This window comes from Pleurodeles waltl, chromosome 9 (assembly GCF_031143425.1).
Source record: "Pleurodeles waltl isolate 20211129_DDA chromosome 9, aPleWal1.hap1.20221129, whole genome shotgun sequence".
Lineage (NCBI taxonomy): Eukaryota > Metazoa > Chordata > Amphibia > Caudata > Salamandridae > Pleurodeles > Pleurodeles waltl.
The window spans coordinates 985,487,918-985,632,096 of NC_090448.1; the positions used below are offsets into that span (position 1 = coordinate 985,487,918).

The 144,179-nt window shown below is 45.9% G+C and overlaps 1 protein-coding gene across 1 annotated transcript; it reads left to right on the forward strand.

The window, feature by feature from the left end:
• The first annotated feature begins 1,814 nt into the window (after positions 1 to 1,814).
• On the forward strand, positions 1,815 to 103,517 carry PROX2 (prospero homeobox 2). The gene is made up of 4 exons (XM_069207654.1): positions 1,815 to 3,251; positions 9,199 to 9,300; positions 28,028 to 28,222; positions 103,193 to 103,517. The coding sequence occupies exons 1-4, from the start codon at positions 1,815 to 1,817 to the stop codon at positions 103,376 to 103,378; spliced, it is 1,920 nt and encodes a 639-aa protein (XP_069063755.1). The 3' UTR covers positions 103,379 to 103,517.
• The last annotated feature ends 40,662 nt before the right edge of the window (positions 103,518 to 144,179 follow it).

Below are 144,179 nucleotides of genomic sequence, written 5' to 3' on the forward strand. Positions count from 1 at the left end.
TCTGGGATCCCAAAAAGTGAAGTGGCATACACTGAATGTAGATGGGTGATGGTGGTGGTTCGGGGCATATTTGACCTATGGTGTAGAGACTTGGAGAAGTAGTCGCTGGCTGAGGAAGTTTGAATGTCAATGGCCTACACAGATCCTAAGCTGGATGACCATTTGGAATGCTGGAGATACATGTGTAGAGATCTAGATAACAATGAGAATCAATGGATTCTGTCTGAAAAATGTGAGAGAAGTTTCTCCCTGCTCTACTGTGCGATGATGGAAATACAGGGGTATTTATATGTTTTCAAACATTTTTTGCATGGTGAACCTGCTGGCAAAGGCCTTCACAAAGTTTTTCTATTTCCGATTCGTTTTATCGCAGAAAATCCCAAAAATATTTAAAAAACACAACCATACCACTGCAGTACAGTACTACAGTCAGACAGCCACAGCAGCAATAAAACCTAGAATATTACAGCTCTACAATTGAAGATGGCAACTACAGTACTGCGGCCACAACTCAAAAAATACACTAAAACAATAATGCAAAAAATTGCCACCACAACATTATTACTTACGCCAACACTACTGGACCACAATTCCAAAAGCACAACAATGAGGCTACATCACTATAGCATTACAACAATTGTCGAACATTACATTAGCAACACTACATACAATGCTCCAATGAAACAGTAACACAACACTGCCATAAGAGTAGAGCAATACCACTACAGCATTAGCACTAATATAATTGCAACACAACAATTGTACAGTACACCTGATCCTTTTTCCATAGTATCCAAATACTACCAACTCTGTTGGAACCCACATCTGTACCTTTTGATCGCATTCTGTGTTTGTATCTAAGTTGTAACTCAAAAATAATGTTCCTTCATGACTCTTTTTCAGAACAGGTATTACAATGTCCTTGGGTCTCAGTTTAATATTATATGCAGTAGAAAGATGACAAAATGAGACCAAGTGCAACCATGCAGTTACCAATGTAAAGTGATGAATAGGTAGAAAACAGCAAAAAAAAAGATTAAAAACCAAATTTTCAATAGAAAGTTACTGTTTTCTGTACCAATTATTCCGAAAGTTTTTGTTTTGCTAACAGCCTGTAACTATAATGTCGACAGCGTTTAGACCTCAATTGTCAAATGGGTGGGATCTTCCTCAGAGCATCAGTTGTTTGAAAACATTTGAAACCACCACTCAGGTAATTAGAATGTAGCATCTCAAAGATACTGAAGAGGGAAAAACAGTTGATGGTTCTGAAAACAGGAGAATTAATCTAAGCGTAAATCTCCAGTACAACAAAGCCGGGAAAGAAAAGTCATCCAATTAGCCCAACTCCCAGGGCATCTCCGACAGTTTTGTTTTATGATAGAAGCATTGATTTGAAACTTTCCCACAGCAAAAAATCCTAATACCTATTGTAAAAATAAGTCTTGAGAGAACATTGTTTTTTATTACAGCTCTCAACAGCTAGTCCTAGAATACAGGACCGCCTGAGATTTATGATTCTGCACATTTTAAGTTAGGCAAATGAGGCAGAAGAAAGAACGGCACTGGTAGACTCTCACAGGAGTCACGGAGTCTGGATTGGCTAGAGCATAGTTTCAAGTCCCACCAGAAGATGGTGCAAGTCCTAAAAGATTGTAAATAAATAATGTCTCAGTGTGCTCTCAGTTAGTAACTATATCTTATTTTCTTTTGTATGCTTTCAGAAACTGATCCCAAGACAGTAGAGCCGGTTTGCCAACACTGCACAAGTGATCCTATCCGATCTCTGATACCGGATCCAACAGCTTTGAGCAATGCTCCATGGCCACTCTAACACTGAATCTTCAGAGAGTTCCAGTTCTGGCTTTTTCAGAGAGGACAATGCCCACATACACAGACATGGATACAAGGACCCAATGCACCATGAATCTATCATATCTAACATGCTGAGGAAGAACTTAGTGAACACACCAATGGACCTAAACCTCTCATTTTCTTCCAGAGCTCAAGGGAGATGCTCCTCTGCAGAGTGTATCCAGGAGGATGGAGAAGGTAGCATTTCATCAAAGGACGGTGGTTCGCATTTTTCCTCACCCCAGAGGCCGACACCCTATGTGTATGAAGCTGGACAGCTTTTCAGCCAGCACTTGCAGGCCAAGAGGGCCCGTGTGGAAAGTATCATCAGAGGGATGAGTTTTGCTCCAGGCAACATTAGCCTTGGCATAGAGAGAATAGAGGAACGGGAACAGTCGTTAATGAAGGAAGAAGAAAATCCTGTGGAGAGCAAGCGAAAACGCAGGCTTGTATCACCAATAAGCCACCTCCTCAAAGAATCAACAAGGCCATCCTGGGAAAGTAATAAAGAAGAGGAATGCCAACAGCTGAAGAAGCGATTACGTGCTTTACAGAGGCAACTCAGGCAACTGCAGAAGAAGTTTGTACATGTCCATGAACTTAGTGATTCTGATCAGAGTCAGCAAAGGTCAGAAATAACTAAACAGGCAAATCTAAAAGAAGCATTCCACATCCATAGGGACAAAAACCCTTTGTTTGATGGTTATCAAGATCTTGTTTGGCGCCCTGTGTCAGAGATAAAAGTCTCGGAGGGAGAATCTTTCTGCAATGTGAAAAGATTTTCACAGATATTGAAACAAGAGTTATCAACTGCAATCGCACAGACAGTGGACACTGTGTTCAAGGAATTTCCTTCAAATTTGGGGCAAGTGGCCCTGAAGCCCAGCACTCCCCATGCACCAATCCCGGCTGAGAACGGCATTGCCTCCCCACTTCCCAGAGAAGTGCTCCTTGGAGGAAATCCCAGCAGAAAGAGTTTATCTAGATCTTGTCACCAAAATAGTGTCAGCTCCCCAGCACAAACCCAGAGTGAAGCTTTGTCTCTTGTCAAGAACAAAAGTTTAAACAGTCCTTCACCTCCCACGAGCCCACAACTGACAAGGAGATCTTACAAGTACCCTCAAGTCTCTCTATCATATCCGTTGGCCATGGCTCCTCAGGTGCAGGAAACTCATATTCTCAGCCATCTGCTTGGGTGCAACCAAACAGGACAGCTAAGCAGCTCACCCAGGGTTCATTCCTCCTCACCAGACAGGTCCTCTCCAGGATCAGTGGATTTACCCTGGGAGGCAATTCCCTTAAAATCAGGAACAAACTCATATCACATGAGCCACCAGCCCTGTGAGCTGCACTTCAGGTCCAGTCCGGTGGAAAGCTATGGTCTTCCGCAACTGAAGGTAGAATGCACGGACCTGCAAGGGCTGATGGATGGAATCTCTCTCAATACAATGCATATATCCTTTGCGGGCACTGGATCTTGGGCAAGAATCCATGGGTGTGTGTGTCAATATTTCACCTTTGAATACTTCTGTATTGCCTTGATTTGGGTCTCACGTGAGAGAATTGCATGTCTGTGTGATCACAATGTCATTCAGTTTCTCCTTTTCTGAATACTATTACAGCCTTCTGAGGCTTCCTGGTGTCCCTTGGACAATCGGGTGCTACTTGTTGGATCAAGAGGGAAATAGTTATTGGAGTATATGTCATCAAATAGATTAATGTTTGGAGGGATATTAAGCCCATTCAAAATAAATGCAGCAAGGAATGAGCTACAAAAAGCAGCTCAGAGAGGGAAGGAAATGCATGACTGAAAACCTCTTGGGGCGAAATAACAGGAGTCCAGGTTTTTGTGCCATCTTCACCTTACATTCTTAGAACTTTAGCTGGTATACCAGGGGTGTGTGGTTAAACATCAGCACACCCAGCACCCAAAGGATAGATTGCAGTACAGGTAAATACCTCAGCAATAGACAGAATAGCTTCCCAGGGATAATCTGTGGTGCGAACTATGCAACTGCTCCCTATGAGTAGAATGTGGTACAGTGTCATGCCACGAATTGATTGTGTGGCTGAGCTAGGTGCTGGTTTCACATGGACTGACAATGGTGCATGGTGCAGTGCCATGCACTGGAATTGCTTGGGGAGATGTTCATGCAATGGAAGCTACTGACTTCCTTGAGCTAGACTGTGGTGCAACGTGTACAGTTGTTTCTCGACGACTGTTTGAAGTGAAGAGCATCCCGTGGTACCGATAAGTTGTTTCTGCTTTGGGCCATATTTTAACCTGGCTCTGACTCGCAGGAATTGTTGACTGAACAGCCAACATTCCAAAATGCCAGCAACTAGCCAGATTATTCCTATTAAAATAAAGTTGGGTGTGTTGTTTATATATGCATTCATTTACATATATTATTATATAGGGGGTTCATATAGTGCACGTGCTTGGATGATGGAGTAAAATTTCAAATATTCCAAAAAGTCACGTCTTTCCATAAATTTCTTTTTTGTGGGTGTTGTCAGCTTAGGAGCCTTTCTACTCTTCCATCTGGTGATTAATTCATGGTTCAAAGGTGTAGCACAAGTGGTTCCTTTAGGTCATTATAGTTATATAGTTCCAGGGGGTAGGATTTCGTACATACACCATGCTGGCACTCGAAACCGAGGCAGGGGAGTTATTCAAGTTTAACTTGGAAGTCCCCACACACATCGTTGAAGAGGGAGGTTTTCACAACCTCAAAACAGTGGAAGTTTGATTAGTGCCTCTAGTTTGGGTTCAGTTTGAGTGGCGTATTTGGATTTTGTTAGGTCACAGGGTGTCAACCTTTGCATGTAAACTGGACCTGGTCGACAGAACTCCTTGACAACTGTGCACACAAAAATGAAGATTTACCTTTGATGTACTGGAAGCCATTGAAATGCTTACAAAGTGTGTGGAGGTCAAATGTTAAAGCATTTTTGGTTGTAGGCACAGATGGCCTGTCTTATTCTTGAAGCCTGCAGTTTCTGTATCTCGACCTCGGTAATGTCTACATGGGTGAAGTTTCAGTGCGAACCTAAACTGTAATAGGGATCTTCTTAGTTAATCCTGGTTGTCAGTCTGTCGCAATAGTAGAACCCCTCTTAGCAAGGAGATTTAGATATTTGTACTTTTGACTACAGCACTGTTTTGGTGGCAAATGACAACCTGGACATTGTTTGGGGCCCCCAGACATTTCACTGTGTGCAGCGCGTTGGAGCTAGGCGACATACCCGAGGTCAATATGTCCCATTTTTGTTGTGTCCAATGGGAAAACGTTTTTATTGGGTTCAGATGAACTAATGTTGATGTAGTGACCCTGGTTAAGTAAAAAGTAATAATGACATCTAGTGCTGAGCTCATCTTTCCTGCCCACTTCTGCAGTCGATTTAGCAGATTCTGGAATTGACCCAGGTAGTAAGTAGGTGGTGGTTGAGCGTTCGAGGAGGATCAGAGGCTTTCATTTGCTCTCCAAGCATGGTTAAGAAGTCTTTTCAAAATGTTGTGAAGATTGTTTCTTTTCCGCTTGCTGCTGTGAAGCCCAGTTGTTAGACATGTACCACATTTTTCACCTCCAGCGGTGCCGCGTTCCATGCTTTTATGTAGGAAAAGCTGTTCTGATATTATCCAATACTTGGGAGGAACTTGAGGATCTTGATCTCGCTGCATTTCACCTGATCCTCTCCTGAGTCTAAACTCTGTACTGCTCGATGTGAGAGTGAGATGAATTCCTCGAGCCTGCTGTCAAACGGAAGCATACTCGGAAATTCAAGGATTTTATTTTTTTCTGTTGGTCATAGCATTGACCTATGGCTTATGTGCTAAAGGTCAGACTGGTGCGGATCATAAGTGGATAATAGACTGGAGAAATAGAGGTTATTTTGTCCCGATAAATGGCATTTTGGACGTGCTGGATGAAAGGCCTGTGTGCCATCCTCCCGACGGACTGGGGGGTGATTACCGTCCCTTCACCGGCGACGGCTGGTGGCAGCTGCATGTTAGGCTGGGGCACATGCCGTTGCCCTTTACTCTTGAGATAGTTGTATACTGACACCCTCGGTAAACCCGTGTAGTTTCTTGTATTTCCCAGGAGCGTATGCTGTGTGAATGTGTGCACCCAACATACTGCCATAGGCAGATATGCTGACAGACCTGTCTGTAAACGGCCTACACTTGTGCAAGAATCTGAATTGCATGGGCCCCGAGCTGCATTCCTGCCACCTTCGCTTTCCATTGGAGCTGACTGCAGACAGGCGGGAGCGAGATTGGGAAGTCTGGCCTGCTTTCCTGGGATATGCAGACCTTTCATAATGTAATGCCTGCCCTCCCTGTCCTTTGTAAAAATTACTGGGAAGGTCTGCCTGCACCGGGCTCGTAAAAGGCATACTTTATAAGGAAACACACCATTTCCACCTTTTCATTGGCACCGATTTACACCTCCCCCCCCCCCCCACACAGAATAACTTAGGAACTGTCCCTTCATAACAAGTTCACGTATCTACCACGAGTCACTTTATCGTTCCTCACCTGGTGGGTATAGTGTTTCTTCCTATGCTTGAGTGCTTAAATAAATCATAATAAAATTCTTATATCAATTGAGCCCTTTCACGATCTAAACACCATCCAGCAGCTAAATTGCCTTAACACCCCTTGCACACTTTTTAACCTGTTCGCAAACTACAAACGTAAATTATGCTGGTATATGCTGATTTCCCACAAAGCGTTTTGCAAAGCTAGACATCATTGTGTGTATTGTTGATTTATATTTGTTTGTGCAAACTTTTTTTCTAGATGTTGAGTGATGTAAATCTTGCGCAAGGGCATTTAATGGTATGCCTAGCATTGCTAGGGATGCATGTTGTGAAATCACTTAGGGGGTTATTACAACTTTGGAGGAGGTGTTAATCCGTCCCAAAAGTGACAGTAAAGTGACGGATATACCACCAGCCGTATTACAAGTCCATTATATGCTATGGAACTCGTAATACGCTGGTGGTATTTCCGTCACTTTACAGTCACTTTTGGGACGGATTAACACCTCCTCCAAAGTTGTAATAACCCCCTTAGTCTTGCATCTTTGCGTAATGAGGATCTTTGAGAACATGTCCTTTGAAGACAATCTTCTAGTCTGAACTCCTTTAACCCTGCGCGTCCTGTCATTAATTTGCCCTGCGTTGATTTTTGTGTGTAACTTATATCACAATATGTGCTTGTGGTAATGCAGCGTATGCTTTATTGTTGTGCATACTGGCAAAGTTTTTCCCCACAATTAATCTCAAACTCTCCTCGTTTCTTAAGGTGTTTCTATTATTGTAGTGTGTTGCGCCCGTGCTCTCTGTGGCTGTATGAATATCATGTGATCGTTCTTTGCCTTGGCATGTGTTCTGGCATTTTAACTTACTTTTATGTTGTATTTTTAGTTTATCCTAGCCTCAGTAGTCCCTTGTTCTGAACTTATCAATAACCTTGTTTTGACCTACCTGGACGTTCCGTTCCTCTGAAACACCCGTCCTGATCCTGGTGTCATGGCGTTTATCAAGCCATATTAACTCCATTAGGTTTAAATTAAAAAACACAGCCAATGATCTCCAGGTTTGAGCTGATTATATGGTGATTTCAAATCTTTGCTACACTTGCAAAATCCTGGAAATGGAAGTCACAAGGCAGCTAAAGGAAGACAAGGAACAATATAGGCTACTGCATGACTGAATTGGGATTAAGACCCAAGAGAGGAAATTAAACTGCAGGTGCCAACATAGAACATTACCTTGTTATCACCCCACATGAAGTCAATCAGGGGCACTATGCTTTTACTTACTGGCAATATACGCTATGACATATCATAGCATCCTAACAGTCAACTAATTAGAATCCATCAGCAGCAAAGTGTTAAACAGTGTTAACCTTATCACCACTATTCATCATAATATATGTACCAAATGGCTGTCTTCAATGAACAGTATCACATACAATTCCAGGTGTTCGCAGAGGGTCCAACAAGACTATGATCATCCAGATGTTTCTATTGATAGAGGAACGAGTTTTCTTTGCCCTCACTAAGTCATTCTTATAAGGTTGCATTTATGAACTGCGAAAGGAATGACATTTTGTGTAGGTTCGATTAAGGAAAGACATGCTTCTCAATCCGCTCAATATCCCACCTGACTCACTACTAGGGGACTAAAGTGTTCAGTTGACTACTAAGGAGAAGGCATGCAACTTCTGAAACTCAGGAAAGTGGTTTAAGGGTTGGGTAGTCAAGGATGTTGAACACCGCCAACACATCCAGAAGCATAAGAAATGACAAGATCCCGATTTCCTGTCATCTCATGGATGGTTGCCTTCCATATGTTCTTGTAAACAGCTTTCTCAAATTTTTAAATTACATGGATACATCCAGTATAGAGTGAAAGTTTCTTGGGTTATTTTCATCCAATAAGTGTTTTATCAAAAGAAGAGTTGCCAACATTCCTTTTGCACAGGAGAAGGTTCCTGCCTAAATGACATGTATAATTTCTCGTCCAAAGGGAGCAAGAACTTCATATTCCTCCTTAACTAACATAGAAAGTGTGGCTTCCTGAGGCTGGAGGTAGGACGTGAAGGCTGTGGTCTTCACAAGTGAGATTTCTTTACAGCAGAAACAATGGGCGCACTGTCCCGCTGCTGACTTGGGTTTGCTAGATGTACACTGCTTTGGAAGAGGTGATGTTAGCAATAGTCAATTCAATTTTGTTATAGCACATTACACTTATTATGGTGTGGGTTGTTCAATAGGAATTTTAGATCTGCTAATTCCTCGAAGGATTAAAAGATACCCTTAGTGAAACTCAGAGTTGTCATGTTTTTTTTTTGTAAGAACTTCTGTCATCCTCATACTTTTAGTCTCAGTAGGGGGTTTTCTGCCAGCCAGGCCCATTCCCGTTTTCTGACATTTGTCTGAATTGGTTTTATGTCATGATTGGAACTTCTTTTGCAGGAATAACTCTTTCGGACATGATGATGAACCATCATGATCGTATAATTAACCCAGCAACATTTCTGGTGCAACCACCCTCTCACTTTGGAAGAGTGAGTAGCAGAGTAGGAGAAGATATGTGATCTTTCAAACTGAAAATCAGAGGCTATTTCCCTGGCAGGGTGCAATAGGAAATCGACAATTTTTGATGAATCTACAGTTGGTATCCTCTTTTAAATCAGGTCAATTGTTTAAGAGTTTAGATGAATTGGTATGGAGGCGAGTATCGGAGAACTAAATTGCTTGTGTTGAGGGTTTTTGTTGCTGGGGTGCTTTTTCTATCTTTTGTTCCTTGACCCACCCACACCTTCAGGAGGGGTTGAACCCTGGTCACTTGAAAAAAGCAAAGCTGATGTTCTTCTTCACCCGCTATCCAAGCTCTAACATCCTTAAAACCTACTTCCCAGATGTCAAGGTAAAAGCATGGTCTGTTTTTCTTTAATGTAACTGCTATATTTGTACCAGGATGCTGGACTGTTTTCATTTTGAGTGTCTTGCGGATAAACGTGCATGCAATTCGTGTCTCCTTGACGGTAGAGGCGATTTATAGGAACGTATTGGATACACACACAACAAGCAGTCACTTGTACCTGTACAGGGAAATGATCTTTGGAAGGTCTATCCACACAGGGCAGACCCATGAGAACCACTCCAGTGTAACTCTTAGGGGACGGGAGAATAAAAGATACAGGTACCAGCTCCCTAATCCATTAAACACAATGCAAATTTTCAAAGTACAATATGTTTCTTATGTCTTTATTTTGTGCTCTAGCCCTCTTAAGCCCTCATTCCTGTTTGCACAGTTCTGAAAGCCTGGTAAAATCGCTTGCAATTTTATCACTACCATGCAGTAGCTCCACCCCAGTAGCACGAAATTAAAAGTTAAACCCTTGGAATGGAGAATTACCGCATTGGACCAATTCTTCAAGTGGTAAAACCACAGGGAATTCCCAGTTGGTGGGTTAACCCACTGCTTTGAGCAGGTGGTAAATGTGTGCGGTGACCTCCGGGTGAGTTGGAGGGTGAGGAAGGGGTTAGGGAGTATAGAAGTGAAGTAGAAGAGGGAGAGTAGGGAGGAGGGAGTAAGGGAGGGAAGGGGAAGATGTTTTCTGGTAGGACAGACGAAAGAAATGGGGAAAGACGCTTGGCTGCTACTGCAAAGCAGAATTCCATGAAGTGATTTTGCTTTGTCTGACCAGTAATGGTGGTCCTGGTGTCCTAAGTTCTACCTCACACTAGACCTTTGTATTAAAAGGACACAATCCCCTTCCCAACACATTAGTGGCATACTTCATCCTAGGGGGGCTCCTCAGCAGCAGCTATTGTTGCTCAGTGGGCTCTCCACACCTCTTTATCGCCTGCTGTTATTGTAGGCAGTCATGATTTTTCTACAGGTGCTCATGGGATCTAATACTGTTCATATTGTGGAACTCCTCTCACGTGAGCACTCTGTAGCTGAAGCCTTTTGTCCACTGGGCCAGGGGTTTCAGAGATGCTGTGACCATGGATGACAGCGTTGCAAGCCAGGACTCTCTGGCAAGATTGGGCTCCGCTGCTAGCCTCCAAGGAGGTGGAGTTTGGGACAGAGACGGTATTAGCATGGGTCACCTGTGGGGATTGGTTGAGGAATGGCACTCTTGAGAGATAGTATCTGAGCTGGAGTCTAACAGGGTGGCGGGTCCAGTCACTGGGACAGCACAATTTCAGAAGCCCCTCGTTTTTTTAGCCCCCCCCCGTGATGCTCCAAGACGTGTTTAGAGACTTTGAAGAAAGATTGCTGTTTCTACTAATGATGAAGTAACTCGCGCAGCTAATACTACCAGATCATACTATGAGCTGCTATGTTTTTTTCTTTCCATGGAGGACATTGATTTTAAAATGTAAAAACAGGTGCTTGTTCTATGATGGATCCCGCAATCGTTTTTGATCCAGGGACCAGCAAAAACATCTGAGTCGCCTGCTTGAAGTAGTTGGTGTGGGGCCTCGAACCCTGGAGGAGACCTGAATCCAAAGAGATGGTGACACGGCCACAGCTCACATAGGAACAGGGGAAGGAGCAGCACATCTGTCTAAAGGCAGCAGCAGCCCCAAGCTCATGGCACACTAGCTCTCAGACCCTCATACGGCCGAGGCTACAATGCCACGATCTGCTGCTTGTGGGCAATCGAGAAGGATGTGGTAAGGGGGTATCACAATCTGGTGCCGAGGGAGGGGACAGGGTTGTGAACAAGGCCTGCCGTTCTTTTTAATACTGAATCCGCATCGGACAGAGTAAGAAGGCAAATGAAGGAACACGATGGTGGTACAAATGAAACAGAGACGATGGGAAAGGATGGAGAGAAGCACTGTCGGGGTGGACAAGCGGCCTGCACTAGAGAACGGTGCCAACAACTGTGCAACCCGTTACAAGACGGCAGGGTGACTTTAATTAAAACAAGACTTTTGTTATGCTGCAATACGATGCTGACATCTAGTGGCAGCTCTACCAGTCAATAACTGTAAAAGACTTCTAGCCCGTTCCAATTTCATTCAAAATACGACATACATATCAAGCACCCCGGGCCTTCATTTTAATTTGACCATTTGTACATCGCACACCACAAACTGAACTATTTACTAGCACATAAATAATACTTGCCATTGTTAGCCAACTCTCTGATTTTCATTTAATTCCATATGGAAGGATAAAAGTCTGAATAGATGCCACAGTATTCAAACATGAACGCTGGGGTTGTGTATGAGACACAAAAAGGCAGTATCGCTGATGCACTTGGAGTTTTCTCCCAGTGAGTGCGGGACATTGATTGTTTTGACCTGTCTCGACACAAAAGAAACATGCCTGACGGGAAAAAACAGCTGACAAGAAATCAGAAGGGCCGCTCCAAACTCCGAGATAGAGGACGCGCAAGGTGGGCAGACGGGAAAGGCGCGAATTTTTCACAGATAGTTCATGACTGCTCGCTTCTAAAAACAAGCATTTGCAATGCAGTGGGTCTCGCGTTTGCTCGAGTTAGAGCTACTGGCGCTCTAAATTCCTAACTGGACTTTTCTTGCACATAAATTGAAAATGAAAAGTAAAACAGTTGACATTAGCGAGCGGATTCAAAGCGCCATGTAACAGGGTTAGTCTGCAAGGCGATAACAAAACCTCCCGAAGGAGGGACAAACATAAAGCATTTACCAATAATAACAAAGGATTTTGGAATGGCAAGCCCATGAATGAGTGAAAGTGATGGGCGTGCTGTGGGTGTGGTTAACCTCTTAGCTGCTGGGCCTTTTCCCCCCCAGTGCTGAGCCCTTTTTTGGCTATTTGGGGTAGTTCGCGCTTAGGGCTTCATAACTTTTTGTCCACATAAGCTAACCACGCCAAATTTGCGTCCTTTTTTTCCAACATCCTAGGGATTCTAATGGTACCCAGAGTTTGTGGTTTCCCCTGGAGGAGACCAAGAAAATAGCCAAAATACAGTGAAAATTTCGTTTTTTCCAAAAAAATGGGAAAAAAGGGCAGCCGAAGGCGGCTTGTGGTTTTTTCCCTGAAAATGCCATCAACAAAGGGTTTCTGGTGCTGAAATCACTATCTTCCCACCTTTCAGGAACGGGCAGACTTGAATCGGAAAACCACATTTTCCAACACAAATTTGGCATTTTACTGGGACATACCCCATTTTTACTATTTTTGGTGCTTTCAACCTCCTTCCAGTTAGTGACAGGAATGGGTGTGAAACCAATGCTGGATCCCGGAAAGCTAAACATTTCTGAAAACTAGGCAAAATTCTGAATTCAGCAAGGGGTCATTTGTGTAGATCCTACAAGGTTTTCCTACAGAAAATAACAGCTGAAATAAAAAAATATTGAAATTGAGCTGAAAACAACAGCCATTTTTCTTTATGTTTTACTCTGTAACTTTTTCCTGCGATGTCAGATTTCTGAAAGCAATATACCGTTTTGTCTGCTGGACTCTTCTGGTTGCGGGGATATAAAGGGCTTATAGGTTCATCAAGAACCCTAGGTACCCAGAGCCAATAAATGAGGTGCACCCTGCAGTTGGTTTTCATTCTATACTGGGTATACAGCAATTCATTTGCTGAAATATCAAGAGTGAAAAAGAGGTATCAAGAAAACCTTTGCATTTCCAAAATGGGATCAAGATAAGGTTTTGAGGAGCAGTGGTTATTTGCACATCTCTGAATTCCGAGGTGCCCATACTAGCATGTGAATTGCAGGGCATTTCTCAAATAGACGTCTTTTTTACACACTCTCTTATATTTGGAAGGAAAAAATGTAGAGAAAGATAAGGGGCAATAACACTTGTTTTGCTATTCTATGTTCCCCCAAGTCTCCCGATAAAAATGATACCTCACTTGTGTGGGTAGGCCTAGCGCCCGCGACAGGAAATGCCCCAAAACACAACGTGGACACATCCCATTTTTTGACAAAATACAGAGCTGTTTTTTGCAAAGTGCCTACCTGTAGATTATGGCCTCTAGCTCAGCCGGCACATAGGGAAACCTACCAAACCTGTACATTTTTGAAAACTAGAGACCTAGGGGAATCCAAGATGGGGTGACTCGCGGGGCTCTGACCAGGTTCTGTTACCCAGAATCCTTTGCAAACCTCAAAAAGTGGCTAAAAAAACAAGTTTTCCTCACATTTCGATGACAGAAAGTTCTGGAATCTGAGAGGAGCCTCAAATTTCCTTCCACCCAGCGTCCCCCCAAGTCTCCCGATAAAAATGATACCTCACTTGTGTGGGTAGGCCTAGCGCCCGCGACAGGAAATGCCCCAAAACACAACGTGGACACATCACAGAAAACAGAGCTGTTTTTTGCAAAGTGCCTACATGTAGATTTTGGCCTCTAGCTCAGCCGGCACCTAGGGAAACCTACCAAACCTGTACATTTTTGAAAACTAGAGACCTAGGGGAATCCAAGATGGGGTGACTCGCGGGGCTCTGACCAGGTTCTGTTACCCAGAATCCTTTGCAAACCTCAAAAAGTGGCTAAAAAAACAAGTTTTCCTCACATTTCGGTGACAGAAAGTTCTGGAATCTGAGAGGAGCCTCAAATTTCCTTCCACCCAGCGTCCCCCCAAGTCTTCCGATAAAAATGATACCTCACTTGTGTGGGTAGGCCTAGCGCCCGCGACAGGAAATGCCCCAAAACACAACGTGGACACATCACAGAAAACAGAGCTGTTTTTTGCAAAGTGCCTACCTGTAGATTTTGGCCTCTAGCTCAGCCGGCACCTAGGGAAACCTACCAAACCTGTACATTTTTGAAAACTAGAGACCTAGGGGAATCCAAGATGGGGTGACTCGCGGGGCTCTGACCAGGTTCTGTTACCCAGAATCCTTTGCAAACCTCAAAAAGTGGCTAAAAAAACAAGTTTTCCTCACATTTCGGTGACAGAAAGTTCTGGAATCTGAGAGGAGCCTCAAATTTTCTTCCACCCAGCGTCCCCCCAAGTCTCCCGATAAAAATGATACCTCACTTGTGTGGGTAGGCCTAGCGCCCGCGACAGGAAATGCCCCAAAACACAACGTGGACACATCACAGAAAACAGAGCTGTTTTTTGCAAAGTGCCTACATGTAGATTTTGGCCTCTAGCTCAGCCGGCACCTAGGGAAACCTACCAAACCTGTACATTTTTGAAAACTAGAGACCTAGGGGAATCCAAGATGGGGTGACTCGCGGGGCTCTGACCAGGTTCTGTTACCCAGAATCCTTTGCAAACCTCAAAAAGTGGCTAAAAAAACAAGTTTTCCTCACATTTCGGTGACAGAAAGTTCTGGAATCTGAGAGGAGCCTCAAATTTCCTTCCACCCAGCGTCCCCCCAAGTCTCCCGATAAAAATGATACCTCACTTGTGTGGGTAGGCCTAGCGCCCGCGACAGGAAATGCCCCAAAACACAACGTGGACACATCACAGAAAACAGAGCTGTTTTTTGCAAAGTGCCTACCTGTAGATTTTGGCCTCTAGCTCAGCCGGCACCTAGGGAAACCTACCAAACCTGTACATTTTTGAAAACTAGAGACCTAGGGGAATCCAAGATGGGGTGACTCGCGGGGCTCTGACCAGGTTCTGTTACCCAGAATCCTTTGCAAACCTCAAAAAGTGGCTAAAAAAACAAGTTTTCCTCACATTTCGATGACAGAAAGTTCTGGAATCTGAGAGGAGCCTCAAATTTCCTTCCACCCAGCGTCCCCCCAAGTCTCCCGATAAAAATGATACCTCACTTGTGTGGGTAGGCCTAGCGCCCGCGACAGGAAATGCCCCAAAACACAACGTGGACACATCACAGAAAACAGAGCTGTTTTTTGCAAAGTGCCTACCTGTAGATTTTGGCCTCTAGCTCAGCCGGCACCTAGGGAAACCTACCAAACCTGTACATTTTTGAAAACTAGAGACCTAGGGGAATCCAAGATGGGGTGACTCGCGGGCCTCTGACCAGGTTCTGTTACCCAGAATCCTTTGCAAACCTCAAAAAGTGGCTAAAAAAACAAGTTTTCCTCACATTTCGATGACAGAAAGTTCTGGAATCTGAGAGGAGCCTCAAATTTCCTTCCACCCAGCGTCCCCCCAAGTCTCCCGATAAAAACGATACCTCACTTGTGTGGGTAGGCCTAGCGCCCGCGACAGGAATGGATCACACAAGGGTCAATGGTAGTCCTTGCTTGAGGTCTACTGTTAACCTTGGAGTGATTCATTCCTGAAGCAGGCACTAGGCGCAGGCACACAAGCGGGGTTGTGTTTTTATCAGGACAAGTGGGGAAACACTGGGTGGTAGGAATTTTGAGGATCCCTGCAGATCCCTGGACTTCTGCTCATTGGAATGCAAGGAAAATGTGTTTTTTAAGCACATAATGTAATTTCAAGGGGATTCTGGGTGAAGGAAAACTGGTGAAAGCCATGCAAGTCCTGCACCCTTGGTCTCCCCTGGTACTAGTTTGTTAAAGTTAACCCACCACTCACACTGGTTGGTTTTAGCACCTCCAGAAATTATGGTTTTAAAGCATGATTACTTATCAAAGTATCTGAATGTTGAAACCAAGCCTTCTGAAGGTGGGCCATAAAGCCGCGTCCAGGCACCAACCTCTTTATGGTCCATTCACACGCCATTCACGCACAACAAACAACCCTTTCATATCGCCAGCCACGGGCCCAATCCAATCAATCACTCCACTCACATTAACTTACCGCTGCCAGACAAGGGCCCATCACATTCACACGCCACAGAACGGATTAAGTTTGACTACATTTTACCACCTGTCAAGTAACTGCCTCCTTCTTCCTTAACATTACCAAATGCATGCGTAACAAACCTTTACTAATGACTCCTGTGACAGCCACCTGAGGCTCAGGAAGACATGTTTTTCATGCGCCTTTAGCGCACTCTCTGTGCTAAATCCAACTCCTTCCAGTTTGTGGATGCAAGTTGGGGGTGTCCGAGTATGCCGTACAAAGCGATTCCTCGAACTGAGTGAGCATATCTACCTTTGAAACTAAGGGAGACATGCTGGGGATTTCTCATGCTGTTACCTAAAGAGAAGGTCATAGGCTACCTGCCTCCTTCTTCCTTAACATTACCAAATGCATGCGTAACAAACCTTTACTAATGACTCCTGTGACAGCCACCTGAGGCTCAGGAAGACATGTTTTTCATGCGCCTTTAGCGCAATCTCTGTGCTAAATCCAACTCCTTCCAGTTTGTGGATGCAAGTTGGGGGTGTCCGAGTATGCCGTACAAAGCGATTCCTCGAACTGAGTGAGCATATCTACCTTTGAAACTAAGGGAGACATGCTGGGGATTTCTCATGATGTTCCCTAAAGAGAAGGTCATAGGCTATGGAAAAGGGTAGTGTTTGGTACATAGGGGAGTCCATGAGAACGTAGCATATGTCCCAGCCAACATTATGTGCAGTGATGTGACTATAATGCACTTATACAGCAAACTGAACATCTACTAAGTTCTGATGGAGGATGAACATGAAAAGCAGGTCAAACACTGACCTATACAAGTCATTCTCCTTTAGTGCTGGGATGGCACCAATGGGTTTGAATCCATAGGTGTAGATGATGTACATCTGTACTACCTTTACTATCTGCCTTCTACCTGTGCAATAACCCTGTGAAGGCACTCCTACCATAAGCTTTCCTTACCCATCCATGTCTCTGTTCTCATCAGAGTCCTGGCTAATCCTGTATAATAGCCAAGTGAACCTATACTAGTTTGTGGAAGCAAGTTGGGGGCTTCCAAGTATGCCCTACAAAGTGATTTCTCGAACTGAGAGAGCATATCTACCGTTGAAAGTAAGGAAGACATGCAGGTGAAGAAAGGGTACTCCGTGGCAATGTGGCATATGTTCTGTCTACTAGTATATGCAGTAGGGGGAAGAAAATGCATGTTAATTGAACAGAACACCGACCACGCCAAAAGGAAGTCCATGATGAAGTAAAATTCTGTGGCTCCTTGCCTAACGAAGCAGTGGCCCATGGACGTTCGGTATCCATGCACTGCCACTGAAAGGATTACCCAACAGCAGCTCAACCTCAGTCGATTTCCCAGAACTTTGCTTTAGTATGATACAACGTAAAGCAAGTAGGGATACAGAGGCCTGGTTGTGATGGACACTGGGGACAGTAATACCGACTCTCCTGCCGCTTTCCATGCTTTGAGCACACTTTACAGCGACGACATGGGCGATCCTTTTTGGGTGTTTTAGGTATGCGATCAGCAAAGTGTCGCTCCTGCAGCCTTGCCACATCCTCCAGAACATATGAGGTGGAGGCTGCTGCTTCTTCAGTAACAGCAGTGAGGCTTTCAATTACAGACAACTGGAAGTCAAGGAAAGTCATGAGTCTTCCTGTTGTTGTCTGACGGTAAACAACATACGCATTATATGTTGCCATCTGAATCAGGTGGGTAAACAGTTTCTTGTACCAAGTGCGAGTTTTACGACACGCATTGTATGGTTGAAGAACCTGGTCGTTCTTGTCCACTCCACCCATGTACTTATTGTAATCAAGTATACAGATGGGCTTGTGGACTTCGGCCATCTGACCCCAAACCGTGATGGGAGAAGTGCTCTCATCATGAATTGTAGTGAGCACGTATACATCACGTCTATCTAGGAACTTGACTGCGAGCAGTTCGTTAGAACGCAATGCAGTACTCTGTGATTTCTGGAGCTTCTTGCAAACAAGCTCCCGCGGGAATCCTTTGCGGTTACAACGAACTGTACCGCAGGCCACAGTGCCAGCTTTGTAGAGCTCACTGAACAGCTCTACTCCTGTATAGAAATTGTCCACATAAAGGTTATAACCTTTGTGAAGAAGTGGATGGACAAGTTCCCATACAATCTTACCTGTGACCCCTAACGTGGGAGGGCAACCTACAGGGTTTAGGGTAGAATCCTTCCCTGTATACACTCTCAGGCTGTACACATAGCCAGTAGAGCTCTCACACAGCATGTACAGCTTTATGCCATAGCGAGCTCTTTTGCTCGCAATGTACTGTCTGAAAAGCAGCCGTCCTTTGTACAGGATCAAGGACTCATCGACTGCTATATTCTTTCCAGGAGTATAGATCTCTGGAAACCTGGCAGACAAATGTTCCACGACAGGCCGAATTTTGAACAACCTGTCATGATCTGGATGGTCCCGGGGCAATGCAGCAGAATTGTCATTGAAATGCAGCATGCGCTGCAGTAGCAAAAAACGATCTCTGCTCATGTATGGTGCGAAGATGGGAGTTACCCAAACCGTGCGAGTCGTCCAGTAGGACTGCAAGGTGGGTTTCTGTACTAACCCCATTTTGAGGGTAAGGCCCAAAAATATCTTCAACTCCGCCAGCGAAGTGGGAGTCCACTGGCGTGCCCTAGAACGGGGCCCTAGAGTGCCTCCGCGCTCCCTCAGAAATTGGTCTGCACGCAAATTTGTTTGCTGCACAACTTTCTGAAGAAAGTCAACATCCAAAAACAGATAGATGTAGTCGACTGGCAAAAAGTTAGCTGTATCGACTTTACATCCAGCGTCACCAGTAAAAGGTGGAATTTGGGGCTGAACCAAACAGGGGGGCTGCCAAGAGAGCACTCGTTCTGTGCTTGCGGCAGCAAGCACATGCTCTCTGGGTTCGGCTAACCCAATGTGGTCCCGCTGCCCAGAATGTGCTTGCGAAGGGACAGCACGGATGTCGTCATTGTCTCCTTCAGACTCACTGGAAGAGGTGTCGTCAGATGGGACTCCGCCGACTGAAAAATCACTCCCAGAATCTGCCCCATTGTCCTCTCCCTCAGATGCTGTCTCAGTGTCTGCTGTCTCAGTCTCTGAGCCTACATCAGAACTGTCCTCCATAACCCGAGCTAGGGCTTGATCAGCAGTCATCCAACGAGACGCCATCGCTGCAACTGGCTAAACTGTCCCTCTAAATTACTATCCTACGTAGAAGGCAGATAGTCACAAAATTGCTTGTTGGTATGTTTGTTGTGTACAACAGGAAATGTCGTCACCTTACCTTCGCTTCTTCTCCAATTCTGCAGATTCTCTGAAAACACTGAAAAAAACAAAAAAAGAATGTATTACTTCACCTTACCACACACCCTGTGCAACAGTCATTTTTGGTGCTCTGCCTCCCATTACCTCCTCTTCTAATTCCCTCAGTACTATCCAGCAAAACTGCCACTACAGAAAAGACATGCATGCATGCATATTGTGTGTATATATATATATATATATATATATATATATATATATATATAATAATATATATATATTTATATGTTTAGAAACAAAGTGGTTGAAGGGTTGCTGGGCGGCACACTTCACTGCCGGTGCCCAGTGACAGGGAAGACCAATCTAGAAATTATCTAATGCCGAAAAATTTCACCGCACTCCATGAAGTACAAATAAACGTGTATTTTATTGCAGTCAATAACCACCAACGTGTTTCAACTCACCAAGGAGTCTTGATCACGGTCCTCGTGGAGTGCGGTGAAATTGTTCACCATTATAAAACAACACACACAAGAATAACAAGCATTTACAATGCAATGGGTCTCGCATCTGCTCGAGTTAGAGCTATTAGCGTTATAAACTCCTAACCCAACTTTTCTTGCCACATAAATTGATAATTTAAAGTTAAACTCTTTCACATAAGAGAGCCGATTCACAGCGCCATGGCCACCATGAGCATCATGTGAAGAGTTACACAAAAGGAAAAGAAGTTCGCTCGCAGTTAAACGTAACAGCAAAAGTGCAATCAGCCATGTACCAGGGGCGATGGCCAAGGCGGTAGCAAAACCTCCCCAAGGAGGGACAAAGGTAAATCATTTTCCAATGCCATCAAAGGAGTGGTAGTGATGGGCGTGAGGTGGGCGTTGTTAGAAGCCCAGATACACACCAACAAGTCAGAAAAGCAGCACATGGACGCTGCAATGCTTGTCCTGAAAAAAATATATATATCAATCTATATATATCTATCTATATATATATATCTATATAGATATATATATATATATATATATATCTATATAGATATATATATCTATATAGATATATATATGTGTATACATATATACACATATATATGAGACTCATGTCACAAATCTTTTTCTTTTTATACATGTGTGCTTGCCCTCGGCAAAGCACACATGTATAAAAAAAAAAATGGCCCCATTGATGGTCACCCTAAGGGCTGACCACCAACAATTTGTTTTTTTTTGTTTTTTTTTACCCTGGGGGGGCGATCGGCCTCCCCAGGCAAAACTACGTTTTTTTTTTTTCCCCTGGGGTCGGCCCGTGTTCCAAGGGCCGACCCCGCCATTTTTTTTTTCTTTTTTTTATTTCTTTTTTTTGTGGGGGGCGCGATCGCCCCCCAAAACAGTATAAATAATTAAAATATTGCCGGGGGGGGGGGGTGGCCCTTTTACGAGGGGGCCGACCCCCCCAAAGAAGATCCCTGGTGCCTAGTGGCGTTTCCTGGCCGTGGATCGCAGCCGCGCTGCGATCCACGGCCAGGAAACGGTGCCAGGGAGGCATCGATGGAAAGGGGAGAGCCTCCCCTTTCCATCGATGCCTCCCTGGCATCTGGGGAGGCCGTTTTGGCCTTTTTTTCTCCACCGGAGAAGGAAAGAACGCTTACCTCCGTCTCTCCTTCTCCGGTGGGGAAAAAATGTGACGTCAGCGCGCCTCACGGCGCGCTGACGTCATAAGGGGGCGGGAGGGGGGTGGGATGGAGACGCGGAAGCTCTTCCGCGTCTCCTACGGTGAAACAAAAAAAAAAAAAAATCCTCCGGTGCATTGCACCGGAGGATTTTTAACCCCCTCCCTGGTGTCGGCCACTGGTCGTGACCCGCACCAGGGAGGGAGTGTGGGCGTCGGGTTAACGGGTTAAAAGCCCACAATACTTACAACAGGTCAAGGCGCTTGCACGCTCGTCCTAATGACCAAGTATTCCTACCCCTACTGGAAAGGCTTAATACCAATTCCTTGTGTTGATATCGGTATGGCCCTACACATACCATGCAGTGGCAATATCACTAAGGCTGGTCATCCTTTACAGCAGGGATACTCAAAGTACGGCCCAGGGGCCGCATGCGGCCCTCTTGACCTCTAACTTTGGCCCCCTGGTTAATGGCAGCACTGGGCTGCTGTACACATGACAGAGAAGGAACATTTAGAAAACCGTGAAATGCACATCATTTATTTACACGTTAACTAAAGTAATAGGAAAGAAGCAAAGATGGTGTCCTAGCCAACTTATCTTTGGGAACACCTTTAGTTTTAAAGACATCTTGCACTAAACATGTAGAGACATGATAAACGTCTCTGCAAACTTAAAAAAGTGTGCTTTATTAACATGCATTACCTCCCGTCCCTCCCTCGCCTTCCTTTTAACCAATGAGGCCTCCCGCCTCCCCCCTAGACCCTCCCTTCCCCTTTCAAAAACCCCCCCCACCCTTATCCCCTCCTGTTCTTTTGTCTAGCCCACGCTAGACGGTTTTCTTTCCCTTTCTTACCTGCACGGCGGAGCCTGGAGGTCGTCGATGGAGGCACTCCTCGGGACGCGGTGCTCCGCGAGGAGTGCTACGGCTGGGTCACGTCTTGAGCGAACGGCATGGCTGCTCGAGAGGCGTGTACTGGGGGCCGGCTGACGGGGTCAGCCGGCCCTCTGTGGCTGGGGCGTTAGTTTCCGGGTTTCCGCGCCGCGGAGCCGCGAGGACCGAGGAACTTCAATTTTTGGATGCTGGTCAGGTAGGACGGGCGTTCTGCCCGTGGTTTTTTGGATTTTTACATGGATTGTGAAGCCCTGTTGGGGGAGGACCAGGGTCCTATATGTAGGGTGGTGTTTTGGAATGAGAGGCAGTGTTATTTTGGTTACCGTGCCTAAAGCTCCAGCAAAGAGACGTGGTTGTCTCTTCTTCCTCCTCGGAGGTGGGAGGGGAAGGTAGCATTGCTCTTCCTGAGAACCCACAGGTACCTGACAGGGGTACTCCCCTCATGTCTAGTGAGGAAGTGCAGGATATGGTTGAATTGGCTGTCACCAGGGCACTGCAGGCTGGCGTGGCCAGGACTGTTCAGTCTAAGCGTGCGCACTCATCGGTAGCGGCAAGGAAATCCTCATCGGAGAGTGAGGATGTGGCCCCATCAACGTCATCTGGGGGGAAATGGGTTCCAGATGAGGTAATGTGGGCAGTGATGACACATGGTCGGGACAGTTTAGGTTTCCCTGTGTTTCAACCTACAAACTCAGAGTCTCATTTATTTCCTCAAATATCAGACGCCTTTTATGTTTGCCATGCCTTTCCAGGGACCTGTGAAGGATATGGTGTTTCGTGAGTGGAAGGATGTGGAGAAGGCTCAGGTTCCACGATTCCTTCAGAAACTTTACTTACTTGAGGGTGAGGGGGTTTTTCCTCCTTCAATACGCCTGGACTCTATTCTGGCTACTCTAATTGGCGAAACGGCAGTCAATCCGGACGATTGTGTGCCTACGGATGCCACAGACCGTAAAGTGGGTCAGGTCTTAAGAGGGCTTTTGCTGCGGAGAATCTGGCGCTGAAGGCAGGGTTTTATTCTGCTTATGCGTCACAATCATTGGTTCAAGGCTTTGATAGACTGGCGGTGGCTGTCCAGGAAGGGGCAGAATGTTCGGAGCTCCTGGCTGGTATGGAACAGCAGGCCAGATTATTGGCGGATGTGTCTTCAGATATAGTCCGTACTTCGGCTCTGGCATCTGGGTCTTTGATTGGGGCTCGTAGGTCCCTCTGGTTGCGTTCATGGAAGGCTGATCCAGGGGAAAAGGCGGCCTTGTTGAGACTGCCGTTTGAGGGTTGTAACTTGTTTGGAGAACTATTACCATCCATACTTTCCAAGGCGTTTAAGGAGCGGAAGCATGCCTTACCTTATAAAGGGGTTTCTTCTTCGGGTAAAGGGTGGAAGAAGCATTCCAGTTCTTCTCCTACTAGGGTTGCTAAATCCTTTTCGTTTAGGAGACGGCGTTTTCATCCGCGTTTTTCAACTAAGAAGTCTACTCCTGGGACCCGGGGTGGTTTCAAGAAGGGGTCCTGGCATTCGCTGTGGGCCTGGCAGAGGGCCGGTTGGGGGATGACTGTGTCACTTTCTTTCAGCTTGGGAGGACAGTGTAAACGATCATTGGGTACTAGACATGGTGTCCAATGGTTATGTCATTGATTTTGTGGCGGTTCCTCCAGATTCCGGGGTGCGTCCCACACCTCTGCCTTCAGAGGGGTCTTGGAGTGGTGCATTATTGGACGGCGTGCGGGCCTTACTGGTCATGGGGGCCATTTCCCACGTTCCGCTAGACGACCGCGGTCAGGGCACTTATGCGGTCTTGTTTTCTTGTGCGGAAAGTTTCAGGGGGATTTCCACCGGGGCTCAATCTGAAGGAGGTGAATACCTGGATCAGGACAGTGCATTTCCGCATGCTGTCCATTCGGACTATTTTTCCTTGGTCAGGCAAGGGGATTTTCTGGTGTCACTGGATCTGCAGGATGCTTACCCACACGTACCGGGGGCATGGTCCTCTCAAAAGTTCCTGAGGTTTGCTGTGGGGCAGGATCATTTCCAGTTTTGCGTTCTGCCTTTCGGTCTGTAATCTTCTCCCCGAATTTTCACGATGGTGCTGGCTCCTCTAGTGGCTTTGCTTCATTCAGAAGGGGTGTTTCTGCACCCTTATCTAGACGTCATTTTGATTCGTGCCCATTCATGAGACCTTTTGCAGAGGCAGGTGGCCCAAGTTCTGGGGGTCCTGCAATGACACGGGTTTTTGATCAATTGGGGGTAATCAGACTTTGTGCCGTCCCAGGATCTGGTTTTTCTAGGGGCTCGGTTTCAGCCTATTCTAGGGTTGGTGACTGTGTCCGAAAAAAGGTTGGATGCTCTCCAGGCTTTGGTAAAGAAGGTATGGTTACTGTCTGCTCCCCGAGCTCTTCTATGGTTGCGACTGCACATTTGGCGTCAGTGATATTTTGGGGTTCTGGGGCACGTTTCCATCCCCTGGGCTTGAGGACGTGGTTCTTGAGTAGGTGGGCTCCAGGGTCCGGTTCTCTGAGGGACGGGGTTCCAGGGTCCGGATTGATTCACAGAGAGTTGCAATGGTGGTTGGATGCAGACCACCTGAGGGTAGGGGTGTCTTTGTCACCTCTGAGACCCGTGGTGGGGACGACGGATGCCAGCCTCTCCGGTTGGGGGGCATGGATGGGGTCAGCTCAGATTCGGGGGTTTTGGTCCCCTCGGGAGGCGAGTCGGTCATCTAATTGGCGAGAATTGTGGGCTATATTCCTGGCTCTGGTCCATTTCCAGGATTCCCTGAGGGGATTGGCGGTTCTGGTTCGCACAGACGTCTTAGTGGCCGAGGCTTATGTCATTCGGCGAGAGTGGTAAATGTTTGGGCGGATCTACTGTGCAGAGTGATTCCTTCCTCTCAACTTTTCTCTCTCCGGAGGTCTCTGTTTCGGCATCTGGTTCGGCTTTGGGGTCTTCCAGTGCTGGATGTGTTTGCGTCAGTAGAGAATGCGATGGTGGGGTGCTTCTGCTCCCGGTTTCGGTGTCCCCAAGCATGGGAGGTGGACGGGATGTCAGGTCCTTGGCCGCTGGGCCTTTTATATGCGTTCCCTCCGTTTCAACTATTCTGGGCGTTTCTGTTAGGTGCCAGTGGCTTTGAGTTCTACCTTGCTGGCTTCATGGAGACGTTCAACTTTGCTTTCTTATGGTAGACAGTGGAAGGTGTTTTCATCTTGGTGCTTAAGTCGTGAGTTGGATCCTTCCTGCGCTTCTCTCTTTGAGGTGATGCAGTTCCTGCAGGTCGGTGCTCGTTTAGGGTTGTCAGTGGCTTCTCTTCGGGTACGTTGGGCGGCTATTCAGGCATTTAGGGACCGTGGCGTAATCTTCAAGTTGAAGGGCGATTGATGCCTGGATTTTTTCAGGGGTTTATTAGTTTATTTCCTCGCCCGGTACGTTCTTTTCCCTCATGGGATCTGTCCTTGGTTTTGGATGGGTTGACGGGGGCCCCTTTTGACCCATTGGGGGACTGTGATTTGCGACGTCTATCTTTGAAGACGCTCTTTTTGGTCACCATTACTTCGGCTCGTCGGTTGGGGGAATTGGGGGCATTTGCATGTTCCTTTCCTTTTTTGTGAGATTTTTCCCGATGGGTGGTTCTGGTTCCGGTGCCTTCCTTTATTCTACAAGTCAATTCTTCGTTCCATTCCAGGCAGGCGGTCATCCTTCCTTCATTTTGTCCGGATCCCTCATCAGGGGAGGAGGTCCGTTTGCATTCGTTGGATGTACGTAGGGTGTTGTTGGAGTATCTGCGGGTGGTGGCTCCTTTTCATACAGGGGATTCACTGTTTGTTTCTTTTGGTCCGGCGCGCTAAGGTGAGAAACCTTCCACGGCTTCCTTGAGTCGGTGGGTTCGTTCTTTGTTTCTGTTGGCCTATTCCTTGAAAGAGGTGGTTCCTCCTCTAGGGATTCAGGGGAGGTCTTCCAGAGACATGGCGGCGACGGTGGCAGAGCTTCAGGGGACTTCTGTGGTGGAGATTTGCAGGGCCGCCTCTTGGGCTTCTCCTTCGGCGTTTGTGCGTCATTATAGGCTGTCGGACTTGGGTGGTTTGGAGTCGGTGTTTGGTCACCGGGTCTTATCCTCTATGAGATAATGTTTGGGATGTTCTTGGTGCAGGATATTAAATATGGGTCTTGCAACTCGATGTCCGTCTCCTGTGTGTTTTTCTTGCTATGTCTCATTGGTTAAAAGGAAGGCGAGGGAGGGACGGGAGGTAATGCTTCCATTTTCTTACGATAATGGCATTACTCCTAGTCCTACTCCCTCGCCTTCCTTTTCCGTTCCCTCCCACCCTCCCGGTACGGACTGTCCGAGTTGCGGCTTGGGCTTGGTTTTTGTACAGGAGGGGATAAGGGTGGGGGGGGTTTTTGAAAGGGGAAGGGAGGGTCTAGGGGGGAGGCGGGAGGCCTCATTGGTTAAAAGGAAGGCGAGGGAGTAGGACTAGGAGTAATGCCATTATCGTAAGAAAATGGAAGCATGAGCGTTTTTCCTTAGTACATCAGGTTATGTCACTGCATTGAGAGACATTTATTAGCAGTGATATTTTTCAAACATGATCTTGGAAACAATCATACTGCCCATATTTGGAAATCAATGGCATTATTAAAAGAAGAGTCATTTGTCAAGTGCTGCTTGTGCATAGTCCTGGTTGTTATGTAACTGGAACAACATTATAGTTTATTAAATAAACCACAAGAAAAGGTATTGTACAGCGCACACCTGGAACTCGTGTATTTCAAGGACTCTCATGTGATAATGAAGAAAAATGAGGCAAAGAGAAATTAATTAATTGCCTAGGATCACACAATTTTGTCAAGTGGGAAGCCAGGACAGATACCAGGTTTTCTGGTTTCAGATTTTGCAATTCAACCATCAGATGAGTCTCTCTTTTCTTCTTGTGTTTCACATGAGAAGTTTATGCTTTGACTTTAATTCTTGGTGCATGAGAAGAGGGCATTGGTGGCAGACAGAAGTCATGCAAAGGCTTGGTTTGTTGTCCGCATCTGCTTTGCATCCCCCTACTCCCACCTTTCATCACCCGAACCCTTCCCTGCTGGTTTAGCTGCGGCCCTCGGGCAAGACACAGAGAGTTCTTTGTGGTCCCCGAGGAAATGTTTGTTTGTACCCATGCTTTACAGGGTGCTGCAGGTATGTATGTACCTTTGTAAAACGTCCTGTGCTGATAATAGTGCAAAGAGGGGCTTCTGCAACGGGCTGTAATTTATCATCTTTTAATTGCTGCTTTGTAATGACCAGTTTTATTTTCAGTGTGGTCTTCACTTATCGAAATATCCTGTATAAAGACTGGTGGTTACTCATGCTTAAAATTTAGAGTAAAAGAAAAAAAGTAATGCATTTTGATATTTAGGTCTTTCAAGCACAACAGATGAAAAATTTGACAGAATACCACCAATCACCCCACAGATCTTAAGAATGTTTGTGTTTACGAAAAAAGTGTAGAACCAGGGGGGTCATTAAGGCTAAAGAACCTAGACACCAGCAGCAGGGCAGCACCCCTGTACCACGGCATCAGACACAGCTCTTTTTAGGAGGAGGGGTAACATGCTTTTGGTTGTCAAGAAACTCATACCCCCCCCCCCCTCCCTCCCTGTTGTTTTCAAAAGCTGCAGGGGTGGAATTTTCCCTTCAACCATTATCTGGTGATCGTTGGATCCATGAAACACCTGCGGAATAATTATCATATATAGACATGATACAGCATTGGGACACGCAAGCTGGAAGTGCTCACAGACACTATAGGAAGCATGAGGAGACGGGGTTACTTACTCCCTTACACTTCCACGTGCTGTGATCCATTTGAAGGCAGGACCAAGGTTGGAGACCAGCCAAACATTTCAGAAAGTTAAACTGAGATTCCTGACCTCATCTGGATTTTCTCCACCTGATTCTTCCCTCGTGGAATTCTTCTCCCCTCGTGGAATTCTTCTCCCTCGATCCACTTGAAGGATTTCCCACAGTATCAGATTTCTTGCTGTTCTGGTCCTTGTGTTTGTCATGTGGACGTAGGGTTTCTCATTCTGAAGTACTGTTCTCTCCACAGTTCAACCGCTGCATCACCTCCCAGCTCATCAAGTGGTTCAGCAACTTCCGGGAGTTCTACTACATCCAGATGGAAAAGTTTGCACGCCAGGCAGTGGCAGAGGGAGCAGCAGACGCCAGTGAGCTGACGGTGGGACGCACCTCTGAGCTGTATCGCACCCTCAACATGCATTACAACAAGGCCAACGATTTTCAGGTAAGGGCATGCATCCCACTAGGTCATGGAACAGTAACATGGCACAGGGATGACCACCTTGAGAGTTGTTTTCACTTTACTTGCTACAGGTCATCAGACCAGTACACTCCGAGAATGTAAACTCACAGCTTAAGGAGAACAGTACAAAACAGCGGCGTACCTGTGAGATCGATGCTTGTTACTCTGAGAATCCCGACAGCCAATGTAATGTACTCAACTAATAATATGACGTGGGAAGAGCAGGGGTAAACGGGAAGGGGGTTTGGGGGGTGTTACCAGCGCCAATGGCAGAACCAGTGCTTAATTTGTGCTTGAGCTTTCCGGTGCGGGGCACCAGCACTTACTTTTGAGGGCCGGCGCTTATTTTTCTGCCTCAAGCATTTGTTCCGAGCAAAAGACACATATGGGAAAGACGGAGGAAGAGAAAAACGAAAAAATGCCACAAAGGGAGAAGGCGGAAAGCTGCAAGAGTGAGCTGAAGAGGCAGGGAGTGGCTGTAAATAGATTGAAGAGGCCCGAGATGGCTTCCGAATTACTGCCTCAGTATTCTGTGATTGCACATTTAATTGCAGCAGCTGCATGTTTAAGAGGAGGGCTTTGGGCACCGGCACGTTTTTATTTACAAATTAAGCACTGGGCAGAAGTATAATACTTTGAAAAGTAAACAACATTCTTGGTGTACCTGATGTATAGAAACATAATGTAGCCAGTTAATATCACTAAGTAACAGCCATCATCTAATGTAGGGCCCAAACCACAGGTAAGTGCATTTAGGGAGTAACATTGTCAATATCTGATGTTATTGGGGTATTCCAAGGTCAGTAATGTCAATTAGCATTTTGAAAGTGCACTATTCCAGCAATAAGAGTGGTATATTTTATTGTATGTGGTGGAACCGAAGAATTCTGGAGATGCAAACAATATAATCCATCAACAGTGGGGCTACGTCACCACTATCATCTTAAAATCTAAATCCACTAGTTTTATAGTGCTCATTTATTTGGTCTAGTGCCATACACAGCCCTCACAACGCACACCTTACCCACCTGCACCACGCACTGATATTCCAGTGCTCATCATTTCACAGCGCTCTCATGATAGACCTCTCTGCTGATTTGTAGCCTCCGATTACTGGGATGTCAACAGCGATCTTATAACAGACTTGCTGGGACGAAAGGGATACACGCGGATTGTTGAATCTGTGCTGCCCTGCCCTTATGTTCTGCACAGCTTTGTGCGCTTTCATCCCCATTGAGTGCGACATTCATGTGGCCCCCACTGGAGGGACTTCCGTTTTACTAGTGGATACTGATGACATGCACGGCCCTGCCGAGTGCCATGCATCTCATGCCAGGGTAACGCATATTAGTCACGTTCCTGCAATACTGCAAGGACTGGAGATTATCACACAGATCCGTGTTACTTGCCATGGTTCCTAAGCCGGAGTGTGCATCAGCGTTGCTGGTTGCAGGAAACTGACGTGTGAGGTCTCTAGGTCTGGCTCGAATCCGCAGCTGTCACCATGACCTTATGTGATCATCCTAAAAAGAGCTATTACTACAAAGAGGGGTTTGGCTCTAATCACATGTTGGTGGGAGAACTACATGTTTTGATTGGGCAGAAGTTGTGTGCTTCAACGAAAAAAGTACTTCCCCTCCTCGCAGCTGTGATTAATTTGTATGTTTATCCAGCCTGAGCCACCAGCAGCATGGCACCCTTGATCTTTCAAGGCAAAGACATGGCACTGCAATGCTCTTAATGTATCTTGGATAAGTATATAGTTTACAATGTGTTTTTCTCTGGCAGCAGCACAGCTAGCAAGAGGGCAGTCAAAAGGAATGTATCACTCTTCCAGTCCCAGCATGCTCACATGTCTTTATTGGCTTTAGACTTCAGTGTGCAGTTGTGTGTTCCAGAGCAGTATGGGATGTCTACATTAATGTGTATAGGTTTTTAGGTCTGGTCGGCAGCGCAGCTGTCAATGACCTTATGTGATCAACAAAAACGAACATTCAGAGTACTACTGAGGGATTTAGGCTGCGCCCACATTTGTTTCCCAGAATACAAGATTCAATTGGGCTGCATTTGTGTGTGAGTGCTTGTATTGGTCTTTTGGGCTTGGTCAAAGCTTATACTCACTATAGCAGGACTGAGCTGGTGATGGTGGCAGGCCAAAGAAAATGGATGTAGGCTAAATTGGTTTATTATAAAATGCTACAATAAAGGCAATGGGCCTGACATTTATATTGTGAAAAGCATATGTTAAAGGCAATAAGCATTTAAGGATGGATTGTTAGTACTTGATACTAAAGCCTAAAGATAGGTATTTTGTTACATATAATCACACAGATTACCATAGCAGGCAAGGGTTCTGGGTGTAGATCACCTATTCTGACAAACCCCACGAGTAGAAGATTTTTACTGTGAAAATTGTTCTTGAGAGGGGTTTTATATTGTGTTGCTAACTGTAATTCTGTACATATACTGTCATTTTATGCCTGTATGCATGATGGGTGCCAGCCTATGTGCACCTCAGTAGGTTTCAGTTGGATAAAGTATCGAATTGATGGTAAAGGAAACAGGCCTCATCATTCACGGGGAAGACATATGTTAGATTCTTTACATGTGATTTCTTTCTAATGAAAAGTTATGATAAAGTAAGTAGGCCTGCCTTATTGTGAAAAGCAGGTATTATACACAATAGCCGTTTAAGGATGGATTGTTATTGGATTGTGCTAAAGCTGGTTGGAATTTTGTTACACGGAATCTCGCAGATTACAGTGGTAGGCAAGAGCTTTTGTGTTGGTGATCTACCCGAATAAACCATGGGGATACAAGATTTGCAATATGGTCATTCTTAATAGGCTCTGATAACAGGGATTTTTTGTTGTTTTAACAACTATAATGTTTTACATATTTGTAATGTTATTACTGGATACCTGATGGTTACCATGTGTGAAAGTCTAGGATTGATGCAGCAGGACTGAGTTCTGTGGTGACAAGCTAATAATAAAGGTTATAGGCCTGATTATGTATTATGAAAAGTTACAAAAAAGGGAGCAGGCCTGACATATTGCTTGTGAAAAGTATATGTTCAAGTCGATAAGAATTTTTGGGTGGATTGTTATTGCTTGGAGATAAAGCCTACATATAGGTTTCTGTTACATGGAATCTCACAAATTACTTTCATAGGCAAAGGTTCAGGTTATCTTCTGCATTTTATCTTTCATATGGTGTTGCATTTGTGTGTGCCTTACTGTGGTTGTGTCAGACAGTAAATGCAAGAATGAGTCAGTGGATGGATGAATAGATGCATGAGTGCATAGATGAGGGACAGTGCATTTATGATGACTTATTGAGTGCCTAAGCCCATCAATACACAGAGAACACTTTAAATCATAAGCCAGATCAACTGGCGTTGCCAATGCTTGTTTTAATTATAAGGCAATGCCATGCAGGCCTTGCTCCCTCTGCCCTGACTGATCTGCACTGTTCCCTGTAATATAGGTAAGAGGCCATGTGCAGTGCGGTGACTATTGTCATAGGATTGGCAGGTAGAGAGGTCATTGGGTCAGTCACTTGACCTCTGGCCAAAGAAGTTCAAGTCCTGCTTGGAAGCGCAAAAAATAAAATAAACTCCAGGTGCTGGGATGCTGCAAAGTGCAGGAGGTGAACTCCTTTTATAAGAGGATTAAACATCCAGGTATCCACGCAGGACCAGCAGACACCTGTAACCAAAGCATTCATGTCCCTCAAACCGCTCCCCAGTGCTGCAGCTCTTACCAGGAAGTGCAAATGTGAGATGAGTAGCTGCCCCAATAGGAGGGGTAGACAAGGAGCACAGGGCAGCTTAAATCTTTGCCTGCTGAATGCTCGATATTGCCTGAAGCCTGAGTTGGCCATTTCCACCTTGGACCATACAGCTGACATTATTAAGATCTCTCAAATTTCCTACGATCATTCACACGTAGGGCAAACAGTCCATATTTTTGCTTTGCATTGTGCGACCTATAGTCTTGTTTACCTCATTATAAAATACGGACTACAAGTCCTAGAATGAAAAGTAAAAACCTAGACTAGATCAGTCAAGAATCTGGAAAACCTAAAGAGTTGTGATTCGTGGACTACCTAGAACCATAAACAAAGCCTGTATAGTCATACATATTTTTCAAGGGCCAGAAAACGACGTCTTACTTCATTTTTTCATTAAAATGATATTCAGCACTTTTACTATTTTGCAGAAAATTTGAATCAAGGATAAAAATGAATCACAAGCCCTAGTGTGATATTTAAGGGGAGAGATGATAGAAATACACTTTGAAAACGTCATAACTGTATATGATCCAGGACGTGTGCAGTGATTTTATGAACTGTCCACTAAACCACACAGTTCAGGGATCCTGGTAGATAGCCAGCTAATGTTCACATTTTGTCTTTCCATGCTATAAAATATATCACCCAACCCTATCTGGACGCTCACGCTGGTCCATCTCCTGGCAGAACGCTCAAACCTGTCATGCCAGAGTGAGTTAGAGTGTGGTCTAGAGACCAAGCCAGAGTAAAATTAATCCAACAAGGTACACTCTGTTTTTTTTATCTCTTAAATTCGAATTAGCAGGGGACATATCTCAAAATCGAAGTATGTAGCTGGTTGCTTATTGCTCGCCTTAATAATGTGCTAATTTGCAGAGTTGTAGAGCTCTGCATCCGTTTTAAGGCTGGTGCCATAAAACACACTGCACAGAGAGCAATTTCAGAAATGTAACTAGTGTCACACATAATTTACTAGACTTTCACACATAAGGACACTCAAAATAATGGAAATGTCACACAGAAGCAAACTTAAACCTCGGGAGCTATGCATGCAAGTGCACCCTCTTTACGAGAGTGACTATTGCCTCCTCTAAACAGGCTGTGAAAGTCTGGCAGCGGTGACAGCATACAAGTAAACCAGGATAAGCACTTTTCTATGTGTATTCTTTTAAATAAATGGCTTATTGGCTCCCCTGCAAAAAGTCTATGCAGTCTCAAATAAGCGGGAACTTTGCTTTTATGGGGACGTACATGAAGGTTGCCTCCAGGTAGGTGTGTCACACATGTACCCGGAAAGGTGAAGGATGGAGTAAATTCGACTCCACGGATGTATGCTGCACAAGACGGTGACATTCTTTTAATGTAAGGCTGCCAATGCCTGTCTAGCATATTGGAATCTGAACATAGTCATGTTCTTCTCCACCCCAACCCCAAAAGAAACATTATTTCTGTTGAGTGGTTGTAGCATACTTTGATGCAACCACAGTTGCCTGCCAGGGTGGAATTTACCTCTCCCATTTTCCTGTTGGTAATCTGTATGTCTTTGAAGACAGCGATGACCAACCTGGAATCATCCCCTTCCAGCATGAAAGAGCCCTGGAAATTAAAATGGTGCAACCACCTGACCAGGTGGCCAGACCACTATGGAACAATAATACTATACCTGCACCAGTTCATTGTTCAACCTCAACAACTCGACAACCAATGAGATTCTGTGCTCCATTGACAGCCCCCAAAGCCTAGCTGACAGGAAGGATCTTAGGGGACGGCCCCACAGACTGATTGCCCGAAGACTCAAGGTCACCCAAGCCAGCTGAACGTATATATGGAGGGCTTTAATCACATTCCCTTCTTTCCACTACAAAAACTTAGATATACAAGGATGGATGTTAGTAGTGCTCTTCAACTCTACATTCTCCTTCATAAACAAGCACTGGCAATCCCAATAGGGTTGGCTTATGAATGAAAGTTCTTTTGTGTCATTGATGGGTTTAGGCAAAAATAAGTTATGTTACATACACTCTGTCACTCATCATTTCACTCATACATTGATTCATCCATCCATTGACTATTTTTGCAATCACCCTTTGCTACAACCACAACAGACCTCACCAACATATGCAAGATAAATTAAAAGAATACAAGTAGAAATAAGAAAACTAAACACGGAGAGGAATATGCTTACAATAAGAAAACTAAACATAGCAGCTGGTGCCCATTTTGGAGTGTTATTGTCTGTTAATCTAACATTCCAGCACTGCTGCCGCATTTATAACCAACTTGTTGGCTGTACTGGAATGGTAAAAATTGTATGCTATGGTCATCATGTTCCTCTAGTTTAGCGGAAGTGGCCACACAGGATGTGGCACTGTAGATTAAATGAGTGGCAAGCAAGCATCCATTGATAAGCTGTAGTATCTTTTTATGAATTAAAATAAACAGAGGAGAAGCAAAGAACCAAATCTCTGGCCAACCATCCCTGACGCTGAAGTGAACTCATTTTCAGGTGGATATGCACAGTGATAAGAAAATGCTGTCATTCACAGGGCAAGAGAGAAAGTCACTGATATAGCTTGAACAATTATCCATGCAGTACGCTGTCATAGATAGAAGCAGAGTGTAAATGACACCCAGACAGAAGAACAATGGCAGAAGAGGGCTCACCAAAATAACCCTCTATGTATAGATATAGATCTATCTATCTATCTCTATCTATCTATCTATACAGACAGACAAAGAGATCAGGCCTACTGCTTTTCTGCTTTTATCATAACTTTTCATAACAATGTGGCCTATGCCCTTCATTATTGGATTTGCACCATAACCAACTCAGATCTACTGTATTGGGCATCAGTTTTCCCATAATAAAGCCCCTTCTAATGGAGCCTGATGAAGTTTATCATAGGGCACTTCTTCCAGTCCCATGGGTTGTTTGGTGGGTCACCAAGACCAAAACCCTTGTCTTTTATGTTAGTCTATGAAATTCCATGTAACAAAATACATGCTTTAGCACAGTGTAAGAACAATCTATCCCTAAATGCCTACTGCCTTTAGCACATGTTTTTCACAATAGGTAATCCAGGCCTGCTGGATCGATCAAAATGTTTAATTTATTTTTAATACATTTTATCGGTATTTTTACTTTAAACATATTTCCAGTACAGTGCATACAATATGTATATAGAATGATTGCTCAAAAGAGTTAGATGTGAACAGTACAACAATATGCAACTCTGCAGTTGGTAAACGTTGGTCGCCTGTGTGTGGACAACAGTGAAAACCTCAATACAAAAATTACAAGAGGGATGAATATTTATTTTTTCAAATACGTTCAGTTGAGGTCAAATGAAAAACAAAGATGCCAAGGAATGCAATTATAAACAATAATGCAACTAGGTGAGAAAGGAAAAAACCCTACTCAATAAGTAGGAAATGAATGAGTAAAAAGGATCAGAAAAAACAAAATAATGGGTGCATTGTTTGTACTGACAGAGTAATGCAGCACAAATGTCACGAAGCCGCCCGGGACTAGCAGGATCATTCCGATTAATGTCGGTCAAGAAGAGAAGCTCAGGTGTAGTTAAGGGAAGTGTATCATATAGCGCGGAAAGGGGGTGGGGCGAAGGATACGGTCAATAGACGTGTTCAGGGAGTGGACTGAGTGGATGGAGTCATCTCACTGAACTCCCCCAGGAGTGTGTTCCATGTCTCTAAAATGGGGTATGTACGGAGACCTTTCACCTCGTCCCTGTGTAGTAATGTGCTCTCAGCCTGGGCCCATGCCAGCATGGACAGTAGTCACGCGGAGGTCACCGGGGACTGAGCTGCTATCTATTTACGGTTGATAAGGTGTTTCAGCAAAAGGAGGGTGAGGTCAGCGAAGCACATTGCAGCTTTGTGACTTTTGGTGCGTTGATAGAGTCCCAAAATGCATATTTCCCAGCTGTAAGGCAGTACAGTGCCGATGCAATGTGCCAGGTATCTTATGACATCTTTCCAGTAAGTGGCCAATGAGGGGCAGGACCAGAGCATGAGCAGTATTCTCACGTCTGGTGTTAAACAACGAGGACAGGCGGTAGTGCAGTGGAAATAGCAAATTATTTTATTGGGGAGTCAAATAGGCTCATTGAAAAATATAACTTTGAATTCATTTAAAACAAGCATTTCGGGACACTAAGGAAGGGTAGGTTAACATAGCTTGCCACTCGCCGTCTGTACTGTGTCCCAGTGTTTTCTCAATGTGTTGAGGGAAAGTGCTGTGTGTATGCGTAAGGTGCCGCCCAGCCTTCGGATCTGATGTCCATCCACACCCAGTACATGTAAATATTGGACTACGAGATGCCGTGGGGGTTCTCGTTGCGTCTCTCACTAAGAGTGGTTCAGTACACTGACAAAGGAGGTGTGCAACAAGAACTGGCCAGGCAAAAGTCTGGAGTCAGCCATCAATTCTTCTACTCAGAGGAGGATTCCACCGCTGTATAGGTCACCTAGATTGTGTAAAAACACCACGTGCCATGGGGCAATTCCCTGAGGGTAGTGGACGTGTCCTCACAGCATACAAAGTAATGGCAGTGCCGAGCCATATGGTGTAGTCAACCGGGTAGCACTGATAAGCGACTTGAATGGCGAGTCTGTTCAGTATTGGAAGAAAGGGGAAGAAACGATGCAGTATGCATGAAATTCGTGCCACTAAACCAGTGTGATACCCATTGGAGTTGAGAAGCCAAATAATAGTGTTCAAAATTGGGGACATTGAGTCCGCCATTGTCCGTAGGGGGCCAGAGTTTGAACAATGCTGCTCTGTGATGCATATTGTGCCAAATAAGGTCACCCACCATTCATTCTAAGGAGTCGAAAAAAGGTTGATGTATAAAAAGAGGGAGGTTGGCAAAGTAATACAACAATCTCTGCAGAACCACCGTTTTCGTTAGGGCCACCTTCCCCGCCACTGACAACAGCAGAGTCTGACAAAAATACATCTGAGCGAGTATCGCAGAGACTGCTCAGACCAGGTTGCCCTCTGAGAGGTCCTCTGGCTTGTGGTATATATGCACCCTTAAGTAGCAAAATGTAGTAGGTTGCCACTCAAGTTGGATGCCGTTCACCTTGTACACTGGGTTTGAAGTATGTGTATAGAAGGGAAAGAGACTTGATTTGGTCCAGCTAACCCCAAGGCCAGAGAGTTCAGCAAATTCAGTTAGTAGGTTTGCAATAGTGGGAAGTACGGTCTAACATCCTTAAGATAGAGTAGCATATTGTCTGCATAAAGGGAGACCAAGTGTGTACCGTTTCCTAAAGGGATCACCCAGTACTGTCCCTGAGTACGCATATGGTGTGCTAAGGATTCAAGTGCCAGAGAAAATAAGAGGAGGGACAGCGGACATCCCTGATGGGTCCCACGTTGTATTGTAATAGGATCTGAGATATGGCAGGCGATTCTCTCCTTGGCCTTGGGGTTGGTATATAATAGTGCAATCAGTCAGAGGAAAAGGGGCCCTACCCCTTTTCCTTTGTAGCATTTTGAATAAACTGTCAAAACATTTCATAATAAGCACATCAACCTATGGTTTCACAATGAAATGGTAAGACTTGTAGCCTTTCATTGGCTTGTCACCCTAATCAACACAGGCTTATTGAAGCTAATATAAACCGACAAGTATCATGGATTCAGTTATAAAATTACAAATATGCTGAAAAATACAATTTCCAAAGTCATTTACAACTCCTCTCAATAGCCTAAAAAGAATCATCACAGTGAAAATTCCCAGGGTTTGTCAGAATAGGTAGCCACATCAAAACCTTTGCCTACTATGGTAATCTGTGAGATTACATATAACAAACTACCTGTCAGTGGTTTAACAAAACTCGAGGGGGCCCAGTGCACAGTATATGGAAAGGCCCCCACTTTGGACTCTACTCAAAAGTTCTCAGGCCAGGGTACTGTGCTGAGGGGACCCCTGGAGTTCATAGGCCCCCAAGTTCCATGGGGGCTGCGGGGACCTTTGTTACGCCACTGCTACCTGTATTTAGCCTGTAACACAGTGTGATGACAAGCCACTGTTAAAGTCCTACTGGCTTTTACAGACACAATAAATAATCTAGAGCTTCTGCCTCTGCCATAACTTTTTATACCAAACAAATCGAATATATGGCATCAGACATAACTTTTCCTCAAGCACTGTTCAGGCCTGTTACCACAACCAACTCAGACCTACTGCTTGGAGCCCTCACAGCAACCATCAGGCACACAGTCATAAAATAATCAAGATGTACACAATCACAGTTGGCTAAGCAAAATACTATGGCGCTCAATATGACATTGGCGGTGTACTGATCGCCACTGTTAAAGTGGCGGTATCACCGTCAACAGGCTGGTGGTAATTACTGCCAAATTATGACCATGGCGGGGATACCTCCCATAGACAGCCAATGTACCACACCAACTGCCAGGGCGTTAAAACCACTGACTACAGCGGTAGCCACCTACAGCCAGGAGGAAGTCAAGGTACCGCCTACAATATTATGACTAGCATACCACCAGGATTTCCGGGGCGTTAGCAATGCCATCAAAAGCCTGGCAGTAACATATTACAGAAAAGGAAAGACTCACCTTCAGGGACACATAGGACTTTGTGGCCACCATGGAACCGGAACTCCCAGTCTTACTGATGTTCTACCACGCCATGGCTGTCCAGGAGCACCAACGCCGACGGTGAGTACAGCAGCCTAGCACACAAGGGAGGGAGGAAAAGGAGAGTGACACACACGCACGCACAACACACACCTTGCACACACACACACCACCAGCTGCACAGTACATCAACAGCTACAGCACCCAGGAGCAAAGCATACAAGGATACATACCTGTAGTACAACCACTGTAATTTGCTGCCAACAGCCACCATAATGAATAAATAAATAACTACATGCATGTCAATGTACAGATTGGGCCAATGGCCAGTCCAAAGTATTAAAGGGCCACATGGCCACTGGGCATCGTCCAAGCCCCAACTTGACTCCTGACATTATCCGGACTACGCTGTTCAGGGGTAAGGAGGATTGGGGGACACCTCAGCTGCAGTGGGTATTATGGCCACTGGTTCTGAAGGGGGCTTCCTGCCCACAGCCTCTGGAGTGGGCGTCCAGCCCACAGTCTCTGGAGGGGGCTCCCTGCCCGCAGTCTCTGGAGGGGGCTCCCTTCCCACAGTCCCTGGAGGGGAGTCTTTGGCACTGTCCCTGGAGGGGATTCTTAGGCCACTGGTTCTAGAGGGGGACTACATGGCCTCTGGTGGTGGAATGGGATCCTTGCCCTCAGGTGGTGGATGGGGATACTTGCCCTCAGGTGGTGGAGGGGGATACTTGCCCTCAGGTGGTGGAGGGGGATCCTTGCCCTCAGGTGGTAGAGGGGGATCCTTGCCCTCAGGTGGTGGATGGGGATCCTTGCCCTCAGGTGGAGGGGGTGATCCTTGCCCTCAGGTGGTGGATGGGGATCCTTGCCCTCTTTGACTTGGTGGGGGATTGGGTCTCAGGTTGTATCTCTGGGACTGTGATCTGGTCTCACCGTCCTGAGCCACCGGAGCGCTGGTCACAAGCTGTTTCGGAGTGGTTGGTCCTGTCACCGATGGCAACTCACCTTCACGCACCGGTCCTGGATCCTCAGTTGCTGACCATTCCGGGGAGTGGTCATCGCTGTCCCACAAATGTTGCCTTCCGAAAGCAGGAGACATTTTCGGGTCGCTCTCTCCATGTCACCATGGTCTCAGACACCCCGGTTACTGTCCATAGCTCTGGCTCATATGGCGTGTGGAATATCCAACCAGGCTTCCGATATCTGGTGATCACCTGATCACCGATCTGAATGTCCCATGACGCGGCATGCCTTTTCTGGCTCACCTTGTCATTCACTTCCTTCCTTCTGGCTTGTGTTCACTCTGGGCAGTATGGGGCTGGCTGCCACCCAGGAGTAGTGGGGATGGTGTCTCCCCTCTGTCCAGCGAGCATTAGTGACCAAGGAGCATGGCTGGTGGTACAGTGGGGAGTTCCTCCGTACTCCTGGAGGAATCGATGAAGGCTGAGATCCGGGTCACTGACCTCTAAGGTGGCAATCTTCAGAAGTTTATTGAGCGTGTGCATGAAATGCTCTACCTCTTCATTGGCTTGAGGCCATTACGGAGTGATCTTACGATGTCTGATGCCCAGCTGCCTCATCAATGCTTGAAACTTGCTTCCTTGGAATATGGGCCCATTATCAGTCTTAATCTCATCTGGGGGACTAAACATAGCAAGGATTTTCTCAAGGATCGGACCAACGAGGGCGAAAGCTGTGGATTCGATGACTTCCACAACCGTATACTTGGAGTATCCATCTACGAGAACCAAGGTGATCCGGAAAACTTCCAAAATCTAAACTGACATGTGACCACAAGGTGACACAGGATTCTTCAGGGATGATTGGGGCAGGTACATCGGGATGGCTTTTGAGCCCAGGGAACCACACCTTCTCCGTCATATGTGCTTTCAATTTTGTCATTCCTTGATGGCCTCTGTGCGCCAACACGATCATGTAGTGTTGTAACTGTAGAGGAACCACCAGCCGGTGTCCCCTTAGGAGGAGCCATTAAGGGGTCGAGCTCAGGTCTTTCCAGACCCTCCATAATTTTGTTAGTCTTTCTCTTTCAGCCACAGTCTTCTGTGCATGTGTTTGCAAGCTCACGGAGCCGGGCGTAAAATTGGTCAATGGATTTGACCTCTCTGTCGCACTTGATGTAATTTAAATCATTCAAGGTCAGGGTTTAGCTGCAGGTCTCTGCACATTCAAGGCCCTCATCGCCGCGTCGTAGTCGTCATAGGCACCTGTGTTCGGCAGGTGTCTAAAGAGTTTGTACACTTCACCCCCGCAAAATGGAGAAGCAGGGACCTCTTGACCGCTCTGTCCCACTCGCGGGTGACTACGTAATAGTTCTCTAGGCGCCCGACCCATACCTTCCATCTGGGCGATGCTATAGCAGGATCTGCTAGCTCGCTGAACGGTGGGAGCGCACCTACCATGGTGTGTTGTGGCAGTTGGTGAGTAGCTGGTGTCGGGTCGCCTGCCATGGTCACGCAGTTATGCAGCCGGTGTCAATGTGGGCCCCGGAGCTGTGTGGTGATCAGCAGCCCTGCCAAGACCCATGTCTGGGTGGATCTAGCAAACAGCTCTTGCCAGCAGACAGGACCAGGAACAGCAGGACCTTTTGCCGCACACGGTCTGACCTTCACGTGGCCCGATGTGTCCTCTGGGTGTCCCGCGTGTCTCGCGAGCCGTGCCACCACAGATGTGATCTCAGCATCGTCGGACCTCACCAGCATTCAGCACTGTTGGCAGGCGAGCGTGGGAGCATCTGTCACTCGTACGCAGGGTGTGTAAACACATGCAGCGTGCGTAGAAATAATGCACGAACACCTTGCAGTAGTGAGTGCCGGAAGGGAAGATCCGGCTCTTCGCCTTCCACCTTTATTCATTACTCCCCAGCCTCCCGGAAAAAGTTCGGTTCTTCAGGGGCAAATACCCTAAGCAGCCTGGCGGCAGGCCACTAGACCAGCACACATTATTATAGGGGGGAATGGGTTGGTCAAAGTAAACACTTTAAACGTTTAGGGATACCTGCGCCAATGGCGTGAAACAAAAACGCTAGTATTCTTGTCTCATGTGTCTGTGAACTGCCTACCTACTAGAGGAATGCACATCTGAGGTGGGGTGTGCCACACCCTAAAAATGCTTCCCTGTTTTTTTTATCTCTGGCACATACTTGCAAGGTATGGAATCATCAGCAGTTAATGCTTTTTGTAGTGGACTTAACCGGTGCATTTGCCCTGGGTAGAAGACAATAAAGTTGAAATAATTGTATTTCCTCGTCATCATGAGAATTAACATTTTGTTTGGAGTGAAACTTCCAGAAAAGTAAAAACGTGAGTGCAGAGTCCGAGTAGAAACAAATTGCTTGAAGTCTTGAAAACGGTCACAACTCAAATGCAGACACAAAGAAGCTATATGTCATGCACTAACATATACAGGCCAGCCGGGCAGTCGTATGCATACAGGCAGAGAGAGAGAGAGAGAGTACAGACTGAGGCAGACACACAGCAGCCATGTTGTCCTAAAGCATGCACAGCAGTGTTGCCAGATTTTAAAAGCCTTCTATAGCCCAATGCTGTTGAACGACCAGCCCAAAGTAAGCCCAAATGAACCGGTCCCAGCCCAAAAAGTAGCCCAAACTTTTAACACTGAACTAATGCAATCGTAGGCTGAAGCAAACATTTTAAAGCATAAATCAAATTTCAATTTTAAGCAAATATGTGAAACTCACAGTGCCTAGATTATTCATTGCATTACACACGCCGGGGCAAGTGATTTGTTTCAGGGCAGACAATTGACTCTTTGGATTTGTCATGTTTTGAAATGGGGAATGAGCCAAAGGATGGCAACTCCCTCGTATTCAAGGTTAAATAAGAGGTATGCTCTAGCTTTCAAACTGGTTTTATAATAAAGCAACAACTCACCGATAACAGCAAAAAGTTATACATCTTAATGGACTACCCCTCATACTTACTCAACTTTTCATGCCGAGCTCAAGTTTGTGAAAAGCAGACCCAATCCTGTTTTCCCTTTGCATTTTACAGTTCAAGTCCTGTTAATCCCAATATGTCAGCCCCAACATGCAAAGATAACATTTGCTATATTAGCTCCGTCATTAACCTATGATAATCAACACCCCCCAAATGGATTCAAAGCACAACCTTTGTTCTTTTCACTGCCTTTCAGATGCACACGGTACATGAAGGTGAAATGCAAGTAGCCATCTAGCATTCCCAGTGTGTATCTGCAGTCTGCTCTACTACTGTTCTACTTTCTGGACTTTTCATTAAATGGTCAGCAGACCAACATTTCACTCATTTCCTGCCTCCTTCAGACATACTCAGGCACTACCCCTACATTTGTTTTAGCGGGCTACCTCTACCCTGGACAGTGGAGGTCAACAGGGCTCTGCAGAAAAATACATCCTTGTGTGGGGTGAAAAAGGCTGTTTGTGTGAGGCTATAGACACCCTTCTGCAAATTGCTACCAGAGGCCAGAACACAGTGACCCAAACTCCGTGAACTTGAACTTAAATTATTGGTAAAGGCTAGTGTTTTGTGTCAAATGCAAGCAATGGCTACGCTGAGCAGAGCATGACTACAAGTGATGTCAATAATTTAGGCACTAAGATCACGAACAGAACCATGCAGTGAAGCTGTGCACTGGCCATGTACCCTCATTTCGCTTAGCTCAGCCAATGAGACCACATTTGTGCTTGCACTGCCTGCAACTGGAGTGAAATAAATGAATAAATCAGCTGAGCACACAGCTCAAAGTGCATTAAAAAAAAGTATTGGAACAGTGATGCATGCAATGGGGCAGGGTTAAACGTGTGGCTAAAAAAAAAAATATTCACTTTCAGGTAGCCACATACATAACTCATGCCTTAAAATAAAAAAGTTAAGTTAATCACTGTATATTATGAAACCTCTATTAGTTAATGCACTGAAATGTTTGTGTGTAACCGAAAAGCCACATAATTAAATCTTCACTGCTGCAATGGAGAATTGTGTGTTGTGCAAATGTAAGTCATTAGGTTAAACTTGCATTACTGGCAGTATAAGATAGACTGCTACCAAACGTGCAAAAAGGTTTCAGATAAAATGGTTTAAGTAATACCCAAACTGAATGATTTTTTTTTATTTAAATGCCCTGCAAAGCACACACTGCACAACTCAGCTGGTAACCCCCTTGCATTACGAGACAAAAACAATAACTCTTAGTCATCACCAACCTTCATGTGATTCCACCCAGTGCTTAATTTGTGCTTGTTGTTTCCGGTGCAGAGCACCGGGACTTATTTTTGAGGGACGGGACTCTTTTTTTTCCTGCCTCAAGCATTTACTGCGAGCAAAAGACACATATGGGAAAGACGGAGGAATGCAAAAATGAAAAAGAGCGCCAGAAAGGGAGAGAGCAGAAAGCTGCAGGAGTGAGGTGAAATGGCTTAAAATGGATTAAAGAGGCCCAACATGGCTTTAGGATCACGCTGCCCTAGTATTCCGTGTTTGCACATTTAATTGCAGCAGCTGCGTGTTTAAGAGGAGAGCTGTGGACACTGGCACGTTTTTATTTACCAATTAAGCACTGGCTATGCCACTCATTCTTTTTCAATCCTGCCATGCTTTAGATCCTATGCGCTCTCAATCCACAATTAGTCCCTGAATATTAAAAATAAGAATACATCTACTCACACAAAGGTACAAATTGAAGGACACTTACCTTGTCTTCCGCAGCTGCGCATCAACCGGCCGCATGTCAGTGTAGGTAGGGGACGTAGGTAGCACCTACACAACAGGAAGGGGCCGGGGGGGTGTCTCCCCTCTACCGAGCCCCAATCACGCACTCTGGGGCTGGGCGCTGGCTTTAATTTGGGGTCCAAGGCTGAAGCGCACAACAAAAGAGACTTTTCCAGGGGGGGAGGGGGGGCACTACCACCACACCTGTGCGGGCTGAGGCTCGCAGCAGGGCCCAAAAAGAGAAGAGCCACACACACCACCACGTGCGCAGCACAGCCAGTGAGTAAACAGTGTGCCACACACTGACTGACTCGCTCGCTGCTCGGCTCGCACCACGCAGGCATTTTAAATAATGCCATGGGGGCAGGCCAATACTTCTTGGCAGGGCCGTCAATTGGTAGCGCTTTCGCGCGCTACTAGATTGACGGCCCTCTGCCCCAACAGAGCTAAACACCGTGACGGGCCGCGCGGCGCGGCTGGCGGCTGCTGTGTGCGCCGCGCAGTCGCACAGAGGCGGCAGCAGCAGCCCGCGCTGCCGGCCGCACAGGCAGGCTCAGGGAGGGTCCAGGGGGTCGGGTGAGGACACCTATCTCACGGGGCGGGGCCTGGGGCAGTGCATCTCCGGCGACGCCGCCCCGCAAACAATTTTGCACACACAGGGCTAATAATAACCCAACAATCAGGATCCTGCAATTGGGTTTTTTTCCCGCACAAATGGGAAAAATATCGCCCATTTGTGCGGGAAATCACCCAATCTGGCAACACTGATGTGCAGCCGCAGAGAGGCCAAGATACAGTGATTGCAGACTGAGGCTGACACACAGCAGCCATGTTGTCCGAGTGCATGCGCAGCTGCAAAGATACAGTGAGTGCAGACTGAGGCTGACACACAGCAGCCATGTTGTCCTATAGCATGCGCAGCCGCAGAGAGGCCAAGATAAAGTGATTGGAGACTGAGGCTGACACACAGCAGCGATGTTGTCCTAAAGTATGCGCAGCCGAGTAGAAAGCAGCTAGAAATCACATAGCCCTCGAGTGACCCGTGTGCGAGCTTCAGGCTGTCCTTGCTTTTTAGCTAACCGAAAGTTTAATTTTGGGACTCGTGGTTTCACTTTTTAACTTTCCAAATATGGGCTGAAAAAACAGCTTGCAACGATCTGCTGGCTAGAAAGACAGTAATGACTGAAGGCTTGTGTCAATGCTTCTAACCATGGTTGGTCTTTTATAATTTATTCATAAGGGGACGCGTTAGAGGTTTGATGGATCTTTTGACCACGCCTAGAGGAATATAACCATCATTACTCCCAGCTATCTTTTCAACCAAATCTAGTGACCCCAACATATAAACAATCAATTTGTCAAAATATTGAGTTAGTAAACGTCACACATCATGACACGTGGCCATGAATAACCACACCTTTAGTGAAAGTTAGAAAGTTTATTACCCTATATTAACAATGCTAGCATCACATATATTAGTCTAAATACCTAATGATAAATATACAGTATATGAATAACACTGGCTGACCAAATCTTCTAAAGAATCTCAATTAAACCAAAACAGTTACAGTTAAGCATTCAAGAGCCACAGTACAAGTTAATACATCTAGATTCAACAGGTGAATATCAACTCTTTAATAACAATTTGTTAACATTTCCAGGGCTCCCTACCTAACCTTCTGATTAGAATAGCATGTTTGGGCTTCATGCAAAACAGTTTTAGTCAAAAGATGATTTTGGAAAAACATCTAAACTATGGCTCTAAAAATAGCGGTTGGTACCAAGAAACAAAGAACAAATCTACAACAAGGACAATAGCATTTTGTTACACCTCTCCTAAAATGGATCAGCAAGCCGCGATTCTCTTCGTCAGCTGGACTTCTGTCTGGTCAGTGTCAGCAATGGGGCAGTGAAAAGGAATGGCTCAGACTCAGGGCATTTTAAGCTATATGAACCATATAAGGAACAATCTCTAAGGGGTCAGCATCCACCATTAGCAATTTAAGCAATACATTTAAAGTTAGAAATAAAGTGATCGGGGATTGTTCAACTCCTCAAACAGAACCACTATGGAGAAAATCAGAATAGAAAAGAGCCCCCTCTCCTCGGTCCCGTTGGGCTAAGTTAGAATTTCATAAAGAAACTTCACACATTGTCATTAGTCAGAAAATCATAAGTTTACAGTTAATCAAATAGAAAATAAAACCCAAATCTAAGATATAACTAAGCTGTCTTTCACACGTCGATGATTGGGTTCTCTTCTCCTGTTCCCATCGTCGGACTCGTCAGGTAACTTTTTGTGTTGCAATACATACTCCAGTCAGTGCATCCATTGTTGGTTCCTGGGAACTTCGCTGTCTCACCCATCAAATCTACAATGTTGCGTGTCCTAATACAAGACACTCTAGCAGGCCATTCTCATGAGAAAGCTAAAGACATCAGCAAAATGTTTGGTCAGCACAGTGTGAACAATGAAATCATTAATTCTCTGGTCATACTTTTCCCACTATTTTATTAAACATTGCAGCTTGACAAGAGGTTGTGCAGACTAGACTCAAACCTCGCTAAGTTTGAGGCCTATTGTATATAAAGCAAATACATACCATGAAATCATTAATGTGACTGTAGTGTCCGGTAACAAGAGGCAGGACTAGCGATGGTTTCTTCACGATATTTATTTCTCAAGTTAGAGAGCAAGGATAAAAACCCCAGCCACCGCTTGAGCCGCCAACTGAAGGCCCTCAGCATTCTATCATTCTAATCCCCAGAGTTCCAGAACTAGACTGGCAGACAAACACCACACCACCTCCCCCACAATACCCTTTAACATTAGAACATAAATATACAATTCAGTAGTCTATTGAACTAATACAACAAGGGAACTAAAAAGGGGTTTTACCCCTTTTTCTATATATGACAACTTTACATTTTTTATTATACCAACTTTACATCTTTTACAGAGTTAACGCCTGACATAACCTTCCAAGAAGAGGGGGCTCTTTCTCACCCTCCTAGGTCTACTTCCTTCTCCCAATCCTATGCAGTGGTCTCTGGTGTGTTCATCCAAATTACCACTTCTCGTCTCATCACTATTCCACCCTTGCACAACCTTTCCACCCTATTCAAATTCCATATTCTGTGATCACTCAGTTTTACCGCATTCTTAAAAATCTTAATCACCTCAAAACATTGGCTGAATTTAGACTCATCACCTCTCCAGGGTAACTTCACTTTGACCCAATCACCCACACTCACTACAGTTTCTTTCACTGCTTTCCTAGCATCATACACTTCCTTTCAACACAACATTTTTTCCCTTTTCCTTCTCCCTCCAATTTTCATTCTTACAAATGTCCTTGTCCACCATACTTTGTTTCTCAGAAACCCAGAATGGTAAAATTTCCACATGTGGCCTCCTTCCCCTAAACAATTGGAATAGGTCCACACCTGTAGACGAGTGTGGAGTGAAACGATATTCCCTGACCTTTTTCCTAACCGTCATCTCCTAATTGTACCCTGCAGACAGAGCTTGTTGCACACTTTCCTTCAAAACCCTTACAAACCGTTCAACTACGCCATTACTTTCTGGGTGATAGAGGGCCGCCTTTTTATGTTTCACTCCTCGCTCACGAAGAAAGTTTTCAAACTCCTTTGAAGTAAATTGAACACCATTGTCAGACAGAATGGAATTGGGAAACCCCTCCTTTTCAAATAAATCCTCCCGAAAATCAATTATCACCTTTGACTCCACTGAATTTACATTTTGATTTCTGGCCAACGTGAAAACATGTCGAGACACACCAATACATACTTATCAAAGGAATTAATCCTCAGCGGTCCTAAAATGTCAACCGCAATGTCTGACCAAGGACCACTAGCTTGTTCTCTCAATACCATGGGTTGCGTTCTGCACTTCAACCCTTTATCGCACAACGAACATTCCTTACAATTTCTAACTGCACGTTCCACCTGCACGTCCATAGCTGGCCACCAATAGCCTTCTCTCACCCTCTCCTTAGTTTTGGCTATACCCATGTGGCTTGCATGGGCGTGATTCACCAAGACTTCTCTTACACTGAGAGGGGGAACAAGTTTCGACCCTCTCATAAACAGACCCTCCATAACTGACAATTCATCTCTGACTTGCCAAAAACCTTTCACAGCCTCATCATTTTTATTGTCTCTACACCAACCCTCATTAACCAAACTCATCACCTTCAATAATACCACATCCTTCCTCAATTCATCTTTCCATTTTTCTTCTGAAATGATTCCTTCTGAAATTTTACAGACACTAACTTCCTCATCGTCATCCATACCTTCAACATCGTCCATAACACATTCATCACGTTCACTATTAACCAACCTCGAAAGACAGTCGGCTAACACATTGTCCACACCTGGTATATATGTAACCTCAAAATCAAATTCCTGTAGTGCCACGACCCATTTGTGTATCCTATGCAATACAAAATGTATACCTTTCTTGCAAAACACCTCCTTGAGTGGCTTGTGATCCATCTTAACCTGACATTTTTTTCCCCATAGAAATTTCCTCAACTTGCGTATCGACCAGTACACAGCCAATGCCTCTTTCTCCACAACTGAATAGTTGTACTCCGCACCTCTCAACGCACGGGACACAAACAAAACGGTGCGATCAACACCTTCTTTCCTTTGCATAAGCACAGCGCCCAAACCTTTTGAACTGGCATCCGTCACTACCCAAGATTCATCTGAAGTATCAAAACTACCTAAACTCGCAGCTGACTCCAAACACTGCTTCAACATACCAAACTGTTCTTCACAATCCCTAGTCCACCGAAACTCCTTACCCTTCTGCAACAGTTCTCTTATACTAGAGGTTTTCTGAGCAAAGTTAGAAATAAATTTGCTATAAAATTCTGCCATGCCTAAGAATTTCATTACTTCCTCCTTGTTTTTGGGACTCTCAAGTTTGCAAATAGCATTGACCAAATCATCCTTGGGGTTAATGCCATCACCGCTTATAACATGACCCAAATACTCAATCTCTTGGATATTGAACTTGCACTTTTCTGCCTTCAGTGTGAGACCAACAGAATGTAGTCGAGAGAGGACTTTTCTCAATCACGTTGATGCATCCAACTGATGAGGGAGTCACCCTTCATTGACACATACATTTTCCCTGGAACTATTCTGTCCTTAAATTCTATAGTGCCCCAAAGTATCCAAGTAAGGGTATAGGAACACCTCCATATCCCCTTGGTTTAAAGTCTAGAGCAGATAACTGGACCTTGCCAGACACCTTTTGTTCAAAGAAAGTTTTGGGAATGAGAGTTATTTTGGCACCTGAGTCAAATAACATTTTAACCGAGCTGTTATTCACTTTAACAACTTCCAACGGGCCATTCCCAGAAAAACTTTTAATCTGAAAAATATAGTGCTCATTTTCTATCTTCTCCTCATCGTGTATAACATCTACCTCCTGCACTTCCCTTTGCTTCTTCATCGATCTGCAGCATCGCGTGAAGTGTCCCTTCCTCCCACAATTTTTGCATTGGGCTTTCCAACAGGACATATTTTACCATTGGCAAAATGTCCTTCATTCCCACACCTAAAGCACTTTCCTTTCACTTGCTTCACGCTGCTGGTATTAGCCTCAAATGGTTGATGGAAAGGTCTAGAGTTCTTTACTACTTGCACCAGATCTTCTTTCTGATGTCCAAGTCCACTGTCAGTAGAGTGTATGTCTTTTTTCAATACTTCTGAACATGCTTTTGAGTGTTCAAATTTTTTCGCCGCAACAATGACCTCTTGTAATGATGGGTTGTTTTTGTGCCACATACTCTCCCATGTTTTATCTGATACACATCCTAACATCAACTGATCCCTCAATTTTTCCTCGTGGGAAGCTCCAAAGTTACAGGTAGATGCCAACCTCTGTAACTCAGTGATGTATTCCTCTATGGATTCTCCTATGCGTTGTTGCCTGCGACCAAAATGAAAACGTTAGGGAATGGTGCTTATCTTTGGCAAGTAGTGCAAGTCTAATTATTTAATACATATTTCAAATTCAATTTCCAGGAGTTGTTAAAAAGAAAGAAGGTGCTGGAATGTTCTGCATTTTTTTTATATATATATATTTTTATTTTATATACTTTATAGTTTAGTTTTATAGTTTTATTGCTTTTTCGGAATTGTTTATTGCTTTACAATCTCCATTGAGCTGCTTAAAAACTCATATAACTCTTCCGTCTCGGCTCCGTCAGTCCGTTGCCATGGAGATGGTGTAGGAAGTTGGCTCTGTATGTGCTATTTCTAAGTAAGGAATAGCCTGCACAGAGTCCAAGGGTTCCCCTTAGAGGTAAAATAGTGGTAAAAATAGATAATACTAATGCTCTATTTTGTGGTAGTGTGGTCGAGCAGTAGGCTTATCCAAGGAGTAGTGTTAAGCATTTGTTGTACATACACATAGACAATAAATGAGGTACACACACTCAGACAAATCCAGCCAATAGGTTTTGTTATAGAAAAATATCTTTTCTTAGTTTATTTTAAGAACCACAGGTTCAAATTTAACATGTAATATCTTGTTTGAAAGGTATTGCAGGTAAGTACATTAGGAACTTTGAATCATTTCAATTGCATGTATACTTTTCAAGTTATTCACAAATAGCTATTTAAAAAGTGGACAGTGCAATTTTCACAGTTCCTGGGGGAGGTAAGTTTTTGTTAGTTTTACCAGGTAAGTAAGACACTTACAGGGTTCAGTTCTTGGTCCAAGGTAGCCCACCGTTGGGGGTTCAGAGCAACCCCAAAGTTACCACACCAGCAGCTCAGGGCCGGTAAGGTGCAGAGTTCAAAGTGGTGCCCAAAACGCATAGGCTTCAATGGAGAGAAGGGGGTGCCCCGGTTCCGGTCTGCTTGCAGGTAAGTACCCGCGTCTTCGGAGGGCAGACCAGGGGGGTTTTGTAGGGCACCGGGGGGGACACAAGCCCACACAGAAATTTCACCCTCAGCGGCGCGGGGGCGGCCGGGTGCAGTGTTAGAACAAGCGTCGGGTTCGCAATGTTAGTCAATGAGAGATCAAGGGATCTCTTCAGCGCTGCAGGCAGGCAAGGGGGGGCTTCCTCGGGGAAACCTCCACTTGGGCAAGGGAGAGGGACTCCTGGGGGTCACTTCTGCAGTGAAAGTCCGGTCCTTCAGGTCCTGGGGGCTGCGGGTGCAGGGTCTTTTCCAGGCGTCGGGACTTAGGTTTCAGAGAGTCGCGGTCAGGGGAAGCCTCGGGATTCCCTCTGCAGGCGGCGCTGTGGGGGCTCAGGTTTTGGTACTCACAGTCGTAGAGTAGTCCGGGGGTCCTCCCTGAGGTGTTGGTTCTCCACCAGCCGAGTCGGGGTCGCCGGGTGCAGTGTTGCAAGTCTCACACTTCTTGCGGGGAGTTGCAGGGTTCTTTAAAGCTGCTTCTTGAAACAAAGTTGCAGTCTTTTTGGAGCAGGTCCGCTGTCCTCGGGAGTTTCTTGTCGTCGTCGAAGCAGGGCAGTCCTCAGAGGATTCAGAGGTCGCTGGTCCCTTTGGAAGGCGTCGCTGGAGCAGAGTTCTTTGGAAGGCAGGAGACAGGCCGGTGAGTTTCTGGAGCCAAGGCAGTTGTTGTCTTCTGGTCTTCCTCTGCAGGGGTTTTCAGCTGGGCAGTCCTTCTTCTTGTGGTTGCAGGAATCTAATTTTCTAGGGTTCAGGGTAGCCCTTAAATACTAAATTTAAGGGCGTGTTTAGGTCTGGGGGGTTAGTAGCCAATGGCTACTAGCCCTGAGGGTGGGTACACCCTCTTTGTGCCTCCTCCCAAGGGGAGGGGGTCACAATCCTAACCCTATTGGGGGAATCCTCCATCTGCAAGATGGAGGATTTCTAAAAGTTAGAGTCACTTCAGCTCAGGACACCTTAGGGGCTGTCCTGACTGGCCAGTGACTCCTCCTTGTTGCTTTCTTTGTTCCCTCCAGCCTTGCCGCCAAAAGTGGGGGCCGCGGCCGGAGGGGGCGGGCAACTCCACTAAGCTGGAGTGCCCTGCTGGGCTGTGACAAAGGGGTGAGCCTTTGAGGCTCACCGCCAGGTGTTACAGCTCCTGCCTGGGGGAGGTGTTAGCATCTCCACCCAGTGCAGGCTTTGTTACTGGCCTCAGAGTGACAAAGGCACTCTCCCCATGGGGCCAGCAACATGTCTCTAGTGTGGCAGGCTGCTGGAACCAGTCAGCCTACACAGACAGTCGGTTAAGTTTCAGGGGGCACCTCTAAGGTGCCCTCTGGGGTGTATTTTGCAATAAAATGTACACTGGCATCAGTGTGCATTTATTGTGCTGAGAAGTTTGATACCAAACTTCCCAGTTTTCAGTGTAGCCATTATGGTGCTGTGGAGTTCGTGTTTGACAAACTCCCAGACCATATACTCTTATGGCTACCCTGCACTTACAATGTCTAAGGTTTTGTTTAGACACTGTAGGGGTACCATGCTCATGCACTGGTACCCTCACCTATGGTATAGTGCACCCTGCCTTAGGGCTGTAAGGCCTGCTAGAGGGGTGACTGACCTATACTTGCATAGGCAGTGAGAGGCTGGCATGGCACCCTGAGGGGAGTGCCATGTCGACTTACTCGTTTTGTTCTCACTAGCACACACAAGCTGGCAAGCAGTGTGTCTGTGCTGAGTGAGAGGTCTCCAGGGTGGCATAAGACATGCTGCAGCCCTTAGAGACCTTCCTTGGCATCAGGGCCCTTGGTACTAGAAGTACCAGTTACAAGGGACTTATCTGGATGCCAGGGTCTGCCAATTGTGGATACAAAAGTACAGGTTAGGGAAAGAACACTGGTGCTGGGGCCTGGTTAGCAGGCCTCAGCACACTTTCAATTGTAAACATAGCATCAGCAAAGGCAAAAAGTCAGGGGGCAACCATGCCAAGGAGGCATTTCCTTACAGATGGTCACGAAGCTTCCCGTCGTCAAGGGAAACCACGCACTGTGCCGCAAGGTGTGCACGCGTTCTCGTGGAATGAGGCGCGCAGCACAGTAACTCGGAGACCGAGGAGCGGTCACGTGGAGAAGCGCTCGCGGAAATGGTTGGGCCGCGCGCAGGACAGAAACCCAGAACCGAAGAGCGGTCCCGAGGAAGAACGCTTGCGATGGCTGATCGCTAATCCCCAAGGTAAGCCACAAGGGTAAAAGCAAGAGATTGCGCAGGCTTACAGTGGTGGTCAGCAGGTCCAAAGGGAGTTCAGGTGGACTCCGATTTCCTGCCTGCACGGATCCTGTGGTTCCTGTCTGTCGCGTCTCATCTGCTCCAGGCGTTGGGGTTTATCCTGACCAAAGGCCTTTGACTCGTCAATGAGTTCGAACTCGTCGCCAAATTGTAGTGTCCGGTAACAAGAGGCAGGACTAGCGATGGGTTCTTCACGAAATGTATTTCTCAAGTTAGAGAGCAAGGATAAAAACCCCAGCCACCGCTTTAGCCTTCAACTGCCAACTGAAGGCCCTCAGCATTCTATCATTCTAATCCCCAGAGTTCCAGAACTAGACTGGCAGACAAACACCACAGTGACATTGTACTGGAAATTTCTCTACACGTGCACTTAAACTAATAATAATATTAATTCACTAAAGCATTACATATTAAATGACGGCCACTCAAGTGGGCACATTTTCCAAGTCTCACATTATTTATATATGTTATCCTAATTCTATGCAAATTCGTAACCCTAAATGAATGAAATCATTAGTAATTAATTCAGCTTTCACACTTGTTTCCCAAATGAGAGATTCACTTGATGGCTCTGCAGTCATGCACAGATAGACACGAACAACCAGGGAGTCACAAATTATTCACACAAAACTACATAACAGCCACATAAAGCAGTCAGACAAACTCAGAACAGTCTACTAAACAGAGAAGCAGGCACACCGAGGAAGATGCCTACAGACTGAGATATCCACTGACTACATGTCGGCCAGAAGCCAGCAAGCCAGTGACATGTGCTGGCTGTAATGCACAATTCACATTTAGTGGATGGTACAGGCGCAGTGCACAGTACCTGTAGAGCCAGAACAAATATTGCGTTGCTCACTACAATGATCGTTTAATCGATTGGTGGAATGACTTGCTATGTTTTGCAGTTCAACCAGTGCATGGTGGTTTGCAGACAGTCCGCCTATCAGGCAGTTTTGGCATTCGTCAAACACAAAAGTACCATTAAAGACCTTTGCCACATTTATGTACATAAACTCCAAAATGGCGAGTGGCAGCAGGGAACTGTGCATTTGTTTAAAATGCGCATGTCCCTTTGGCCGGCCATCTTGCAACGGCGAGCCATACACACACACTTTAAACATCTCTAACCCAGCTGTCCCAAGACAGCTGGGTTAGAGAAAGCAAAGGCCTCCAGCGCTTTTGTGAGTGCTGAGAGAAACCACTCCCACCAATCCTGATGCTGCATTTATGCTGGTTTAGCATCAGGATTAGTTAGTGGTGTTTCCTGGTCCCATGCGTTGAAGCTTTAAGGAGCCGGAAGATGCAGCGAGGAAGACGTCTGAAGGTAAGTGCCTTTTTTCCTTTTCTTTTCTATTATTGTTATAATATCCTTCCCCACACCATAAACGTAAGCCAACTGCCACTGCAAGAGGCATGCGCGCAGTGTTGCCAGACTGGGCTATTTCCCCCACAAATGGGCATAATTTTTCCTATTTGTGTAGGAAAAAACACATGTGGCGGGTGACTGATTTTTGGGCTGATGAGGGCCCTGTGTGCGTGATTTTTGTGAAACGAGGCAGCATCCTATCGGTAGCTTACACTGATGCTAGTCACAGTGCCCTGGGCTAAATTGGGTTCTCACCTCATTCTATCAGCCAGCTATTTAACGTGCCCCACCCCCTAGGTCAGCACTCAACTCCTTCTCTGAGGCAACCATCCGTGGCATGCTCACACATGATGCAGGTAGTTACATTAAGGCGCAACGACATATGCACATTCTTGTAACTACCTTTATCATTATTGACACCACCACCCTAGTAGGGAATGGTTGCAGGGTCGTCAATCCAATTCAGTGCTTCTGACGATGGCCCTGTTTGAAGAATCACCAATGCCTGTCCACACTCAGTGTGCGTCCAAGTCCTCCAGTAAGTGTGGGGGTTGGTCCTCTAGAGGAGAATGGAAATTCAGTGACCAAGTCTGAAAGAGAAAGTCCCCTCTCCTCTTATATCTTTCTGGATTTGCTTGAGGGCCAGCCTAACATGAAGAGAGTTCCCTTTGGTTAGTAATTATATATTTTTTGTAAAGGCATGGATTACGTGTTCAATTCGGACTTTGTATCTATCCAGATTAAACAGTCTAAACGTATTAACGCATAGAAGTGTGGATGATATGTGACGCCTACACCTTGTAACCGTAATTGTCTTATGTTACATTCCTTATACATTGATTTACACACATATGATTTATTGAATAATGCATGTGGGATATAAAGCACTCTCACAGCCTACCTTCAACCTGGGATGAGTAGAGCTGCAAAAGAAATTAAATATAAAGGACTATTTAAATTATTGCTAGTGTCATTACTCATAAAAGAGAAACTTCTGTCATACTTACAGTTCATGCATATCTCTTACATACAGGGGTTGAATAAAGTCAAACCCTTGCCTCCAAAATCATAGTTTCTGTTTAGCACCTGTGAAGTGATAACAAGATCAGTGCTTTTTCCCCTTCATTCATTGGCAGCTACATTTCAAGCTGTAGAAAGCTCCCAGCCAAGATGAGATACCAGCAAAATGAAGGTTGATGGCCTTTTAAGTGACCAACTATATGTTGGCCCCAGTCAGAAGTGGCAATAAGTCCCCCCACACACACTATACTGCCCATGTTGCTACTTTGAAAGGAAACCAAACAAGTTGTGGGTGCTCCTGAGTGAGTACTAGTGTCAGCAAATTACACTGGGACAAATTCATCATATTTCACTGATGCTGGCCCAGATCCTGATCAATATTTGCTGACGGAAAAGGTTGGGTCCCTATCATATCCTGCACTAATGAAAGTGTATGCATAAAGAACAGAGTGAAATGCTGGTCCTGAAGAGGAAAGCAATGGTGAAGATATGCAGATGGAGGATTTCAAAAAGATGGGTGAGAAGAAAAGAGGCCCCCATAACCCTAGCCCAGCTGTGACCCAGCTTCCAGCTGCACAGGTGCAATTTACAAGTGAACACCAATCTGTGTGCACTGCGGAGAGAGCAAGGATTGGATGTGAATATAGTCCAAACCCCTTAACAGCACACTGGCAGGCGCTGTGAGAAACTCATACTGCTTACAGCTGCAGGACTTAGCCGTGCCCAGTGATAAACACTCATTCACAATTGGAACTCACCTAGACACTTGGAGGTGACTCAGTTCACAATGTGCACTACAGAAGAGTGCATGAAAATAAAACTACATACACACACCTAAAAAAAAGCAGATACTTCTAGGAAATGAAGGATGGAATGAAACTGAAGGTATAAAATAAACTGGGGCTACTTTGCTGAAATGAATTACCTTATGGTTTTTTTAGATGCATTATTGAGAAACAAATGCATGCTTTTGCCTTAAAATTTCATGATATGAACATAGGTCCTGTTAGAGACCCGTTTCAAAGTTACTTTTAGGATGGGAAAGGAGCCATTTTCTTTTCTGCTCCAAAGGCCTTGCTTACATTTGGTCCCCTAACAAACCCACCTGCTTCTTTCCAACATTTGTAGTGTTAGTTTAGTCTGTGCTGCAACACAAAGGCAACATCATAGGTCCTGTAAAACATTTAGTGCCAGGGTAAGTGGTCATGGTGAAGGACTTTGGAGTGGAGGACAGGGGACTCATCAGAGCAAGAGACTATCTCCTTTCTAGCCCTCTTAAATTTCAACTAAGAGTAGGCCTTTTGTACTGTTGTGACCCTTTTAGCTTGTCAAACCAGTCGTGCTGGAATTGCTTTAACCTCAGGGTGTTTTTTTTAAATACACATATCATTGTGTGATGTGAAGTTAATCTTGTGAGATCCATTAAATATAATGTTTTAGAAGCCACATTACTTAAATGGTTTCAACATTTCTACACTTGAGCTTACTGAAGATGGATTATAACCTGCTCTTGTAAAGTTCACCAATCAGTGCCAGGCTCAGATTTAGATTTGTGGTGCCAGAAGTGCCATTTTGAAGGATCATAGAAAGGACCAGTTTTCAAAATCAGTAATCATCAATAGAATGTGGACATGATTGAAGAAGTGCATAGATGCCTATTGAAACTCCTCCCATTATGCACACATTGAACAGAAATTAGAATTATGGTCAGAATATTTCCTGAAGGCTGTTTTTGCATACATTGAAGGTTGCAACTTTGGGCTGGTACTAGTCAGCAGTGGGCTGAATCTGGGCTTGAACTCAGACAGCTTTGGGCTTGGGACTGGTCTCAAAATCTGGCAACACTTGCATCGCAGCACCTCATGGCCATGAAACAAGAGCAAGTGGTGTGGTGTCACTTGCTTTCTGCGCCTATCTGTACAGGATTCCATACACCAACACCCAACAGTGAATCCACCCTGCGAGAATGCACTTGTATATTTGGGGGCTCGCTGATCCCTGAAATGCCAAAAAATCATAACTACCAGACATGGAAGCAGAAAGGGAAACAAACCAAACAAGTTAGTAGTGGCGAGGTCGACAGGTCAAGCAACGCTAGGTGTTGACGCACTACCAAGTAACAAGAGCGATCTAGAAAATAAATTGAGGCGCGAAGGAAGTAAAGAGTGACCGCCTTCTACAACTGGCGTAGGAAAGTGTAGACCATGAGACATTTATCTTTTCTCACCAAGCTTACACTCCTTTTCAAATGGCTATGCACCCATTCTATTCAATATATTTCTTAGGCTAACTTGCTCCTTTTGGGTAGATGGCTTTCTGTGACGGCATTTCTGTTAATGTTGCTTTCACATTCTTGTGCAATTTGTTCTGTTGTCTCTGTGAAGCATTCTGCTACTCATGTGGTTAGGTCAGTGATTTTTAGGGTCGAGCGCACAAGCGCTCCGTCCCGGTTGTAATCTCTCTTTGGGCTTGTAACTACGCCCAAATCACGCCTGTCACTTTCATTGGTTTGTGGGCTTGCCTTTTAAAATCTGCTTGCTTTCATTAGTGAAAGGCATGCATACGTCATGCCCTTTCCGGTGTTTAGCCCTTCTCTAGCGCACCAGCCAACTACTGAAAACATACGAGGCTCCATGATTTCAGCATGGTTTCCGGACTACTTTTTATTATGCACACAGCGTGGTCGCACTGAGTTTTACATAGCGCGATTGCACTCGATTTTTTGCTTTTCAATTTCAGCACCATTGCCCTGCATTTTACATAGCACTATCTTGCTCGTTATTTTTCTTTCTATTTGCGTGGCAAGAAAAGTCCTGTTAGGAATTTACAGTGCTAATAGCTCTGACTCGAGCAATTACGAGATCCGTTGCATTACAAATGCTTGTTATTTAATACCTGTCATAAATAAGGACATCCAACCTGCAAAGGCTAAACGTGGCAACAGGTCCTCTGTAAACCAACAGCGACCCCTGGTGTCTTGTGAGTGCCTTGTCACCTTAGGTTTCTCTGAGACTTCAACAGAGAGCCAAAGGAGGGTGGGCCATACATTGGGGCAGAAGACCAGTCCCTTCCGCTACGGCCTGGCTGTACGACGCAGCATACTGCCAGGAACAACTGGGAACTTATGCAACCACGATGCCGCCCCAGAGATGTATGGGAACCCCTATTATCCTAACGCTGCAATGGAAACCCGCTCTCGCCCACCACTAACAACATGACCGCTGCTTCACACTTGACTCCAGGTGGGGATGACCATTAGGCTCAGGATGTCGCTCAGGCACTCACAGGACGATTCTGTGTGGAAATGGGATTAATCCTTCCACTATGGTGGTCCGTTCTCTGCACCTCCTCTTCGTTCATGATCTTCTCGGTCCGCGTCACCGAAGGCTCACTCGAAGCCTCTTGCATTTATTTACTGAATTGGCCTTCATTGTATATTGTTCATGCTACATCCTAAAATGTAATCGCTCAAATTTTGCCAAGGGACGTCCCCATTCTTTTGTTCTATCCCCTATGTTCCTTTTCTCTGTATGGATGTTTCTGTTACATTCAAGATGCAATAAAAAATTAAAGACTTCCACAGACCAGTGGGTGGAGGAACTGCATGTAATGGGAAGCGCTGCCAGTAAAACCTGTCAAAAGATACTTTTAAGTAGGGTGACCAGACGTCCTGGATTTCCCCGGACAGTCCCGGTGTTCCGACGCTTCTCTTAATTTTAAATAAATATCCCGGTTTTTGGGACAAAGGGCAGATCATCTAGGAAAGCATAAGTTAAAGAGGCCTACAAAGTATGAAATAATGAAAGTATTTTATCTGTTACTGTCAGGCAACACAGTCCCCTGCCTGCTCCCAGCAGAGAGACTGAGTGGGGAGCAGAGAGAGATGGGTGGGGGCAGGTTGGGAGGTCAAGCCATAACTAATTTTATATATGTAGTCTTGTAAATGTGTGTATATATATATATATGTGTGTGTGTGTGTGTGTGTGTGTGTGTGTGTGTATATATATATACACACACACACACACGTATAGGCACACATTCACAGAGCTACGGAAAAAACGGGACAGGCCAGATATAAAAGTGAGAGTAATGTCTTTAGTTCTTCTTTTATGTCTGACCTGTCCCGGTTTTTGCTCCTTAAAACCTGGTCACCCTACTTTTAAGGCGTCTCTGGATTGTGACCCTACAAAATGTAGGCCAGTTCCAGTTATAAACATCGTGTATAATAAGCCTAATAGTGATCCCTGTACCTAACTCTTAAAAGAAATGACGATTTGTGATTTTTTAAGCCTCTGCACATGCCCTGTCTAGAACCACTGCTGGAAATGGGCAGGTACCGACCGGCACCAGGTACCTCTACTTCTGATGCACTTTTCAGCGGATGTGCAATACTTCTAATGGAGGACTCCCTGCACTTCTCACTCTGAAAAAGGTGCGCTGCAATAGAGTACCTACTCTTCTAACTTTGCATTCAAAACACTACGTAGAACATTATACCTGAAAGTCTGTATGGGGCCGCACTGTGTGAACCCACACAGAGCTTGAAGTGGGATGCTAAAGACAGAAGGTGGGGGATGGGTTTTCTAGAAGGGGCGTGGTCAAAGAGGCGTAATGAAGAGTTCTTCATCGCAAACCTGGTGTCTGTAATTTCGGGCGTGACAAAATGCGCCAACTATAATCCTGTGCTTGACTCTACGTGCCGCACACCCCTCTCCTTTATCTTAGACACACGTTTCTTGTTCTTGTCCCTTTGCTGCTGCCCATATATTTCAACAGTTGTGCATCTCTTTTCCACTCAACCGTAACTACAATAGGAACGTTCACGCGGTGCGGGGGGGGGGCGTGTGTGGCGAGCTCCATGGGGCCCCCTCAGCACAGTATCCGAGAGCTGCTGACTGAGTCTGAAGTGGGGTGTAGGCGTGCACTTGCACGATTGAACACGCGGGACACAGGTAAGTGACGGCATTCACTTCTTTAAACGCACCAAAACGACCCCGCCTGCAGTCCCGGGGCGGCTTTTATTTCCCTGGCGAATAGACGCACAGGCAGCGCTTAATTAGTGCTTGTTATTTCCGGTGCTGAGCACCTGCACTTATTTTTGAGGGCCGGCGCTTAGTCTCCTGCCTCAAGCATTTGCTGCGAGCAAAAAGTTTGGGAAAGACGGAGGAAGACCAAAACGAAAAAACGTCACAATGGGAGAAAGCTGCAAGAGTGAGCTGAAGGGGCAGGGAGTTGCTTTTAAATGTATTGAAGAGGTCCGAGATGGCTTCGGGATTACGCTGCCTCAGTATTCCATGTTCGCACATTTAATTGCAGCAGCCGCGTGTTTAACAGGAGGGCTTTGGGCACGGCACCTGTTTATTTACAAATTAAGCACTGCGCACAGGGTTATGCCAATTTCTACCAATTACTTCACGACCTCGGGGAATATATTTACATGCCCGTTCATGGACAACCATTTACTACCTGAATTCAAGCGGACACCTAGCAGTGACTCATTTCACAGAGCATTGTAGAAGATCCCTATCTTCAGTGAAAACATCACAAAAACACGTGGCGAAAGAAAGTATTCTTAGGAGATAGAAGCACATTTAACATGAAGAAAAACAAGTGAAACGTAGCAGGGTCCGCATCACTGACTTGAATTTCCTTAAGTATTATTCCACATACCTGAGAATTAGATCACTGTTATTCCTTATTCAATTAAAGGTATGAATTTAGGGCCCTGTAGGGACTCGTTACAATCTCTGGTTTTAATTGGCCCAGCACATTCTGCGCCGTAAGGCAACTAAGGATCCTGCGGTCTGTCCCTTGTTGAGCATTCTGCATGGAAGGCCCGTTGGTGACCCAAGGATTTGTTCCCTATATTGCATCCCACATGGCAAGCAAAGTCAGTAAACCCAGCAAGCGACTGGTGAGTGAGTCCTGGGAAGGAGTTGGGATAGCGGTACCTCTGATTAGGTCAGACTACAGATGGGCCTGCTCATTACTCATTACTTAAGACAGTCTCATAATAAGACGAACTTGAGATAGTAGTGCTTCCAACAGGAAATTCTGCATGGTCAACTCTGTTTGTGACCCCAGGAGCTGAACCCCTATGAAAGTGTTGTCCTGGAAAGGACAACGGACTGTAGGTCATAGGAGACAGGCTGCATGATAAGCCTGGTGGTGCCTCTCCGGCCTTTAGCCTGTCCGCAGTTAGCTATTCTGCACTGTAAGGCTACCAGCGACCCAGAAATAGGGGTAAAGTCTTTGAAACCTCGGTTACTGCCTCCCATAAGGCGGAATCTTCACTCTGAGGTGACCAAGTTCCTAAATAAATGAATGAAGCCTTCTGCTGACCCCGGATGTGTCCTAGGAAGGGTCTAGGCCTTGCATGCAAGTACAGTAACTCAGAGCCTCACCTAAACCAACTGGGTAATTATGAGGAGCTCAAGCGTGATTAACAGAGGCACCGGGCGAGGCTGAAACAAGAGTCCTCTGCAGGGAAAGCATGAGAGAGTTTTCTTAACACTGACACCAGGACATTCCTACCCCAGCTTCAGAAGCAGCGAGGAGAAACACTCCTGCTAGTGATAATGCAGGATGTGATGGGACATGGTCAATCATCCAGCAGCAGTGGACAGTGCATGGAGAAATGCATGGAGAAATTCAGCATCATATGTAAGTCTATTTATGTTAAGATGACCATAGTTACTGGCCTCTGGGTCCGGTCTGGCACAGACGGGTGTGCCTTTGGCACACCTTCGGCGCGCCCGCTGCACGTGTCCACTGCACGGCCGCAGCATTGAAGGTTTTTAAGTCCTCAGATAACAGGAGGATCAGACGTCTAGACCGCTGACCTCAAAATGGTGTCCGTAAAAGTGTGCTTCTGAAGAGGTCGGAAAATGGCTGCCATCTCTGTACACCGAGACCGACAGGCACAATCCTTCCTAAGAGTGTTAAAGGGCCTCGTTTAAAACACTGATAAGTCTAGTTGTGAAAGTTGTAATCCCAACAGAGTAAAAACGAATAAAAACACTGTTAATTAATTTTAAAACACCATCGGCCTCTGAACACGGACCGTGGTTTGTGAAATCAATAACCCTCCCCAAATAGTAAAAAGAGTGGCAAAAAACAACTATAGACTGTTGAAAACTAAATAAATGAAAAGGCTGTCACCTGCAGCTGCAAATTGAAAGGTAATGTATATTCATAACAATCACAACATGCACTGTATATTCATAACAGGCAGGATGAACTACGGTGTCTATTTTGTTGTACATTGGAAATGAAGGGCAGAGACATGATGCCATTAGGGATTATAGAGGAAAAGGACCCACACATGTCTGCCATGGATTGTGAATATGAAAAAGGACGGCAGCAGTCCTCTTTTGGTGTGATTATTAACTAATATAAACATCATCTGTGGAATTGAAAATCACTGGTGCAATACCATGTGCTTGGCTAGTACTGAGGAAGGCGAAAGCTGAAATGCATCTACTGGCAATAAATGACTATTTATAGGATATCCCGTGAGCGCCCTGCGTTTGTCCTTTTGGATACAGATATATATATATATATATATATATATCACCTACTGGTGGTCACCAGTGTATAGTTAAAGTTAGAACCTAGTTTCCACAGAATAATCATATTTCTTTGGCACAGCTTGATGAATCTTCACAAAATGTTCCAAAAAAAGTCTGCCTGAGAATCTTGTGGTGCATGGGAAGATTCAGGGTGTTTCGTCAAGTAAGGGCCAAGAAAAAAAAAAGGGGGGGGGGTGGAGGGGGTAAAAAAAAGTGCATTTCCCATTTTAATTCCCATAGGGATTTTGAACATGACTACAACCCAAACTGCTGGACGGAATTACAGCAAATTTGGCAGAAAGGTAGGTTTTGGTCCAGAAAGACGCTTTTTTGTTATCTGGTGTAAATCCATTCAGTAGTTTTTCAAATATTAGAAACAAAAACAAATTTGTATATCTGGAAGCGCGAAGGCTTCACAAATACTCCCGATTTCGTGCAGAGATCTGATTGGCTGCCAACACTTCAACCAGAAAGTTTTAGCAGCCATTTTGACACTTGGCTTCAGCAGAGTCTAAAAAAAATGAAAGAATAAATTAAAGGGGGCAGGTACTGTTACCTTATCCCTCTGCACCCCACCCCCTAAGGCTTAAAAGTATATATTTTTTAAATTACTGTGAAAATCTTGGCAAATCCGTGAGTTAAAAAAAAAAAAGTGTGTTCTCATGCGCTTGCTTTTTATTTTGACCCGGTTGTGCAGTGTCCCAGGGGGATAGCAAAAAAATAAATAAATAGGAGGGGGCGCACTGGCCCTATCTCCTAGGGCTTATGAAAGCCCCAGGGACCGCCATCTCCCTGGGTCACTGCTATTATGTATGGGGGTGCCTGGGCGGCACCCCCAAAGACCGCCACCTGCTTGGGGCAAAAGTGTATAAATTAATGCAACAGGCCCACAAACCGACCACCTCCCGCCCCGCTTTGGAGCCCCGGGGAACACCACCTCCCTGGTGCACTGAAAAATATGTATGGGGGTGGACACGCTGGGGCTGCATGCACCCCGTGGACCACCACCTACCTCCCCGGGGAAAAGTTCTTAAATGAAGGAGGGGGGCCCACACAGCCCCCGTGCTCCCCTGGGACCACCACATCCCTGGGGCAATTCATACAATTTGGGGTGGTGTGGGTTCACAGGCCACCCCTCAGCGCTGGGGACCGTTACTTCCCCGGGGCTGAAATAAATGAATCTAGGTGGAACGTCATGGACCCCCGGCCCCAGGGCCAGGGACCACCACTTCCCCAGGGCTAAATTAAACGATGGAGGAGGGACGCGGGGACCCCCCCCTTGTAGAGCCATAGATGGCCCTGTGGACTGCCACCCTCCCAGGTCTGGCTCCTGCTACCTATCGAGGTGGCCCTACTCAGGAGGTAGCTGTTTGCTTTTGCTCGGAGGGAGCTCATAGCTCAAATCAAGCAAAAGCAAACATAACTCCACTTTCTGCAAGCAGGAGCTGTCAAATAGCTCCCATTTGCAGAAAGAAGAGTTTTCATCTGTTTCTCTGCACACAAATATGCGTGTCTGTGAACAATGCTGGCTCCCGCAGAAGTCAGGAGCCGGCTAGGACCGCCTTGAGGCTCCCCCTGCGGTCCCCCCCAAATAAAAAATAATAATAATAATAAGTAATCATAAACTTTATTTAGATCACTAAGATCATAAAAGTACAACACAGGTAAGTCATACACATACAAATACTTAAAATTACGTTAAGATTAAGAATACAGCATAATAAATCCCATTGCAGCCAAGCCTTTTTTCAATGATATTGTGACCAGTAAACAACAGTAGACACAAGCACTGAAGGTAACTTGCTGTAGAATAACCTTGCAATAGCATAAATTACCCACTACATACATCTTGACATTAATGAACGAAAAGGGAGTATGCCTGACAAAAGACACTATATAAACCAAGGAGAACAGGTGCTACCTACAGTGGGTTTCTTCTAAATAGGGAGCACAAATTGGTACATTGCAAGCAATTGATAGAGTTCACTGCTGAATTCACAATCCCCTTGTCCTTTAAATAATTTCCACTTGGAGCGGCTAGGGCCATCAACTGTTTAGCCCTACCAAAACCCACTGCTCTATTTGTGCCGGTGCTAAGTATGCAAACCTTTGTTTGTTTGTTTCGGATTGCGAATCCATAATGTCACAATAAAGAAATATACATTAAATTTCCACCACCTGTAAAAATGACAAAATAGTTAAAACCAAAGCCTAAAACCACTCAGCTAAAAATATAGACCACCATCAACAGAATGTGTGTGCAGTTCAAGATAACTAGCAGTCTTGGTTGGAAAATAATGCATCCCTTCCTAGTCAATCCTATTATTGCAATCCATGCTTGCCAAAAAATGACCCAAAGAGGCCAGTGCTCACCAAAGCTTTAGCCTCTGTGTCGATTTTTAGAGGCTATCTGGCGTCATACCATATAAGGTGCTCAGTGCAATCATCAGCCTGAGGAAGTCCATACTTTACTTGCCTCCTGGGGCTTACTGTAGATTTTCTCCCGTGACCCCCTCCCGAACCAGAATCCTATTTCTCCTAGTCCATACTCCGAGGAGAAAACGGCTAAATGGGTAGACTATAGTCTTGTCTGTGCTTGTCCTAAACAAGCACAACGCCACTCGATAATCCCTAATCCCCAGGGCTTGACTGACTGGCCTAAGCCACCGCTGCCTAGAGGCACAGTGCCCTGGGCAGACAATGGTAATATGGCTAACCGTTTCAGTCATTGATTTACAAAGAAGGCATAAAACGGATGTCCTATCTCATCGCCAAGAGCTACAGAAGGCATTCACTGGCAAGCAATCATATCTAAAACGCAAATACAAACTTTGTGCCCTCGGGGGAGTAACATAAGCCAAAAAATCTTCATATTTAGGCATGACTTTAAGCTCCAGGTATAGCTCTGTAAGGTGGCCCTGGTTAACCCTGGTCTGCTGACACTCCCTTTTGTATTGCAAGTAAGCTGCCTTGACTACCTGTCTGTCTTCTCTGCGGATTAGATCTGGCCAGTCCCAAAACGCCTCGAGCTTCAGCATTTTGTACCAAGCATGTACAAAGCTCAGCCATGAAACTTTCTGGGCTTGGTCGAGTCTTACCAAGTGGCCTAGGCATGATTGATTTAAGTTTGTCAAAGAATAGGCTATGGGATTGTAAGAAATGATTAGGGTCTAAAAGCAGATCTTCCAGAACAGCTACATACTGTACAAACTATTGATAAATCTCGAGATGCGTGTCCCGGTCAGCCAAGACTCTAGGCCACGTTACTCGTTGTTGATTACTGGAGAGACTAGGTTCCAGCAAAGACAACAGTTCCCGGGCAGTAGACCTAAGATAGTTCCCTCTTTTTAGCGATACAGCTAGTGGACAATGATCACTCTCGGTGGTACTCAACACCTCGATATCCACCATGTCTGGCCATGACCGCACATCCATCAGGATGTAGTCAATAACACTCATCTGATGTCCCCTTCTAAATGTAGGTGCTCACACTTGGTCGTATCAAATCCTTCCATTACAGGCACGTAACCCATGCACCACCACCATCGCCACTAACTGTAGGGCCTTTTCAGAAAGAAGGCTTCAAGGCTTGACAATCAGTTGGGGAACTCCCCACTGCTCGTCTTCCTCCCTGGTAACCAGATTAATGCAAGGCAAGGTTAGAATGAGGTCTTAAAATCACCGGCCACTATTATTCTTGATTTGCTTTTATAAGTCTCAACTAATTTCCCAAGCATGACCAGAACTGGGGACTCTCTATTTAATGGCACTGAGCGCGCATACACATTTAATATCACTAAAGTCAAACCGGCGGAATCTTAATCTAATGCCTATTAAATCAGGGGAGTTTATCCTCAGCACTTCGTGCCTACAAGCTATGTCATTTCTCACCAAGATCATAAGACCCCCCCATTGCCTGGACCCTTTTCTTAGGTGGCAGAGCTGCCACACTATAGGTGGTAAATCCACAAATACCTTGTTGCTAGCCCAAGTTTCTTTGAACGCGCAAACGTCATATTTCCCTATTAGGGAGATCCACTCTGTCTCCTACCTTGGGGATCACCCCGCCACATTCCAAAAGATTACTGATAGTTTTGTCCTGCATACAGTCAACATTTCAGGAGAGACACCCATGTATGTGCCGCCCACCAGTATGCTGGATTCCCCTACAAGGGGTGCTTCCAGAGTTTGCTCATTATCAACCGGGCCGGGGAAAGAAGGCGTTCTCCTATAAGGCTAACGAGGTCAATGGATAGTATTGATTGCAAGTTGGTACGCTAAAAGTAGTGTGTTGTAGATCTCGAGTTTGAGATGGTCGATGTGCATCAAGTGGAATATTTCCAATACCCCCTCCTAGTGGATAAAAGAACACCAGAGGTAGTGCTGTAATACCCCCTATCTCATGACTTTTTTGGCTAATCAGATTTAACAATGATCGAACACAACCTGGTGTCTTAAAGTTCACAATTATGCAGTCACCCTGTGAGGATTTTGGCATGGGACCCACCCAAGCCACCCTTTGTGTTGTAATAATTTCCCCGCAACGGTTCTGTGGCCAGCTCGACTGTTTCTGTAGCTTGTGTGCAGCTTTATTGAGTAATGAGTTATGTGACTCACTTGTCCCTCTTGGCAACCGTGGGGCATTCTCCAAGATGATAATGTAAGGGGTACATTCTGGGGGCAATGCTAGGTCATATGTCGGGGATACTAGAATATGATCGCAATGGCCCTGGTTTCTCTATACCTCTAACTGGATCGACTACCACTTCTGCTTCGCCCTCAAGATGTTTACAACATGGGCGTTTGGAGGTTTCCTTTTTGGGTCCATTGGTTACTGCTTGTCCTCTCCCCCTACTTGTTACTTGGTGGAGCAGCAGTCCTTCATCGTTCCCCCTCGGGCTTGCTTTCTGTGCATCAGAAATTACACATGGCTCCTGGGCCTTATCTCTACACCCCTCTGTAAGGTTAAAAAGATGGTTTCTGCTATCGTGAGTTAGCTCGTACTGTTGAAACTTTGCCTCAGTCGAGTTAAGTCGCTCTATCAGAAGCTGCAGTTTTAACTCAAGGATACAGCCAAGTTTATCTTCTATCTGTTCTATTGTCACCCCTTGGTCTTGCACAAATCCCTGTCACACCCCTTTTTCACCCCCCCTGTTTTTAGGTTGAGAGGAACATTGGGCCACCAACTGTTTGCTGCCTCGCCTTGGGTACTTGTGATTCCTAACTGGGTCCGATCGTTTCCTCTTCCCACCTATTGCCATATCTGTACCTGAACTTTGTGGGGAGGCTGGGGGTACATACGCCTGCTTCGAAACCGGTACAGGCTCATCCGCACCCCCCTGGATCCCATCTGCCTCAAGGTCGACATGGGGCGTCTCAACCTTACATTCTCCCCTCCCGGCTCTCCATCGTTTAGGGGAGGAGAAAGTAAGGAGGATACAGAGAGCCAACGTTCCGCCAGCTCAATTTCTTTGTCTATTATACCCACAGCCCTTACTATAAATAAGTCCATGCTTGATTTACAGGGGCCAATTTGGCGTATAGGGCTCATGGGCCCCAAGGCGGTCTTGCTAATTTGCTTTACGACTAGTTATCTTAGCTCTAGGCATGCTGCAAAATGCTATAGAGGACCCACAAACACCCGCCTAAACCTCGAGCCCTTGTCTCATTGCAGCCTTCCCACTGCCCTTGTAGATACAGTTTAGAAACCAAGAGAGTAGGCCCGGCCCAGCCTCTTCTGGGAGATGATGGCCCGGAATTCGGCCGGGCACATGCCTGCACGTGTCCCGCGCTGCGGGAGTGCATCGCTGTTTTTATCAGGCTGATGGCAGTCTCCTCCTCCTTCTCAGGGCAGGCTGGGGCTTGTAGTCCGCCCCCCACAAGGTCTCCACCGCAAGCGCGTCCCACGCTGCAGGAGTGCAGTGCTGTTTTTATCAGGACAATGCCTGTCTCCTCCTCCTTCTCAGGGCAGGCTGCGGCTTGTAGTCCGCCCCCCACAAGGTCTCCACTGGCAAGCGCGTCATGACTCAATTTCTTCCCAAATCACACGGGGCACATTTTTCCTGTCGCAAACGGCCAGATTCGCAGAATCGGATCATTTGCGGCAGGAAAAAAACATTTTGGTATGTACAGAGCTATTTTGCGATTCGGTAATCTATTTACCAAATCACAAAATAGGTTTGCGAGTCGCAATTAGGAAGGGAACGAGTCGCAATTAGGAAGGGGCGTTCCCTTCCTAATTGCTAGTCGCAGCGCAATGTATGATTGTTTTGTGACCGTGAATGTGGTCACAAAACAATCACAGTTAGCACCCCATGGGACCCCATCCCCTTTGTGAATGGCAGCCAAAATATTTTTTCAGAGCAGGCAGTGATCCCACAGACCACTGCCTGCTCTGAAAAAAGGAAAAGAAAACTTTTCATTTTTGTTTTTGAAATGCATCTCGTTTTCCTCTCAGGCAACGCAAAAAACGAAATGGCGGCTGCAACTTTTCTGTCAGGTTGCAACCAGCCAGTCAGGGCCTTGCTCCCCCCCCCACTAGATCTGAGTCTAAAACCGGGGATCCGCATTTGCAGAGGATCCCTCTCCCTATATATCTATATTTTTTAAACTCTAATATCGCAAAAACTATTGAACAAATTTACACCAAATCACAAAAAGCACGCTATCTGGACCAAGAAGCTAGCTTTCGGCGTAATTTGGTATAATTCTGTCCAGCGGTTCGGGCTGTAGTCGTATTCAAAATCCCTATGGGAAAAATGTGTTTTGGGACTCCCCCCACACTCTTTTCAGCTCCCACTTGACAGATCGGCCCGAAACTTTCAATACAGCAGCTGAACCTACTGAAATATACGTTTTGAGATAATTTCGTGAAGATTCGTCAAGCTTATTCAAGTCAAGTTATTGGCAAATAAAAAACGCTCTTCCTATCAAAACTAGGTCCTAACTATAACTACCTACTGGCAATCGGCAGTAGGTAATTTATATATATATAAGCGTGTAGAATTGCGAGAAACACCAAGGAATATACCATTGGTAATGGAGGCGTAAGAAGCATCAAACAACATATTACCTGTAAGAGTCGGTTTACAGTATATGTTCTTGAATGCCCTTGTGGTTTAAAGTATGTTGGGAGCACCATATGTGAAACAAAAAAAAAGGATACTGGTACATGTTCGTGCCACCATAAACACAGATAGAAGTTATGCCACTGCTAAACACATGGAGTTAGTACATGACAGCCAATGGGAAACAATGATTTTTTACGCAATTGACCATGTTCTCATTAGTGAACGAGGAGGGGATAGAGAAAAGAGACTACGACAACTAGAGTCAAAACATATTTTGGAGATCCGCACACTGACCCCTCTGGGGATGAACCAGGATGAGGAATTATTTGTACATTTGTAATTGCTCACTTTAGCCACTGTAAATAACACAAATATCGTTTGTTCTATGTTGAATCATTTGTAGCTAATATTCCCCAATTTTTTTTTTGACATCTTCACTTTTTTAATTTTGGGGTGAGAAACACATAAAATGTCACAGATACACATTTATGAGGCAGATACTGATGAGATGAATCAATCAGCCCAACACATTTGTTAATTGTGTGTGTCCAATGGCAACTACAATTCTTATGCTTATGTTATAAGCATATGGCGTGCTAAATAACATTTGAATTTATCTGGAGATTATGGGGCAGTTTTACTTGTTTGGATTGCAGTTGTTAAACCTTATAAGCAGAGATGAGTAGTTCCAGAATGGAATTATAAATGTGTTGGGTTAATTTGGGTTAGAATGTGATACTGTGACATATAAATTCGGAAACATGAACCCTCAACCGGATATGCCCGTGATCAAGGTCCTTCAGACTGAAACGCGTAGGGCGGGTGTTTTTGTGCTTGAAAACGAATTTAATGGAGCCTAAATAAATGAACCTTTTGAAATACGAGGTCCCGGAGTGCAGTCGTTCATGAAGAATCTCATGGAATGCTTTGTTGGTATCTATATTATTATATATATATATATATATATATATATATATATATATATATATATATATATATATATATACTCCTTCAGCTGTCCCTCTTCATCTGTTCTTCTGTTTTTGTGTTATTCACCCACTACAGCATAAATCACAGCCCACTTGGCCAGCCCACTTCAACCATTAGTTATTTGTAGTTTGAGTGACAGCATTCTGCTCTTTCACAAGAAGCACATCAGCAGACAAAGTAGAGACGATAATGGGAATGTGTTATTTTTCAGAATAAAAACATTTTTGTTTTAGGCATTTTTTTTTTCTATATTAGCAAGGGCCGGTAACTCTCCTAACAAAGTTTTACAAAAACAATGAAAAAACAAACATACATTGGCAAAGACAATAGTTCTCGCCTATGCAAGAGCTATTGGCTTTGCCAATGTGTTTTAGCTAGGTTGTTCACCAGCATGGCTGCTATTCAGCATGGCTAAAAGTTAGTGGCATAGGGGATAGTGGTGTGGAGTGTCAGCTAGTGGAGTAGAGTGTTGTAGAGTGCAGTGGCAGAGTGTGTCATGTATTGGAGTGGCACAGTGTGGAGTCATGCAGAGTGGCGAACACTGGAGTAGTATAGAGTGGAATGGACTGGTGTAGAGTGCATTGGCGTAGAGTACTGAAGAGTATAGTGGCGTAGAGTGCAGTGGCATTGAATTCAGCAGCGTACTATGTAGTGTCATAGAATGCAGTAGGGTAGATTAGAGTGGTGCATTCATTCACTGTAAGAACGTGTGCTTCGCCCACAAGACCCGGCAACCTCATATCACCCTACTTGCCCTCTGGACCCTTGCACTCTGCCAACCTCAACTTGGCTCTTGTCCACTGAGTGAGGGCACCAAGCGTGGGAGGCCACTCCTTCTGATCTCTGGCCCCAGCACTCTGGGACACAATGCCTCTTTCCCTCAAGAACACTCAGAATCATTTGCATTTTTTATAAATTCTTTCCTGACATGGCTCTTTTCCATCTAGCCCTCCCTGTGTTGTAAATTCAGTTTCTACTCCTATGTCCTCTGGGATCAGCGCCGGGAAGGCCCGTTGCTGGGGCAGCTATACGCTTTACAAGTCCTTTAACATACCAGAGTGTAGAGGTGCAGAGCGGAGTGGTAAACAGAGGTGAGTGGCGCACAGTAGAGTGACACAGAGTGCAGTAGCTTGCAGTTGCACAGATTAGAGTGGCTTAGAGTTGAGTTATGCAGAGGGCATTGGCACAGAGTAGAGTCCAGTGACAAAGAGTGCAGTGGCATAGAGTGGTGAAGAGTAGAGTACCATAGAGTGACGTAGAGTATAGTGCCAGAGTGCAGTGGCGCACAATGCAGTGGCACAGAGTGGAGCAGTGCAGAATAGAGCAGCGTAGAGTTCGGTAACGGAGAGTGCAGTGTTGGAGAGCAGAGTGTCCGAGTGCACTGGTGTAGAGTGGCGTTAGTAGCAGTGGCGTAGAGTACAGTAATGCAGAGTAGAGGGCAGTGAGAGTGCATTTGTGGAGAGGGCATTGGCAGAGTGCAGTGGTTAAGAGTAGAGTGGTGTAGAGAGCAGTGGCATAGAGTGGAATGGTGCAAAGTAGAGTGGCATAGTTTGCAGTGGCGTAAAGTATATTGTTCCAGAGTAGAGTGAAGTGGCACAGAGTTGAGTGTTGAAGTGTAGAGTGCAGTTGAGTAGAGAGGCATAGAGTGTAATGGCGTAAAGTGGTGTAGAGTAGATTAGAGTGGCCTAGAGTGCAGGGGGATATAGTTGAGTATTACAGAGTTAAGTGCATTGGCAAATAATGCATTGGCAGAGAGTGCAGTGGTGTGGAGTGGTGAATGGTGCATTGACATTGAGTAGAGTGGTAAAGGGTGGTGTAGAGATGCGTTACGTGGAGTGCAATAGCATAGGGTGCAGCGTGCAGTGGTGCAGATTAGAGTGCAGTGGTGAGGAGTGGTGAGGAGTGGAGTAGCGTAGAGTGGGGTATTTATGGTGTGGTGACACACTGCCATTACAGACAACACATTTTCAATTGAAATGACAATTACATTTACACAGACTTACAGTTTTACTAATAAAACTATACAGTGCACACAATAATGTATGGAAAGTCCGTCACCTAGTTTAATGATACATTTTGATCATATTAAAGTATTTGTTTCCAACACACTTCAGAAATAACAAAAAATGTGCTTCATTTGTGCGTTAATAACTCTGATATATTCTGAACTACTTATACAGTTTACACAATTCATTTAAATGTTAGCATGTGCTAGAAAAACATTATTTCCTACACCCAGTATCCAGCACGATTGTCACATAAATCCTCTCACTTTGAAGTTAGAGAAAGAAAAGTAAGAAACACCCTCGGAAGAAAGTGCCTGACATTTGACCTCCGTGTTTGAATGCACAGCAAGTGTGATGAGATACAAACAACATTTAGAGGCCTGTTGACAGAAAGCGAGTTAGTGGAAGAATACTGTAAACACAGTTTAGGCAACAGGAGGGACAAACTAAACCTGGAGAGCCTAAAGCAAATAAAGCCAGCAAACAGAAAGCCAGACAGTAAAGTGTGAGTTACAAACAACAAAGCCAATTGTAATCAATGAGTGGAATGCATTCCTAGGTGTACTTTCTGAAGGTCTTCAAGATGTCTTTAGCAAACCAGACAGCTGAGCTGTCTGGTAGGCTGCAACCAAAAAAAAGCACTGGCAAAATCAACAGGTTTGAGGTTGACAGCCAACCTTTTGACTTTGCCAGTGCTTCTTTATTGACCGTTATGATGTGAAAAGGGCTAAGGGCTTGCTTTGCGCCATATAAAAACACACAAGCACAAATACTCCTGTCTACAACTTTTTTTTGTTTAATCTTTTGCTATTTCTATCCAGAGCTGGAACACAGTGCTATAGGGTCTTTGTGCAGAAATCTGTTGGGGCCCTCCTTAATTATTCACAAACTATGCTACTCCTCTACCTGGCTGGTTAGGAGCTGGGGTCAGTGGGTTCTAACCAGACCTATGCCAGTTTGTAGTGACCCATGCCTCTCTCTAAGTCGTTTATTTATTGAGCTGCTGCCACTGTCTCAACCGGCGGCAGCAATAACACAAAAATGTCCATTAAGAGCATTACAAGTTTAGAAGACAGCAGCTGCAGTTTTACATGTTCACCAGTGACCTTTGGTGTGCTGGTACTAAACTTTTCTAATAGGAAATGTTGGACAACAGCATAGCATAGAACGTTTTTAAGTAATACCTTGAGCCACTGTGGTGGACCTCCTTGAGAAAACAGATTGTCTTTTGGATGGGAGAACTGTATGCTCCTTTTTTCACGCCTACTGCCCCACGCTCCTGCCCCACCTCTGCTCACTGTCTACCCCCTTCCTCAGCACCACTCACCATCTGCACAGGACCTCTCCCCACTCCATGCCTCCACAGTGCTTCTGCCTCACTCATCTTTACTTACTGTCCACTTCCTCGTGCACCACGCCTCATTAACTCCAGCGCCTCTCTCCACTCACTACCTTCAGTGCCCCACCCCGCTCCACGCCGCTTCTGCGTACCCCCGTGTGCACGGTGTTTCTGCTTCACTCCCCTCATCTCATTGCCATCCCCTCTGTACTACCGCAAACACCATCGGCCCATCACCCCTCCAGAGTCAGTGCACGGGGCATCTGCTTCAAACTCTGCTCAATGCAGTGCTTGTCCCTCACTCACAGCCTCGCACTGTCTGCAGTACCTCTCTCCACTCACTGCAACTCGCTTCCTCCTTCACTCCCTACCTTCTAGATTCCCCTCTAACCCAACTCACTTGTGTCTGCACAGCGCTTGACCTTCAAAGAACCATTCACATTGGCTGTACAGTGCTTCTCCCTCACCTCACGCACTGTCTGCACATTGTGTGCCTTCATTCGCTGTTGTCTGTGAAGCGCTTCTCCCTCAGTCATCCTCCTCACACTCAGATTAGCACTTCCTCCACCATTCACCGCCTTTTAGCGCTTCTCCACTCATTTCACAGTCTCCACACTGCTTCTTTCCCAGTAACCTTAGGCACGTGTCTGCATAGTGCATGCGTGTATAAACTTCAACAATGTTTGATTTAGATGTTTAATATACAACTGCTAATCATTTTCATCCTCGTGTATTTGTATTTTTATATTTTGTCATCTAGTTATTGGGTTTTGAATATATATTATTTTGTGTGCGGTACATATTGCATAAGACATCAGCAATATAATGTTTAGACATTTAAGATGTGTGATGTATTTGCCGACTTGGACATATTTTTGCATTTATTATTCTGATCACGCTTTACAAATCACTAGAATGGAGTAGAATGCGAACTTTAATGAAGTTATGTGATTGCTGATATTAAGCAATCAAACAGTGATTAATTCCAAGTTTGGTAAAAGAACGAGCATTAGCTGCTTAAAATTGAATTTATAATTTTGTGTGATTATGTGCTATTTTTGTACTACAATTAATTTGATTGTTTGAAAATGGCACTGCACTTGTACTGTGATGAAGGCCGTGTGTGATGGCCGAAACGTGTTATGTCAAGAAATGGCATCTGATTAAATTAAATTTGAGCTGTACCTTCGTGCTTGCATCCAATCCTTCGTTGGAAGAACATGGGCAGGGGATTGCATTGGCTGATATAAAATTCTCCTTTCCAGTTTAATATTTACTGTAATTATTAATTAAATGTAGTAATTTTTAATTTGTTCCATACTAAATTAATATTCATGTACTATTTTAAAATACCATTCCCTCATTGCCAAAACCACTTACAACCCCTGTACACTAACCATCCCGAGCCCTAAAACACCTTAGTACCTAAACATTAGTCATCCCTGAGCCCTAAAAACTCCTTATTACCCATCCCTAAAACCTACCTCTATATAAAATAAACCCGTTTTTTTTTTAAATTAATTACTTATTATTTATTCATTAATCTAAACGTAATCACAGCTATTTCTAACTTAATATCGACTTCAATTTAATTAAAATTTAATTTAAATTACTATTACATTTTTAAGTGACAATACAGCCTGCTAAAATGAGTGAGATCTCTATCATCCCAAGCCATTTTTTGGGCCGCAGGCAGCCATGGTCAGCGGTTTCACATGTAGCAGCAACTCCTGTGGCTCGAGGTAACCAACCTGCCCTGATGCAGAACTACTCCCAGATGTGTAAAGCTGCTGTCTCCGACTCCTGCAGGTGCAAAATACTGCAAGGATAGCTATTGATCCCATGATGCTGGCCAGTAAAAATAAAATAGAAACAAGAATATCGTTGGCTAGCAAACTAGATTCTAAGACCAGCTTCTTCCACAGGGACAATACAAATGTCTTTTTTAATACTGAATCTGGAAATATATATTTTTTAGGGCCAGATGAACACAGATTTGTCACTACAACTTCAATATCATCAGGAGGGGGTTCCGGCTGAAAGCACCTGAATTCAGATACACCTATATCAGGTGTGACAGGAAATGGTGTACCAGTATTGTGATTAAATGAAAGATTAACTTCAGTTATGTGTCTCAGGTCAGCAATTTTCTCGTGAAATAAGTGGTCCAAATTACAAAATTCTTAAGATGGTAGTGCTTCAGTCACCTCAGTCAATTCTTGGTACATTTAAATAATTAATGGGGTAGAATTATGTGTGGTGATGGACAAAGATCAATAATGATCTTTCTGTGGCAGGCAGAATTGCCCATTGATAGCAACTGTAATGTGTCTTACAGGGAATTTTATCAGTGAGTGACATTTGGATTTTCTCATTTTCCTCTCCAATTGTTTGCCTTTTTTGATATAAGAACAAGTGGCTTCAAAACAATGGATTCAGGTACCTTTTATGGTGGAGCACACTCTATTCTGGGGGAATTAAAATATCAAAGGTACCGCTGCACTTAGTGTTGTACTGATCTCAGTATAGTAGTACATCTGGAGGCTAATCCTAGTTGAATGTTGTAATTCACATGTGTTTTGCAACTCAATGTAATTCAGAGTTTTGACATTTTCAATAGCAACATATCTTTTCTGTGGCTCTAATTCATAGGACACAGATCAAAGCCACTTATTAAGTTCAGCAGTTGACCTTCTGTGTGTGTGGGTCGATCTGTATGCTGGGTAAACCTTAACCCCTTCCCCGCCAAGGACGTAGTGGTTACGTCCGGAGGCGCGGCACTGAGGTGCTACGGACGTAACCACTACTTCCTGGTATAGGCCCTCAGGGGAAGTGCTGGCGCTCCCCCTAAGGGCCTACCCCCACCCCCCAGGATACGGCTGGAAGGGGAAATCGCTTCCCCTTCCACCCCGACCCCCCCCAGTGACATCTGATGACATCAGCACGCGATTGCGTGCTGACCTCATCAGAGGTCACCCTCCCATTGCACTGGAAGCATGCTTCCAGCACGATGCAGAAGACAAATGCTCAGGAGGAGGGGGCAGACAGAGGCATGAAAGGAAAGGACTTTCCTTTCATGGCTCTGCAAGCATTTCTGCTGCCCGATCGCCATGCGATCGGGCAGCAGAAATGTCCACTAGACACCAGGGAATTTTTTTTTTGATGCTAACTCATAAGGGGAGCGGCCCCATCAGCAAGGGCCGTTCCCTAGGGGGCCAAATTATTTTTAGGCCATTTCTTTCCCCAGGGAGAGCAGAAACCCCCTAGACACCAGGGCTATTTTTTTTTTTTATATGTGGGGAGCGACCCCTTAGGCAAGGGTCGCTGTCAGGGGGGCCAAATTATTTTTAGGCCATTTCCACCCCCATGGGGGCAGATCCCTCAGGGGGGGCAGAAACCACTAGATACCAGGGATTTTTTTTTTTTTTTAATACTTACGCATAAGAGGAGCGGCCCCTTGGGCAAGGGTCGCTCTCCAGGGAGGCAAAATATTTCTAGGCTTTTTCTGACTCCCCCAGGGGCAGATCAGCCTATTATAATTAGGCTGATCTACCCCTAGGGGAGGAGGGGGAGGAGGGGGGGGAGGAGGGGGGAGGAGGGGGGCAGAAACCCCTAGACACCAGGGATATTTTTTTGTTTACGTTTTTTTTTTTTTTATATGGGGAGCAACCCCTTAGGCAAGGGTCGCTCCCATGGGGGGCAAATTGTATTTAGGCCATTTCTGCCCTCCTTGGGGGCAGATCAGCCTATTTTTATTAGGCCAATCAAGGGGGGCAGAAACCACTAGACACCAGGGAGTTTCTTTTTACACTTGCGCATAAGGGGAGCGGCCCCTGGGGCAAGGGCTGCTCCCCAGAGGGGCACAATATTTTTAGGCCTTTTCTGCCCTCCCCCCGGGGGCAGATTGGCCTATTATAATTAGGCTGATCTGCCCATGGGGAGGGGCAGAAACCCCTAGACACCAGGGATATTTTTTTGTTTATGTTTACTTTTGTTTTTTTTTTAATTGGGGAGCAACCCCTTAGGCTAGAGTCGCTCCCCTGGGGGAAAATTGTATTTTGTTAATTTCTGCCCCCCTTGGGGGCAGAAACCACTAGGCACTGTAGATTTTTTTTTGCACCAATTTCATGCAAGGGGAGCGACCCCTTAGGCAAGGGTGGCTCCTCTGGGGGGGGGGGGGAGATTTATTTTAGGCCATTTCTGCTGCCCTTGGGGGCAGATCAGCCTATTTCTATTAGGCCGATCTGCCCCGGGGGGGGGGGGCAGAAACCACTTAAGCACCAGGGATTGGTATATGTGTGTTTTGTTTGGGGGGCATCCCCTTGGGCAAGGGTCGCTCCCCATGGGGGCACATTAGTGTTGGCCATATCTACCCCCCTTGGGGGAAGATCGGCCTATTTTTGGAAGACCCATCTGCCCCAAAGGGGGGCAGAAAGCCCAACAGAGACCAGGGAAGTTTTTATTTTTTTCAAAATAAGAGGGCTGGGAGTATGGCCATACCCCCTCTCCAAATAAATGGGGCTAAAGTTGTTCTGCTTATCAGTGGGCAGATGGGGCAATTATCCCCAAACCACACCCCGGGGGGCAGAAAGTCTACTAGATGCCAGGGAATAAAAATAATAAAAAAAATAGTAGGGTGGTGGCTACCAACCAGTATGGGTCTGGTTATGCCCCCACCCCAACTGAAGGGGGTAACTGTCTTTCAGTTCTCCCCCGCACACTAAAACATCTTATCCCATGGCAAGCAAGAGGACATTTGATTATTTTGGGTTTTGGTTTTACATTTGGGCCATGAGAGCTTGGCTAACTCTCAAAATCGTCCCACTTGGAATGGTGAGGGCTGCACTTTTTGGACTTTGGGACGCTGCCATGTAGAAATATCCACAAGACCTAGACACATCTGAACACTAAACCTCTGGGTGATTCCAAGGTGGTGGGCTTCACATGCACCCGCCCCATTTTCTTACCCACAATGCCCTGCAAACCTCTTGCTGGAAATCACACATTTTTCCCACAGTTTTGTGATGGAACCTTCCAGAATCTACAAAATTCCTACCACCCAGCATTGTCTCATCTATAAAGATAAAAATTCAGCTGCACTTGTCAGCCTAAAAATGTTATTTTTTTCAAACTGCCCTTTTGGACCCGCTTTGGTTATCCCTCAATTTCGACATGTTTTTGGCTCTTCCCTGTCACAGGCACTTGGTCCACCTACACAAGTGAGGTATCATTTTTACCGGGAGACTGAGGGAAATGTTGGGTGGTAGGAAATTTGTCCCGGTGCAGTGATCCCACACAGAAATGTGGGAAAAATGTGATTGTTTAGTTAAATTTGAGGTTTACTGAGGATTCTGGGTATGAAAACATTGGGGGAATCCACGCAAGTCACATCTCCCTGGACTCCCTCAGGTGTCTAGTTTTCAGAAATGTATGAGTTTGGTAGGTTTCTCTAGATAGCTGCTGTGTCCAGGAAAAAAACGCAGGTGTCCCCAACAAAAACAGGTAGTTTTGTATTTGATAATTTTGATGTGTCCAGATAGTGTTTTGGGGCGTTTCCTGTCACGGGCGCTAGGCCTACCCACACAAGTGAGGTATCATTTTTATCAGGAGACTTGGGGAACGCTGTTTGGAAGGAAATTTGTGGCTCCTCTCAGATTCCAGAACTTTCTGCCACCGAAATGTAAGGAAAAAGTGTTTTTCTGGCCAAAGTTTGAGGTTTGCAAAGGATTCTGGTAACATAACCTGGTTAGAGCCCCACAAGTCACCCCATCTTGGATTCCTCTAGGTGTCTAGTTTTCAAAAATGCGCAGGTTTGGTAGGTTTTCCTAGGTGACGGCTGAGCTAGAGGCCAAAATCTACAGCTAGGCACTTTGCAAAAAACATGTCTGATTTCAATGTAAAAATGTGATGTGTCTATGTTGTGTTTCCTGTTGCGAGCATTAGGCCTACCCACGCAAGTGAGGTACCATTTTTATTGGGAGACTTGGGGGAACACAGAATAGCAAAATAAGTGTTATTGCCCCTTGTCTTTCTCTACATTTTTTCCTTCCAAATGTAAGACAGTGTGTAAAAAAGACATCTATTTGAGAAATGCCCTCTAATTCACATGCTGTTATGGGCACCCCTGAATTCAGAGATGTGCAAATAACCACCGTGCTGCTCAACACCTTATCTTGTGCCCATTTTGGAAATACAAAGGTTTTCCTGATACCTATTTTTCACTCTTTATATTTCAGCAAATAAATTGCTGTATACCCTGTATACAATGAATACCCATTCCAAGGTGCAGCTCATTTATTGGCTCTGGGTACCTAGGGTTCTTGATGTACCTACAACCCCTATATATCCCCGCAACCAAAAGAGTCCAGCAAACGTAACGGTATATTGCTTTCAAAAATCTGACATCACAAGAAAAAGTTACAGAGTAAAACGAAAAATGGCAGTTTTTTACCTAAATTTCATTTTGTATTTTTTATTTCAGCTTTTATTTTCTGAAACCCTTGTAGGATCTACACAAATTACCCCTTGCCGAATTCTGTCTACTTTTCAGAAATGTTTAGCTTTCTGGGATCCAGCATTGGTTTCACACCCATTTCTGTCACTAACTGAAAGGAGGCTGAAAGCACAAAAAATAGTAAAAATGCGGTATGTCCCAGTAAAATGCCAAAATTGTGTTGAAAAATTGAGTTTTCTGATTCAAGTCTGCCTGTTCCTGAAATCTGGGAACATGATGATTTTAGCACCGCAAACCCTTTGTTAATGCTATTTTCAGGGGAAAAACCACAAGCCTTTATCTGCAGCTGTTTTTCCCATTTTTAAAAAAAACGAAATGTTCGCTGTGTTTTGGCTAATTTCTTGGTCTCCTTCAGGGAAACCCACAAAGTCTGGGTACCTCTAGAATCCCTAGGATGTTGGGAAGAAAGGCCGCAAATGTGGCGTGGGTAGCTTATGTGGACAAAAAGTTATGTGGGCCTAAGCGTGAATTGCCCCAAACAGCCCAAAAAAGGCTTCGCACCTGAGGGGAAAAGGCCTGGCAGCGAAGGGGTTAAAACATCTTAGAACATCAAAAAAGCAAAATATTCAATTTAAAAACAAATACTGTGACTCAGGCAGCTGCACACTACCAAAAATGCTTAAATGTGATTGGCTCCTAGCCAGTCAGTAACTACATACTGGATCACAGTTAAAACCTAAAATGAGACTCATTACAGTATTAACCCATATATCACTACTCCTCCTTCCTTTGACAGCTACCTGGCAAGATCACAGAGTTCAACTAAAGAAGTGCAGAGCTCATCTAGCTCACAGAATGTGAGCTGCACTAGGAGGCATGTTGCTGGAAAAGAAAGCTTTGGAATCATTAATCTTCCTGTGCAGTATGCTGAAGTTGTTTACAAGTTGTACAGACAGAATTGTTAATACTATCAATCTCTATTTTAAAGGTGTTTTATCGTTTCCTAATAATTCTCACTTTTAAAATGATGTTGAAGAAAGTGCATTTCCATCCTATCAAAAGAGAAGAAAAAAGATAAATTAGACATCCAAACAGTGACTTATTGGAAGGGTCTCACTGCCGTTACGACCCCAAATCTGTTCATCCTCCATATGAGATAAATCTGAAAATAGCTACCTGCACCTCCTGCAAATCTACTCCAATGTATTTGAATGGAAGATGAAAACTCTTTTGTCTACAAAAATTTTACTATTCAAAAGTTAAGGCTGTATTAAGAAACAAATAGGATGGATAGTCAGAGGAAGCAGCCGTAGATATAAGTTGCTACACACAGGTATGGACCTCTCGCATTAACTATTTTTTGCCTTTTAAACTATATTCTGTCATAAATGGCCTAAAACCATTACAATGTTTTGAAACAGCTAGTTTCAGATCTTTATTAATCCTTTAATGTTCACTTACTTCAGCCTGCTCGGTCGGAAAGGCTTTATAAAACAGCAGGCACTGTTCCAGCAGTATGGCATTCAGGATTGCCTCACTTTTATTACAAATGTGGAATTTCAGCATCCTAGTTGTTGATTCGGACTCTGATGAAGCTGCAGTAGAATACCTGGGGGATCAGCTGGTAGAAACAGCTTTTGGTAGTAAATTTTCCACTCAGCATGCCAGACTTTTTCTCATAACAAGCATGAGGACGACATTAGAGAAAAATGTGTTAACTATCTAGAGCACTAGCCATAATCACCATGACAAAGTTAAATTCTTCATATTATTCATTTACTGCTGTCGCCTCAATAAGAAATGGCTTGAATTCTGAAGCTCCTATTTCATTTTTCATGTTCAGTATGCCTCATATTGGTCACGAATATAGAGTGATACCACTCTAGTTGTTCATTAGAACGTTGTACTGAAGCTGAAGTAGAACGCTGAAGAATCAAATGACAAACTTTCTGGTTTTGGAAGTACGTTTTACTCAGCATGTACTTCTTTCTCACATGGAGGAGGAAAATGTTCGTAAATTTATACAAAAATATGTCCACTTTTCAACTTCTGGACGACTAACCATAGGTTCCGTGAGAAAATCGGGAGAGAACCCCATCTTTATTTCAACAACAGTTCCACCAGTACAGAATCAGCATTTTTCACGGAAGAAAATCATCTTAGAACTCACCACAATTCCTAAAATAAGCATGACACCACCATTAAACCATCCATGACCCTCAAAACTAAGCATTTACTACAATGCATATTAAAGGGGCAATCCAGTGAAGAAAAAGAAGAGTTCTCTTTATAAGGAACTACATCACTAATGGTCACCCAATAACAAGCATGCCAGAATGTTCCTGTTGTGAGCATGCCCGTATAGTGTTTCATGCATATTGTCACATGTTGGAAGCTGGCTATGTATATAATATATCAAAATGAGATTTAGGCCCTCATTATGACACTGGTGGTCCGAAGACCACCAGGGCCGCAATGGCAGACCACCATATTACGAGGTTGGCGAATCCCCGCTCGTCCTGACGCTTTTCTGCAGTCACACCGACAGCAAAATGCTGGCAGTCTTGAATCCTGGCAACAGGAATAAGTATTCCTGTCGCCAGGACAAACTCGCACACACATCAACATACCTCCATGCATGCACCCAAACAGTCCGACATGGACACAAACACACCCCCATGCAAACTCGACAGACACGCCCATTCGCACTAACACATACACCGCTGCAGGCACACATACACTCCCCCTCCACAAGTCATTTACGCACCCCCACTCACCCACGCATTCACTCATACACACATGCACCCCCACTCAGCCCCCCATTCACACAAACATACACGCACCCCCACTCACCCACGCATTCAACACCCCCGCATTCAAACACACACACAGACACCATACACACTCACTCAACACCTCCCACCCCCTCCCCTGTCGGAAGATCAACTTACCTCATCTATCAAGGAGGTTGTCTGGGAGAGGACGGGTCCTGGTGCTTCCACCGTCGGCAGCACCCGCCATCAGGACACCGTCACGCTGTACTACTGGTCGTAATACGACGTGCGGCATCCTTTTAGCATGTCGGTGCTGGCTGGGGGACCGCCTCTTCAGCGCCGAATGCCAGTATGAAGGCTGATGGATTTCTGGCGGAAATCCCTCAGCACTCGTAATATGGTAGTCTGAAGGTCAGAGGCTTAACAGAGGCTAAAGTAGATAATACTAATGCTCTCTTTTGTGGTAGTGTGGTCGAGCAACTAGGGTTATCAGAGGGTAGTGCAAAGCATTTGTTGTACACACACAGGCAATAAAGGAAGCACACACTCAATGACTAACTCAATGACTAACTCCAGGCCAATGTTTTTTTATTCAGCAAAAATATACTTTGTTACTTTATTTCTAGAACCACAAGATTCAGTTTGCAGGTAAGTACATATGCAAGTGAGTATCAAAAATATGTATCAACACCACTTTGTTTCTATTTGGTAAGTTAAACGGTTTTCAAGAAAATAGCAAATATCTGTTTTAAAAGTTGACATAGTGCAATTTTCAGAGACAGTTCTAGGGGGAAGAAAAGTTAGTATGCTTCTGAGGTAAGCACAAGACTTACAGTTCCAGTCTCGGGAGGTTAGGATATCCACAGGTGGGGGTTCAAGTTAACCCCAAAAACCCACCACCAGCAACACAGGGCTGGCAAAGGCCAAAGATGAGGCAGGATTTAAAATGGATTCCCATGGGAACTGGGGGCACTCGGAATCAGGCCTGCTTGCAGCTAAGTACCCGCATCTTCAGAGAGCAGACCTGGGAGTGGTTTAAGTGAGCAACAGAGGGGGTTCACAGGCAGCACCAAACACACACCTTCAGCGGCGCTGGGGGGCAGCAGGGGGCAGGGTGCAAACACAGTATCAGGGTCCCAGTACTTCAATGGGGAACCCCTGGGGTCACAAAGATGCTGCAGGCTAGGTCCAGGGGGCGGTTCTGGAAAACCACAGGCCGGAAAAGGAGAAGGGCTGCCTGCTGAATGTTGCTGGACAGGTGGTCAGATTCCCCAAGGCCAGGGGGCTGCGGTGCAGGGGTACCTTTAGGCGTCCGAGATCTTCGTCCGGTTCTCTTGCGGTCCGGGGGGTCCTCCAGATTTTGGTTGCAGGCGTTGTCGTGTAGGCCAGGAGAGGCCAACCCAGGGTGGAAGCAAGGTCAGAATCTCCTGGGGACCTGCTCTGGACCAGTGGTCCACCTGGTCACAGGCCGTGGGTGTGGGGTGCAGAGTGGGTAGGACTCGCGGATCTGGGGCAGTTCTGGAGTCCTTTGCTGGAGTTTCTTTTTGGACAGCACCACTGTCCACGTGGGATCTTGGTCTTCTGGTGTGCAGGCGTCCTCATGAGGCTTTTAAGAGGTCGCTGGTCCTGCAGGATGTGTTGCCTATTTGTAGCAGGGCTTCAGAAGCTGGAGACAGGCCTGTAGGGCTGGGGCCAAATCAGTTGGGTGTCTTCAATCTTCTCTGCTGGGGTTTGTCCTAGCTGAAGTGGTCTCTCCTCCTTGTTTTTCCTAATTTTACTGCCGGACTTGGTGCCAAAAGTGGGCCTTTGTCTGGGGGGCAGGCATCTCCACTACCTGGAGTTCCCTAGGGCACTGTAACAAAAGGCCTGAGACTTTGAGGATCACTGCCAGGTGTTACAGTTCCAGCAGGGTGGAGTTGAACACACCTCCCCCCAGTGCAGGCTTTCTTTCTGGCCACTGAGAGCACAAAGGCTCTCACGCCATGTGGTCAGAAACCCATCTGGAAGTGGCAGGCTGGCACAGACTGATCAGTCCGGCACTAGAAGTTTGGCTAGAATACAAGGGGAATTTCTAAGATGCCCTCTGGGTGCATTTTTCAATAAATCCAACACCACCATCAGTGTGGGTTCATTGTGCTGAGAAGTTTGATACCAAACTTCCCAGACATCAGTGGAACCATCATGGAGCTGTGGAGTTCGTAGTGACAAACTCCTAGCCCATGTACTTTATATGGCCACACTGCACTTACAATGTCTAAGAATGGACTTATACACTGTAGGGGCATGTTGCTCATGCAGCTATGCCCTCACCTGTGGTATAATGCACCCTGCTTTAGGGCTGTAAGGCCAGCTAGAGGGGTGACTTACCTATGCCACAGGCAGTGGTTTGTGGGCATGGAACTCTGAGAGGGGTGCCATGTCGACTTTGTCCTTTTCTCCCCACCAACACACACAAGCTGTAATGGCAGGTACCTTTCACAAGGGACTTAACTGTGTGCCAGTGGTGTGCTAACTGTGGGAGCAATGGTACAGTTTTTGGGAAAGAACAATGGTTCTGGGGACTGGTTAGCAAAATCCCAGCACACTCTAAATGAAGTCAGCATCAATATCAGGCAAAATGTGGGGGTGTAACCATGCCAAAAAGGGCACTTTCCTACACACATCTTTCATCGGTGGTCCCTTTAATAGGACAAAAACAGCGGATAATTGTCAATCAATAACAAAATAAACAGGTATGCTTCTGGCAAAATTTCACCTAAATAATAATAGGAAAAACACAACATTTATCAAAAAAGGTTACAAATTTAATTTCAAATATTACTGGGCTGAATTACAAAAGCAATATTATCCAAGGGGAAGGCCAAGATAGTTTGCCAAGGTAGAGTAGGGCATTTGGCTTTGTCTTGGGCCTGCTGATTCCCCCTAGTTATTAGCTACCAGGAAGTGGCTTCGCCTTGGATAATATTACTTAATTAGAAAACTGGAATGTTGGGTGCTCCACTGATGAAAACAGTGCCAGAGGGCTAGTAATGGCTCTGTAGATCTTCAGCTCCACCTTTCCAATGCTTGTCTTTCTATTTCTCCCTTTTAAATTAAAACCTTCCACCCTCAGTGGGTGCAATAACCTTACATCCCTTCTGTCACGTTCAAAGCCCTCTCCATAGTTAAAGGCCCTTGACTGCAGCTCGGCCTATAACTCATGTAGAGAGCTTTTTCCTGGGTGCATGGTTGAAAGAGTATTGGTTGTAGATAGATCTATGTGGGAAAAGCTGGGTGCAGTGAATGTGGGTTGATCTTGAGAGAGTAATGGAAGTATCCTAAAGCTTAGCCCACTAATGTCTGCAGGAATAATCAGACATTTTAGCATCTGTGATTGTGCTTTTATGGGGTAAGTTCTATATGAACTCTCTAGTCCACCTTGTTTAACACTACTAGCAGCAGGTCTACTTGGACCTTAAGGCTCAGATCCCTGTCTCCAGGCCATCTACCTTTCCATCCAGAGATGTTTCCAAGACAGCTTTGTGGGAGAGTGCACTTGGCCCATTCAGGTCAGATGATTGTGATGGCAAATACAAACTTAAAGTTTGGGGGTGCAACAATGGTTCATGGCCACTGGTCCAGGACCAAATATGTTTAGTTTTTGAATGGCCGGGTATTCGCCTGGTGCTTGTGACATTTGCTCCCACTTAACAGTCTAGAGTTTCGAGCAGCTAGGCATGTTTTGTTTCAGGGAGTCACTGGAGGCAGCTATGACCATGCAGAAGTCCTATTAACATTCTACCATTTGGTCTATAATATCCATGGGGTTTCCCTCTCAGGAGATGTTCCTTCTCATTACTTTTTTCTTCTTTCATGAGATCTTCTGAAGTTTCTTGAATTTTTGCGTTATGGATTTCTGTTACGGCTTATGGTTTCCTCTCTGTATGGCCTTCAAAATATTCTGCTTTTTCTAGGGGATTTAAATCAGGTGGAGGTAATCACCTTCCACCTTGTTTGAGGTTTTGAGATAGATTAGTCATGGGATCATATCCTGTTCTTCCTTGTGATCTACCCTTTTATTCTTAAGCCTCTGCAACACAACATTTGAGCCTTTAGCATCTGCTTCCAATAACAGACAGTTTGTCAACATTGTTTTCCTTGTGGTCATTACTACTGTTGACAGAATGGAGGAACTTCTGTTTTTCTTCCTTCTTTAAGGTTGCGTTGCTCCTTCTAAGTGGCTGATGAGGTGGACCTTCGATCCCTTGCTGTTGGAAAGGCTACGCATATGTATCTGCAAGGCAACTCAGCTTTTTGGCATCCACAACAGAGGCACAAACCTCTGTGCCACCACAGCTAGTTGATGCAGGCTGCTTTTTCTCTGAGTAGTCTGATGTTCACTCTCAATCAATCAATCTGCCATTTATAGAGAGCGCTACTCACCCATAGGGTCTCAAGGCGCTGTGGGGTGTGCCAGGGTGTGTCAGGGTTCTGTCAAAGAGCCAGGTCTTGAGGTTGTTCCTGAATTGAAGTAGCAATGGCGACTGTCTGAGGTGGAGGGGTAAGGTGTTTCCGCAAGGAAGGTGAACAATCTTCTTGCAGTTTATGATTTCTTTATGCAGGGTACGGTGGCGAGCGACTGCTGGAAGGAGCGGAGAGGTCTGGCAGGGGAGTATCAGGTGATGCTGAGGTTGAGGTAGCTGGGTCCGAGGTTGTGGAGGGCTCTGTAGGCGTGTATGAGGAGTTTGAAAATGATACTCTTCTCGACTGGGAGCCAGTGGAGGTCTCTCAGGTGTCTTATGATGTGTTCTTGTCGGGGGATGTTCAGGACGAGTCTGGGGGTGGCATTCTGGATTTATTGCAGCTTGCTCAGGTTCTTCTTGGTGGTTCCAGTATAGAGGGCATTGACGTAGTCGAGTCTGCTTGTGATCAGGGAGCATGTCACGGTTTTGCGGCAGTCACTTGGTATCCATTTGAAGATCTTCCGTAGGAGTCGGAGGGTGTGGAAGCAGGTGGATGCAACTGAATTGACCTGTCTAGTCATGGTGAGTGCTGAATCAAGGACGATGCTGAGATTTCCTGCTTTGTCTGTGGGGGTGGGATGCTGCCAAGTGTTGAGAGCCACCTGGAGTCATCCCAGGCTGAGGAGGATTGTCCCAGGTTGAGGATCTCAGTCTTGTCGGAGTTCAGCTTAAGGCAGCTCTCCTTCATCCAGGCAGTGTCTGCTCCCACCCCATCTTTGAAATTCTTCTTGGTCATTGAGGGGTTTTCAGCCAGGGAGATGATCAGCTGGGTATCATCAGCGTATGAGACAATTTCAGACTGTAGTTCCCTATGATTGAGGCGAGCAGGGTCATGTAGATGTTGAACAACGTGGGGCTCAACGAGGATCCTTGGGGTACTCCATAGCTGATTTCTGCAGGTTCTGACAGGTGTGGCAGGAGTCTGATTCTCTGCGTTCTGCCTGTCAGGAAGAATTGTATCCATTTAAGGGCCCTGTAGTGTGTACCTGCAGTGTGGTGTCTGGCGCATAGGGTGGGGTGGGACACTGTATCGAAGGCAGCCAATAGGTCTAGTAAGATGAGGGCTGCTGTTTGACTGTGGTTGAGGAGAGAGCAGATTTCATCTGTGGCAGCAAGTAGGGCAGTCTTGATGCTGTAATTAATTCTGAATCCGGATTGGGAGATGTCCAGGATGTTGTGGTCCTCGATGTGTTGGCGGAGCTGATCGTTGATTGCTTTCTTGGTGACCTTGGCTGGGAAAGGCAGCAGCAAGGTGGGGCGGTAGTTCTTGAGATCATGTGGGTTGGCTGTGGATTTCTTCAAATGTGGGCAGATCTCGGTGTGCTTGCAGTCCTCGGGGAAGGTTGCTGACTCTAGGGAGCAGTTGATGGTCTTGTGGTGCACGGGTGCGATCAAGGCAGTGGCCTTGTTGAAGATGTAGTGGCAGCAGGGGTTGGTAGGGGCTCCTGAGTGGATGCTGCTCATGGTGGAATGAGTTTCATCCATCGTGAGGGGGGGTCCAGGGGTGCAGGAGCAGTGGGGGTTCGGTGGATCCTGGTTTGGTCGATCTTGGTGAGTTCGGAGAGTCTTGGGGTCCGAAGCTGTCGTAGATGTCCTTTATTTTTTGATGAAAGAAGGCGGCTAGTCTGTCACAGAGGTCCTGGGATGGAGGGGTGTTGGTGGTTTCAACTTGTGGTTTGATTAATTCTTTGATGAAGTTTAAAATGTCTTTTGTGGTGTTGATGAGGTCCTGTAGGGCTGTTTTCCTCTTAGATCTGATGAGGCCATGGTGGGATCCTGTGGCGGATTTGAAGGCTGCAAGGTCCTCTGGTGATTTGCTGGTCCTCCATTTCTTCTTTAGCCTCCTGTAGGTGTGCTTTGATTCCTGGAGTGCGGTGTGAACCAGCTGGCTTTCTTGGTGGTGTGTTCCCCCGTGGTCGTTCGGTCACTCTGCTTCATTCCATTGAAGGTTGGTTCTAAATTGAGTCCAGAGTAAGTGTCTACTGTGGACACCAACATGCATGCTTACCCTGGCATTAAGATAAATCCATCCTGCATTCGAGGTATGTACATGCTGCATTTCAACTCAGCATACCTAGTATTATCTATCTGCACTGTAAAAGCTTGAATACCAGAGCATCACAGAAATGGCTACCGACTGCCTAACCGATTTGCTTTCAACACTACCCTCTAGTTAACTATAGGTAGGACACACTACACACGACATCTCCCAATAAACAAGTTCAGACTTCCTCGGTAAACAACCAAAGTAACTTTTTTTCTCAGTGCCAACATTATGTCATACAATGCATAGACGATATTCCACACCTGCATCACCTATGACATTTTTAACGAATTCAATAATTACTGATCACTTGCAGAGTCATATTCCTTCATATTTTACAACCATTAAACTAAACAGCCCCATGATGTCTTTTTAACTGGAACTTATGTGGGGTACATTTCTACTCACAACATAGAAAGGCCAAAACTGTTGATGCGACCTGTGCTTACTTTGTACCCCCTTGGCAGCAACTCAAGACCAAATTGTGTATTCTTGAGCACATAGATATATCTAATGTGCCACCTCCTCTGTAGTGTATGAATCCTTTGGAAAGTGCTGGAATGATGAACCGCGCATGCGCGACCAAATTCTCTACCTTTTCTCTGGACAAACTCATTTTCTCTTGTTAGTCATCACTCCCCTTTCCTCAGAATAAACTCATTTTAGCAGCTATCTCTGTCATCCATCACTGTCTAAATATCACATAACTCATTACTGGCAAGAAACCATACCAATGTGTACACTGTGAAACATGCGGTGTTGATTCCTCCATTTCAATAAACTGGCATGGAGGCTGTTTAACTTGTTTAGAAGTCTTCAGTTTAAAGCTGTATTGAAAGCTTTGCTAAGGTCCAAGTAAATCACACCAACTACTGTGGCTTAACCTGTTTTCTGTGTCTCCAAACCAAAGAACTCAATATGATTGATCTGATGTGACTTTCCAGTTGTTGAAGCATGCTGCTTTGGATCCGCTATGACCCTTTTTCGGCTAATCTGTGTCATATAAGCAGGGGTGGCCCCTCCACATGGGTGGAGGTGTGTCGTCGCCCAAAAAAATGCCCATCATAATGGAAAAATAAAATGGTAATAAACTCTGTTTATTACCATTTTATTTTTCAGCGCCAAGTCCTGAACCGAGTGTCAGGAAAGGGTGTGGCAATTGCTGCTGAGTGGCAGCAGGGAGCTGTGCACTTGTTTAAAGTGCGCATGTCCGTTTGGACGGCCATCTTGCGACGGCCACACATGCACACTTTAGCATCTCTAACTCAGCTGTCTTAAGACAACTGGGTTAGCAAAGGCACAGGCCTCCAGCGCTCTGGTGAGCTCTGAGAGAGCCCTCTCTCACCAATCCTGACGCTGGTTTCATGCTGGCTACCAGCATGAAACCAGCATTAGGATAGGCTTGTGCAGTCTCCTGGTCCCATGACCATTGGAGCTGGGAGAGACGACGCAAGCAGAGAAGATAGTATCCCAGTAGGTGCTTTTTGAAAAAAACGATTTGTATTGTAGTATCCTTCCTCCCCTCCCCCCATTGTAAATATGAGCTGGACGCAACTGCATAAAGTGATTCCATAAATATCTTCATTACTGATGTTGAGTCGACACCCCTGTCATTGGCTTCTCTTTCATGTTATACTATCTTATAAGGAACCCAGAAGACGTATTCTGTTGAAGAACTTCATTAAACATGCCTCGCTTACACCTTCCTGACGCAAAATCTTTTGTTTCCTAACTAAGTGTAACTGCATGCCATATTTGTTGTGAAGCACTGCATGTTGTATACAATCCAATCACATTAAGTAATTTACCATGTGTTTGCTGCTCCTCTGTTTGGTTCAAATACCATGGCTAGGCTTCAGATAGTAACTAACAGTACCTTAGGGCACAGAAGTCTTCATTTCACAGTTCCCAAACGCTCCCTGGCCTTCCTTGAGTTTTGCTGCGAAAATAACTACATTTCAGCACTCAGAAAGCTTGTATTGTTCGATACGTGTTGGTTTAGAAACTACGATACAACGAGGTCTTCTTCAGAAAACTCCTGAGAAATGAATACCTCTCTCTCCATGTTACTTAAACTATATCAGAGTTGACAGCCCAGTTCCTTCCTGGGAGCTGCGTTCATTTTGCCCCTCGTCTAGATGGACCTCACAAACATATCCATGAGAACAGAGTAATTTTCTGTGCTCCTCATACTCATCAGGGTGGACCTCATGAATATCTCTTCTGGGTAATGAGTAACTGTAGGAGGCTGGACTGGCTTGTAGTGAGTACCAAGGGGTACTTGCACCTTGCACCAGGCCCAGTTATCCCTTATTAGTGTATAGGGTGTCTAGCAGCTTAGGCTGATAGATAATGGTAGCTTAGCAGAGCAGCTTAGGCTGAACTAGGAGACGTGTGAAGCTACTACAGTACCACTTAGTGTCATATGCACAATATCATAAGAAAACACAATACACAGTTATACTAAAAATAAAGGTACTTTATTTTTATGACAATATGCCAAAGTATCTCAGAGTGTACCCTCAGTGAGAGGATAGGAAATATACACAAGATATATATACACAATAGCAAAAATATGCAGTATAGTCTTAGAAAACAGTGCAAACAATGTATAGTTACAATAGGATGCAATGGGGAAACATAGGGATAGGGGCAACACAAACCATATACTCCAAAAGTGGAATGCGAACCACAAATGGACCCCAAACCTATGTGATCTTGTAGAGGGTCGCTGGGACTATTAGAAAATAGTGAGAGTTAGAAAAATAACCCTCCCCAAGACCCTGAAAAGTGAGTGCAAAGTGCACTAAAGTTCCCCTAAGGACAAAGAAGTTGTGTTAGAGGAATAATGCAGGAAAGACACAAACCAACAATGCAACAACTGTGGATTTCCAATCTAGGGTACCTGTGGAACAAGGGGACCAAGTCCAAAAGTCACAAGCAAGTCGGAGATGGGCAGATGCCCAGGAAATGCCAGCTGCGGGTGCAAAGAAGCTTCTACTGGACAGAAGAAGCTGAGGTTTCTGCAGGAACAAAAAGGGCTAGAGACTTCCCCTTTGGTGGACGGATCCCTCTCGCCGTGGAGAGTCGTGCAGAAGTGTTTTCCCGCCGAAAGAACGCCAACAAGCCTTGCTAGCTGCAAATCGTGCGGTTAGCGTTTTTGGACGCTGCTGTGGCCCTGGAGGGACCAGGAGGTCGCAAATTGGACCAGGAGAGAGAGGGGACGTCGAGCAAGACAAGGAGCCCTCTCAGCAGCAGGTAGCACCCGGAGAAGTGCCAGAAACAGGCACTACGAGGATGTGTGAAACGGTGCTCACCCGAAGTCGCACAAAGGAGTCCCACGTCGCCGGAGACCAACTTAGAACGTCGTGCAATGCAGGTTAGAGTGCCGTGGACCCAGGCTTGGCTGTGCACAAAGGATTTCCGCCGGAAGTGCACAGGGGCCGGAGTAGCTGCAAAAGTCGCGGTTCCCAGCAATGCAGCCCAGCGAGGTGAGGCAAGGACTTACCTCCACCAAACTTGGACTGAAGAGTCACTGGACTGTGGGGGTCACTTGGACAGAGTCGCTGGATTCGAGGGACCTCGCTCGTCGTGCTGAGAGGAGACCCAAGGGACCGGTAATGCAGCTTTTTGGTGCCTGCGGTTGCAGGGGGAAGATTCCGTCGACCCACAGGAGATTTCTTCAGAGCTTCTGGTGCAGAGAGGAGGCAGACTACCCCCACAGCATGCACAAGCAGGAAAACAGTCGAGAAGGCGGCAGGATCAGCGTTACAGAGTTGCAGTAGTCGTCTTTGCTACTATGTTGCAGTTTTGCAGGCTTCCAGCGCGGTCAGCAGTCGATTCCTTGGCAGAAGGTGAAGAGAGAGATGCAGAGGAACTCGGCTGAGCTCTTGCATTCGTTATCTAAAGTTTCCCCAGAGACTTAGACCCTAAATAGCCAGAAAAGAGGGTTTGGCTACCTAGGAGAGAGGATAGGCTAGCAACACCTGAAGGAGCCTATCACAAGGAGTCTCTGACGTCACCTGGTGGCACTGGCCACTCAGAGCAGTCCAGTGTGCCAGCAGCACCTCTGTTTCCAAGATGGCAGAGGTCTGGAGCACACTGGAGGAGCTCTGGACACCTCCCAGGGGAGGTGCAGGTCAGGGGAGTGGTCACTCCCCTTTCCTTTGTCCAGTTTCGCGCCAGAGCAGGGCTAAGGGGTCCCCTGAACCGGTGTAGACTGGCTTATGCAGAATTGGGCACCTCTGTGCCCAACAAAGCATTTCCAGAGGCTGGGGGAGGCTACTCCTCCCCTGCCTTCACACCATTTTCCAAAGGGAGAGGGTGTCACACCCTCTCTCAGAGGAAGTTCTTTGTTCTGCCATCCTGGGCCATGCCTGGCTGGACCCCAGGAGGGCAGATGCCTGTCTGAGGGGTTGGCAGCAGCAGCAGCTGCAGTGAAACCCCAGGAAGGGCAGTTTGGCAGTACCAGGGTCTGTGCTACAGACCACTGGGATCATGGGATTGTGCCAACTATGCCAGGATGGCATAGAGGGGGCAATTCCATGATCATAGACATGTTACATGGCCATATTCGGAGTTACCATTGTGAAGCTACATATAGGTAGTGACCTATATGTAGTGCACGCGTGTAATGGTGTCCCCCGCACTCACAAAGTTCAGGGAATTGGCTCTGAACAATGTGGGGGCACCTTGGCTAGTGCCAGGGTGCCCTCACACTAAGTAACTTTGCACCTAACCTTTACCAGGTAAAGGTTAGACATATAGGTGACTTATAAGTTACTTAAGTGCAGTGTAAAATGGCTGTGAAGTAACGTGGACGTTATTTCACTCAGGCTGCAGTGGCAGGCCTGTGTAAGAATTGTCAGAGCTCCCTATGGGTGGCAAAAGAAATGCTGCAGCCCATAGGGATCTCCTGGAACCCCAATACCCTGGGTACCTCAGTACCATATACTAGGGAATTATAAGGGTGTTCCAGTAAGCCAATGTAAATTGGTAAAATTGGTCACTAGCCTGTTAGTGACAATTTGTAAAGAGAGAGCATAACCACTGAGGTTCTGGTTAGCAGAGCCTCAGTGAGACAGTTAGGCATAACACAGGGAACACATACCTATAGGTCACAAACTTATGAGCACTGGGGTCCTGACTAGCAGGGTCCCAGTGACACATAACAAACATACTGAAAACATAGGGTTTTCACTATGAGCACTGGGCCCTGGCAAGCAGGATACCAGTGAGACAGTGAAAACACCCTGACATACACTCACAAACAGGCCCAAAGTGGGGGTAACAAGGCTAGAAAGAGGCTACTTTCTCACACAACCCCCCCCCCCCCCAAACGAAGGACAATAAGGCTAACCTTGGCCAGTTGAGACTTTATTGTCAAAGTGGTGATAAGTAGAGAGTAGCTCTGCAATAGACTGGTTACTCCCTTTATCATCCACTATATGGTTACTTCCCTGTGGGGATGTAAACCACCCTGTTTGAAGTTTTTTAGCTAAGCAACTATGTGAAGATGTATTTTCAGAGTTTCTATCAGTAAGTTTTAGTTTAGAGCAGTGGGAATTGTCCACTGAACCTATTTGTAGTGATGGAAATGCCAGACAGGGATGCTGTCTCAGAAAAGCCATAGCTGGGCAAAAACTTTGTCCATATGGCTGGAAGAGAGAACAGGGATGCTGTTTCTCTTGAGTTGGAGCAGGGCAGGGATGCTGTCCTATGATCTCCACACTAGGGCAGGGATGCTGTCCTAAGTGTTGTGAGGCAGTGCAGGGTTTCTGCACTAAAGTTTCTCTGGGAGGGTTGGAGGGATGCTCCATGTTAACTAAAATGGTGCTCTTTTTCTCACCAATGTTAGTTATCCCACAGAGAGGTACTTCTACCTCAGGGAGTCCAGCTTTGCCAGCTGATGATTCCCTTGGAACAGGTGCCACCCCAGGAGAGGTTTCTCCCACCACAGGAATGGTATCCTGAATGGTAGGGTGGTTAGGGGATACTTTGATACCCTTTTTACCTGTTGATGGAGAGGGATCCTGAGTTTTCAGGCCTTCTCTCCTTTGCTTTTTCATTTCAGTAGAAATGAGAGGGAACAATTCCTCAGGGATGCCCAGCATGGCTGCATGGGCATAAAACTCTACATCAGCCCAACCTGAGGCCTCTAGGTCATTACCTAAGAGACAGTCTACAGGTAAGCTAGGTGATACCACCACCTGCTTAGGGCCAGTAACTCCACCCCAACTAAACTGAATTATAGCTAAGGGAAGAAACTTAGTGGAGTTATGGACATCAATAATCTTATACTGTTGTCCAATGATGTGTTGATCAGGGTGCACTAGGTTTTCAGTCACCAAAGTGATACTGGCACCTGTGTCCCTGTAGGCCAAGGCCTCAACACCATTTATTGAAACTGTCTGCCTGTACTTATCCATTGTAAGGGGACAAGCAGCCAGTGTGGCAAGGCCAATGCCACTAGGTGTGACAGAAACTGTCTTGGGACTGACTACCCCAGTTTCTATGATGGACCCATAAGTGAACCCAACTACACCCTTTGCTTGACTGTTGCCAGCAGTCCCACCACTAGTACCACTACTGTTAAGGGCACTAGAGCTTGATGTATTAGTGGTGGTAGGCTCAGGGGGTTTACCTGGACAGGACTTATCCCCTGGCCTATGGCCTCTGTTTTTACACACAAAGCACCAAGGCTTTTTAATGTGTGCAGGTTGGGAAGAAGAGGAAGAATTTGTTTTATCCCCACCCTCTGAAGAGTGTTTAAGATTTGAAGTGGGATCTTTGGTTTTACCCTTATCCCCATGCTTATCTTGAGATTTTTCACCATCTTTCTTCTTATTGCCATCTTTGTCACCCCCTGTATGAACTTTTCTGTTCACCCTTGTTCTGACCCATTTGTCTGCCTTCTTTCCCAATTCTTGGGGAGAGGTCAGATCAGAGTCTACCAGGTACTGGTGCAACAAATCAGACACACAATTATTAAGTATATGCTCTCTCAGGATTGTGTTATACAGGCTTTCATAATCAGTAACTTTACTGCCATGCAACCACCCCTCCAAGGCCTTCACTGAATGGTCAATGAAATCAACCCAGTCTTGTGAAGACTCCTTTTTGGTCTCTCTGAACTTTATCCTGTATTGTTCAGTGGTTAAGCCATAACCATCCAGGAGTGCATTCTTAAGAACTGTAAAATTATTGGCATCACTTTCTTTCACAGTAAGGAGTCTATCCCTACCCTTTCCACTAAATGATAGCCATAGGATAGCAGCCCACTGCCTTTGAGGGACATCCTGTACAACACAGGCCCTCTCAAGTGCAGCAAACCACTTGTTAATGTCATCCCCCTCCTTATAAGGGGGAACTATCTTGTGCAGATTCCTGGAATCATGCTCTTTTGCAGGATGACTATGGGGAATACTACTGCTGCCACCATGGGTATCTAAACCCAACTTCTGTCTTTCTTTCTCTAGTTCAAAAGACTGTCTATCCAAATCCAGCTGTTGCTTTTTAAGCTTCAGTCTGGTTTGTTCCACTCTCAACTTATTGAGTTCCCTCTCTAACATTCTGTCATCAGGGTTGGTGGGAGGGACATTCTTAGACACAGAAGAATGAACAGGAGACCTGTCCCTTACAGAAGCCACCCTAACAGCTTGGCTAACAGAAACATCACTACCAGTATGGTGAGAATAAATGCTTTTGCTATGATGTGAGACAACACTATTTCTATGGTGAGGCTCTCCATCATTACCAACTATGCTAGACTGTCTAGTAATGGGCAGGCTAGGAAGTTTCTTTCCTGAATCTTTTCCTGGGGGAGTCCCTGGATCAGATTGGGAACCATTTGCTACTTTTTCAACAGATGTGGCCCCTATGGCCTTATCTTGTTCTCTAAGCATGTTAAGCAATAATTCCAAAGAAGGATTCTTCCCTACACTCAAACCTCTCTCTACACAGAGACTCCTTGCTCCTTTCCAGCTAAGGTGGTCATATGCAAGTTTGGACAGATCAACATTTTGGCCTGTGCCAGACATTTTTAGAGAGAGTTAAAGTGATAGAAAAAGAGAAAAAAGTTTTCAGAACTTTTTAGAAAGACAGAAAAAAACTTTTTAAACTTTTAAGAACTTTTTGAAAGTTAAGAAGTACTTTTCAGCACTTAGAAAAGAGTGAAAAGAGGAAATGCAAAACTTTTTGGCTATGTGTATATACACTGACCTTGTTTTGTATATTTTTCTCTTATGAAAAGTACAATGACAAGAGTGGTAAGTAGTCTCAAAGCACTTATCCCACCGCTGCACAACCAATGTAGGAGGCTGGACTGGCTTGTAGTGAGTACCAAGGGGTACTTGCACCTTGCACCAGGCCCAGTTATCCCTTATTAGTGTATAGGGTGTCTAGCAGCTTAGGCTGATAGATAATGGTAGCTTAGCAGAGCAGCTTAGGCTGAACTAGGTGACATGTGAAGCTACTACAGTACCACTTAGTGTCATATGCACAATATCATAAGAAAACACAATACACAGTTATACTAAAAATAAAGGTACTTTATTTTTATGACAATATGCCAAAGTATCTCAGAGTGTACCCTCAGTGAGAGGATAGGAAATATACACAAGATATATATACACAATAGCAAAAATATGCAGTATAGTCTTAGAAAACAGTGCAAACAATGTATAGTTACAATAGGATGCAATGGGGAAACATAGGGATAGGGGCAACACAAACCATATACTCCAAAAGTGGAATGCGAACCACGAATGGACCCCAAACCTATGTGATCTTGTAGAGGGTCGCTGGGACTATTAGAAAATAGTGAGAGTTAGAAAAATAACCCTCCCCAAGACCCTGAAAAGTGAGTGCAAAGTGCACTAAAGTTCCCCTAAGGACAAAGAAGTCGTGTTAGAGGAATAATGCAGGAAAGACACAAACCAACAATGCAACAACTGTGGATTTCCAATCTAGGGTACCTGTGGAACAAGGGGACCAAGTCCAAAAGTCACAAGCAAGTCGGAGATGGGCAGATGCCCAGGAAATGCCAGCTGCGGGTGCAAAGAAGCTTCTACTGGACAGAAGAAGCTGAGGTTTCTGCAGGAACAAAAAGGGCTAGAGACTTCCCCTTTGGTGGACGGATCCCTCTCGCCGTGGAGAGTCGTGCAGAAGTGTTTTCCCGCCGAAAGAACGCCAACAAGCCTTGCTAGCTGCAAATCGTGCGGTTAGCGTTTTTGGACGCTGCTGTGGCCCTGGAGGGACCAGGAGGTCGCAAATTGGACCAGGAGAGAGAGGGGACGTCTAGCAAGACAAGGAGCCCTCTAAGCAGCAGGTAGCACCCGGAGAAGTGCCAGAAACAGGCACTACGAGGATGTGTGAAACGGTGCTCACCCGAAGTCGCACAAAGGAGTCCCACGTCGCCGGAGACCAACTTAGAATGTCGTGCAATGCAGGTTAGAGTGCCGTGGACCCAGGCTTGGCTGTGCACAAAGGATTTCCGCCGGAAGTGCACAGGGGCCGGAGTAGCTGCAAAAGTCGCGGTTCCCAGCAATGCAGCCCAGCGAGGTGAGGCAAGGACTTACCTCCACCAAACTTGGACTGAAGAGTCACTGGACTGTGGGGGTCACTTGGACAGAGTCGCTGGATTCGAGGGACCTCGCTCGTCGTGCTGAGAGGAGACCCAAGGGACCGGTAATGCAGCTTTTTGGTGCCTGCGGTTGCAGGGGGAAGATTCCGTCGACCCACGGGAGATTTCTTCGGAGCTTCTGGTGCAGAGAGGAGGCAGACTACCCCCACAGCATGCACAAGCAGGAAAACAGTCGAGAAGGCGGCAGGATCAGCGTTACAGAGTTGCAGTAGTCGTCTTTGCTACTATGTTGCAGTTTTGCAGGCTTCCAGCGCGGTCAGCAGTCGATTCCTTGGCAGAAGGTGAAGAGAGAGATGCAGAGGAACTCAGCTGAGCTCTTGCATTCGTTGTCTAAAGTTTCCCCAGAGACAGAGACCCTAAATAGCCAGAAAAGAGGGTTTGGCTACCTAGGAGAGAGGATAGGCTAGCAACACCTGAAGGAGCCTATCACAAGGAGTCTCTGACGTCACCTGGTGGCACTGGCCACTCAGAGCAGTCCAGTGTGCCAGCAGCACCTCTGTTTCCAAGATGGCAGAGGTCTGGAGCACACTGGAGGAGCTCTGGACACCTCCCAGGAGAGGTGCAGGTCAGGGGAGTGGTCACTCCCCTTTCCTTTGTCCAGTTTCGCGCCAGAGCAGGGTAAGGGGTCCCCTGAACCGGTGTAGACTGGCTTATGCAGAATTGGGCACCTCTGTGCCCAACAAAGCATTTCCAGAGGCTGGGGGAGGCTACTCCTCCCCTGCCTTCACACCATTTTCCAAAGGGAGAGGGTGTCACACCCTCTCTCAGAGGAAGTTCTTTGTTCTGCCATCCTGGGCCAGGCCTGGCTGGACCCCAGGAGGGCAGATGCCTGTCTGAGGGGTTGGCAGCAGCTGCAGTGAAACCCCAGGAAGGGCAGTTTGGCAGTACCAGGGTCTGTGCTACAGACCACTGGGATCATGGGATTGTGCCAACTATGCCAGGATGGCATAGAGGGGGCAATTCCATGATCATAGACATGTTACATGGCCATATTCGGAGTTACCATTGTGAAGCTACATATAGGTAGTGACCTATATGTAGTGCACGCGTGTAATGGTGTCCCCGCACTCACAAAGTTCAGGGAATTGGCTCTGAACAATGTGGGGGCACCTTGGCTAGTGCCAGGGTGCCCTCACACTAAGTAACTTTGCACCTAACCTTTACCAGGTAAAGGTTAGACATATAGATGACTTATAAGTTACTTAAGTGCAGTGTAAAATGGCTGTGAAGTAACGTGGACGTTATTTCACTCAGGCTGCAGTGGCAGGCCTGTGTAAGAATTGTCAGAGCTCCCTATGGGTGGCAAAAGAAATGCTGCAGCCCATAGGGATCTCCTGGAACCCCAATACCCTGGGTACCTCAGTACCATATACTAGGGAATTATAAGGGTGTTCCAGTAAGCCAATGTAAATTGGTAAAATTGGTCACTAGCCTGTTAGTGACAATTTGTAAAGAGAGAGCATAACCACTGAGGTTCTGGTTAGCAGAGCCTCAGTGAGACAGTTAGGCATAACACAGGGAACACATACCTATAGGTCACAAACTTATGAGCACTGGGGTCCTGACTAGCAGGGTCCCAGTGACACATAACAAACATACTGAAAACATAGGGTTTTCACTATGAGCACTGGACCCTGGCAAGCAGGATACCAGTGAGACAGTGAAAACACCCTGACATACACTCACAAACAGGCCCAAAGTGGGGGTAACAAGGCTAGAAAGAGGCTACTTTCTCACAGTAACCCTCTCCATCCACTGTACCCCTCATCTGGGCAAATCTTGCAAACATCTAACTGGCGAAAAGTAATTCTCTGCACCCTTTGTGTTTCTTATCTAAGTGCATCACACAAATATATCCATGAGAATAGCAAAACTGTATGTGTTCCTCTTACCTGTCGTCGACGTGGACTTGTTCAGCCACGTTACTGAAGCATAGCTGGGGTCCATATGGCACAGCGACCTATAGGCCAAATGTCTGGGCATAACGGTTCCACTTAGCATGAATCTCTGAGAAAGACAAAAGGTAATAGATGGGACTTCTTGGATTATTCTTAACCACTGGCAATTGCTAAGGGCATATTCTATTCTGTTTTTTGCTCACTGTGCCATTACCGAGAATAACCAACAATATGAGAGCCCAACTTTTTGTAGCTTGAGTCCCTTTAGAGTTGCACCTAAAAGATACATGCCTGGGTATATCTGTGCCACTTACTGAGAAAGACAAAAAAGCTTCTATGAAAATGCTTGAACTAATCTTCATCACTTAATTGCTCTGTGCGAATAACACCCTATAGCTTTTTCCTCACCATGATTCTCCAGGCACAGACGAGCCATATGCAAATCAGTCTTGGCCCAGTTGCAAAATCTACGGACCAACAAGAAACAATAGGAACTCTAGCTTCCGCACACCAAAAAAAGCCAAGAAGACAGGATACGAGTGGAGTTGTTTGCTTTCCTGTTTGAGGTCATGTACTTTGCAGGTTTTGCTGGACCATTTGGGGTGGGGCTGTGACTGGCTGGCATTTCATCTAGCTCTCTTTTTCAGTTTAAGAAAGTGGGGTCACGGAGAATAGTTGGGATCCAGGGGTACCCACTTTCCTTCATCTGGAAGAAAGCTTTCTAGCTACTTATAGCAGCTCCTCAATGACATGCAGAGTCCAAGCTGGGGTGGGTATTGTGATCTACTCAGCAGGTGGCAGACTTGTGGCTCTGTTATCCTATGAGGGTTGCAGTTGTTCTTGAAGCACGTTTTTTTGTAGCTGCTGAGTGTCACTGTGCCTTTTTTTATTGCAGGTCCCTGAACAGTTCCTGGAGATTGCGACAGTAACTTTACGTGAGTTTTTTGAGGCAATCATAAGCAGGAAAGACTTGGATCCATCTTGGAAAAAATCAATATACAAAGTCATTGCTAAACTGGACTGCGAGATCCCAGACACCTTCCAAAGTCCCGGCTTTCTACAAGAGATTCTTCAGAGCTGAATAAAGACTAAAGTGACTTTTTTCTTACTTCCAAACTCCTGCATCTAGACAGCACCAAGTACCAAAGTCCTTCAGTTCTGTTCATCTGGCCAAGCTTACTAACTGTGGTACCCTATCTAAACTGAACTCCAATTTAAAGACCGGCCATACAAACTCCCGGAAGCTACTAAATGATTCCGCTTCCTACAGAAAATTCCTAGAGCTAAATTTGGAAATATCTGTAAATAAACAAGCTTACCAGAGAAAACATGACTACCCTGTGCTGAAAGAGATGTTTACTGCTCTATAGTGGAGGCCACTGTCTATGGGTAGAAAAATATTCACAAGTAGCTCTGGGTTCGTCTCAATGGAAGAACAGGGTACTTTCTGATAAGCAATGTGGTAACCTTCCTCATGAAGAAATATTTTCTCCAGATAATTTATGAGGCCATCTTATAATGTAATGTAAGGCCTACCAGGATCAGCAATTAGAACCTCTCATATGAGTGGGATGCTTACTCCAGGTCAGAGATACTGAAAGAGATACTTGCTCTGAAAAAAGCAGTGTACCTCACAGGCAGGGCTGGCTTTAGAGGGGGCACTGACCTCTTGGGGAGGGGTGGGGGCAGGGGGTGTTGCTGTGTGTTTAGCAATAGCTTACGCTTTAAAAAGCACTGATGCAAAGTTCCTAGAACTTTAACAACATAATAATAGATAAAAGAATGTTCAGTCCCATATAAATTGGGTGTCCTCCATTCTCTGCCTCTTTTGTTTGCTGCTTCTAAGCAGATAATATATGATGTTATTACTGTAATTGGTTTGTGTTTGAAGGTGTTTATATGATATGTTGGACACATCACCCAATTTATGGGTAGCGCTAGAATGATAGATTCATTGTTTAAAGAATTTTTGTGTTAGGATTTTTTTTTTATCTTTTTGTTTAAGTTTTAATTGTACCTGAATGTTTTTTAGTTGAGTTAGGTGAGCGTTTTTTTAATTACATATAATGTTGTCATAGTAATAGAGAACAATTTTATATATATTGTTTAAAAAATTCTTACTTGGATCAGTTTTGTGGTAATCGGTTTGACAATTGCGTGGTGTGACAGTGCTATGACACAGTTCTCACATTGCGCGCATGAAGACATGGCGCTCGAGTGTGGCACAAGATTGGAGAATGCTGTGGCGCGCTTGTCATAGCGCGCACAGGAGATCTCTTGATGTGTGATGTGCAGTGAGTCTGTGTGACCAGATGGTCGCATGCACATTAGATTAAGGAGTGAATGTTGGTAGCGTTCACTTCTTTTATGTATGGAAAGTGTTCAGGGTTATTTTTAAAGGAAATAGGTCTTGTTTTGAGCAAAGCCTGTTGTGTTTAGTGCGGGTTGCTCTGCAAGGCCATTTCCACGACAACGAGTCACCGTTGAGGTGGTTCATTGCGGCGCAGAGATAAGTCAGTCAGAACAGAGATTTTTTTCATCATTTTTAGGCACATTAACAAATGGAAACAAATATATATATATATATATATATATATATATATATATATATATATATATATATATATATATATATATATATATATATGAAATAAATTGTGAAAAAGAGGGTAATCAAGAAGATATTATCAGGAGAATTGTTCCTGAGGAAATAAAAGTGGTAGTGCGGAGTCTGTAAAACAGGCTTTAGTTAAGAGGAAAGGTAATGATGAGGAGGAGTTTTTTTCTTTGTCAGATGAAGCTCATAATAGAGGTCCAGGAGGAAAGGTGTTTTACTAAATGAAAACACTTGCAAGAGATGTCAGATAGCATTGGAGTCCAAAGCGGCTCAAAAAGGGAAGGTACCCTACGCTGTACAAGAGGAAGTCAGCTTGACGCTGAAGGAGAGCATTACTCGGATGAAGGAATAGGGATTGTAAATGAAGATTTTGATAATGACATAGATAACAATAATTTAGATGAATGTATCCTGGACCTGGAATATGAAGATAGTCTTGAGGAAGAATTGGATGGTAATGTTAGAAGTAAGGGTAAGGAGAGTATAACGGATCCACTTGGTGAAAAGGTATTTGAACCATAGGATATAAGACACCCAAGAGGGAAGGATTGGTGGCCTTTGGACCATGTTGCTGATTACATAAAGACAAGGCTACGTCCTCTATTGGAGAAAGATGAAAGGAATGTGATGAGAGTGGAGTGTTCTAAGACCAGTCATTGACAATAAGGTGTGCATAACACCGAATTTAGACCCAGAAATGATTACATATTTATTTAAACAGGGTAAAGATCTGAGGAAAGGACTAGAGAATTCTTTAAAGCAATGTCAGGATAAACTATTTGACATTCTTGGGACATTGGCCAGGATATTTGATATGGTAGAAGAAGCTTATTTAAAGGGAAAGGACATAGATATGCATCTGTTACGTGGTTTGTGTCAGAGAGCCATTTGTTTTTTAGGGAACGCGAATGCGGGACTTTTGTCAGAAAGAAGGAAGACTGTTCTGATGCGTAGTAGTCTAAAATTATCTGATATGGCAAATAAGGAGTCTTCAGAGGAGGCTTGTGGCCTACTTTTTGGAGAAGGAATGGTAAAGCTTTGATAAAATATGTGCGGACGTTTACAAACTTAGATAAAGCTAATTTTTCTATGAGAAGAGCTTTTTCAAACAGTAATTTGTATGGACAGGCCAGTTGGAGATGGCAACTTACTGGTCGAGCAGGTTTTAGAGCCCAAAATCAGAATCAAGGAACGGGGTGCTACAGAGGAAATCAAAGAGGATCTCAGTTCTATCCACAGCAAGGGAGAAGGCGAGGTCATATCACAAGAGGAAGAGGCAATAACCTTTGACATGTACAAAAGCAGGGTGAGCATGAAGATTTTTTCTGAGAGATTTAGCGTGCATGATTGGGCTACTGTCGTCGTCCATTCAGGCTATTTTTCCAGGGCATTTGCATTACAGGGTTTGCAACAGAAAGGATTGTGGTGTGGAGATTTAGTGCCTCTATCTCAGGAGGCACAGGGGGAATTGGCTTGGTGGAAAGACAACTTTGAAGCGTGGAATGGCTGTGCGATTTTTGGATCAAAACCGGATTTCATACTAGAGACAGATGCAAGCAGTTTCAGTTGGGGAGCTCATTGTGTAGGTTTAGAAACCTGGAGGAATGTGGACATCTTTAGAGAAGGAGAAGCTTAGAATTGCAGCCTGGGATGTTTGCATTACAAAGTTTCAGGAAAGTTTTGAAAGGCTGGTCTGTACTTTTGAAAATGGACAATGTGACAGCGGTAACATCCATAAACAAGTTAAGAGGAGCCAAATCCAATAGCTTGGAGGATTTGGCGAAAGAGATGGGGGAATTCTGTTTGGAACACAAAACAGGCTTAAGGGCAGGGTGTTCAAAATGTTGTAGCAGATTGGAATTCATGTCAGATGAGGGATTACAGTGACTGGAAACTAAGAGAGAATGTATTTGAGGTCATTCTTCAGAAATTGGGACCTTTAGAGATAGATCTGTTCGCTTCCAGACTAACCTTTCAGTTACAGATCTATGTCAGTTGGATACCTGATCCAGGTGCGTTTGCAGTGGATGCGTTTTTGCAGGATTGGAAGGAAATGAAAGGTTATGCATTTCATTCTTTCTCTATGATTCAGAGAGTGTTGCCACAGGTGAAACAACAGATGTCAGATGCCAGATCTGGTTTCTAACAGTAATGGAGATGGCAGTGGAACAACCAATTTTAATAGGGCTTGCAAAGGTCTATTGTCAGGTGTGGACGGCGAGAAGCATCCTCTAGTGGAATCTGGTTCTCTGTATCTTCTAGTTTGGAGGATATCAGGCGTTCAAAAGAATTCACAGAACTTTCTAAATCAGCTACAGGGTTATTGGATGAATCTTGGGCACCGGGGACAATAAAAAGGTATACAGGTGAATGAAAAGTTTAGTCATGTTGGTGCTTACAAAGGAGTTTGGATCTCCTGGAGGAAGAAGGTATTCAGGTATTAATGTTTTGGCTGAATTGTTTGATAAAGGTATGTCTTACAGGACAGTGAACTGTTCTAGATCTGCAATAGCTGCTGGTCATGCTCTTAAACAGGGTACATCAATTGGCAAGAGTGCTTTAGTATGTAGGGTAATGAAAAGGATTTGTTTGAAACGACCACCAAGTTTAAAATATCAGATTTTATGGAATGTAAATTTGGTACTTGGGCTATTTCAGAACTGGCCAGCCAATAAGTATTTGAACATAAGGGAACTTTCTTGGAAGTTAGCAACTTTATTCTGTCTCATATCTTTCAGAAGAGTTTCAGATGTGAAAGCTTTGGAGGTCTCACATAAGTTTTATCATCCGAAAGGTGTGTTGTTCGAAGTACGTATGCATACAAAAACAATGTCTGGTACTATATTTTATTCGTTCTTTGATTAATTTCCCAAAATTTGTGTAGTCCGTTGCTTGAAAGAATAAGAGTCTAGGATGCTGGAAAAAAAAGTGGCAGGGGTTGACCAACTTCTAATTTCTTATGTAAAACCTTTTTAAGACTGTAACTAATGCTACCATTGCAAGATGGGTGAAGGTTGCAGTGAAGGAGGCTGGTGTTGATGTGTCAAAGTTTACAGCTCATTCTGTAAGAGAAGCCAAGGCGAGTACGGTTTGTATGATGGGAGGAAGCTTGGGAGATATTATGAAAGCCGCGGATTGGTCCTCAGCAGAAACAGTTAGACAATTTTATTTTTAATCTATAGATCATGTTTTATTAAAGACAAGGAGGCTAGCATTATCCCACCCACCCTTACCTGGAAGTGGTTGGGAATAATAAATCTTTTAGAGTTTTAAAGGTATAGCAGTATTGTAAATGTAAAAAAAAAAAGTGTAAGTGGATTTACAATGAGAAGAGGAGATCAAACAAAAGAGGCAGAAAATGGAGGACATTTTATATGAGACTGAACACTTTTTTTGTATCTATTATGATGTTGTTAAAGTTCTATTGGTTACTTTAAATGGGTTTGCTGCTCAGAAGTAGTAAATAAAAGTTAATACATGCTAGCCTCCTTGTCTTTAATAAAATCCCGATTCTTTATGCAGTAAACCATTAAGAATCGACATTCTCCCTGCGGATTGAGGGCAGTGATTAAGGCAGCGTGCAAAGGGGAGGCTGCCCCAGCCACGAGGTACCAACTGCAGAGTGAAATAGGGTGAGGAGGGCCTTTGGCCAGGCGAGATAGCCAAGCTGCAGGGGATAGACACGCACTACAGAGACCAGTGGAGCTCACATCACCCCAGGGGCCTCATGGAGCAACAGAACAGACAAAGGACGTTACCAGACAAGAGACAACTGGCCCACTGAGCTTGACAAAGGCCCGTATTCCAATGGTGATCCAGTCCTGCCCCTCTCATAGGCCTCACCGAAGGAAAGCGTACATATCTACCATTGAGGGTCCCGGACGGTGGCAGACGCGGGCGCCGGTGTAGGAAGTAGAGGGCCTTGGGGAGCATGTTGGTCCACAGAAATGGTGGGAGGCCTGGCAGTGCGGCATCCCCCCTGGAGAGCCAATACTAACCACCGTATCAGTGGTGAGTTCCGGATGACTGAAATGATCTCCCAGACCCAAAGCACTTGCACTTCCTGGCCACCATCACTGGGGCCCAAATTGGAAGCAAACTGGGTGGGTGGTGAGGGGGGAAGGGAGGAGGCAGTGATTACCAGTGCCCACAACAACGTGAGGTACGGTGTTCACCGGCACCCGGGGGGTACTACTGCCACCAATTACCAAATTAAGGAAGCTCCAGAGTACAGACCCATCAAACCACAAACCTAATCGAGTGTTGCACCTACTCTTCCACGCTTCAAGCGACTCGTCCCCTCATTACTACTGTCAGTGTCACTCATCGCTCCTATCATAGCCCTATGGGTCCACATGGACCCATATAAATTGGGTGGAACACCATCTGTTCTTACTGGCATTTTTCAACACCAACATTGGGCCCTGAGATTTGAGGAGCCAAAACCTAGACACTTAATCCAGCTACGGGCTTGGCTGTAAGCACGCCAGTCAGGGCCTCCTCACCCACGGGGACATATTCCAAATAACCTGTATGGCCCTGCGAACACCTGAACTGTGTTATATTTGGGAAAATCGGCAGAGAAAAGGACCAGGGCACGGAGGATCAACTACAGATGAGAGAGGGAGGTGAATACGTTCAAGGCCACATCTCCATGGTGGAGAGAACACCTGTGGAACAGACACTCCAAGACATAACGGCCTCTAGAGAGATGCTCAAGACAAAAATAGACACTTTGACAATAGACACAGGTATACTGAGAGAAGACCAGAGATGAGTGGCAGAACGAGTCACCCTCACAGAGAGAGATCTGGTTGAGATGTCCCCGGCCCTCTACTCGCATAATGTTCACCTGTCCACACTGGAGCAGAAAATGCAGACACTAGAAGACAGTGCAGAAGATGCTGAGAAAAGATCCTGCCAAAACAATATACGAATCGTTGATTTGCTCAAAAAAATCGAACACAATGATATGCTCTCATACCTCAAACACTGGATAAGCACTAAAGTGGCACCTGAGGGGCTCTCTCTTTTCTACGCCTTTTGAAAGGGCGCACACGGTTCCAGTGTGGCCACCACCCCCGGGGTCTCAGCCGCACCCAGTGGTGGCCCGATTGCTGCACTACAAGGACCTTGAACATATCCTCAACTACAATCAAACACAAATGATGGAAGGAATGCAGAACCCATCAAACATTCACCCCCAGTCACAGATCTGGGTTTAATCCATCAATTATTTTGCTCCCCATGCCTCTCCAGTTGGGCCTCCTCACCCATGTGGACATATTCCAAATAACCTGTAGGGCCCTGCGAACACCTGAACTGTGTTATAATTGGGAAAATCGGCAGAGAAAAGGACCAGGGCACGGAGGATCAACTACAGATGAGAGAGGGAGGTGAATACGTTCAAGGCCCCATCTCCATGGTGGAGAGAACACCTGCGGAACAGACACTCCAAGACATATTGCAGGCCTTAACGGCCTCTAGAGAGATGCTCGAGACAAAAATAGACACTTTGACAATAGACACAGGTATACTGAGAGAAGACCAGAGATGAGTGGCAGAACTAGTCACCCTCACAGAGAGAGATCTGGTTGAGATGTCCCCAGCCCTCTACTCGCATAATGTTCACCTGTCCACACTGGAGCAGAAAATGCGGACACTAGAAGACAGTGCAGAAGATGCTGAGAAAAGATCCTGCCAAAACAATATACGAATCGTTGATTTGCTCAAAAAAATCGAACACAATGATATGCGCTCATACCTCAAACACTGGATAAGCACTAAAGTGGCACATGAGGGGCTCTCTCTTTTCTACGCCTTTTGAAAGGGCACACACGGTTCTAGTGTGGCCACCACCCCCGGGGTCTCAGCCGCACCCAGTGGTGGCCCGATTGCTGCACTACAAGGACCTTGAACATATCCTCAACTACAATCAAACACAAATGGTGGAAGGAATGCAGAACCCATCAAACATTCACCCCCAGTCACAGATCTGGGTTTAATCCATCAATTATTTTGCTCCCCATGCCTCTCCAGTTTGGACTCAGCTATATGCAAATCAGTCTTGACCCTGTTTTCCATGGGAATAGTCCAGCCAGAAGTGCCAAGCCAGGTCCTTCCTGGACCGGAAACAAGCACCCTGGGACCAGTTTCAGGGTATTACCCATCATCAGCCAGGCTAGCTTGAAACCAGTGACACAGTGAGCCCGGGACCCACGTCTGGGCATACCCGGCGCTCTTAGGGTGACAAAAGCAAACAAACACAAATGATGGATGGAATGCAGAACCAATCAAATATTCACCCCCCAGTCACAGATCTGGGTTTATTCCATTGATTATTTTGCTCACCATGCCACCCCAGTTTGGACCCATCCATATGCAAATCAGTCTTGATCCTGTTCCCCATGGGAACAGTCCAGCCTGAAATGCCAGGCCAAGTCCTCCCTGGACCGGAAACAAGCACCCTGGAACCATTTTCAGGGTATCACCCTTCATCGGCCAGGCTAGCTCGAATCCAGTGGCACAGTGAGCCCAGGACCCACGTCTGGGCATACCCGGCGCGTTGAGGGCGACAAAAGGAACAAACACAAATGATGGTTGGAATATGGAACCAATCAAATATTCACTCCCAGTCACAGATCTGGGTTTAATCCATTAATTATTTTGCTCACCATGCCACCCTAGTTTGGACCCATCCATATGCAAATCAGTCTTGATTCTGTTCCCCATGGGAATAGTCCAGCCTGAACTGCCAGGCCAGGTCCTCCCTGGACCGGAAACAAGCAACCTGGGACAGGTATACTGAGAGAAGACCAGAGATGATTGGCAGAACGAGTCACCCTCACAGAGAGAGATCTGGTTGAGATGTCCCCGACCAAGCGAGATTCATACCAGGACGCAACACGGCCCAAAACATCAGGCGTCTCCTTGCTCTGATAAAGGTGGAGATACAAGGGAAAGAAACAGCTGCTGTATTCTCAGTGGACATTGAGAAGGCATTCAACAGCCTGGAGGGGAAATATCTTTATGTAGTGCTGGAACACTTAGGGCTCGGTAATGGATTTCTCGCATGGACAAAATTACTTTATACTGGCCGAAGAGCAAGGGTGAGAATGGGCTGCACTATTTCTGAAACATACCAGGTGGAACGATACAGGGATGCCCCCTCTCGCCCCTATTGTTCACGTTGCCCATGGAACTCTTGGCCAGCCAGGTGAGAATGGAATTCTAGTACCAGGGAATAACCTGTGGCGATGCTCCTCATCACATAGCAATTTATGCTGACACGTTTTAATATTCCTAAGGGAGACTGTTGCAGACTTGCGAGGCGCCAGAGATCTCCTCAAAGTTGGTTCCTTGTCTGGCCTACAGGTCAACTGGCAGAAATTGCAATTATTTCCTAATGACGGTGGATCAGGACCTGTCTGCGGATCTGGGCTTGGTCCAGTGGGAACCTTGATGCCTACCTTTTCTGATGGATACCTGTGGATTCCTCACCAAAAGAATTCTCCCCCTCGTGCCAGCCTCAACGGAAATTTCTTCTAGCTCTGCACGTCGACGATGATGTCAAAATCGCCGACTCCACGTGACGCCGTATGACGTCATCTAGGCAATAAGAAGCCCTCGTCGATGTGCAGACGTCAGTTCCCTTTTTTCCGTGCCTCCGAGTAACGTTTTTTTCTTCGAGACTCACAGGGAGCTACTGTTTCGAACGACGGTTACAATGTCGCAGCCAAGGAAATCCGGCTTTAAACCATGTAACCAGTGCGGGGGTCGGATGTCTGTTACCGATCCCCATGAGAATTGCCTCTGGTGCCTTAGCTCCGACAATGAGGTCGAGTCATGCGGCTCCTGCCAGCGCATGAACCCTAAGGCACTTAAAGAGAGGGAGGCAAAATTGTTCTTGGCTCGGTCCAAGAAAAAGAAGGAGAGACGTCATCAGAGGGAGTCCTGTTCGAGATCCTCGATATCTCATCATCACCATGGTGACTCTCGGCGCCGTCACGGTTCCCGGCGCCGATCGAGCAAGGGACGGTCCAGATCGAGATCGGCTTCTCAGTCAGCTCAGCGCCGTCCGACGTGGGAGATTAGCCCGACCGTCACCCCTCCACCTCCTACGACCCCGACGTCACCCGGGTCGGTCTTCGAGGTCGAGCCTCCCCAGAGGCCAGAGGGTTCTCCTAGCCAGGAGTTACCTGGCCCCTCTTCGGCGTCTATGCCGGCACCGGTGCAGCCACAATACCCGGCTTTCCCAACTCTGGGAACGGATCCTGCGGCGTTCTTGAACGCCATGTTTAACATTTTTACTTCCATGGCGCCGGGTGGAAGTCAAGCAGGTCCGTCTGGCCCTTTGGTCTTTAATTTGGGCGTTCCGGCGTCTTACAAATCGACGCCTTTCACTCCATTTTTGCCTGCTGCACCTGAAGCGGCGCTGATGCCCTTGACGTCGCCCAGGAGACCTGCTACGACGCAGTTGGATTCGCCTTGGATCCAATCCACAGTCAAGGTTCCTGTGGAGCCGGAGGGTCCGGCGTCGGATGGATCCGAGGTTCGGCGACGACGGAGATCTTCGGCGTCGGCCGATGCCTTATCGACGCCGGGTCTGGAGTCAAGGCTTCGATCCAGGCATCTGGCTCTGCGACTGTTGGAGGAGGAAGAATATGCAAGGCAGCACCTGGAAGAGGGTGAGGTATTGGAGCCTTCTGGTGACTTCCATGGTCTTGATACAGCCAGTGGCATAGATACCTCCCCGGAGTGGGATCTAGCTTCCCCTGGAGAGTTCACAGAGGAAGCGGCATCATTCCATATTGTTATTCGGAAGGCTGCAGACTTTTTAGACCTTCCCCTTCCAGCTGCGGAAGTTAAGAGAAATCTATTGACGGAAGTTTTGCACCCAGCTTCTGTAACTGCTGAGCCTCTTTTGCCCTTTAATGAGGCACTACTGGATCCTATTAAAGACATCTGGAGGAATCCTGTGTCTACCGCTGCTGTCAACAGGACGGTGGCTCGTCGCTATCGGGCGGCACCAGGTGATCCTGTGTTTCTCTCCAAACACCCAACACCGGAGAGTTTAGTGGTTCAGGCCTCTTGTTCATCCAGGTCCTCTCCTGGCTCGTTTCCGGAATACCTGCGGACAGGGAATCGAAGAAGATGGACCATACTGCTAAAAAGGCCTTTTCATCTTGTAGTATGGCTTTAAAGTCATCCAACGCGACTTGCATATTGGGACGTTACATCCATGCCCTTATGGAGGAAGTGAAAGGCCACCCGAACTTGTCCCAGGAAATGTTGCAGCTGCTGGCGGACGCTCAGGCGGCAGCGACTCAGGTGATCCAGTTGGGATTGGTCACTTCAGACTCGGTGGCTAGAGCTATGGGCACGACCATAGTTTCTAGGCGACAATCTTGGCTGCGTTCATCTGGCTTCTCGTCTGACGTGCAGGCGACTCTTCTCGATCTACCCTTTGATGGCGAGAAGCTCTTTGGGACAAAGGCGGATTCTGCTCTGGAACGTTTTAAGGAGAGCAGAGCTACTGCGAGATCTTTGGGGCTTCAGTCATCTGCCTCATCCTCCTTTAGAGGTTATAGGAGGTTTAAAGGATTTGGACGTGGCTCCTCCTTTCGTGGCAGATTTCAGGGACCACAACAGACTGCATCCACCCTGCCATACAGATCTTTCTGGGGCAGGGGCAGAGTCCGTACAAGAGGAGCCACCCAGCAGCACTCTGCCTCTTCCTCTTCCTCGGGAGGGGTGCAGCAAGGAAAGCAGCCGTAGTCCTCCTCCACTCCCTGTCCACTTGTCTCCAGTAGGGGGGAGACTTGCCCATTTTCTTCCGATGTGGGAGATTATAACATCGGACTCCTGGGTCATCGACATTGTGAAGAAGGGGTACCCTCTTCCCTTTCGGGAATTCCCTCCTCCCTTCCCTCCCCGCCCATCCTTCTGTTCGGAAGACCATCTCCTCCTATTACAACAAGAAGTATTCTCCCTTTTGGCAAAAGTCGCAATAGAGTTGGTTCCCGAGCAGGAGAGGGGTCAGGGCTGTTATTCAAGATACTTCCTGATCCCCAAAAAGGATGGTCGTTTGAGACCGATTTTGGACTTGAGGGTTTTGAATTGGTTCCTCAAACAGGAAAAGTTCAAAATGCTGACCCTTTCACAGGTTCTTTTGGCATTGAACGAAGGAGACTGGATGGTGTCGGTCGATTTGCAGGATGCGTATTTTCATATTCCGATCCTCAAATCGTACAGGAAGTATCTCCGATTTGTGGTGGGATCGCAACATTATCAGTTTGCGGTCCTCCCGTTTGGTCTTACTTCAGCACCTCGAGTCTTCACAAAGGTGATGGCGGTGGTAGGGGCAGAGCTCAGAAGAAGGGGGATAGCGGTGTTCCCCTATCTGGACGATTGGTTGATCAAAGCCAAGACTCCAGAGCTTGTGCGGCGACATCTCCAGCCGACAACTCAATTGTTGCACGACCTGGGTTTTTCAGTCAATGTGCCCAAATCTCACCTGGAGCCCTCTCAACGCCTCCTGTTCATAGGGGCAGTATTGGATACGTCATTGAATCGAGCCTATCCTCCGCCCCAGCGGGTCCAGGACATTCAGGCGTTGATTCCAATGTTTCGAAATGGAGCGGTAGTTCCAGTCCTCAAGGTCCTTCGTCTGCTCGGTCTGTTTGCTTCTTGCATATTGTTGGTCAATCATGCACGCTGGCACATGAGGGCTCTTCAGTGGTGCATCCGCAGGCAGTGGTTTCAGCACAAAGGGGATCTCGAGGAGTCGATAAAGATCTCCAGAAATACTGAAGTGGATCTTCAATGGTGGGCAGCGGTCGACAACCTATCACAAGGAAGGCCGTTCTCGCTGCCACCACCAGTGGCCACAGTAGTAACGGATGCTTCCACTCTAGGGTGGGTAGCTCATCTGGGGGACCTGGAGGTCAAAGGCCTTTGGTCTCCGGTGGAACAGAGATTACACATCAATCTGTTGAAATTGCGGGCAGTACGTCTAGCTCTCAAGGCCTTCCTCCCTTCCATTCGCGGTCAGTCAGTCCAGATTCCAACGGACAACACTACCGCAATGTGGTATATAAACAAACAGGGAGGAGTGAGGTCGTATCTTCTCTGCAGAGAAGCTCTTCGACTCTGGTCCTGGCTTCAGGATCACAAGATCTGCTTGGTAGCACATCATTTGGCCGGAGTCCTGAACGTGCGTGCGGATGTTCTCAGTCGACGCAGCTCGGTCGACCACGAGTGGCGTCTTCATTCAGATCTGGTTCTGCATATCTTCCGGATGTGGGGATATCCACAAATAGATCTGTTTGCAACTCAAGAGAATGCGCAGTCCCGCTGTTTTGCAGCCTCCAGTATCCGGTGCAAGGAGCTTTGGGGGACGCGTTTCAGATGTCCTGGAAGGGTCAGTTGCTTTACGCGTTTCCACCCATACCCTTGATTCCTCAAGTTCTGAGGAAGATCCGCCAAGACCGAGCTCAAGTCATCTTAATAGCTCCAGATTGGCCAAGAAGGGTGTGGTATTCAGACCTTCTCCAACTCTCTCAGTGCCCGCCGCTCCGTCTCCCTTGCAGGGTGGACCTCCTCTCGCAGTCGCAGGGGCAGATTCTACACCCCCACCTCCAGAGTCTGCACCTTCATGCCTGGAGATTGAACGGGACAATCTGAGTTCCTTTTCTCTCCCACCAGAGGTGGTGGACGTTATTTTATCGGCCAGGCGACACTCCACCAAATCGATCTATGCTAGTTGTTGGGCTAAATTTGCATGCTGGTGTGGAGAGAACGGTATTGATCCCTTAAAATCTAATTTATCTGACATATTGTCATTTGCTCTTTGTCTGGCACAGAAGGGTTGTGCGATTGCCACAGGCAAAGGTTATTTATCTGCGCTATCCGCTTTTCTGTGCCTTCCTGATCAGCCGTCCTTCTTTAAAAACCTTAAAACAATAGGAGATTTAAAGGGACTCACTAACAAATTTCTACCAACACCATTTGTCATGCCTCAGTGGGACCTTAACTTAGTTTTAGCGTTTCTAATGGGGTCCCCTTTTGAACTGATGCATTCTTGCTCTTTACGATTGCTAGTTTTCAAGACTGTTTTCCTGGTGGCCATAACATCTGCCAGAACGGTCAGTGAGCTTCAGGCTCTATGTGTGGAACCCCCATACCTTTCTTTCTTTAAGGACCAAGTGGTGTTAAGGACCAAGGCAGCTTTCCTTCCGAAGGTTGTTACACCCTTTCACCTGGGGCAGTTGATTACTCTCTCTTCCTTTTACCCTCCACCTCACCCGTCCAAGGAGGAAGAGAGGCTCCACCGGCTGGATCCACGAAGAGCGCTGAGCTTCTACGTCGCCAGGACGAGGGAGTTCAGACAAGATGATCAGCTCTTCGTTGGATACATGGGGAATAGGAAAGGTAGAGCGGTCCACAAGAGAACGCTATCCAGGTGGGTCATTCTATGTATTAAGATTTGTTATTCTTTGGCAAAGAAAGAACCACCTGTGGGGCTTCGTGCCCATTCCACCAGGGCTAAAGCAGCTTCATCGGCTTTGGCTAGACGTGTTCCTGTGGCTGACATCTGCAGGGCAGCGACCTGGGCGTCCCTCCATACTTTTGTCAAACATTACTGTTTGGATTCTGAGGTAAGGAGGGATGGCCATTTTGCTCGCTCGGTGCTGCAGGATTTCTTGGTTTGACCATTCGGGCACCCACCACCGGAGGTAGTACTGCTTTGGGACTCTATTCTTTTGGTGAGGAATCCACAGGTAGGCGTATCCATCAGAAGAATAAGTTGCTTACCTTCGGTAACGCTTTTTCTGGTGGATACAGTAACTACCTGTGGATTCCTCACGGTCCCACCCGCCTCCCCGTTGCCTGACTGGTCAAACCAAGAAATCCTTGGGTGAGCATCCTTGGTCTTGTATATGTGTATATAATTGATTCATGTATATAGTTGCGATATCTGTATGTACATTTCCTTTGCAAATTAAGATAGTTCAAAGAAGACATGTTTGGACTTGACATATATATATTTCACTCTTGTATTGAGTAATCGTTACTGTTATTTATAATATGTTATTATAATAAATGTTGTTTTTTTCATTCATTTGAGATGAATATGTACTCTTTAGGGTCAACCTGTTCGCCTCTATGGCACGTAAAAAATGGTGATAACTGACGTCTGCACGTCGACGAGGGCTTCTTATTGCCTAGATGAGGTCATACTGCGTCACGTGGAGTCGGGCGATTGTGACGTCATCGTCGACGTGCAGAGCTAGAAGAAATTTCCGTCGAGGTTGGTGCGAGGGGGAGAATTCTTTTGGTGAGGAATCCACAGGTAGTTACTGTATCCACCAGAAAAAGCGTTACCGAAGGTAAGTAACTTATTCATCTGGAGGTAAACATATAACAATATAACATAACTGGGCTGACCTTTTAGAGGGTAACATAGTGCAAGCGATTAGAGCATTGAAAACCAACTGGCATTTCTGGAAAACACTTCCACTCTCCATGGCAGGGAGAGTATAGTTACACAAGCTGGTGACCCTCCAGAGGTTATTATATTACTTTGTTGTCCTCCCACTCTAGATAGCTGCAGAAACAATCTTGGGAACTCGACCGATTGTAACGCTCCTCTGGGGTTTGGGAAGGAGGAGAGTGGTGTTAACCATGAAAAGGCCGAGCTATGAAGGGGGACTGGAAATCCTGGACTTCGAATCCCATTACCTGCTCAACTGCAATGGTTCACGTAATGGGTGTCAGGTTAACAAGCTAAGGACCGTGAAATGGGTCCTTTCATCCTGGATCTCCTCCAATTAACAGGGGTACTACTGAAAGCCATGGCCCTGTAACAATAGGTCGCCATGAATTCTGTGTCATACATAAATGCTAGTATAGATGTCTCCAAAAAACACACACAATAATCCCTTACTCATCTGACATTCCAATGACTAGGCTGACGTCATTACCAAACAGGGAGACTGAGGGGGCATAGCGGAATGGGTTGCCCAGAGTGCAACAACGGTAGGAGACCTAGGTAGAGATGGGGGCTTCTCCCCTTTAATGAATTCCAACTGGAATTTGATCTTCCACACGGACACTTCCTCCTTCACTGTGCTATCACACTGCCGCTCAGAAAACATTGGAAAACCAGGCACCTCGAACCAAGACACCATAAAGCTTGATGGAACCGTTAAGGCGGTAACCTGCCTCTACAAAGCGATTTGATCAGATAAGCTGCAGCCTTTATAGGCTATGCGGACTATATCGGAAGAGGATCTGGGGATTCCCATATCTTAGAGGGCCTGTGAGTTGATACTTGAGAGAACACCAAAAGTCTGCAGGAAAGCTTGATTTAAATTAATCCATTTTTACGTACTGTATAGAGCATATCTGTTAGAAATGGGGTCTCTAGTTGGCAGTCGGTTTGCACCCTGTCTAAGTAGGGATCCTCACTCTAGTCAGGATAAGGGAGATACCCGCTCAGATAACCCCTGCTCACCCCCTTGGTAGCTTGGCACGAGCAGTCAGGCTTATCTCAGATGCAATGTGTAAAGCAGTTGCACATAACACACAGTAACACAATGAAAACACTACAAAAGGACACCACACCAGTTTTAGAAAAATAGCCAATATTTATCTATTTAAAACAAGACCAAACACGATACAAATCCACCATACAGTAATAAAAATATGAAATCTGAAAGATTTACTCAAAAATACAATTCCTTGAAGTCAATAGCTCCACCTGAGGCTATCACGTGAGCAACAAAACCAACAGTTCAGAACGGCCGCGGCATCGGGGGCCAGCTAAGGTGTCGGGAAGACCTGCAAACAGTACCTTGGATTTGTAGGGCATCGTGATCCTTGCGGTGAACTTCGGAAAGCAGCGTCGCTTAGGTTGCGGTGTCGGTTCCAGAGTTGGTGCAGGAGTCGTCGGGCCCTTGTAGTCACACACCTTGCGGAACGAACTTCGGGCTGATGAAGTCAGTTGTGCCGGCGTTGATGGCGTCGGGGCTGCGGTGCGAAGTGGGGCGATGCGACGTGATGTGCCCACAGGTCACGGTGCAGGTAGCGGCTCGGTGACAGTGTCTAGTGGCAGCGGTGAGACCAGGGCTGCGGTATGAAGTGGGGCGGTGCAATGTGCGGTTTCCACAGGTCACGGTGCAGGCTGCGGCATGGTCGTTGCGGAAGTGCGGTCGTCGGTAGGCCCAAGCCAGTGGAGCGGGACAGGACGGTGCTTTGTGACCCTCACAAGCAGTGTCCACAGGCCACGGTGCAGGCAGGGATCGTTATTCTGCATACACACCGTGCGCATGCTGTTTGTCGGCTTTTCCTGACTCTCGGGACCGGGAGAGGACAGGTGTTCTGGGCTTATCAGGGCCCTGCCACGTACAACTTTTAAGACTTCGGATAGTTGGCATATACAGCCTACTCATTATACAGGACCCACGTTTCCTGTTGATTAAGAGACATCATTTGGACTCGGTAATTTATCCAGTTATATGCCTTGAAAAAGTACTGCTGGACGAAACACGTGTTGGCTGTCTCTGAACATTGATGTGTCTGTTTTTCAGCATAAGGAATTAAAACTTTTTGGATTACTGCATACTGTGGACTTATTATTTGGAGTGCCCTGGTATTTTCTGTTTTCAGGCATGGATGCCTGGTGACTACACTGGAATTGATGGTGCTGGCGTCGGTGGACCCAGGCTGCAGTGCGGGACGGGATGGTGCTTCGTGCTCCTCATGAGTGGTGTCAACAGGCCAGAGTGCAGGCAGCGGCACCTGTATCGGCAGGAGCGTCGTCGTCGGGGAGGCCCCAGCTGCGGTGTGAGCAGGCAATGCCAGGGTGCGGGGCCCACAGGTCACAGTGCGAGCAGTGGCTCGGTGAAGTCGTCTGATGACGAAGTCGGTGAGACTAGGGTCGTGGTGCGAAGTGGGGCAATGTGACTTCGTGTGGTGTCGGCAGGTCACGGTGCAGGCCCGCGGCATCTTTGGTGGCGGTTTCTCCTCTTGAGCAGGACAAAACACACAGTTCCCAGTGCTGCAGGCCGAGGAAACTGAAGTTTTTGGTGTCCCTGAGATTCCCAACAGGAGGCAAGCTCTACTCCAAGCCCTTGGAGAACTTTCTCAAGCAGGACACACAGCAAAGTTCACCCTTTGCACTCTTAAGGCAGAAGCAGCAACTGCAGGCCAGTCCAGCAAAGCAACACAGCAAAGGGACAGTACTCCTCCTCCACCTTTTCGGCTCTTCTCCTTGACAGAGGTTCCTCTTGATTTCAGAAAGATTCTAAACGTCTGCGGTTTTGGGTCTTCTTTCTATACTCTGTTCTGCCTTTGAAGTTGGCAAACTTCAAAGCAAAGTCTCAAGTGTTTGCAAGATCCTTCCTTGTCCAGGGCAGGCCCCAGACGCACACCAGGGGGTCGGAGACTGCATTGTGTGAGGGCAGGCACAGTCCTTTCAGGTGTGCACGACCACTCCTCACTCCCCTCAAGCCCAGTTGGCTCATCAGGATATGGAGGCTACACCCCCACCCCCTTTTGTGTCACTGTCTAGAGAGGTGCAAAACAGCCCAACTGTCAAACTGACCCAGACAGACAATTCACAAACAGGCAGTCACAGAATGGTTTAAGCGAGAAAATGCCTACTTTCTAAAAGTGGCATTTTCAAACTGACAATTTAAAAACCAACTTCAATTAAAGATGTAGTTTTAAATTGTGAGTTCAGACACACTAAACTCCACATTTTTATCTGCTCTTTAAGGGAATCTGCGCTTTAAGACTATTTAAAGGTAGCCCCCGTGTTAACCTATGAGAGAGTCCTTGCACAGTGAAAATCGAATGTGGCTGTATTTCATTGTTAGGACATATAAAACACACTAGTATATGTCCTACCTTAAACATACACTGCACCCTGCCCCTGGGGCTACCTAGGGCCTATCTTAGAGGTGCCTGACATGTAGTAAAAGGGAAGGTTTAGGCCTGGAAAGTGCGTACACCTGCCAAGTCGAATTGGCAGTTTAAAAGTGCACACAGAGACACTGCAGTGGCAGGTCTGAGCCATGTTTACAAGGCTACTAATGTGGATGGCACAACCAGTGCTGCAGGCCCACTAGTAGCATTGATTTACAGGCCCTGGGCACCTGTAGTGCACTTTACTAGGGACCTACCAGTAAATCAAATATGCCAATCATGGATAAACCAATCATCAGTACAATTTACACAGAGAGCATATGCACTTTAGCACTGTTTTAGCAGTGGCTCCCAGCCAGAGCACACTCAATCATTGTATAATGAAAAACTAAACTGAGGACGCAAACAATGGACAAAATCGGGACTGCATAAAATCAGGACTGCTTGAATACAGAGAATAACTCCCCCCAACTCGAGGTAAAGTGGACGTGCCATCTCTATGCATCATCTCTCAGCGAAGAAAGGGGAAAGAGTCAAATTAACCTTTTGACTTTTGTGGCCCCCACTTATTCATTCCTGGAACCCAGCGACCCTCACTGAATCATTATTGGAATCCGGGGACTCCCAATGAGTCATCTCTTGAAGCTGCAGACCACGGCCTAAGCATTTTCGATTATTTGAACCTCAAAAGCATACATTAAAAATACAGAAACAAAGCGATGTGTGGTCAGGCTTACACATGGCGTCTGTTTTTTCAAGAACTCTAAAAGACATATGCGCTATACAACACACAATTTCTCAAATTCTTGCAACTACACCATGCATTGAAGGTCCACATCCCCCCTCTGTTACACTTCTGTCCGGAGTTCAGTACGATGGAGGCTAAGGTGATGATGGGGGCCCTGGTTAAAGGAGGGGTCTCCCAGATATACTGCTCCCTGATCATAAACTCCCCAGAGACTCTTCACTCGCAGGGAAACTTGGATTGGACCCTTGGAGGATGAGGACTGGCGGGGCACGTTGATGGTGACTAGAGTCCTCACGATCTCCACCAGGCTACGCTTGGTGCAGGTATTCTATTTACATGGTCCATCATGCAGCCGCTGCTCCCACTCACCGGCCGATTTCTTCCACATGGTCTGGTCATGCCTGGCATAACACGCTACTAGGAGACGGTGTTGGCTGAGCTCTCCACGGTATTGGGACTTATTCTGGACCTCTCCACTAGTAGTTCTATTGGGGGTAGATGAGGGTGTGGGGGGGGTCTCGGCAGACAGGATAGTGCTAGACACCACCCTGATGGTTGCTAAAAGGGACATAGCGGCACACTGGAAGGCACCCCGCCCTCTGGCAATTTCGAAATGGAGGTGGGGGTTGATTGGTGTGCCCAGATGGAAGAGTCGGTGTATGTGGCACGGGAATGTCCTAAATAACATGCAAGGATTTGGAACAAATGGTTTGATGTTGCATGACTAGATGCTGAGCTGCCGTAGCAGTGGGGGTGATTGTATTATTCTTGTGGCGCTACCTACTCTACTGTATGATGTGTCCTTGAGACATTGTGTATACACGGACCACGGGCTGGAATGTCATCGGACTGTAAAAGTGACTTACTGTTCTGTCAATAAAACAATAAAAATGTCTTCATAAAAAATATAGAAACAACCATTAATTCAACCAATACAAAAATTATGAAACGTTTACAAACAAATATAAAAAAATGCTAATTTTAATAGGAAGGTTGGAGCTTTTTTAAATTGCATTGAGACCACTCATAGTCCTTATCACCCGTACTATATTTCGTTTGTTGCACTTACTCTGTTCCCACAAATCAATCTGAGGGTACCAACTTAATTTTTGGCTCCCAGTTTTAAATTCCTTCACTTTTACAGAGCATTATATAGTTTTCATTTTTACATTTTACTTCTTTATTTATATACACTTTATGATATAATCTGTTAATGTTATTTAATTCTCAAAACATTCGCGGACCCCCTGAGTAGGCTTCACAGACCCCAAGGGGTCCTTTGACCATGGGTTAAGAACCACTGCACTAAGGCATTTTGTATTACAGAAGGCAGTACTCTTTTACATACTCTTACATGCGCTTGTGAATTGCCCACAAAACCTTTGAAATAGGAATCAAATTGGAATATTCAAATACCATTAATACAAATAAATGATTTGCATTTTTACTAACAGGGAGCTGGACGTTTTGGTGGCTGATTCACAAAGGCATGTAAAAGTACGTAAAAGAGTATATCTATAATACTACTTTCCATGCTCGTGAATGCTGTCGTGAGTTGTCCCCACACTACCCTTTGCAACCATACTGCTTGTCCTTTCTTCGACTGTCTCTTGTTGGCCCTAACACGAGCACTGGCAAAGCCACAGGTCTGGCTTGCATTTCGAGTCACGTTTAAAACATTTAAAAAAACCTGCAGCAGTTAAAAAAACAACATTTTGCTTTCTAGAGATAACGCACCCATGAGATTAAGAATTTAACATAATGATTTAGCATATTTTTGAGATGTAAAACAGTTCCCCATGCATTGCAACGCAAGCACGCCTTTGTAAGTGGATGATACAACAAACAGCCAATAGCATGAACTGAGAGAGAAATTAACAAACGATCACAGCCAAAGCCAAGTCTTTTAAAGAAATTGGTATCAAAAGTAGCTGCACTAATAAGCCAGTTCTAATGACACTGTCGGGGAAGAAATTGCAGGATGCCACCTCATTTAAACAATAAAGACAAAAGGTTCTAAAAATAAAGTACAGGGCTTGCAAACAACAGTGAAAATAGAGTAGTGAAATGGGACATACCAAATCAGCGCTATTGTGTCAAGCCTGCAACCTACCAAGCGCTTTCGGGACTTCCCTTGCATGTTCAGGGGGAAAGCAAGCCAAAACATCTGCATTTATTGTGTGAAAGGGTACAATCTCATTGGGAATATTAAACCTAAAAGGTGGTTAACTGCTATAGTGGACACTGCGATGGGGACTAACTTTGCTACATCGAACTACATCTTCTAAACCTAAACTATGTTAGAGAGCTTTTCTTTTAACTATTTCCTTTTTATTACTATTTAGTCCTCTCCCTGTAGTAGACTAGATGTTCCTGGATAAAAGGAGGCACGGGTAGATATTGTCCAGTGACCTAGTATTACAATTGGCAGTTGTGTGACCTATCACTTAAACAGGATCCCGATTCTGGAATGGGATGGGAGGAATATGTTAGGCTCATCTGTCCTAGGTAGCTGAGCTGGAGATTTCTTGTGGCTCCTGAGAAGTTTTGCCTCCTTGAGATGTTCTCATGATAGTCGTTCCAGGTTACTGGGCTTACTTCCTTGGAATGAGATCATGTCATCCTGGCATCCAGCAACAAAGTGGGTCAGTAGGCTCGCCAGGTGTAGGCTCAGTCTGGAGGAAAAATGGAGACCATGCAGAGGGCCTGCTACTAAACTTGGTCTTCCTTCTTACAAAATTGTGAAAGCTTCCTAAGTGCCGTGTCCACAGAAATGATCACACTCTGGCTGAAGTGGGCAGTGTATACCTTTGTTTGATGGCCAAAGACAGACCGCATGAGGCAATTAGAGGAGCTACACTTTTTAAAAGTCCATTGCTCGTGCATTCTGGGGGAGCCTTTAATCCACTGTTGCTGATCAGATTTGCAGGCGTTCTGCCTTGCTGACCACAAGAGCAGTTTGGAACGATTGACTCTGGTGCCATGTACATTCACCTCTTCTGGAGACTAAGGCCCTTATCACGACCCTGGCGGTCCATGGACCGTCAGGGCCACAGTGGAAGTCTCACTGCCGCGGAACTGGTGGTGAAGACTGCCATATTACAACCGCAACGGTTTGGTCACTGCCAAACAGTCGCGTCCCTGCCCGGCCTGCTGCTTTACTGCGGCCGGCTGGGCTGGAGGTTTCCACCTTCAGGCTGGCAAGAGTCAAATAACCAATGAGGTTACTTCGACTAGGGACACTGCTAGCATTTTTCTGGCGGTCTCACCGCCACAAAAATTCAGCGGAAAGGTATCCCGATGACAGGAACCTGCGTTCCTGTCGCCGGGATACCCCCAATCACCTCCGCACACACGCACGCATGCACCCCACAGAATAACACAGACACACCTCCACACACACACACACACTCACATTTACATTTACCCCATAGACACACATACATACCCATAAACTTCACACACGCACGCATACACTCTCCATTCCCCACCTCCTCCCTTCAACTATATACATACACAACCCCCACCCACTCACTCATCTTCACACAACCACACCCCCAATCGCTCCTCACCGCACGCACACACACGATATACACATACATACACACACTCAGTCCCCCTTACTCATTTACCCATGCACACACCCCACACCCTCGTCCACATGCATACACACATGCATCACCATCACCACATTTACACACAGAGACACGCATGTACAAACACTCCCCCTCTCCCACCACATTTATGACACGTATACACACACTCACATATACCCATTCAAATCCCTTCACTCACCTTCCCTTGAGGATGACACTTACCTTGTCTGACGAGGTGCTCCTCCATGATGGGACGGGACCCAAAGCTCCCACCGCCCGCCACCAGAAGACCGCCACGCAGAATTACTCTGTGTGTATATCCGGTGGCAGTCATAATACGGCTGCTGCAGCGGATTTTGGAAAAGACCGCTGCAGTTGTAATGAGGGCCTAAGTTGTGAGGTATAATAGCTGCAACAAATAAATAGAGGAAGAGTGTATTCTATTGTGGCAGAGAAATCCTGAGCTAAAACAAAAGAACCAGGCTGGCGATCTCCTCCAACCAACCACTTACACCTGTTTTTTGTGGTGCTGTGGGTAACAAGAGAGTGGTTTTGTGATGACATTGAAAGCCCAGCATGAGGGAGAAGACAGCCACCTCTCCCCTAGACACTTTACATGTATCCTGCATAGAGGGTTCAGACACAATAAAGGCCAAGAGACCCATTTATGAGGAATTAAAGTACTTTTCCTTTTTACAGAAGGCAGTCTGTAGGCTGCGCCTTTAGTACAAGGATAAAAGAATTAAAGGGTAGATGGCCCTACTGTCAGTCATCCTAAAGCCTAGCTGTGAGGGCAGCAGCCTTTCTTACTCAAAATCAGGTATACCTTTTGATGCTTCGCCTCATACCTCAGAATGGTTGTCTAAAAACAGTTAAAGAGTGCACCTTTAGTGTGCATGAAAGCTTGTCAGTCATAGGGCTGTGCAAAGCATGCAAGGGCAGTGTGGCTCGGTTTCACAAATCCTATCCTTGCAAAGAACTTTCCTTCCAACTCCTAGAGTTTCAGAGAGTCAGCACCGTAGGAGCATTTTATTTATAGACTAAGTGGAACAAGAGTGCACAGTCATACGTCAAGTGGAAGAGATGGCCTTAAGACCTCTTCAGTACATTAGAAAATCTTTGGTGAGAAGGCAGGCTGATCCACAGAGAAAATCCTTGACCAGGGTGTAGTCTGCCATAAAGTTGCTTGTATCTGTAATGCCACCCGGCCAGATATGATTAGCTTACACCCGGCTCTTGAAAGATTGAGAAATCCAAGGGAACCTGGGACATGGCTTTGCACAGTGGTGGGGCTACCGCAAGGATTGCAGGTGTTATGTGATCTTGTTTAAAGCGGAGGATTATCTGAACTTCTTTGTTTTAGGCCATTTAAAATTAGCAAAATGTCGTTGTTGGCACCTCTTTATAGTAAGCATTGCACTAGTCCATCCTTAAGATGACCAGTGCTACAAAAACGATTATTTTATGAGATAGGGCGAGTTGTGGTAGGGGTCCTGTATGCTATTTAGGTGGACGAATAGATTTTTGTGGACTGCATTAACATGGAATGAAAAGGATGCGGTGCTGTCAAATATGACACCTAAATAGAACGTCTTATATTTTGGTTTAAGGGGGAGCACACAGATAGACTAGGAATCGACTGGGCCAAACACGGTATCCATTTTTTGGCTGTTGAGACAGAGCCAACTGTTTCACATAATGTTGAATGTCTTTCAGTTAGTTTGTCATTCTGTCGGGGTCACCAGACTACTCTCACGATTTGAGGAATACCTGGGTATAATCAGTCAAAAAAAGGTGCCTGATAATGTATGTATTCACTATTGTAGGAACATGTAGCTTTTGAAAAGGATGAGTGACCCTTTTGTTACTCTACAGTCAACAGTAGCTATTTCAGATAAGGAGCATAGCTTCGTTTGCTGGGTGCAATTGTGTAGAAATGTTAACCAGGGTAGGGCAGGTCCACTGACTCCAGCAAGTCTTATCGCACCCCTGATCAATGCCTTGTGATCAATGGTGTTGAATGCTGCCGACAGGTTCAAGGGGAATAGAGCACAGACCATGTCCTCGCCTCCGGTGACTCGCAGTTGCTATGCTAAATTGTTTTTATTAACACAGGCAGCAGTGTGTGAACAAAAACTATAAGGCTCCTATCCCTGTAGGCAAAGCAACTCTCAAAATACAATCAGTGCACAGCCTCGGCACCACCGAAATAAGGCAACCACTTATGATTTTTCTGAATAATAAGGTCCCCCAAAATACATCCTCGTGTAGAAAAATTCAATAGGGGAGAAACAGGGAAAGGAAGAAAAGATCTCTAGAGTACAAAGAGGGAAGTACGGCAGAGAAATATAGAGGGAAAGCAGGAAGTGCATCACGACAGCGCCTTATCATATGGGCAGTCACATCTGCCAACCTTGATCATCAGACTTGTGGCCACCGCCAGTGGCAGCAATAAAGTAGTGAAGTATATTTCACCTCAAAATCCACGCCTTTTTCATTCGCGTCTGTAAGAGGTGCTGGTTTCTTAACATCCCCTAAAATCGATCTTGCAGCTTGAGTGCGCATGCAGATACAATTCTTCCCTTCTAATAATCGCAGTGAATACCACACTGACCCAAAGAGTCAATGGTCCCAATGACACTGGCAAGAACCTCTTTTCTCAGAGCTTGAGTTGTCGGGTAGAGATCAGGAAATAGGTTGATGCTCCTTCGATGACTTATAGACTGCAATCCAGAAGATCCACGTTTTGAAAGGCAGGGTGAAAAACTCGGGGTTCTAATGGCTATAATGATGTGCTTTACACCCAGTGTTCATTTTGTCAGCATTTCTGGAAGGAACCCTGGTGTCACTTCTAAACAGCTTGTTACTATTGTGATTATGGTGGGATGGCACATTGTGAAGAATTTCTCTACTACCTCTACCACCAGAGACCTCAGTGCAATCACTTGAAAACTCAATATGCTGATATACCGGGTTTGTTGCACGTTCTCCAACTTAGAGTCCACGGCTGCCAATTTAATTGAGACTCAACTATAAAAGCTTCCTGCTCCTTAAAGTGCCCCCTCTACCTTACCAACATTGCTTTCCTTTTGTCTTTGTTCTGACCACTTCGCTCATTGAGGTCTCCAGCTTTACCAGACGGAATGCCACTGATGGTGACGTCTCAATCTTATCCAATGTTTAGTATTGGGCCCAGGGTCTCCATCGTTCATCTCTACCCCTTCACGAAATAACCAGGCAATGCTTCTGAATCTTCTTGCTCACCCCAACTTGCATCACTCTACTGCTTTGTGACTGAAAAATATTTTTAATCTTTCCCTGGATGTTTTTCTATCTTAGAGAGCAACTGTTGTCATGATGCAGCTAATCCCCAACAGGATCGTGTTAATTACCGCTCCTCCTTGTGTGCTCTGCAGCAAGACCCCGTTGTTCCAGCCCAGCTTCAGGTGGCACCTTCCTCTTTAGCTGAAGCAGTCTTGTTCCACCTGTCCGGCGATAGGCTGAAACCTAACTGCAAATTCTATTACAGGTGGAAGGAACCCGGAGAAAACAGTTGTCCACTCACCAGTCTTCACTACCTTTGCAAAGAAGTGCAAGCTGAAGGGAAGACAGTAGATGAAAAGGTTTTCTGGATATGGGCTTTTAAAGGAGTGGCCGGAACCTAGGGTTTAAGTTTGTGAGGGAATTCACTTAAACAGAGCAGGGTACTGATTCAGCTAGTGCTGGTATGTGCGTTTGTATAGCATTAATAATTATAGCCATGAATGTCCTTCAGAATCGGGTGCCCTTTACGATTGCCATTGTCCGGAGTCAAACTGGGTCTATTGACAATGTTTTGATTATGTTTCATTTTGTTAGAGGGTCCATCATCTTTGGATAGTGGTTAGCAAGGTGCCAGCTCTAACTTACAATATAGAGCATTTGTTTTGGTCTTAGGGTTGCATAATTATCCACTGCTGAGCTTATGTAGCTGTTCAATCTGACAGCACATTAGTTGGTTATAAATGGCTTTTATGCAGTGCTATAAAATATAGGTGTGGTATATTCAAGTTACCCACTTACCATTGTTTGGTATATGGTTTGGTGATAGGCTAGGGACATGCTGTTGAAAATGGCCACGCTTAGCCAACTAAATGGCTTAGAGTGGTGTCTAATATGTATTTATTGGTATAGGGTAGAATTATAACTTGATATGAATATGCTGTTTAGGTGGAACTGTTTCGCCAACACCAAGCTTCCATGATTGTGACAGCTATTGTGTAATCTCCATGGCTGTTGTAGGTGATATATACGTTATGGAAATTTTCATTGACTGGATCAGACTTATGGTTATGTATTTCGATAGATATGTCTGTGCAGCAGTAAAGTATAGAGGGAAAACTAAACCTTACAAATATACATACACAGACAACATAAGTTATTTAGTTAGAATCATACATTATTAAAAAAATAAGCAAATAATATGTTACATGACATGCCCTTTCAGAGGGGAATAGATGGAAGTTGTATGTTGACTTGTGGCAATCTATTGTTGGGTAGTGATCGAATGAAATCAATTCACTCTCCAGTGTTTCCAGTCCATATTAATAAGGTTAATTCACCTCATTAGAAAAACACACAGGAAATCAATGATTTGTATGTGAAAACTTCAGAACTGTAGACAGTGTCCATGTGACATGGAATGAGGTGGTCACCCTAATCATTCACTGAAAACAATTCTGAAAGCTCTGCTCCTGAAATTAGTTAGAAATGTTTTGAGTCAAGAAATGCAGTTAGGGCCTGCAATAAGATGTGGCCAAAAGAACAGATGATGGACAGAATGCTGAACAATGCAAACATTCACACCTAGTCACAAAAATCTGGGTTTAAACCATCGTTATTTTGCCCACCACACCACCAGAGTTTGGACGAGCCATATGCAAATCAGCCTTGACCTGGCTCCCCAAGGAAACAGTCCAGCCCGAACTGCCAGGCCAGGTCCTCCCTGGACCATAAGCAAGTATCCTGGCACCGGCTTTGGGGTATCACCTCTCTTCAGCCAGGCTAGCTTCAATCCACTGGCACAGTACCAACATCTGGGCATACCCTTCCCACTTAGTGCAACAAAGGCAAAAAGAACAGATGATGGATGGAATGCCGAACAATGCAAACATTCACCCCCAGTCTCAAAGATCTGGGTTTAATCCATCATTTTTGCCCACTGCACCACCCCAGTTTGGACCCATCCAAATGTGAACATTACCCTAGTTTCAGTATCTCCTTGGTGAGGGGTGGGGAGCAAGAGTGAGGCCCAGCATAGACATTATATAGCCTGGCAATCCAACTTGACAACAGCAGTGCCATGCCGATAATGATTGCATGCACCACTCCAGTCTGAAGGCAGACAATCAGAATCTGATGTGGTAGCACACACCTCCTCCCTTGAAAACGGGATGAGCGAAATCAATGGGGAAGCAAGAAACTATTTTGTGTGCAGCCTGTCTCCATCAATGGAATGCTCTTAACGAGACCATATTCATACAAGAGAAAGATAAAGAGAGAGATGTAGAAGGCAGAGGAAAGAATGAAAAGCAAAGGGGACTAGAGCCAGAGAGACATGATGAGAAAGAAATCAACCCGAGAAATGTCAAAGCCGCCTTTAAAAGGCAGGCTCATTGATATACAGATGACTATGTTCCCAAAAGCTTAAATTTTACCCATAAAATGAAACGTGGAAGGGATCAGACACATCACAGAGGTAGTCTATTGACCAAGACAGTGAGATATGACATGGTACAGAAAGAGAATAGGTGAAAGGTGAATGGATGGCCAAAGAAAAGGAAAGAGCAGCGATGATAGAATAAACATTGTTCGGGAGGATTTGTTTCTGATGAAGGCGCTACTAAAGCATACAGTTGACTTGGCATTAGATTGTGTTCCACTGTTGATCGGGAGAAAATATTACATTTCTTTTTGGTGTGGTAAAACAAAGTAAATACACATCCCAATAACTACATTTTGTGCGGGGTTGGTGGTTAAAGCCAGTAGGTGAAGCTTGTGAAGAGTGAATCTTGTGAAGAGTGAATCTTGACTACATCCAGATTATGGCAGAAAGAGATCTTGAGGTAAGAGTACATGAAGAAAGAGCGTCAAGATCAGTCCAATCACCCAGAGCAGTTTCATGTTGCCTACAAATGATGTTTGGCTGCTCAATGAGTGCTCTCAGCCTGTTAAAAACGCATCTTCCTCCACCTGTTGTACCAACAGATTATAGTTCTTGATCCCCAATCTAGAAGAGAACAGAGGCTATGCCACAAAGTTAATCTACCAGCTCTTGGAAGTGTTGTAAGCATGTTATTCTCAAAAGCTAATGCAAAAAACTGAATCGCAAACGAGGCATCTTAAAATGCAAGAAGTCAGGAGTCCCACTGTCTCTACAAGCATCAAGCATGAAGCCTTGACCAGTCAAAAGAGGCACCGTCAAGATATGTTCATTATCACCTGTATGTTTACTGAATTATGTTTAGTGGAATTAGATTTAATTGTTAAACATTCACAGACTTCAAAGCATACTTGTTTTCCCAAACAGCATAACACACCCCAGCTTCCTACGTCAGTGGAGGACTTACTCCCAGCAATCAACCCAGTTCAACAAAGAAATGTAATGTTAGTGAGTAGAAAACTGTGTACAAACAACCTCACAAAACACTCATTAGTACTTAATCCACCAGCATCCTTCAAGTCCTGAACATTTTAGCTTAAAGTAATAATTTTTTAACAGAAAACTCTGATCTAAGAATGATACACAGAAAAGATCTGTGCGCTTTTGTAGGAAAATGCCTCTCATGGCATGGTTACCCCCTAACTTTTTGCCTTTTGTTGATGCTAGTTATGATTGATAGTGTGCTGGGACCCTGCTAACCAGGCTCCAGCACCAGTGTTCTTTCCCTAAACTGTACCTTTGTCTCCACAATTGGCATAGCCATGGCACATAGATAAGCCCCCTGTAAGTGGTACCCCTGGTGCCAAGGGCCCTGTGGTTCCAGCGAAGGTCTCTAAGGGCTGCAGCATGCATCATGCCACCCTTGGGACCCCTCACTCAGCACATGCAAACTGCCTCACAGCTTGTGTGTACTGGTGGGGAGAAAAAGACTAGGTCGACATGGCACTCCCCTCAGAGTGCCATGCTCACAACCCACTGCCCGTGGCATAGGTATGTCACCCCACTAGCAGGCCTTACAGCCCTAAGGCAGGGTGCACTATACCAGAGGCGAGGGCATAGTTGCATGAGCACTATGCCCCTACAGTGTCTAAGCCAAATCTTAGACATTATAAGTGCAGGGTAGCCATAAAGAGTATATGGTCTGGGAGTTTGTCAGACACAAACTACACACATCCATAATGGCTACGCTGAATTCTGGGAAGTTTGGTATCAAACTTCTCAGCACAGTAAATCCACACTGATGCCAGTGTGGGATGTATTGAAAATTGCACACAGAGGGCATCTCAGAGATACCACCTGAATACCAGTCCAATTTCTAGTGTTAGGCTGACCAGTTCCTGCCAGCCTGCCACATTCAGATGGGTTTCTGGCCACATATGGTGAGTGCCTTTGTCACTCTGTGGCCAGGAACAAAGCCTGCACTGGGTGGAGGTGCTTCTCACCTCCCCCTGCAGGAACTGTAACACCTGGCGGTAGGCCTCAAAGGCTCAACCCTGGTGTTACAGCACCCAAGGGCACTCCAGCTAGTGGAGATGCCCGCCTCTCCGGACACAGTCCCCACTTTTGGCGGCAAGTCTGGAGAAGATAATGATAAAAACAAGGAGGAGTCACCCATTAGTCAGGACAGCCCCTAAGGTGTCCGGAGCTGAGGTAACCCCTACCTTAAGAAATCGTCCATCTTGTTTTGGAGGATTCTCGCAATAGGAATAGGGATGTGCCCCCCTCCCGTCAGGAGGGCGGCACAAAGAGGGTGTAGCCACCATCCAGGACAGTAGCCATTGGCTACTGCAGCCCAGACCTAACCACACCCCTAAACTGAGTATTTAGTGGCGACCCTGAACCCAGGAAACCAGATTCCTGCAACCTGAAGAAAGAAGGACTGCTGACCTGAAAGACCCGCAGAGATGACCGAGACAACAACTGACTTGTCCCCAGCCCTACTGGCCTGTCTCCAGACTCAAAGAACGTGCACAGCGATGCATCCAGCGGGACCAGCGACCTCAGAGGACTGACCTGCACCTAAAGGACCAAGAACCTCCTGAGGACAGCGACTCTGTCCAAAAACAGCAACAAGAAACCAACTTTAAAGAGACTCTCGCCTCACTCCAGAAGCGTGAGTCTTCACACTCTGCATCTGATGCCCCCAGCTCCAGTTCAGGAGAACCAACACCACAGAGAGGACTCCCAGGCGACTCCAACGTCATGGACACCCTGAGTCGACCTCCCTGCAACAACACAGGGACGCCTGCAGAGAGGATCCAGAGGCTCCCCCTGACCGCGACTGCCTGGTAACAAAGGAACCTGACGGCTGGACCAAGCACTGCACCGCAGCCCCCAGGACCGAGAGGAACCAACCACCGGGGCAGGAGTGACCAGCAGGCAGCCCTCATCCTAGCCCAGTCAGTGGCTGGCCCGAGAAGCCCCCTGTGCCCTGCCCGCATTGCCAGGGTGACTCCCAGGTCCCTCCATTGCTTTCAACGCAAAACCTGACACCTACTTTGCACACAGCACCCGGCTGCCCCTGTGCCACTGAGGGTGTATTTTGTGTGCCTGTGTGTGTTCCCCCCCCCTACCCCCTCCCCCAGTGCTTTACAAAACCCCCCTGGTCTGCTCCCCGAGGACGCAGGTACTTACCTGCTAAGCAGACTGGAACCGGAGCACCCCTGTTCTCCATAGGCGCCTATGCTATTTGGGCCCTACTTTGACCTCTGCACCTGAACAGCCCTGTGTTGCTGGTGCTGGGTGTTTGGGGTTGACTTGAACTCACAACGGTGGGCTGCCTATGTCCAGGAGACTGAACTTGTAAGTGCTTACTTACCTGAGAAACTAACCAATACTTACCTCCCCCAGGAACAGTTGATTTTTGCAGTGTCCACTTTTAAAATAGCTTATTGCCATTTTTGCCAAAACTGTGTATACTACTGTTTTAATTCAAAGTTCCATACCTACCTATGTGAAGTACCTTACAATTTATGTACTTAACTAAATTCTGAATCTTGTGGTTCTAAAATAAATTAAGAAAATATGTTTTTTCTATATAAAAACCTACCAGCCTGGAGTTAAGTCTTTGATTGTGTGTTCTCATTTATTGCCTGTGTGTGTACAACAAATGCTTAACATTACCCTCTGATAAGCCTGCTGCTCGACCACACTACCACAAAATAGAGCATTAGTATTATCACATTTTGCCACTATCAACCTCTAAGGGGAACCCTTGGACTCTGTGCACACTATCTCTCACTTGGAGATAGTATATACAGAGCCAACTTCCTACACTGGTGGATCAGCGGAGGGGTCAAAGATCTTGATTTTCTGACTACTCAGCCATTGCCTGATCACATGACAAAATTCCCCAAACTGTCATTAGAAATAGATTTTTGCAATTTGACTATTTTTCAAATTTTTTAAAACTCCTGCTAGGGCCTTGTGTAAGTCCCTGTTAGCATATCTTTTGAAGTTTAAAAGTTTGTAAAAGTTAGGATTTAAGTTCTAGAAGTAGCTTTTAGATTCTTAAAAAGTAATCCCAACTTTTAGAGTGATAATGAGTCAAACAGATGAGACATTGATGGAACTCAACCTCACACCTTACCTGCATCTAGGGATGTCAGAGTTAAGGTCTCTCTGTAAGATTAAAAAAAGATAAAAACCGGGTTCAACCCTACCAAGGCAAAGCTCCAGGAGCTCTTGGCAGAGTTCACAAGGTACCATCCCTCTGATTTGGAGGATACTCCTTCAGATGGGGGAATTAGTGAACTGGAGGAAGACCACCCCCCTCCTGTCCTAAATAGGGAGGACAGGGCTCCTACAACCCTGTCCCAAAAATCATAGTCAGAGAGCCTGGTTCTTCCACAGGGGAGACCAGTACTCCTGTGAGCATTGAGGACGGGCTCAATGAAGAGGACATCCTGTTAGCCAGGATGGCCAAGAGATTGGCTTTGGAGAGGCAGCTTCTAGCCACAGAAAGAGAAAGAAATGAAATGGGTTTAAGTCCCATAAATGGTGGCAGCAACTTAAATAGGGTCAGAGAGAAAACTGACATCCTAAAAATCCACAAAGGGATTGTAACCAAATATGAAGAAAGTGATGACATCACCAAATGGTTCACAGCTTTTGAGAGGGCGTGTGCAGCCAAAAAAGTAAGCAGATCTCACTGGGGAGCTCTCCGTTGGGAAATGTTCACTGAAAAGTGTAGGGATGAACTCCTCATACTCTCTGGTAAAGATGTAGAATCGTATGACCTCATGAAGGCTACCCTGATTGAGGGCTTTGGACACTCAACTAAGGAGTACAGGATTAGGTTCAGGGGGGCTCATAAATCCTCGAGCCAGACCTGGGTTGATTTTGTTGACTTCTCAGTCAAAACACTAGATGGTTGGATAACTGGTAGTGGTGTAAGTGATTATGATGGGCTGTATAATTTATTTATGAAAGAACATCTGTTAAGTAATTGCTTCAATGACACACTGCATCAACATCTATTAGACCTAGGTCCTATTTCTCCCCAAGAATTGGGAAAGAAGGCAGACCACTGGGTCAAGACTAGGGTGACCAAGACTTCCACAGGGGGTGACCAAAAGAAAGGGGTCACAAAGCCTCCCCAGGGGAACGGTGGTGAGACATCCAAGGACAAAAACAAAGTCTTCTACAGGGTCCCAAAAACCTGCTCAGGAGGGTGGGCCTGAGCCTCTTCACAGTCCACAAATGGTATAATGGTACAAAGTTTGATCCCAAGATGGCCTGGTTTCACAACTGTAGACAGCATGGACACCAAACTGTAGACAAGGCCTGTCCAAAGAAAAGTCCCACAACTACTACTCCAGTTAGTACTGGAATAGCCAGTCTCCAGGTGGGATCGACAGTGTGCCCAGAGTGAATCAGGGTCCACACTGAAGCTACTTTAGTCTCTGAGGGTGGGGTGGATTTAGCCACACTTGCTGCCTGGCTGCCTGATACATAAAAATACAGGCAGCAGCTCTTGATAAATGGGAATAGAGTAGAAGCCCAGAGGGATACAGGTGCCAGCGTCACCATGGTGACAGACAAACTGGTTTCCCCAGGACAGTATCTGGCTGGACAGACATATCCAGTCACAAATGCTGACAATCAAACTAAAGTCCACCCCATGGCAATGGTAGCTTTAGAATGGGGAGGGGTCACTGGCCTGAAACAGGTTGTAGACTCCTCTGCAATTCCAGTAGAATGTCTGCTAGGGAATGATCTGGAGTCCTCAGAATGGGCTGAGGTAGAGTTCAAGACCCCTGTAGCCATGCTGGGCATCCCTGAACTGGTGTGTGTCAAGACGCGAGCACAATGCAGAGCACAGGGTGAAAAAGAAATGTTGGAGTCTGGAATAATGGCCCAACCTTCCAAGAGGAAAGGAAGGAAGACTGGGGGGACCAGCTTCTTCACAGCAAAAGAAACAGGACCTCTCTTCCCAGGAAGATGTCCTATCCCCTGAGGGAGCTGAGTCCATGGAGATGGAGCCTTATCAGGTCGAGCTCTTGGGCCCAGAGGGACCCTCAAGGGAACAGCTGTGTAAGAAAAAGGTAATGTCAGTGGAACCCACAGGGTCTATTGGGAAGATGGACTCTTTTACACTAAGGCAAGACATCCCAAACCTGGTGTCACTAAGAGAGTGGTAGTGCCTCTGGAGTTTAGGGAGTTCATTCTGACCATAGCCCATGACATTACCCTTGCTGGGCATTTGGGACAAACCAAGACATGGGAGAGGTTAGTCAACCATTTCTATTGGCCCAAAATGCCCCACAAAGTAAAGGAGTTTTGTGCCTCCTGTGCCACATGTCAAGCCAGTGGTAAGACAGGTGGCCATCCAAAGGGCCCCCTCAGGAGAGTGGGAGTAGACATAGTGGGTCCACTTGAACGCCCCACAATATCAGGGAACCAATATATACTGGTAGCAGTGGATCATGCTACCAGGAACCCTGAGGCAATTCCCTTTAAATCCAATACCGCCCCTGCAGTAGCCAAAACATTCATAGGTAATTTTACCAGAGTGGGATTTCCTAAGGAGGTGGTTTCTGACAGAGGTACCAACTTTATGTCAGCTTACCTAAAGCACATGTGGAATGAGTGTGGGGTGACTTATAAGTTCACCACACCATACCATCCACAAACCAATGGTCTTGTAGAAAAATTTAACAAGACATTGAAGGGCAAGATCATGGGGCTTCCTGAAAAACTCAAAAGGAGATGGGATGTCCTCCAGTCATGCTTGCTTTCCGCCTACAGAGAGGTGCCACAGAAGGGAGTAGGGTTTTCCCCCTTTGAGCTTCTGTTTGGCAATCCTGTAAGGGGACCACTAGCACTTGTGAAAGAAGGCTAGGAGGGACCTCTCCATGAACCTAAGCAAGATGTAGTGGACTATGTACTAGGCCTCTGCTCTAGGATGGCAGAGTACATGGAGAAGGCAAGCAAAAACCTTGAGGCCAGCCAACAACTCCAGATGTTGTGGTATGACCAAAAGGCTGCTATGGTTGAGTTTCAACCAGGGCAGAAGGTCGGGGTTCTGGAGCCTGCGGCTCCCAGGGCACTTCAAAACAGATAGAGGGGCCCTTACCCAGTGCTAGAGAAAAAGAGCCAGGTCACTTACTTAGTGGAGCTGGGCACTAGCAGGACACCCAAGAGGGTGATCCATGTTAACCACCTTAAGCTCTATCATGACAGGGCAGATGTAAACATGCTGATGGTTACTGATGAGTATCAGGAAGCAGAGAGTGAACCTCTCCCTGACCTCCTCTCCACTGACCCTAAAGATGGCTCAGTCGATGGAGTTGTCTACTCAGACACCCTCTCTGGCCAACAGCAAGCTGACTGCAGAAAGTTCCTCCAGCAGTTTGCTGATCTCTTTTCTTTGACCCCTGATCAGACACAAATATGTACTCATGATGTGGACACAGGAGACAGTTTACCTGTCAAGAATAAAATATTCAGACAGTCTGACCAAGTCAAGGAAAGCATCAAGGTGGAAGTCCACAAGATGCTGGCATTGAGAGTGATAGATGCTAGCCCAGTTGTCTTGGTCCCCAAACCTCACACCAAGAATGGAAAGAGAGAGATGAGGTTTTGTGTGGACTACAGAGGGCTCAACTCTGTCACCAAGACAGATGCTCACCCCATACCAACAGCAGATAAATTAATTGACAAATTAGGTGCAGCCAAATTCTTAAGAACCTTTGACTTGACAGCAGGGTACTGGCAAATCAAAATGGCACCTGGAGCAAAAGAAAAGACAGCATTCTCTACACCTGATGGTCATTACCAGTTTACTGTTATGCCCTTTGGCTTAAAGAATGCCCCTGCCACCTTCCAAAGGTTGGTGAATCAAGTTCTTGCTGGCTTGGAGTCCTTTAGTGCAGCATATCTAGATGATATTGCTGTCTTTAGCTCCAAATGGCAGGATCACCTGGTCCACCTGAAGAAGGTTTTGCAGGCTCTGCAAGCAGCAGGCCTCTCAATCAAGGCATCTAAATATCAGATAGGGCAGGGTACAGTGGTTTACTTGGGAGACCTTGTAGGTGGCGGCCACGTTCAGCCACTCCAACCCAAGATGCAGACTATTCTGGACTGGGAAGCTCCAAAAACCCAGACTCAAGTCAGGGCATTCCTTGGCTTGCCTGGATACTACAGGAAGTTTGTGAAGGGATATGGATCCATAGTGACACCCCTCACAGAACGTACCTCCAAGAAAATGCCCAGAAAAGTTAACTGGACCTTGGACTGTCAAAAGGATTTTGACACCCTGAAAGAAGCTATGTGCTCAGCACCAGTTTTTAAAGCTCCAGATTATTCAACACAGTTCATTGTGCAGACTGATGCCTCTGAGCATGGGATAGGAGCAGTTCTATCCCAAACCAATGATGATGGCCTTGACCAGCCTGTTGCTTTTATTAGCAGGAGAATACTCCCCAGGGAGCACCGTTGGAGTGCCATTGAGAGGGATGCCTTTGCTGTGGTTTGGTCCCTGAAGAAGTTGAGACCATACCTGTTTGGTACTCACTTCACAGTTCAAACTGACCACAGACCTCTCCGATGGCTTATGCAAATGAAAGGAGAGAACCCTAAACTGTTGAGGTGGTCCCTATCCCTACAGGGAATGGACTTCGTAGTGGAACTCGGACCTGGGACTTCCCATGCCAATGCAGTTAGCCTTTCCAGGTTCTTCCACTTAGAAAGTGAAGACTCTCTTGGGAAAGGTTAGTCTCATCCCCTTTCGTTTGAGGGAGGATGGGTGTAGGAAAATGCCTCTCATGGCATGGTTACCCCCTAACGTTTTGCCTTTTGTTGATGCTAGTTATGATTGAAAGTGTGCTGGGACCCTGCTAACCAGGCCCCAGCACCAGTGTTCTTCCCCCAAACGGTACATTTGTCTCCACAACTGGCACAGCTTTGGCACACAGATAAGCCCCTTGTAAGTGGTACCCCTGGTACCAAGGGCCCTGTGCAGCATGTCTGATGCCACCCTTAGGTGCCCCTCACTCAGCACATGCACACTGCCTCACAGCTTGTGTGTGCTTGTGGGGAGAAAATGACTAAGTCGGCATGGCACTCCCCTCAGAGTGCCATGCCCACAACCCACTGCCTGTGGCATAGATAAGTCACCCATCTAGCAGGCCTTACAGCCCAAAGGCAGGGTGCACTATACCACAGGTGAGGGCATAGTTGCATGAGCACTATGCCCCTACAGTGTCTAAGCCAAATCTTAGACTTTGTAACTGCAGGGTAGCCATAAAGAATATATGGTCTTGGAGTTTGTCAAACACGAACTCCACAGTTCCATAATGGCTACACTGAATTCTGGGAAGTTTGGTATCAAACTTCTCAGCACAATAAATCCATACTGATGCCAGTGTGGGATTTATTGAAAAAAGCACACAACGGGCATCTTAGAGATACCCCCTGTATAACAGTCCAATTTCTAGTGTTAGGCTGACCAGTTCCTGCCAGCCTGCCACATCCAGACGGGTTTCTGGCCACATGGGGTGAGTGCCTTTGTCACTCTGTGGCCAGGAACAAAGCCTGCACTGGGAGGAGGTGCTTCTCAACTTCCCCTGGAGGAACTGTAACACCTGGCGGTGAGCCTCAAAGGCTCATGCCTTTTGTTACAACACCCCAGGGCATCCCAGCTAGTGGAGATGCCTGCCCCTCCGGACATGTCCCCCACTTTGGTGGCAAGTCCAGAGGAGATAATGAGAAAAACAAGGAGGAGTCTCCCACCAGTCAGGACAGCCCCTAAGGTGTCTTGAGCTGGGGTGACCCCTGCCTTAAGAAATCCTCCATCTTGTATTGGAGGATTCCCCCAATATGAATAGGGATGTGCCCCCCCTCCCCTCAGGGAGGAAGCACAAGGAGGGTGTAGCCACCCTCAAGGACAGTAGCCATTGGCTACTGCCCCCCAGACCTAACCACACCCCTAAATTGAGTATTTAGGGGCGACCCTGAACCCAGGAAATCAGATTCCTGCAACCTGAAGAAAGAAGGACTGCTGACCTGAAAGTCCTGCAGAGACTACGGAGACAACAACTGACTTGGCCCCAGCCCTACGGGCCTGTCTCCAGACTCAAAGAACCTGCACAGCGACGCATCCAGTGGGACCAGCGACATCTGAGGACTCAGAGGACTGACCTGCCCCTAAAGGACCAAGAGCCTCCCAAGGACAGCGGCTCTGTCCAAAATCTGCAACAAGAAACCAACTTCAAAGAGACTCTCGCCTCACTCCGGAAGCGTGAGTCTCCACACTCTGCACCTTACGCCCCCGGCTTGACTTCCGGAGAACCAACACTGCAGAGAGGACTCCGAGGTGACTCCAACGACGTGGACACCCTGAGTCGAACTCCCTGCACCCGCACAGCGATGCCTGCAGAGAGGATCCAGAGGCTCCCCCTGACCACGACTGCTTGGTAACAGATGAACCCGATGCCTGAACCAAGCACTGCCCCCACAGCCCCCAGGACCGAAAGGAACCAACTACCGGTGCAGGAGTGACCAGCAGGCGGCCCTCATCCTAGCCCAGTTGGTTGCTGGCCCGAGAAGCCCCCCTGTGCCCTGCCTGCATCGCCAGAGTGACCCCCAGGTCCCTCCATTGATTTCAATAAAAAACCCAACACCTACACTGCACATGGCCGCCCCTGTGCAGCTGAGGGTGTATTTTGTGTGCCTGTGAACCCCCCTGGTCTGCTCCCTGAGGACGCAGGTACTTACCTGCTAAGCAGACTGGAACCGGAGCACCCCTGTTCTCCCCAGGCTTGTATGCTATTTGGGCCCTACTTTGACCTCTGCACCTGATCGGCTCTGTGTTGCTGGGAGTTTGGGGTTGACTTGAACCCACAACGGTGGGCTGCCTATGCCCTGGAGACTGAACTTGTAAGTGCTTTACTTACCTGAGAAACTAACCAATACTTACCTCCTACAGGAACTGTTGATTTTTGCACTGTATTTTTAAAATAGCTTATTGCAATTTTTGCCAAAACTGTGTATACTACTGTTTTAATTCAAAGTTCCATACTTACCTGTGTGAAGTACCTTACAATTTATGTACTTACCTAAATTCTGAATCTTGTGGTTCTAAAATAAATTAAGAAATAATATTTTTCTATATAAAAACCTACTGGCCTGGAGTTTAGTCTTTGAGTGTGTGTTCTCGTTTATTGCCTGTGTGTGTACAACAAATGCTTAACACTACCCACTGATAAGTCTACTGCTTGACCACACTACCACAAAATAGAGCATTAGTATTATCAAATTTTGCCACTATCAACCTCTAAGGGGAACCTTTGGACTCTGTCACTTTGAGATAGTCTATACAGAGCCAACTTCCTACAGCTCTCTCTCAATATTATTCTCTTTTCTCAGCCTACTGTGGCACAGTCTGTATATCTGATTTGACATTAATTCTAAGGGCAGTGAAACCTCGGCACCTGTTTGCATACTCGGCCAATCATTGAGTGATTGATTTATGGCAGCCTCGATCAAAGCTTCTGGCTACTCAACCCCGCCTTCCTCAGGGACAGCCCTGACAGGTTCTTCCAAAGACCCCTAGCACCTTAGTGCTCCAATGAGAACGCTGTGCTGCCTTTGGCCGACACCCGCCCAACCAATTACAGCTAGGTATTTGAAAAAAAGGCGACTCCGTCTGGGACAATGGTGGGGGCATCTGAGGCCAGAGGAGGTTGATTTGGGGCCAGATTTTATTAGGTCATGCGCACAAGCGCTTTGACCTTTTCCAAGTATTGTGATCTTTTAACCATGCCATCTCACACCCATCACTTTCATTTGTCCCTGGGCTTGCCTTTCAAAAGTCACTTGATGTCATTGGTAAATGCTTTACGTTTGTCCCGCCTTCAGGCTGTTTTTATCACGCCTTGCAGACTGTCCCTGTTACATGGATTATTGCACGATTGCTGATATACTTCGGCGTGGGCAAACATTTTTTATTCTTTTGTCTCTCTCCTCAATGCTGCATGGAGCCCACAGCGCAAACAGGCACAACAGCATGAACTTGATCGGCGGTATTGGAGCGCTGGTCTCATTGTTCATAGTTACCTAATCAAAGTAATGTCTTGTAGCTCTCCCCTTAAAATACTTGGTAAATGCTTTACGTAAAACAGAAATCCTCGAAGCAAAAGTGGCTCTCCTGACAAGCAGAAGAGCCGATTCTACAATATTCAAGGCAACTCGCCCCATAATGCTTTACAAGGCATTACTTTTACAAAACATTTTTGCTCAGAACTCAGCCTGTGGTGGTCCTAGGACAACGGGACCACAACCAAA

Coding starts and splice junctions, on each gene's coding strand:
- PROX2 (XM_069207654.1), top strand. CDS start 1,815: ATGCTCCATGGCCACTCTAACACTGAATCTTCAGAGAGTTCCAGTTCT. Junction 3,252..9,198: donor ATGGTCTTCCGCAACTGAAG/GTAGAATGCACG, acceptor CCACACCTTCAG/GAGGGGTTGAACCCTGGTCA. Junction 9,301..28,027: donor CCTACTTCCCAGATGTCAAG/GTAAAAGCATGG, acceptor TTCTCTCCACAG/TTCAACCGCTGCATCACCTC.